The sequence below is a fragment of the Oncorhynchus mykiss genome, chromosome 7, assembly GCF_057628025.1.
Source record: "Oncorhynchus mykiss isolate SJ-2025 chromosome 7, ASM5762802v1, whole genome shotgun sequence".
NCBI lineage: Eukaryota > Metazoa > Chordata > Actinopteri > Salmoniformes > Salmonidae > Oncorhynchus > Oncorhynchus mykiss.
The window spans coordinates 27,529,808-27,673,986 of NC_143028.1; the positions used below are offsets into that span (position 1 = coordinate 27,529,808).

General features: G+C 41.7%; 3 protein-coding genes across 19 annotated transcripts in view; 1 reads left to right on the forward strand and 2 right to left on the reverse strand.

Annotated features, from left to right (window-relative positions):
- Window positions 1-11,545, reverse strand: part of psmf1 (proteasome inhibitor subunit 1) — a 17,077-nt gene extending 5,532 nt beyond the window's left edge. The window contains exons 1-4 of the mRNA XM_021609072.3: window positions 11,278-11,545; window positions 10,080-10,232; window positions 9,879-9,961; window positions 2,858-3,034 (exon numbers count right to left, since the gene is read on the reverse strand). Coding sequence (XP_021464747.2) covers window positions 2,858-3,034; window positions 9,879-9,961; window positions 10,080-10,232; window positions 11,278-11,406 — 542 coding nt within the window. The 5' untranslated portion in view covers window positions 11,407-11,545. The remainder of the gene's footprint in view (window positions 1-2,857; window positions 3,035-9,878; window positions 9,962-10,079; window positions 10,233-11,277) is intronic.
- A 21,669-nt stretch (window positions 11,546-33,214) lies between these two features.
- Window positions 33,215-91,698, forward strand: rbm39a (RNA binding motif protein 39a). Of its 17 annotated transcripts, none has more exons than XM_090240611.1 (17): window positions 33,215-33,829; window positions 34,302-34,364; window positions 34,547-34,610; window positions 36,132-36,181; window positions 36,315-36,488; window positions 54,002-54,067; window positions 54,178-54,235; window positions 56,232-56,345; window positions 56,688-56,846; window positions 69,144-69,281; window positions 70,923-70,988; window positions 72,925-73,129; window positions 88,736-88,822; window positions 89,135-89,243; window positions 89,422-89,527; window positions 89,613-89,691; window positions 89,811-91,698. In XM_090240611.1, the coding sequence occupies exons 3-17, from the start codon at window positions 34,578-34,580 to the stop codon at window positions 89,909-89,911; spliced, it is 1,545 nt and encodes a 514-aa protein (XP_090096737.1). In that variant the 5' UTR covers window positions 33,215-33,829; window positions 34,302-34,364; window positions 34,547-34,577; the 3' UTR covers window positions 89,912-91,698. The 17 variants fall into 17 exon arrangements, with proteins under 17 accessions (XP_090096737.1, XP_021464749.1, XP_021464748.1 ...); XM_021609075.3 differs by having other exon boundaries at window positions 33,334-33,829; window positions 54,178-54,273; window positions 56,228-56,345; XM_090240605.1 differs by having other exon boundaries at window positions 33,334-33,829; window positions 54,178-54,273; window positions 56,228-56,345; window positions 56,688-56,840.
- A 10,973-nt stretch (window positions 91,699-102,671) lies between these two features.
- On the reverse strand, window positions 102,672-107,113 carry si:ch211-15p9.2 (pyruvate dehydrogenase [acetyl-transferring]-phosphatase 1, mitochondrial). The gene is made up of 2 exons (XM_021609077.3): window positions 106,876-107,113; window positions 102,672-106,147 (listed from the first exon to the last, which is right to left on the reverse strand). The coding sequence occupies exon 2, from the start codon at window positions 106,116-106,118 to the stop codon at window positions 104,559-104,561; it is 1,560 nt and encodes a 519-aa protein (XP_021464752.1). The 5' UTR covers window positions 106,119-106,147; window positions 106,876-107,113; the 3' UTR covers window positions 102,672-104,558.
- Between the last annotated feature and the right edge of the window lie 37,066 nt (window positions 107,114-144,179).

Sequence of the window (144,179 nt, forward strand, 5' to 3'; positions counted from 1 at the left end):
CTGCAGAATTGAAGGTCCCCAAGACAGTGGCCTTCATCATTCTTAAAATGGAAGAAGTTTAGGAAGTGTCTTGATGGTTCCAGATTTGGCCGCCCGGCCAAACTGCGCAATCGCAAGAGAAGGGACTTGGTCAGGGAGGTGACCAAGAACCCAATAGTCACTCTGACAGAGTTCCTCCTTGGAGATGGGAGAACCTTCCAGAAGGACAACCATCTCTGCAGCACTCCACCAATCAGGCCTGTATGGAAGTAGCCAGGCAAAAGCCACTCCTCAGTAAAAAAAAAAGGCACAACAGCCCACTTGGAGTTTGCCAAAAGGCACCATGAGAAACAAGATACTCTGGTCTGATGAAACAATGGTTGAACTCTTTGGTCTTTATGCCACGCGTCATGTCTGGAGGAAACCTGGCACCATCCCTACGGTGAAGGATGGGTAGCAGCATCATGCTGTGGGGATGGTTTTCTAGCGGCAGCGAATGGGAGATTAGTGAAATAATTGTTGGGAAAATGTGTCACGCACAAAGTAGATATCCTAACCAACTTGCCAAAACTATAGTTTGTTAACAATAAATGTGTGGAGTGGTTGAAAAACAAGTTTCAATGACTCCAACCTAAGTGTGTGTAAACGTCAACTATACGTGTGAAATTTGTTTCGATTTAGAAAATACCATTATCATGCACCTATCTCAAAATGGGCAGCGGGGAAAAAAATAAATCTCAATCTATGCACTTAAAATAGCAAATGGAGGACAATTTTCCCATGGTTCATTTTCATGCCAGCCAAGTAGGCTATACTCCTGCTGTAAAGAGAAGCAATGTGCTTAATATTAGGAAAGTTGCATAGCCTATAGAAATGTTGCGCAACATGACCACTCATGAAGTTCGAGATTAGATTTGCATTAATGTCAGTGATTAGAGGGACAGAGTAACAGGCATTTATCAAATTTGGTAGACTAATGACCAGGTAATACGGTGACCGTAACAACCCTAGCCATACCTTACTTCATTGATAAATTACAGAAATAAGAGTCACCAGATCCAATCACCAGGTTGACTAACTCTGGAGATCCCTCCATCTCCACTGAGATAAACAGATTAACTTTTTTTTTTTTGCACCTTACTTGTGGACTGATCTCAGAACTCTGAAGTAGGATGTTCTGGTGCAGTTCAGACAGCTGTTTGATTACTTTTTTAAACTTAGGAATGCGTTTATTTTTCCATGATCGTGTTTTGTAAATAATAAAAAAATTCACATGTAAATGTTTATTACATTGGAATTGTAAATATGTATGATTGTGTGCAGGGCTCCCTTGTAAAATAGACCTTGGTCACAATGGGATTCCCTGTTTAAATAAACTGAGTATACCAAACATAAGAACACCTTGCTAACATTGAGTTGCAAAACATTTGGCCACCAGAACAGCCTCGATTCTTCAGAGCATGGATTGCTGGCCCATGTTGACTACAATGCTTCCCACAGTTTTGGCAAGTTGGCTGGATGTCCTTTAGGTGGTGGACCATTCTTGACCATACTGTTGAGTATGAAAAACACAGCAGTATCGCAGTTCTTGACACACAAACTGGTGAGCACGGCTACCATACCCGGTTCAAAGGCACTTAAATCTTGTCTTGCCGATTCACCCTGAATAGCGCACACATACACAATCCATGTCTCAAGGCTTAAAAATCTTTCTTGAACCTTCTCCTCCCCACTGATTGAAGTGGATTTAACACGTGAAATCAATAAGAGAACATAGGTGAAACCTAGTCAGTCTCATGGAAAAGGCAGGTGTTAATGTTAAGTATACTCAGTGTACATTCAAATTAAATTCTGTCCATAGTAAATGAAAACAGTTGACAGACTACTGTGTGAAGCTTTAACCTACCCTATCATGTGACAGAACGGCTCGAGTCGTCTTATGTAGCAAAATTTGAAATTGTTTACATTGGATAAAAGACTCAGAAATCAAAAATTGTATATCATACACTAGAGTTGAGAAACAATGGGACAGTAATTCTGCTCTGAAAGTTGATAAACCCCACTTATGAGAAAATGGCTCTTGAATGTTTTGGTACACCTACTGGAGAGCTCTGTCTACAACCATTCAGCATCGTTCACACGCTCTTAAGCTTTAGCCCCACCCATCTCTTTAAGGATTAAAATGAGGCCATGTGCTAAACAGAGTGAGTACAGTTGTCACAGTGACATCATTTTGTCTTCGACATCAAACTTGTCCTGGTGGTCCAAAATAGCATAATTGGTGTATTTTACCACCAATAAACCAATCATTTAAAAAAAATGTAGTATGTCAATATAGCAAACCAGGCAACTAAAAGAAACTTCTAAACAATGTTTTGGTTCATTTCTAGCTTGTTAGCTAGTTAGATAACGTTAAGTAAGCTGGCTAGCCAGTTCAAATAATGACCATATCAAATAGCTGACGTCTTCACTTAAGCTAATCTGTATTCATTATTACATGAAAATAAACGTAGTCATTATTTACAAGTTAATGGCAAGCCAATTACAGAAATTAGCTTACGGTTGGTTGCGAGTTAAGAAATAAAAGCAAGGCCTTCTACTGGAGAATTTTTGAAATTGGACACGAAGTGTTTACATTCAAATGCCACTCCTGTAAATTAGTGACGTGCATCACCTACTTTCCTGAAACGAGTAACATATACATAAATACCATTTTGTAATGTTACTAGGCTAAACAGTCAGTATAAATCAGTGACTACAGCTGATATAGTTAGTATATTAGGGGTATTCAAGTCATGTTCTTCTTTACTAAGGTGAACATCAACTGGCCCAACATTCACTAGTTGAAGAACCCTGTAGTAAGGTATGTTGTACAAACCAGTTAGGCTGCCTACTGGTCTGTGGATGCCTTGTGGGAATGCGGAGAGGGTCACTGTCCGGCTGGGAGTCATTGGATTTCTCTCTGCTACTCTTGTCTTCCTTTCTTGGCGCAGGCACTGAGGGAAGGAGCTGGCTCTTCACCTTCTGAGACAAATCTTCAGCATTCTTGAATACACTGACAGAGGGGAGGATCATGTCAATACCAACACATTTTAGATACTTATAGGAATAGTAAGGTTCATTCTGTACAAATCTGGAATACAAATTGTAATGCATGAAAATGTATTTTGTCGCAAAGAGCTTTGATTCATACTTGTCATTGGATCTACACTGAACAAAAATATAAAAACACAAGAGCAACAATAAAGGGTTTATTGAGTTCACAAAGATATCAGGCAATTGATTAGGTCCTAATCTATGGATTTCAAAGCGAATTTTATTGGTCACATACACAGTGTTAGCAGATGTTAATGCGAGTGCAGTGAAATGCTTCTGCTTCTAGTTCCGACCGTGCAGTAATGTAACAATTTCACCAAAGTGTAAAGGAATGAATAAGAATATGTACATATAAATATATGGATGAGCGATGGCCGTGCGGCATAGGTAAGATGCAGTAGATGGTATAGAGCACAGTATATACAGTGGGGAGAACAAGTATTTGATAACCTGCAAAATCGGCAGTGTTTCCTACTTACAAAGCATGTAGAGGTCTGTAATTTTTATCATAGGTACACTTCAACTGTGAGAGATGGAATCTAAAACAAAAATCCAGAAAATCACATTGTATGGTTTTCAAGTAATTAATTTGCATTTTATTGCATGACATAAGTATTTGACACATCGGAAAAGCAGAACTTAATATTTGGTACAGAAACCTTTGTTTGCAATTACAGAGATCACACGTTTCCTGTAGTTCTTCTTGCCCACTCCTCCATACAGACCTTCTTCAGGTTTCGGGGCTGTCACTGGGCAATACGGACTTTCAGCTCCCTCCAAAGATGTTCTATTGGGTTCAGGTCTGAAGACTGGCTAGGCCACACCAGGACCTTGAGATGCTTCTTACGGAGCCACTCCTTAGTTGCCCTGGCTGTGTGTTCCGGGTCGTTGTCATGATGGAAGACCCAGCCACGACCCATCTTCAATGCTCTTACTGAGGGAAGGAGGTTGTTGGCCAAGATCTCGCGATACATGGCCCCATCCATCCTCCCCTCAATACGGTGCAGTCGTCCTGTCCCCTTTGCAGAAAAGCATCCCAAAGAATGATGTTTCCACCTCCATGCTTCACAGTTGGGATGGTGTTCTTGGGGTTGTACTCATCCTTCTTCTTCCTCCAAACACAGCGAGTGGAGTTTAGACCAAAAAGCTCTATTTTTGTCTCATCAGACCACATGACCTTCTCCCATTCCTCTTCTGGATCGTCCAGATGGTCTTCGGCAAACTTCAGACGGGCCTGAACATGCGCTGGCTTGAGCAAGGGGACCTTGCGTGCACTGCAGGATTTTAATCCATGACGGTGTAGTGCGTTACGAATGGTTTTATTTGAGACTGTGGTCCCAGCTCTCTTCAGGTCATTGACCAGGTCCTGCCGTGTAGTTCTGGGCTGATCCCTCATGATCATTGATGATTGACCGTCATCTTGAACTTCTTCCATTTTCTAATAATTGCACCAACAGTTGTTGCCTTCTCACCAAGCTGCTTGCCTATTGTCCTGTAGCCCATCCCAGCCTTGTGCAGGTCTACAATTGTATCCCTGATGTCCTAACACAGCTCTCTGGTCTTGGCCATTGTGGAGAGGTTGGAGTCTGTTTGATTGAGTGTGTGGACAGGTGCAGTTAATACAGGTAATGAGTGGAGAACAGGAGGGCTTCTTAAAGAAAAACTAACAGGTCTGTGAGCCAGAATTCTTACTGGTTGGTAGGTGATCAAATACTTAATCTCATGCAATACAATGCAAATGAATTACTTAAAAATCATATGTGATTTGTGTTTTAGATTCCGTCTCTCACAGTTGAAGTGTACCTATGACAAAAATTAAGACCTTTGTAAGTAGGAAAAAATATAAATCAGCAGTGTATCAAATACTTCTTCTCCCCACTGTACATATGATATGAGTAATGTAGGGTAAGTGGCATTGGTGAAAGTGACTAGTGATACATTTATTATATCCCATTTTTTATTATTAAAGTGGCTAGAGATTTGAGTCAGTATGTTGGCAGCAGCCACTCAATGTTAGTGATAGCTGTTAAACAGTCTGATGGTCTTGAGATCGAGAGACTGAAAAACAGCTTCTGTCCCAGCTTTGATGCACCTGTACTGACCTCGCCTTCTGGATGATAGCGGGGTGAACAGGCAGTGGCTCGGGTGGTTGTTGTCCTTGATTATCTTTTTGGTCTTCCTGTGACATCGGGTGGTGTGGGTGTCCTGAAGGGAAGGTACCTTGCCCCCGGTGATGCGTTGTGCATACCGCACCACCCTCTGGAGAGCCTTACGGTTGTGGGCTGAGCGGTTGCCATACTAGGCGGTGATACAGCCTGACAGGATGCTCTCGATTGTGCATCTAAAAGTTTGAGTGTTTTTGGTGAAAAGCCCAATTTCTTCAGCCTCCTGAGGTTGAAGAGACACTGTTGCACCTTCACAACACTGTCTGTGTGGATGGACCATTTCAGTTTGTCCGAGATGTGTACGCCCAGGAACTTAAAACCTTCCACCTTCTCCACTACTGTCCCGTCAATGTGGATAGGGGGGGCTCCCTCTGCTGTTTCTTGAAGTCCACAACCATCTCCTGTGTTTTGTTGATGTTGAGTAAGAGGTTATTTTCCTGCCACCACACTCCGAGGACCCTCAATTCCTCCCTGTAGGCCGTCTCGTTGTTGGTAATCAAGCCTACCACTGTAGTGTCATCTGTAAACTTGATGATTTGAGTTGGAGGCGTACATGGCCACGCAGTCATGGGTGAACTGGGAGTACAGGAGAGGGCTGAGAATGCACCCTTGTGCAATAAATGCAGCCTCAGGATATGTTGTTTCCAGTTAACATCAAGTCCAATGAGGTTCTTTCAGGGCAGTTGAGGTGTCTGCTTGGTGGGGGGGTGGGATACACAGGGCTGTGATTATAATCGAAGAGAATTATCTTGGTAGATAAAGCGGTCAGCATTTGATTGTAAGGAACTCTAGGTTAGGTGAACAAAAGGACTTGAGTTCCTGTATGTTATTATAATCACACCATGACTCGTTAATCATAAGGCATACACTCCCGCACTTCTTACCAGAGATGTTGGTTTCGATGCGTTTAGAATCCAGGTGGCTGTACCGACTTTGATAACGTATCCCGAGTGAGCCATGTTTCCGTGAAACAGAGAATGTTAGTCTCTCTGGAAGGCCACCCTTGCTCGAATTTCGTCTACCTTGTTGTCAAGAGACTGGACACAGGCGAGTAGTATACTCGGGAGAAGTGATCCCGTCTAAGGAGCCTGGCCAGAAGGCCACCGTTTTGGGTCGCCTAATGGGCTCTGAGCCATTGTCCTGGGTGGTGGTCCAAACCGAGGATCCGCTTGGGAACGTCGTATTCCTGGTCGTAATGTTGGTAAGTTGACATTACTCTTACAGTGGGGCAAAAAAAGTATTTAGTCAGCCACCAATTGTGCAAGTTCTCCCAATTAAAAAGATGAGGCTTGTTATTTTCATCATAGTTACACTTCAACTATGACAGACAAAATGAGAAAAAAAATTCCAGAAAATCACATTGTAGGATTTTTAATGAATTTATTTGCAAATTATGGTGGAAAATAAGTATTTGGTCAATGACAAAAGTCTCTCAATACTTTGCTATATACCCTTTGTTGGCAATGACAGAGGTCAAACGTTTTCTGTAAGTCTTCACAAGGTTCTCACACTGTTGCTGGTATTTTGGCACATTGCTCCATGCAGATCTCCTCTAGAGCAGTGATGTTTTGGGGCTGTTGCTGGGCAACACGGACTTTCAACTCCCTCCAAAGATTTTCTATGGGTTTGAGATCTGGAGACTGGCTAGGCCGCTCCAGGACTTTCAAATGCTTCTTACGAAGCCACTCCTTCGTTTGGGATCATTGTCATACTAAAAGACCCAGCCACGTTTCATCTTCAATGCCCTTGCTGATGGAAGGAGGTTTTCACTCAAAATCTCACGATACATGGCCCCATTCATTCTTTCCTTTACACGGATCAGTCGTCCTGGTCCCTTTGCAGAAAAACAGCCCCAAAGCATGATGTTTCCACCCCCATGCTTCACAGTAGGTACGGTGTTCTTTGGATGTAACTCAGCATTCTTTGTCCTCCAAACATGACGAGTTGAGTTTTTACCAAAAAGTTATATTTTGGTTTCATCTGACATTCTCCCAATCTTCTTCTGGATCATCCAAATGCTCTCTAGCAAACTTCAGACGGGCCTGGACATGTACTGGCTTAAGGAGGGGGACACGTCTGGCACTGCAGGATTTGAGTCCCTGGCGGCGTAGTGTGTTACTGATGGTAGGCTTTGTTACTTTGGTCCCAGCTCTCTGCAGGTCATTCACTAGGTCCCCCCGTGTGGTTCTGGGATTTTTGCTCACCGTTCTTGTGATCATTTTGACCCCACGGGGTGAGATCTTGCGTGGAGCCCCAGATCGAGGGAGATTATCAGTGGTCTTGTATGTCTTCCATTTCCTAATAATTGCTCCCACAGTTGATTTCTTCAAACCAAGCTGCTTACCTATTGCAGATTCAGTCTTCCCAGCCTGGTGCAGGTCTACAATTTTGTTTCTGGTGTCCTTTGAAAGCTCTTTGGTCTTGGCCATAGTGGAGTTTGGAGTGTGACTGTTTGAGGTTGTGGACAGGTGTCTTTTACAACGATAACAAGTTCAAACAGGTGCCATTAATACAGGTAACGAGTGGAGGACAGAGGAGCCTCCTAAAGAAGAAGTTACAGGTCTGTGAGAGCCAGACATCTTGCTTGTTTGTAGGTGTCCAAATACTTATTTTCCACCATAATTTGCAAATAAATTCATTAAAAATCCTACAATGTGATTTTCTGGATTTTTTTTTCTCATTGTCTGTCATAGTTGAAGTGTACCTATGATGAAAATTACAGGCCTCTCTCATATTTTTAAGTGGGATAACTTGCACAATTGGTGGCTGACTAAACACTTTTTGTCCCACTGTATATCCAATAGTTCTTCCTGGCTGTATGTAACAAGACTTAAGATTTCTTGGGGTAATAATAATAATAATACTTAAAAAATAATAATACTGCATAGTTTCCTAAGAACCCGAAGCGACCATCTGTCAGCGCCAAATCACATGACTGAATAGAGATATGCGTCAGTTGGTCACAGATACCTTAAAAAGTAGGGGCATGGATTAGAAAAACAGTTAATATCTGGGGTGACCACCATTTGTCTCATGCAGCGTGACATCTCCTTCACATGGAGCTGATTAGGCACCAGTAGAATGTTGTGAGGAGTTTCTGGACATTGGTGGGTACTGGAACATGCTGTCGTAGACGTCAATCCACAGCATCTCAAACATGCTCAATGGGTGACATGTCTGGAGAGTATGCAGGCCATGGAAGAACTGGGACATTTTTGGCTCTCAGGAATTGTGTACAGATCCTTGAGACACGTGGTCATGCTGAAACAAGAGGTGATGTGGCAAATAACCAGCACAAAAATGGGCCTCGGGATCTCATCACGGCATCCCTGTGCATTCAAATCGCCATCGATAAAAAGCAAGCATGTTTGTTGTCCATAGCTTACGCATGCCCATACCAAAACCCCACCATGGGGCACTCAGTTCACAATGTTGACATCAGCAAACCTCTCACACGACACCATCTGCCCAGTACAGTTGAAACAGGGATTCATCCATGAAGAGCTCTCTTCTCTAGCATGTCAGTGGCCATCAAAGGCGAGCATTTGAAGTCAGTTATGACGCCAAACTGCAGTCAGGCCAAGACCCTGGTATGGACGACAAGCAAGCAGATGAGCTTACCGGAGACGGTTTCTGACAGTTTGTACAGAAATTCTTCAGTTGTGCAAACTCACTGTTTTATCAGCTTTGCAGGTGGCTGGTCTCAGACAATCAATGTCGGTAAAGAAGCAGGATGTGGAGGTCCTGGGCTGATGTGGTTACATGTGGTCTGCGGTTGTGGGGCCGGCTGGATGTACTGCCAAATTCTCTAGAATGACGTTGGAGGCAGCTTATGGTAGAGAAATTAACATTGCATTTTCTGGCAAGAGCTCTGGTGGACATTCCCAGTCAGCATAACTGCACATTTTAGAGTGGCCTTTTGTCCCCGCACAAGGTGCACCTGTGTAATGATCATACAGTTTAATCAGGGGCTGCAGGTAGCCTAGCTGTTACAGCATTGGACTGGTAACAGAAAGGTTGCAAGATTGAATCCCCGAACTGAGAAGGTACAAATCTGTCATTCTGCCCCTGAACAAGGCAGGTGACCCACTGTTCCTAGGCCGTCATTGAAAATAAGAATTTATTCTTAACCGACTTGCCTAGTTAAAATAAAAAAAAATACTCAATATGCCACCCCTGTCAGGTGGATGGATTATCTTGGCAAAGGAGAAATGCTCACTAAAAGGGATAAACACGAAATTAGAGATATGCTTTTTGTGCATATTGAACATTTCTGGGATCTTTTATTCTTCACATGTTGGGTTTCTATTTTTGTTCAGTGTAAAAGGATTGCTGAGAAATATTTACTTGAAGTTGCGATATTTGGACTTAGCCAGGCCTCATCGAAGACTCTAGGCAACAAAGCAAGAATTGGTGTAATATAAAGATTTACAGCATGGCCTATAATATGGAGTAGTATTTCGGTAAGTCACTATATTTTTTGTGTGTGGAAAAAAAATATTAAAAGAATGTGGTACAGTGGATTTCCCCTTAGCCAAATACTTATAAATCTGTTGTTCGTCACTTTTGCTCCATTAAGTACGGTTCAAATTGAGCAAGACTTCAATACATCCCCAAAAATATGACATACTGACCAACCTTTCAAATGTCTGCAAATGATCTGCATCCACATAATCACTGACATTCATTGTCAGGTCTGACACCTGTTCAGTGGCCGAGTCCTGACACAATAGAAAAGAGTCACACTTAGGCCTACTTACTGTGAATGTAGGCTAACTACATTTCTGAGAAATAACCACTTAAGATTTGAAATAACATTTTGAATAGCTGTATAGTTACCATTAAGTTGAAGATCAAGGTGGAATCCACAGTGATGGCTTTGACCAAGAAATTAGACTTGTCATCATTTGACTTGTACCGCAGGGTGTACAATTCCTTGCTGTCATTCCACCCTGTAGGAAGCAACTCCGACTTCTTGTCACCACTCCGAGGCTGAATTAAATGTAAATAACAGATTTATTCATTCATAATTACAGGTATGCATCGTCACGTGTCATGTTGCATAACGTCAGACCCTCTCAAGATAACTATTTAAGGCCACAATCATGAGTGTTTCAGCCCAATGTTAACCCCGCCACTTTTTAAAATGTAAACAAAGTATGAGGCTGAAAGAACGTTATCACACATATTCATAGATGGATCAGATACAAAGAATGACGGTTCTAGCTACAGATTTTAAGAGCAAATAACTTGATTTAACCAAACAGATGTGGTATCCATTGTAATTGGGGGTTACATGTTAGGTACGGTTAGGCGTAGTACAGCATTTCAACCAACTTTAACTAGGCGATAAATCTTCGTTCTCGTTTCGGTCAAACATGCATCTCCTAAAAAGTGTCCAGTTGCAGGTGGTTAATTTACGCAAAAAGGCCCGAAGAAGTGTGGTATATGGCAAACAACGCGGAGTGCCTGGATACAGCCCTTAGCCGTGGTATATTGCCATATACCACACACCCACGAGGTGCCTTATTGCAATTATAAACTGGTTACCAACGTAATTGGACCAGTAAATAGTATTATCGTTTGGTCATACCTATGGTATATTGTCTGATTAGCGTGTCACAAAATCTAACTAGAGACCTGATTGGCAAGCTAATTCACAAAACACATCCACATAAGCAAAATAATTAGTATTAGTTACATATTGCCATTCATACAAATTCAAGAAATTTATTGATTTGTCAACCCAGTTTGCTGACACCATCACAACTAGCTACCAGCGACAGATTAGCAGTCTGACATGCCTTGCTAACTAACTAGCTAGCTATTTTTAGCCAATTGACAACAGTACCAACTAATATATATAAATGCTTGTAAATTAACTAGCCAACTATAGTTGGTTAGCGAGGATACATGTCAGACGGCTAATCTGGCGTTGTTAACAAATTGGGACGTTGTCAGTAAACTCTAAAGCACTTAGCCATAAAACATGGAATTATAAATTAAATCATTTGTAGCCTGCAGGCATCACACTCACCTCATCTCCTAACCCAAGGCATTTGTACCCACTCTTTACAATTTCCCAGTGAACAAAACACACAACGACGTCTTGTGGACAGGTAATACTGCCTGCTACGCAGCTGTACAAAAGCTCTAAACCAGCCATCTTTCGGAAAGTTATGAATCGATAGCAATGTTTGACCGAAAACGAAAGACTTGCGAGAGGCACGGCTGTTTATGTTACTCATTGGGTCGATCTCAATGGCTGAACAACGCGATCTCTCCTTTCCCCTTGTCTCCTTCTCAAAACCCATTGGATGAGAAAACCAGAGGTACCGCCCCCTGACCTTCTCCTCCAATGTGTTGTGAGGAGACGAGGAGAAAAGACGCGAGGACGATACAATTGAGATATTCCCATTTTTAGAATGTGAAAGTGATCCCTGGGGGAAGTGAACTCATCTCAGATTTTCAGAAAATGATGCCTAAAAAACAGTGTCTCGTGAAATATATGCCACTCAGAAGAGGCTTTCCATAGCATTGTACAGTACATTGACTGCATACATTTATAATAGGGCTATGGGAACGTGATCCCTGCGAGAATTGAGGACCACAATACGAGTCATACCCATAAAGCCTAGCGGTGACACCCGGAAATGATTCCAATCGTTTTTCCACCATTAATTTTACCATAGAGGATTTTAGAACTGCTTCATATAAGGTCTGTGTAGGCTTATCCTGCAGTGACTTTTGATACTGAGCAAATCTTTCTCGGACCAGGTCACTTTTGTCAATATATTCACCTGTATACTATGTACCAGATTGTAACCACTACTCAGTGGTGGAAAAAGTACCCAATTGTCATACTTGAGTAAAAGTAAAGATACTTTCATAGAAAATGACTTGAGTAAAAGTCACCCAGTAAAATAATACTTGAGTGCAAATCAAAAACTATTTGGTTTTAAATATAGTTAAGTATTAAAAGTAAATGTACTTGCTGAAATATACTGAAGTATAAATGAGATCAAATTCCTTATACTAGGCAAACCAGATGGCACAATTATTAATATATATTTTTTTTACATATAGCCAGAAGCACTCTCCAAAACTCAGATATAATTTACAAACAAAGCATTCTTGTTTAGTGAGTTCGCCAGACCAGAGACAGTAGGGGTGACCAGGTGTAACGGATGTGAAACGGCTAGCTTAGTTAGCGTGGGCGCTAAATAGCGTTTCAATCAGTGACGTCACTTGCTCTGAGACCTTGAAGTAGTAGTTCCCCTTGCTCTGCAAGGGCCGCGGCTTTTGTGGAGCGATGGGTAACGATGCTTCGAGGGTGACTGTTGATGTGTGCAGAAGGTCCCTGGTTCGCGCCCGGGTATGGGCGAGGGGACGGTTTAAATTTGTACTGTTCCATTGATGCTGTTGACCCGGATTACTGGTTGCTGCGAAAAAAAAAAGGAGGAAGGTCAAAAGGGGGGTGAGTGTAACGGATGTGAAACGGCTAGCTTAGTTAGCGTGGGCGCTAAATAGCGTTTCAATCAGTGACGTCACTTGCTCTGAGACCTTGAAGTAGTAGTTCCCCTTGCTCTGCAAGGGCCGCGGCTTTTGTGGAGCGATGGGTAACGATGCTTCGAGGGTGACTGTTGATGTGTGCAGAAGGTCCCTAGTTCGCGCCCGGGTATGGGCGAGGGGACGGTCTAAATTTGTACTGTTACACAGGGATGTTCTCTTGATAAGCGTGTGAATTGGACCGTTTTCATGTCCTGCTAAGCATTCGAAATGTAGCAAGTACTTTTGGGTGTCAGGGAAAATGTATGGAATAAAAAGTACATTATTTTCTTTAGAACTGTAGTGAAATACATGTCAAAGTTGTCCAAAGTATAAATAGTACAGTAAAGTACAGATACAAAAAAAAAACGACTTAATTAAGTAAGAACTACAATAACTGACCGCTGAAGCGCCTAGGGGGCTGGGACCAGCTCGTGCACCTACAATCAACGATAGGCTAAGTGAGTTTAAACCACGCCCAGTCTCCACTCTGACAGGCCGGCTCGGAAGCAGGAACTACTTCTGTCAGAGTATATTATAATAACTGTGTCAGGAACAAGTCAGTTCTCTGTTCTACCCTGCGTGGTGTTACAGCGAACCCGTATATACGAAAATTGCATTTACCACTTATTGCTTAGCTAATAAAAAGTACATAGTATACAATATGGTGACTCAGTGTCATATTTATCCTGATACCAGATTCGATTGACGCAACCCTTAACACTACATTGGCTAAAGTTGCACCGTATCTCATCGTGGTGTAATCTGACTTTCCCAAGCGGTGACATGCTAGCGAATGTGCCTAATGTTAGCGATTAGCACTAACTAGCTATCGTTAAATATTCCTGCCCTGGTGGAATAGCTAACATGTGGGGTCTGGGGAAAAGTCTGACTACACTAACAATGAGCTAACGTAATTAGCTAGCTAAACATTAGCTAAATATCCCTGCCCTGGCATGTCACCACATGGAAAAGTGTGACTACACAAACGGTGAACTAACATTAACTAGCTCGCTCACAAAGTATTTGTGGGCTCAATGTTTCCACATACAAAACACAAACAGTTTTGTTCCACGATTGCATCTGTTGTTTCTGACTAATCAAATGACCTGGAATTCATTTATACATGTCAGCAGGGATGGAAATAATTTTCAGACTGGACTAGTAGACAATGTGCCAAACTAGCCTGACACAGCAGTAAAATGGTTAGTAGAAAATGTGCCAAACTAGCCTGACACAGCAGTAAAATGGTTAGTAGAAAATGTGCCAAACTAGCCTGACACAGCAGTGAAATTTTGCCTATACAAACATCGCATGCCACAGATTTAGGACCTGACTGTTATCTGGGCTAGTAGAAATCATGGTCTGCTGGCCAGTGCCCAAAATCGTTATGTTCCATCCTTGCATGTCAGTCCCTTTCAGACGATCCTTGTTTATCACTGTTGGTCCTCCTCGGTGACCTCACGGCTGAGGGTTTTAACTTTTCTCTTGAGAATTAGAATCAGAAGTACAGCGTACAGTTAATCGCAATATTTTACCTCTTCAGGCAAATAGTACCCTAGACTCAGTGACAACACACAGTTTCAGCAGCTGCCATTTTCCGGTGGGAAAGTGAAATGGCCCTGTATTTCCCAGAAAAGGTAGCTCATCCACTATGGCAGAAGAGGAAGATCCAGACTGTTGATTGGGGAAACAAGAACAAACAATGAGGCATGAGGATTGGGTGTTGAGGGATTACTTGTCGCCTTGTCAAATGTGGGTTTGTGTTATGATAAATAATGCGTTTTCGTTTCAGATAAAGATCAATCAATCATCAATGAAATGTATTTTAAAACCCCTTTTTACATCAACCAATGTCACAAAGTGCTATACAGAAACACAGCCTAAAACTCCAAACAGTAAACAATGCAGATGTAGAAGCACGGTGGCTAGGAAAAAAACACCTAGAAAGTCCAAAACCTAGGAAGAAACCTAGAGAGGAACCAGGCTCTGAGGGGTGGCCAATCCTCCTCTGGCTGTGCCGGGTGGAGATTATAACTGTACATAGTCAAGATATTCAAATGTTCATAGATGATCAGCAGGGTCAAATAAAAGTAATCACAGGGGTTGTAGAGGTGTAACAGGGTGCAACAGGTCAGCACCAGTAGTAAATGTTAGTTGGCTTTTCATAGCTGAGCATTCAGAGTTCGAAACAGCAGTTGTGGTAGAGAGAGAGAGAGAGTCGAAAACAGCAGGTCCGGGACAAGGTGGCACATCCGGTGAACAGGTCAGGGTTCCATAGCCAGAGGCAGAACAGTTGAAACTGGAGCAGCAGCATGATAAGCCTGACTGTGGACAGCAAGGAGTCATCGGGCCAGGTCATTCTGAGGCATGGTCCCCGGTCCCCCGGGAGGGAGAGAGAATTAGAGGGAGCATACTTAAACTCACACAGGACACCGGATAAGACAGGAGAACTACACCAGATATAACAGACTGACGCTAGCCCCCAGACACATAAACTATTGCAGCATAGATACTGGAGGCTGAGAAAGGAGGGGTCGGGAGACAATGTGGCCCCGTCCAACAATACTCCCGGACAGGGTCAACCAGGCAGGATATGACCCCACCCACTTTGCCAAAGCACAATCCCCACACCACTAGAGGGATATCTGCAAACCACCAACTTACTACCCTGAGACAAGACTGAGTATAGCCCACAAAGTTCTCCCACACGGCACAAACCTGAGGGGGCGCCAACCCGGACAGGAAGATCACGTCAGTGACTCAGCCCACTTAAGTGACGCACCCTTCCTAGGGACGGCATGGAAGAGCACTAGTAAGCCAGTGACTCAGCCCTCGTAATAAGGTCAGATGCAGAGATTCCCAGTGGAGAGAGGGGAACCTGCCAGGCAGAAACTGAAAGGGTGGTCCGTTGCTCCAGTGCCTTTCCGTTCACCTTCGCTGAAGAGATGAGTCTTTAATAAAGACTTAAAGATGATGATACAGCATTGAAAAAGACCTACCACTGTGCCAGTGTGATCTGAGCGCGAGGACTACAACACCTCGTGCCCGTGAAGACCGAGTAACTCATCAAATATGATACAATATTGTTTAAAACATTTAATATGTAGATGCTTTTACCCATGTTTTAGACATAAGGCTTGACATGTGGAACATCAGGCTCACCCCACTTTGAAACAGGGAAGGATCAACGCTAGAGGTCGACCGATTATGATTTTTCAACGCCGATACTGATTATTGGAGGACCAAAAAAAGCTGATACCGATTAATCGGACGATTTTTAAAATGTTAATTTGTAATAATGACAATTACAACAATACTGAATGAACACTTATTTTAACTTAATATAATACATCAATAATATCAATTTAGCCTCAAATAAATAATGAAACATGTTCAATTTGGTTTAAATAATGCAAAAACAAAGTGTTGGAGAAGAAAGTAAAAGTGCAATATGTGCCATGTAAGAAAGCTAACGTTTAAGTTCCTTGCTCAGAACATGAGAACATATGAAAGCTGGTGGTTCCTTTTAACATGCGTCTTCAATATTCCCAGGTAAGAAGTTTAAGGTTGTAGTTTGTATTTCATATACCTTTGACTATTGGATGTTCTTATAGGCACTTTAGTATTGCCAGTGTAACAGTATAGCTTCTGTCCCTGTCCTCGCCCCTACCTGGGCTCGAACCAGGAACACTTCAACAACAGCAACCCTCGAAGCAGCGTTAGGGGAATAACTACTCTAAGTCTCAGAGCGAGTGACGTTTGAAACGCTATTAGCGCACACCCCACTAACTAGCTAGCCATTTCACATCGGTTACACCAGCCTAATCTCGGAAGTTGATGGGCTTGAAGTCATAAACAGCGCAATGCTTGAAGCACAGCAAAGAGCTGCTGGCAAAACGCATGAAAGTGCTGTTTGAATGAATGCTTACGAGCCTGCCATCGCTCAGTCAGACTACTCTATCAAATCATAGACTTAATTATAACATAATAACACACAGAAATCCGAGCCTTTGGTCATTAATATGGTCGAATCCCTGAACTATCATCTCGAAAACAAGACGTTTATTCTTTCAGTGAATTATGGAACCGTTCCGTATTTTATCTAACGGGTGGCATCCATAAGTCTAAATATTCCTGTTACATTGCACAACCTTCAATGTTATGTCATAATTACGTAGAATTCTGGCAAATTAGGTGGCCCAAACTGTCGCATATACCCTGACTCTGCGTGCAATGAACGCAAGAAAAGTGACACAATTACACCTGGTTAATTGTGACTAGGGGGCAGTATTTTCATTTTTGGAAAAATAACGTTCCCATCGTAAACAGGATATTTTGTCAGAACAAGATGCTAGAATATGCATATAATTGACAGCTTAGGATAGAAAACAATCTAAAGTTTCCAAAACTGTAAAAATATTGTCTGTGAGTATAACATAACTGATGTTGCAGGCGAAAGCCTGAGAAAAATCCAATCCGGAAGTGCCTCATGTTTTGAAAGCGCTGCGTTCCAATGCTTCCCTATTGACCAGTGAATGTGCTATCAACCAGATTACTCTTTCTCCTTATTCCCGAAAGTGTCTACAGCATTGTGACTAGTTTTACGCATTTATGTTGAAGCATACCCGTAAGCGGCTACATTGCGCAAGTGGTCACTTGATGGCTCCCATAGTGACTCTCGCGTAAAATACAGGAGGTAGCCATTATTCCAATCGGTCCTACTGAAAAACTAATTGTCCGACGGATATATTATCGAATAGATATTTGACAAACACCTTGAGGATTGATTATAAACAACGTTTGCCATGTTTCTGTTTATTATGGAGCTAATTTGGAATATTTTTCGGGATTTTCGTGACTGCAATTTCTGGGCGATTTCTCAGCCAAACGTGAAGAACAAACGGAGCTATTTCACCTACAAAAATAATATTTTGGGAAAAAAGGAACATTTGCTATCTAACTGGGAGTCTCGTGAGTGAAAACATCCGACGCTCATCAAAGGTAAATAATTTAATTTGATTGCTTTTCTGATTTCCGTGACCAAGTTACCTGCTGCTAGCTGGACAAAATGCAATGCTAGGCTATCGATAAACTTACACAAATGCTTGTCTAGCTTTGGCTGTAAAGCATATTTAGAAAATCTGAGATGACAGGGTGATTAACAAAAGGCTAAAACTGTGTCTCAATATATTTTGTTTGTGATTTTCATGAATAGGAATATTTTCTAGGAATATTTATGTCCGTTGCGTTATGCTAATTAGTGTCAGGCGATGATTACGCTCCCGCATGCGGGATGGGTAGTCACAAGAGGTATTGCCTGCTAACCTGGATTTCTTTTAGCTAAATATGCAGGTTTAAAAATATATACTTCTGTGTATTGATTTTAAGAAAGGCATTGATGTTTATGGTTAGGTACACATTGGAGCAAGGACAGTTATTTTTCGCTAATACCTCATCGATTATATGCAACGCAGGACACTAGATAAACGAGTAATATTATCAACCATGTGTAGTTAACTAGTGATTATGATTGATTGGTTGTTTTTTATAAGATAAGTTTAATGCTAACTAGCAACTTACCTTGGCTTACTGCATTCGCGTAACAGGCAGGCTCCTCGTGTAGTGCAACGAGAGGCAGGTGGTTAGAGCGTTGGACTAGTTAACTGTAAGGTTACAAGATTGAATCCCCGAGCTGACAAGGTAAAAATCTGTCGTTCTGCCCCTGAACAAGGCAGGTAACCCACCGTTCCTAGGCCGTCATTGAAAATAAGAATGTGTTCTTAACTGACTTGCCTAGTTAAATAAAGATTAAATTTAAAAGACGACCAAAAATACAGATTTCCGATTGTTATGAAAACTTTGGCCATTCCGATTAATCGGTCGACCTCTAATCAATGCCACCCTCAGCAAGGAGATCTGCTGGAAGTGATGTACTCTCACGGTCTCTCACTCTGGGGGTAAGATACTATTTAAACATCAAGGATATACATTCCCACTGTGCCCATGATAAAATGCAATGTGATTTGTGTTGTACTACTGAATGAAACTGAGGAGATGCACTCAGACCAGACTTTGTGATTGGCTGCTTTGAACAAAACTTGAATTTAATATAGCCTACTCTAGGAGCCTATTGTTTGTGTATGATTCATTGTTCACTTGTTTTTCAACAATGTCAGGTACAGACAGGGATGACTGGGACCTACAGCAAGTAAGACAGGGGGTAAGAAATAATTTGAACATCACAGATATCAATTCCCTCTGTGCCCATTCCAAAGTTAACTAAATTACATTAGTTGCCTGCTTTGACCAAAACTTGTATGTAATATAACCTATTCTGGGAGCCTAGTGTGTGTGTATGAACTGGAATATTTTTAGACCTTAGGCTTCCCTGAAATCAGGTACTGACAGGAGGTCCACACAACGAAGAAGCAGGTGTCCCTTCCAGTGATGTGGAGCTAACCTTGGACCTAGTGCCAGTAAGGATGGTCTTGACAGAGGCGGTAAGACCCTCCTGCCTTGATATATAAATCCTTCAAATTCACTGCCTCGTCAATTTAATACTTTTTTTGTATTTTATTTAACTAGTCAGTTAAGAACAAATTCTTATTTACAATGACGGCCTACCAAAAGTCCTCCTGCAGGGACGGGGGCCTGGAATTAAATAAAATAAATACAATATAAATATAAATATAGGACAAAACACACATCACAACAAGAGACACAACACTACATGAAGAGAGACCTAAGACAACAACATAGCATCGCAGCAGCACATGACAATACAGCATGGTATCAACATAACAACAACAACATGTTAGCAACACAACATGGTAGCAATACAACATGGCAGCAGCACAAAACATGGTACAAACATTATCGGGCACAGTCAACAGCACAAAGGTCAAGAAGGTAGACACAACAATACATCACACAAACCAGCCACAACTGTCCATAAGAGTGTCCATGATTGAGTCGTTGAATGAAGAGATTGAGATAAAACTGTCCAGTTTGAGTGTTTGTTGCAGCTCGTTCCAGTCGCTAGCTGCAGCGAACTGAAAAGAGGAGAGACCCAGGGATGTGTGCGCTTTGGGGACCTTTAACAGAATGTGACTGGCAGAACGGGTGTTGTATGTGGAGGATGAGGGCTGCAGTAGATATCTCAGATAGAGGGGAGTGAGGCCTAAGAGGGTTTTATAAATAAGCAGCAACCAGTGGGTCTTGCAACAGGTATACAGAGATGACCAAAGAGGAGTATAGAGTGCAGTGCTAAAGGTCCCTTGCGTCAAAGGGACACTTGACCTCCACCACTGCTGTGCTGACCATCTGTGGTGGCACCCAGGATCCCAGATGCTGTGACCCAAAGCCCTGACTCCTGCACATCAATACCTGTAGCCATTTTGGATGCCTTGATGCTTTCCTCTTCGTTATCTGTGCCCCACTTTACAGACGACACCCTATCCAACAACTGTGATCTGAGGTCACCTATAGAGACCTACCAATCATATAGTAGGAAAGATCCTATAAATCAAGAATGTGAATGCATGTACCACCATGAATAAATAAATACTTTGAATATTTTTCTCTGGTACAGGCTGGATGTCTAACAAAGTTCATTCAGAATATTAATAGATTTTCTCATTAATGACAACATTCTAGAACTGAGTTATCACTCATCTAAGTCTAGAATTGTTTACTTGTAGAATGTTGACAGCTGTATAGAACACATTGTATTGCTAAGATGCTCAAACTTAACTTAATAGTTACACTCACCAACACAGGATAAACTTCCCTCAGGCTGGCCCTGACCAAACCAGTAAGTTGCATCTCACTATAGCTGCACCTCTACACATTGCCAGATTTACAGTACAGTGGTCTTCTCCCCTTTTAATGCTCTTATGCTCATCGTTGGAAAAATGCCATAAGGGCTGACATAGACAAAGTCAACATATTGTACAAACAATTATCTAGGTTAAGTAAAACAACATTTTTTTTATACAGTGGGGCAAAAAAGTATTTAGTCAGCCACCAATTGTGCAAGTTCTCCCACTTAAAAAGATGAGAGAGGTCTGTAATTTTCATCATAGATACACTTCAACTATGACAGACCAAATGAGAATGAAAAATATCCAGAAAATCAAATTGTAGGATTTTTAATTAATTTATTTGCAAATTATGGTGTAAAATAAGTATTTGGTCAATAACAAAAGTTTATCTCAATACTTTGTTATATACCCTTTGTTGGCAATGACAGAGGTCAAACGTTTTCTGTAAGTCTTTACAAGGTTCTCACACACTGTTGCTGGTATTTTGGCCCATTCCTCCATGCAGATCTCCTCTAGAGCAGTGATGTTTTGGCGCTGTTGCTGGGCAACACGGACTTTCAACTCCCTCCAAAGATTTTCTATGGGGTTGAGATCTGGAGACTGGCTAGGCCACTCCAGGACCTTGAAATGCTTCTTACGAAGCCACTCATTCGTTGCCCGGGCGGTGTGTTTGGGATCATTGTCATGCTGAAAGACCCAGCCACATTTCATCTTCAATGCCCTTGCTGATGGAAGGAGGTTTTCACTCAAAATCTCACGATACATGGCCCCATTCATTCTTTCCTTTACACGGATCAGTCGTCCTGGTCCCTTTGCAGAAAAACAGCCCCAAAGCATGATGTTTCCACCCCCATGCTTCACAGTAGGTATGGTGTTCTTTGGATGCAACTCGGCATTCTTTGTCCTCCAAACACGACGAGTTGAGTTTTTACCAAAAAGTTATATTTTGGTTTCATCTGACCATATCACATTCTCCCAATCTTCTTCTGGATCATCCAAATGCTCTCTAGCAAACTTCAGACGGGCCTGTCCACGTCTGGCACTGCAGGATTTGAGTCCCTGGCGGCGTAGTGTGTTTCTGATGATAGGCTTTGTTACTTTGGTCCCAGCTCTCTGCAGGTCATTCACTAGGTCCCCCCGTGTGGTTCTAGAATTTTTTGCCCACCGTTCTTGTGATAATTTTGACCCCACGGGGTGAGATTTGCGTGGAGCCCCAGATCGAGGGAGATTATCAGTGGTCTTGTATGTCTTCCATTTCTTCAAACCAAGCTGCTTACCTATTGCAGATTCAGTCTTCCCAGCCTGGTGCAGGTCTATAATTTTGTTTCTGGTGTCCTTTGACAGCTATTTGGTCTTGGCCATAGTGGAGTTTGTAGTGTGACTGTTTGAGGTTGTGGACAGGTGACTTTCATACTGATAACAAGTTCAAACAGGTGCCATTAATACAGGTAACGAGTGGAGGACAGAGGAGCCTCTTAAAGAAGAAGTTACAGGTCTGTGAGAGCCAGAAATCTTGCTTGTTTGTGGATGACCAAATACTTATTTTCCAACATAATTTGCAAATAAATTCATTAAAAATCCTACAATGTGACATTCTGGATTTTTTCTCATTTTGTCTGTCATATGTTGAAAATTACAGGCCTCTCTCATCTTTAAGTGGGAGAACTTGCACAATTAGTGGCTGACTAAATACTTTTTTGCCCCACTGTATACTGGTCTGCTAACTAGCTAGCTAAAGATTAGTCAGTGGCTAGCTAAGACAGAGAAAGAGGACTGAATAAATTCAACACTGTATTCAAATAATTTCGATACAGCACATGGATTCATCATGGATTGGGCACAGGTCTCTGATCGTGCTGGTGAACGGTTACTGACAGAGTCAGAGTTGATGTGCAGGAGCTTCCGGCAGGAATTTGTAGTTTTGCTGAAGTCTTCTCTGTTGCTAATTAGCGTTTCATTTTTTTGTTGTAAATTGAGACGTATATATTGATTAAACTCACCTTGTCCGAGAGAGAATTACAAGGCTATCAAAACGTGACTCCAAGGTTAACCTACACCAGACACATACTTTGTTTAAAAAAAATAAGAATTGTGAAAAAAAGATTGGAACCATTTCCGTGTTTGACCGCAAGGTGTTAAGGTTATTATGAAGCGTCCACTGTGTCGCACTATTGTCTATCACAGTATGAGTCATAAAAATCTAACCATAAATTGTTAACTTTTCCCATTTTCTACTTGACCTCTATAGATGCAGACCCGAAGACATTCAAGCAGCACTTTGAGAGCAAGCATCCCAAGTCTCCAATGGTCCCAGTACTGGTAGATGTACAGGCCTAAGTCAATCAAATCAAATGTATTTATAAAGCCCTTCTTACATCAGCTGATGTCACAAAGTGTTATACATAAACCCAGCCTAAAACCCCAAACAGCAAGTAATGCAGGTGTAGAAGCACGTGACCACACACATTCAAATGGACCTACAGCTGGGGTAAGATTCTTCCGTCATTTACACACAGTAGACACAATGTAAACCACCAAGTTGAGAACAAAATGCTGTCCTCAAGGCTTATGTTGTATTATGTCGTGACTTTACTTTCATTAATCTGATGATTTATTTATCGAAAAAATTAACTACGGTTAATTGTTACCAGATTTAAATGAATAATGTAACAATTAGCTCATTGGGAATTTGGCACAACAGGAGAGCGGTTGATTAAAGAGATACCATCTCCCAAATTAAACTCTGAAGGTCTTTACCTATCACATCCATAAAACAGTCAACGTATTAATCATAACCTCTTATCACATCATCATTCTGAACAGTCGTAACCTCCTTGCAACTGCAAAAACCCCAGCCTTACTTATGATTCAGCACTTCACAATTTGGTTGAATTATTTATTTACTAGCAAACTAAATGATAACACAGGATAAATATACACACTTAATACATTACAAAAAGGTCCCTAGCGGACTGACAACAAATGGCGACTTGTTACAAAGGAGATGGAGAGGGAGGGAGAGAGAAAGACACTTATCATTGAAACATTTTCCGAACTACCTCCACAGTAATCATATACTTTGCACACGAAACGCCGCCCGTTTGGAGTAAAAAATCATGAATGTATTTACATGTCAATGTCTTCGTTCACCGTGTGTCCTTTTCCACGGCACGCTTGTAATGCTCCGATTGTCCACGAACTGATTGTCCCCCCGTCTCTTCTACTGTTGTTCTCCTCTGCTGACGCCTGGCATCCGGGGACCCATCATGTAGTCCTGAACAGAACGACAGAGCTCAGTCTGCTTCCACTCACTCTGGAAGATGCTTATTTGAAGATAGGCTAGCCAGCCATGTAGACGGCTCTCAGTGGTGATGAGAGTAGTTAAATACGTTGGTTTGAAGAGTAGTAGAATGGTCCCAATTCGATTTTCTAGATACTTTCCAGAGGACAGTTAAGTAGCGGTGCCAGGGATTGTCCGGGAGGTGACATCATTGTCTCTACCTCGTGTTGACACTTCAGAGTTCGAACCACTTTGGACGTGAGCTGCAGCTGCATGCCTCTCTGGTCTAAATGTTCATTTCTTTGCCCATCCTTTTATACACTCGGGTCGAAAGGGGCGGTTCCATCAGGCTGACACACTCTCTGACCTCACTCGTGTGTGGCTACTCACTGTGCAAAGTTTATGGAAAACAAATAATCTCTGATGGCTCCTAAAATCACAGCCATATCTTAACAAAAATACATTCATCATATTTAATGCACAATATAAAGGATGGAGACTTCGTACATGTAGTGTATATACTTTAAGTTACAGTAGTTCCTCTACAACATTTTTAATGACATCACAAAATAATATAAAATGAGTTTTCTATAGCTTGCCTCTGACCATTCCCCACGTTCTATGTTAGAAATATTGTTAGAGTTTTGGCGGAACAACCCTCCTGAGACAAAGTACAATCCTTGGTGAATTTGGAGAGGGAGACCCTGGATCTCTCCTTTAACTTACAACAGGGCGTGAGGTATCACCCCCCCCCCCCCCCCCCCCGATTAGGATACATTCATGCCAATTGTCTATGGCTCAATTTGTGGAAATCACTCATCGCCTTTAATGTTGTGATTCATTGACACACGATGACCACGATTTGAATGCTGCAACTGAGACGGAACACACGCCGAGACCCCGAGTATGATTGGACTTGGGCCGGATATTTGTGACAACCACCTAAAAGGGGTGCAGAAGCACACCAGCTCCCCATTTTATGTTTATTCCATGGCCAACCATCTCTCTAGCTACTTCTTATTCCACACTATGCCTTTAATGTCTCATAGTCCCTCAACTTTGGAACTCTCCATCTTATCTCTATAAACCCACCCTACCTTAACCCATTTTCCCTATGCTGCTTCCTCCACTTGATCTTCTCCTGATTTTGATAACATTTACACTCAGTAACAAGTTTAAAAGTGTTGTAATGTTTTTGAAGAAAAAAAAACTGTGCAATGCTGTCCTCCTGGTAAATGTGCTGCTCACAATTGACAGCAGAAACATGGACCTGTTAAATTGAAAAGAAGGGTGTTGATATAGCTGCGTTTAGGCATAGCTTCCTTGTTCTGAGTCTGTTAAGCGTGTTTCTCATTGTGCTGGAGTTGAACTAGTATTTTATATAAAACCTACCGTACGCATCCAGTTTTTCCATTTTCCACCAAAATCACAATATGCGGTTTGCATTGTGTTATTTGTGCAGGTCTAATTCCTTAAAAGGAAAAGCAGAATCTCTCTTGGATAGTAATAATAGTTCATATGGTGCTCTTTGATGCCCCAGTTTTGGGGCATTTATGAATAACTGTTTACTTAAATTCAGATGTTTATATGTTATTGATTTCTTTACAACAATGTAATTGTTTGAGTTCAGGTGAAGGATGAGTGACTAGGTGCATTCTTGTCATATAAATATGCTTATTCATTCATGATGTTTGATACATTCTGCAATGAGTTAATCTGGCTTTGAATCTGCAACAGAACGTGTCAACAAGTTAGGTCTGAATTTATTTAATACAGCAGTGCATTCTGACACAATTAATTGAATCTTGTTCAAATAGTTGGCAGAAATGATAAGGTATTAAATACAGATCTCCACTGGCTGAAGGAGAAGAGGATCTGGTAAAACAAAATAAAAAAATGCATTTTTTCTAATGTTGCTAATGTCATTGTAGGTAGCTAGCTAGCTGTATTTGTATTTGTATTAATTATGGATCCCCATTAGCTGCTGCCAAAACAGCAACTACTCTTCCTGGGGTCCAGCAAAATTAAGACAGTTTATATAATTTTTAAAACAATACAATACATTCACAGATTTCACAACACACTGTGTGCCCTCAGGCACCACTACCACATATCTACAGTACCAAATCAATGGTGCATATATAGGTTCTTTGCTAAACCTATCCTAGTATTTGTGGAACATTATAAATATCTGACTGCTACTAGAATAGTATTTTGTACAAGACAAGACCAAATGCATAAATAAAACAACCAATATTAGTTGTTTTTTTTACCCCTTTTTTCTCCTCAATTTCATGGTATCCAATTGTTGTAGTAGCTACTATCTTGTCTCATCGCTACAACTCCCGTTGGGAGAGACGAAGGTTGAAAGTCATGCGTCCCCGATACACAACCCAACCAGCCGCACTGCTTCTTAACACAGCGCGCCTCCAACCCGGAAGCCAGCCGCACCAATGTGTCGGAGGCTACACCGTGCACCTGGCAACCTTGGTTAGCGCCCACTGCGCCCGGCCCGCCACAGGAGTCGCTGGTGCACGATGAGACAAGGACATCCCTACCGACGCTAGGCCAATTGTGCGTAGCCCCACGGACCTCCCGGTCGCGGCCGGTTACGACAGAGCCTGGGCGCAAACCCAGGGACTCTGATGGCACAGCTGGCGCTGCAGTACAGCGCCCTTAACCACTGCGCCACCCGGGAGGCTAACCAATATTAGTTAAATAAAATATGTAACAGTAAATTAAAATGTTCAATATATCTTTCGATTTGGATCAAGGTAGCTAATGACTAGCTAGCCGACAGCAAAGGTTTCAGTTAGAGATGACCTGCAGGAGCTTGCGGGGATTTGTCGTCTTGCATAATGTCTACTTTGATGCTAATTAACATTTATGAATCGATCAGTAAATCGAGCTGAATATTGATAAGTCACCTTTTTCCCGAGAGATTTGCAAGGTTATCAAAACGTCACGCAACAGCCAACAATAAAAACACAACCCATATTTGACATATTTTAAAAAATCCACAATGGATAAAACGAATGGTGGAAAAATAATTGGAACCATTTCCGTTTTGACCGCTAGGTTTTATGGGTATTATGACACGCCCACCGTGGGGCTCAATTCTAGGGGTGTGCCGATCTCGTCGTACTTGTATTCTTAATCATATTCGTTTTATAAAACTTGATAATCATAATTAGATTTACTCGTGATTGGAAAACCTGAAAGTGCGCTTTAAATGCCTGGTAAAGCCTATACTTTAAGTGTGCATTACTGCGCTATCACTCAGATTGTATCTTTATATTCCTTCACTCATTCACACACATTGTTCAAAGCTAAATGACCCTGACAGATGAAAATGCACATAAGGGCTATTTACTTATTCAGTCCTATTCAATTATCAACAAATTAGGCTAATAAATACCCTGATGAATGACTGGCTACTACTGCCTGTGTTTATTCCAGACTGATTTAGATTAAGGTAGGCTAATTTGTTTGCCCCATATATTGTTTCACTTTAGAGAGGATACATTTTTTTCTCTCTCGACACTTATGCCACAACATTTGTTAAATAAACATGCCTGGATGAGAATAAATAATAATAGCAAGAAGAATGGTCTTGGATCACGAAATATTTCTTTTTTCTTTTTTCACTGAGTTATATACATAAGTGGGCTCCAGCCGGTGACACCTCCACACACAATTTAAGAAAATCATCAAGGACAACACAAAGCTTAACAGCTTATTTCAATTATGGTCCTGTCAAATAGGGCAGGGGAAGTGTGAATGCAACAAGGTTAGTCAGCAATTGTAATGGCAACAGACAATGACAGACTAAATTGTTGTTTGTTTCATAACATGAGATACAGTGCCTTGCGAAAGTATTCGGCCCCCTTGAACTTTGCAACCTTTTTCCACATTTCAGGCTTCAGACATAAAGATATAAAACTGTATTTTTTTGTGAAGAATCAACAACAAGTGGGACACAATCATGAAGTGGAACGACATTTATTGGATATTTCAAACTTTTTTAACAAATCAAAAACTGAAAAATTGGGCGTGCAAAATTAAAGGACACCAGAAACAAAATTGTAGACTTGCACCAGGCTGGGAAGACTGAATCTGCAATAGGTAAGCAGCTTGGTTTGAAGAAATCAACTGTGGGAGCAATTATTAGGAAATGGAAGACATACAAGACCACTGATAATCTCCCTCGATCTGGGGCTCCACGCAAGATCTCACCCCGTGGGGTCAAAATGATCACAAGAACGGTGAGCAAAAATCCCAGAACCACACGGGAACCACACCTAGTGAATGACCTGCAGAGAGCTGGGACCAAAGTAACAAAGCCTATCATCAGTAACGCACTACGCCGCCAGGGACTCAAATCCTGCAGTGCCAGACGTGTCCCCCTCCTTAAGCCAGTACATGTCCAGGCCCGTCTGAAGTTTGCTAGAGAGCATTTGGATGATCCAGAAGAAGATTGGGAAAATGTCCTATGGTCAGATGAAACCAAAATAGATTTTTTTGGTAAAAACTCAACTCGTCGTGTTTGGAGGACAAAGAATGCTGAGTTGCACCCAAAGAACACCATACCTACTGTGAAACATGGGGGTAGAAACATCATGCTTTGGGGCTGTTTTTCTGCCAAGGGACCAGGACGACTGATCCGTGTAAAGGAAAGAATGAATGGGGCCATGTATCGTGAGATTTTGAGTGAAAACCTTCCATCAGCAAGGGATTTGAAGATGAAACGTGGCTGGGTCTTTCAGCATGACAATGATCCCAAACACAACGAAGGAGTGGCTTCGTAAGAAGCATTTCATGGTCCTGGAGTGGCCTAGCCAGTCTCCAGATCTCAACCCCATAGAAAATCTTTGGAGGGAGTTGAAAGTCCATGTTGCCCAGCAACAGCCCCAAAACAGCACTGCTCTAGAGGAGATCTGCATGGAGGAATGGGCCAACAGTGTGTGAAAACCTTGTGAAGACTTACAGAAAACTTTTGACCTCTGTTATATACCCTTTGTTGGCAATGACAAAGTATTGAGATTAACTTTTGTATTGACCAAATACTTATTTTCCACCATAATTTGCAAATAAATTCATTAAAAATCCTACAATGTGATTTTCTGGATTTTTTTAGTTGTAGTGTAGTTGAAAATAGTTGCAGTGTACCTATAATGAAAATTACAGGCCTCATCTTTTTAAGTGGGAGAACTTGCACAATTGGTGGCTGACTAAATACTTTTTTGCCCCACTGTATATAAAACAATCAATCCCTAATATATACAAGAAAAGCACAATACAATAAACAACAGGTAGCAAAAGGCAGACCATAAGCTATCCCGGGCATTTCCTTCTCAGCCACATACTATAATCTTATGACTCACTTTTGAGACATACTACTATTTAGCCATTTTTTTCAGTGAGAACTTGAAGCTACCTATGGAGGTTATAAGTTTCAAATTATTTTAGAAGACTATTGCAAAGAATGGCAGCGGAGTATGAAAAAGTTTATTTCCCCATACCGCTTTTAAATCTAAAAGGAACAACATCAGTTTCAGTCCTTCTCGTGGAATAGTTATGGTCATCCCTTAATAATTTAAAGACAAAGTAGACCTACAAAACAACAAAAAAGTAGGCCAAAACAACCATACTGTATGGCCTTTGCAAGGTCTACAAAAAATAACTAGATTGAACAACACATGACAAGCTATAGATTCTGATTCATACATGATGTTTGGAGAAGGGTGAGACTTGTGCCCAGAGACGAGTGACTGAGAGTGAGTGAGTGAAAAGGCAGCACGTGTCTGTCTGGGGAAATGAGAGCAGACGGAGGGTGGCTTGTTCTAATCCAATCATTGCAGCAGGTTCAACAGATTCAACCAGTTTCTTTTCAGACAGAAGAACTAGACAATAGTTGTTTGGAGCACACAGTGCTTCACACTGTTTGAGTGAACGAGAGATGCGTGCTGGCAGCTAAAAAATATATTTCTTCAGATTTGCGGATAATTACAAAAAATACTAATGTCATCATCTTATTTGGGAAATTCTCCATATCCGTTATGATACTTGTTTAATCTGAGTACTCTGCAAACCCCTACTTAATTCCCCCTAGTTACGCTCACTTTTTTGGCAGAAACTAGCTACCACTCATTTGTTGCAAAGTTGTTATACTACACTCAGTGCATATTATAAAAAATGTCAGGTTTGAAGATAATCACTATTTAGCTAAAGTTTGTGATGTGAAACTCAGGCTTTCTGAAGCTTTTGGGGCTTTCACCAAATTGTGCCGAAAAACAGTTAATTACTCAGAGCTTTTAATACCCATATTCACATTAGTGACACCTGCTGGTCAGCAATGAAAAGCAGTATATGATGTTTACATGCAAGTATAGAAAAGGCTTTAATATTTCCTCACACTTTTTAGTTAACTGTTCCTTTAATTGCACTTTTAGTTAACGGTCCCACCAAGACACTCTAGACCCAAACTGCTACAGACCTGTATCTATCCAACCCTGCCTTTCTAAGGTCTTCGAAAGCCAAGTCAACAAACAGATTACCGACCATTTCTAATCCCACCGTACCTTCTGCGCTATGCAATCGGTTTCAGAGCTGGTCATGGGTGCACCTCAGCCACGCTCAAGGTCCTAAATGATATCATAACCGCCATCGATAAAAGACAATACTGTGCAGCCGTATTCGTCTGTAGTCCGGACCTCTGGCAGTCTCTATGAGGGTGCCACAGGGTTCAATTCTTGGGCCGACTCTCTTCTCTGTATACACCAATGATGTCACTCTTGCTGCTGGTGATTCTCTGATCCACCTCTACGCAGACGACACCATTCTGTATACTTCTGGCCCTTCTTTGGACACTGTTTCAACTAACCTCCAGACGAGCTTCAATGCCATTACAACTCTCCTTCCGTGGCCTCCAACTGCTCTTAAATGCAAGTAAATTATTGCATTTAAAAATCTCCTTGCCAACAAAGCCAAAGCTTGGCTTCTCCTCTTGGCCTTTCGGCCCAAAACCGAATGAAGCCAACCCTCTCAGCACTCTTAGCACGGAGCGCCTTGACAAAATTGTCAAGAACTTTTGCACCTTTGACCCCATTCCAGGGAAGCCAAACAACACAGACATTCTTATCAGACATAAAATATGTCTTGGATGGCTACCCAAACACTACGGGTACTGAAAGGCTTTAACTGTTGAATCAAACATTGAATAGACACATGACAAGGTTCATCCGTCTACAACTATATTTTAACATTATAGATTTCAGTTACAGTTTTTTGGTTATCCCTTACATGTAAAACCTGTTTTCAAAATGCCACCAGCTGTCCATCACTACTGTAAATAAAAACACAGCATCTTGTTTACATTCTTTATTGTAACCACAATGTCACAAATCATTTGCATCTACCTTTCCAATTACTTTTAGAGTTTGGGATTTACAAATGTGTGCTTTTCATGTAATTTTTCGTTAATTCCAGTTAGGATTTAAGTATAACATTTGAGTGGTGGCTTTAGTGAGAGGTCTAATGCTTTAATATTCAATAATATCTGCCCTCCGAATTCATATCGAAGGATAATTTTTCACGCCCTTATTAGTTACATTGTTTAAGTTTGAACGTGCAGACCGGCCCTAAGAACAGCGGGAAAGTTTCCCTAGTCAACGCCATTATTAGCGCTATGCCCTTCCCCATGGGCTAGGTCCGTCTTCTGTGCGCGGCTCTGTCGCCCATCCCATGCCCCCTGCCTTGAACCTTGCGCGCCCACGGCTATTTCAGTGGATACAGCTGGAGAACTGCAAGGCAATCCCATTGTGCGCCACTCAGGAGCCATGACCTATATGACCAATAAATATTGTCCTGCTAATAACAGGGTTAATAATATATCTGTGAGAATATCCAAGGGGCTTTTATATAATTCTAAATTAATAATAATAATAATAATCGCTTTGTTTAAAAAATAACAATATTTTGGAGATGATTTTGTTTTCAAATAACGTAAAATGAGCGAGAAAAAGGTCATCCTTGAACATGGGGTGAAACATTGTTACTAATTTGTAATAAAATTATTGTTACTAATTTGTAATTAAAGCCAGTTTGTTATTTAGAATGATTTATTTTGGTTTTTAGAGGGAGAGAAACCAAAATCCTTCAGTCATTTTATGGATCTGACAGTCGAGGCCGGCATGTGTATTGAACCAGCATCTGTAGCAACACAGCTTGCACTGCGTTGCAGTGTCACCGCTGGCCACTAAGGTGCTGTACAATACAACCGGTCGAGAGTAGGCCACAGTACTACAGAGACACAGTAGCGCCGTGTGACCCAAAAGCATAATCAGTGCTCTAACTCCCCTTTGGGCTGGTCTGGAGCAATGAAGTAGTGACTCAGGGTACAGTACTAAACCACAAATTACCTCTAAATCCCAGAGAATAGTCACAAAACTTTTAGTGGAGCAACCACTGTACCAAGCAGTCAAACAGGGAAATGGCTTCAATTTTTCCACCATTCATTTTTCCCATAGGGAATTTTAGAAACACTTAAAATAAGGTCTGTGTTTTGTGTAGGTTTACCCTGGCTTGACGTTTTGACAACCATGTAAATCTCTCTCGGACAATATGACTTTTATTATTATATTCGGCTCGATTTACGTTCAGATTCGAAAATGCTAATTAGCATCAAAGTAGACATCATGCAAGACTACAAATCCCTGCAATCTCCAGCACATCTTCTCTAGCTGACACCTTTGCTAACAGATATTGTGTCAATTTAAAACTTGCACAAGACAGTTCAAATAATTGTCAATTTAATCCAATGAACCATTGCATTTCTGTTCAAAATCTTGTAACAAGACTGCCCAAATGTGCCTAATTGTTTGTTTAATAACTTTTCAAGTACACTCTCCTGAAACAATATCATGGTATTATTTCACTGTAATAGTTACTGTAAATTGGACAGTGCAGTTAGCTTAAATTCTATTCTTGTTAATCTTTCTGCCAATATCAGATATGTCTATGTCCTGGGAAATGTTCTTGTTTATCGCATTAGCCTACGTTAGCTCAACTGATCCTGAAGAAATTAAAGAAATGTAGCCAATTTCTTAATTACTACATTTAACTACCATTAAATAGTTAATCCAGAGATTCTTACCTTTGCCTCGATTTGGCAGTCTCATCCAGATCATCATGGCATTTGTAGCTCTTCATGATAGCTACATTAGCATCTAATTAGCGGTTAATTATTATTATTATTATTATTTTTTTTTTTTTTGGGGGGGGGGGGTAAATATAGGCGAATATATCGCGATTTTAGAGATATACACGGTTATCAAAACGTCTCGCCAGGGTAAGCATACCTACACGAAACACAGCCCTTATTTTAAGTGTTTAAATCCCCTATGGGAAAAATGAATGGTGGAAAAACGATTGGAACCACTTCCTTGTTTGACCTCTAGGTTTTATGGGTATTATGACTCATACTGTGGTACTCTATTGAGTCTTAACATAGCAATCAATGGTTCAGTACAGTGTATTGATACATACTGTACCATAGATCTGGCAGACGACTGCGATGAAATTTCTCTGGACCGCGACCACAGATTATTTATAGCATGCGTCATTAGATGAGCACGGGAAAAAAGAAGCAACAACAGTGTTTCGCACTCATACATATTTCTCAGCACATCAAGTTTTTTTTGTATATTATTGTCTGTTTACACGGTGTATACCGTTTGATTTGGGATTTAAAAAGGTACCTTTGCAGTTACATGTAGCCATTGTTAGTTTGTATTAGCAACGTGGAAGAAAATATATTCGTAGCTTCAAAACGAGAGGCCTGCTAGCTACTGTTTGCTTGTTGCAACAAGAACCAGCTACAAGAAACCCTCACGAGTTGGTCTTGTTTGAGCAGAAACGTTTTCCACAAATTTCAGGTACGTTAATGTTCGCTACTTGTATATCTGAACGTTGTCTTTCGTAACACGTTGTATAACTAGTTAATTAACTTGCATACAGTATCTTAGTACAGTAACGATCTACGTGTGTGGTCATAGATTGCTACGGTTGTTACCTCCCCTGTCCATCTGTGCTAGCTAGCTAACGTGGTCAAGTCAAATAGGGTCTTTGGTCAAATGAACAACCTTGGCTAACCAAGATCAGCCGGTGTGTCAAACACACAGGCCGGTCGGATTTAACTAACTAGTAATGTTATGTGGAGTAAACTGAAACGTAACTGTTCGCTAATTAACTAACTATGTTAGCAGCATGTGTTGGCTAGCTAATGTTAGCGTAGGCAGCAAGTTGTGGTACAATAAATGCAAACAAACTTGCATCAACGGGGTGTAAATCCAAGACTAACGCCGTTTATTATGACCGTGTTTAAATTATGTTTATCTTCCCCTCTAGTACTCAATCATCATGGCTGATGACTTTGACATAGAAGCAATGCTTGAGGCTCCATATCGAAAGGTGGGTTTTGGCCTAAGGTATTGTTTGTGATTGTAATGCACTTTATTGTAAATACTGTGGTGGTCTATGTCACTTCTTTGCCCCAGACCCAACATTTCTAGCCTATTCTATGTGTGTTTCTGATGTGATGCTGCAGTTCCTTTTCAGACTATGAATAAATGCCCATCTATCTCTTTTTGTAGACTTGCCTAACGATATCTCACCTCTACTTCCATGAATTCCAGTGTGATCTGTCAAAAAATGAAGGTAGTAATTGCCCAATGTATTGCTGTACTGTGGTCCCCTTGGTAACATAATTGTGGTCATTGAATGGCCAGTCTACAAGGCGAATGCAGTGGATGCACAATAACATTTAATTGAGGGACTGGGTTCTTGATCAGGCCTAGTTGGCATTCTCCTTTATCTCAACAACTGGGCTAATGTTTTGTGCATGGACTATGCCGAACCTGTCAACAAATGCCTAAACCATCTTCTGAGCATGTGGGTGTTAACCAAGAGTTTGACAGCTGTCAAACAATGTCTGTCACATATCTGAGAAGTTTGTCAAAAAGTAGAGAAGTGTTCAGAATAGATTCTGACTGTTTCACCTCACATACAGCCTTTCTGCTTTGTGATAAACTGCAGAACTTTAGCCAGCTCGATTAGAAAAACACAAATGCCCATCGGGCCTGGTCGAGAAGCCAGTTCCTTTAATTTAAAAGACATACCATGGAGACAGTATTCAAATATCTGTATGCATGGTGTGGTTGTTCCACATGATTGACTTTACCCTGCTATTGATTTAAGACCGATATAGTGAAATCGGCCTCTGTAATGATAAAGGTTTGGTAAGCTGACACATTATTGAAAACATGATTGCATGTCCTTTACTTTCAATACATGAGATGTGTATGGTTAAGTACAGGACGCAGGTATGTTAGTTCACAATGTTCACTCTCATTTCTCATTCTAGTGAGGAAGGAAGTGTGGGTTTTGTCGTTACACTGCATTCACCAACAAGTTATACATTTTACATAACCTGTATAACTGAAAATTGCTTTTTCTCCATGGTTGACCAGAATGTAATTTTTTTGCATGCTCATTCACGAGGAGTACATGTTTATTTATTCATATGTCCATTATATTTGCCACACTTTGATGTAAGGCCTATATTTAATAGAGTACAAACAGTAGGAAACATGGAACTCTTCTATGCTGCTGGCGACAGTACCAACTAGGGAGTTTCATATACCTCATCTTATATTTAATCATGACTTTCCTTGGTAGTTGATATTACTAAGCAGTGTGAATCCCTGTTTGCTTCAGGGCGAGATGTGTGACAGAGGTGGCATCGAGCTCTTACAGTCCACGAACGAAAATTGGTGAAGATCACTGGAATGGCATCCCCCCCCACTGGAAATCGATCCGTTTTGGGTTGCTAGCATGGCCACATTGGTCTTAGGCAAAGAATAGCCTTGGAACTGATCTGGATGGGGCTGCTTCAGAAAAATGCACCAGAGATATGACTTTAGATATGGATAATTACTCATAGAACTTGACTAGATGCTAAATGTCTCATCGACAGTATGATTGGAGAGAGAGAGAACAAGTGAATAGACACTATTTAAAAGCCCCTAACTGTAGATCTCAGTCCCCATGTAAACTTTAGCATGAATACTTTTTTTTAACAATTATTATATTTTCTCTTGTTCCCACCCCCCGTTTATCCCGACAACTTCAAATGTTGCCTCTTCGTCCTCATGCTGTTCTTCTATCGACCCTGCTTAGGATGAGATCAAGCACAGTAGTCCAAATGGGCACAAGGAACGCAGCAAGAAGTAAGTGAAACAGACATGGTGTAGTAACAAGCAACGCTCACCCAAATCTATTTATTATTTTGACAATTGTTCTAAAATGTTTATTGATCTTTACTTATTCACTGCCTCACATTGAGTCATTCTCTTTCCTCAGGAAAAAAAAGAGCAGGAGTCGAAGCAGAGACAGGAAGAGAAGCAAAAGCCGGGATCGCAAGAAGAGCCATGACCACAAGCGGAGCCGCAGCCACGAGCGAAAGCGGAGCCGCAGCAGGGAGAGGCGCCGGAGCAGAGAGCGCAGCGGCCGCTATAGGGACCACAAGACCACCTTGTATGTATGCATGCCTCATCTGGTGTCAGTATTTCCCTTCAGTCTGCATCACCCTAGTTTTAGAGGCTGCTGCCCTATGTACATAGTCATGGAACACTGGTCACTTTAATAATGTTTACATTCTGTTTTACCAACTTCATGTATATACTGTATTCAAATCAAATCAAATTTATTTATATAGCCCTTCGTACATCAGCTGATATCTCAAAGTGCTGTACAGAAACCCAGCCTAAAACCCCAAACAGCAAGCAATGCAGGTGTAGAAGCAAGTATTCTAGTCGAGGCCTCCTATTTAACTATTGCTGTACATATAATATTCTTCAGATACACTACATATTCTATCCATGTTGTCTTTATATATATACAGTGGGGCGAAAAATTATTTAGTCAGCCACCAATTGTGCAAGTTATCCCTCTTAAAAAGATGAGGCCTGTAATTTTCATCATAGGTACACTTCAACTATGACAGACAAAATTAGAAAAAAAAATACAGAAAATCACATTGTACGATTTTTAATGAATTTATTTGCAAATTATGGTGGAAAATAAGTATTTGGTCATCTACAAACAAGCAAGATTTCTGGCTCTCACAGGCCTGTAACTTCTTCTTTAAGAGGCTCCTCTGTCCTCCACTTGTTACCTGTATTAATGGCACCTGTTTGAATTTATCAGTATAAAAGACACCTGTCCACAACCTCAAACAGTCACACTCCAAACTCCACTATGGCCAAGACCAAAGAGCTGTCAAAGGACACCAGAAACAAAATTATAGACCTACACCAGGCTGGGAAGACTGAATCTGCAATAGGTGAGCAGCTTGGTTTGAAGAAATCAACTGTGGGAGCAATTATTAGGAAATGGAAGACATACAAGACCACTGATAATCTCCCTCGATCTGGGGCTCCACGCAAGATCTCACCCCGTGGGGTCAAAATGATCACAAGAACGGTGAGCAAAAATCCCAGAACCACACGGGGGGACCTAGTGAATGACCTGCAGAGAGCTGGGACCAAAGTAACAAAGCCTACCATCAGTAACACACTACGCGCCAGGGACTCAAATCCTGCAGTGCCAGACGTGTCCCCCTCCTTAAGCCAGTACATGTCCAGGCCCGTCTGAAGTTTGCTAGAGAGCATTTGGAAGATTGGGAGAATGTCATATGGTCAGATGAAACCAAAATATTTTTTTTTGGTAAAAACTCAACTCGTCGTGTTTGGAGGACAAAGAATGCTGAGTTGCATCCAAAGAACACCATACCTACTGTGAAGCATGGGGGTGGAAACATCATGCTTTGGGGCTGTTTTTCTGCAAAGGGACCAGAATGGGGCCATGGGGCCAAAGAATGAATGGGGCCATGTATCGTGAGATTTTGAGTGAAAACCTCCTTCCATCAGCAAGGGCATTGAAAATGAAACGTGGCTGGGTCTTTCAGCATGACAATGATCCCAAACACACCGCCCGGGCAACAAAGGAGTGGCTTCGTAAGAAGCATTTCAAGGTCCTAGAGTGGCCTAGCCAGTCTCCAGATCTCAACCCCGTAGAACATTTTTGGAGGGAGTTGAAAGTCCGTGTTACCCAGCAACAGCCCCAAAACATCACTGCTCTAAAGGAGATCTGCATGGAGGAATGTGCCAAAATACCAGCAACAGTGTGTGAAAACCTTGTGAAGACTTACAGAAAATGTTTGACCTCTGTCATTGCCAACAAAGGGTATATAACAATGTATTGAGATAAGTATTTGGTCAATAACAAAAGTTTATTTTCCACCATAATTTGCAAATAAATTAATAAAAAATCCTACAATGTGATTTTCTGGATTTTTTTTTTCTCATTTTGTCTGTCATAGTTGAAGTGTGCCTATGATGAAAATTACAGGCCTCATCTTTTTAAGTGGGATAACTTGCACAATTGGTGGCTGACTAAATACTTTTTTGCCCCACTTTACATACATACATACATTCATGCATACATGCATACATACATAGTTGAAGTCGGAAGTTTACATTCACTAAGTTGACTGTGCCTTTAAACAGATTGGAAAATTATGTTGTGGCTTTAGAAGCTTCTGATAGGCTAATTGACATAATTTGAGTCAATTGGAGGGGTACCTGTGGATGTATTTCAAGGCCAACCTTCAAACTCGGTGCCTCTTTGCTTGACATCATGGTAAAGTCAAAAGAAATCATCCAAGACCTCAGAAAAAAATTGTAGACCTCCACAAGTCTGGTTCATCTTTGGGAGCAATTTCCAAATGCCTGAAGGTACCATGTTAATCTGTACAAGCAATAGTACGCAAGTATAAACACCATGGGACCACGCAGCCGACATACCGCTCAGGAAGGAGTCGCGTTCTGTCTCCTAGAGATGAACGTGCTTTGGTGCGGAAAGTGCAGCTCTATCCCAGAACAACAGCAAAGGACCTTGTGAAGATGTTGGAGGAAACGGGTACAAAAGTATCTATATCCACAGTAAAACAAGTCCTATATTGACCTAACCTGAAAGACCCCTCAGCAAGGAAGAAGCCACAGCTCCAAAACCGCCATAAAAAAGCCAGACTACAGTTTGCAACTGCACATTGGGACAAAGATTGTACTTTTTGGAGAAATGTACTCTGGTCTGATGAAACAAAAATAAGATTGTTGGCCATAATGACCAATGTTATGTTTGGAGGAAGAAGGGGGAGGCTTGCAAGCCGAAGGACACCATCCTTTTGCTGCAGGGGGGACTGGTGCACTTCACAAAATAGATGGCATGATGAGGGAGGAAAAGTACGTGGATATATTGAAGCAACATCTCAAGACATCAGTCAGGAAGCTAAAGCTTGTTCACAAATGGGTCTTCCAAATGGACAATGACCCCAAGCATACTTCCAAAGTTGTGGCAAAATGGCTTAAGGACAACAAAGTCAAGATATTGGAGTGGCCATCACAAAGCCCTGACCTCAATCCCATAGAAACGTTTTTGGCCGAACTGAAAAAGCGTGTGTGAGCAAGGAGGCCTACAAACCTGATTCAGTTACACCAGCTCTGTCAGGAGGAATAGGCCAAAATTCACCCAACTTCTTGCGGGAAGCTTGTGGAAGGCTACCCAACACATTTGACCCAAGTTAAACAATGTATAGGCAATGCTACCAAATACTAATTGAGTGTATGTAAACTTCTGACCCACTGGGAATGTGATGAAAGAAATAAAAGCTGAAATAAGTCATTCTCTCTACTATTATCTTGACATTAAACGTTCTTTAAATAATGTGGTGATCCTAACTGACCTAGACAAGGGATTTTTACAAGTATTAAATATCAGGAATTGTGAATAACTGAGTTTAAATGTATTTGGTTAAGGTGTATGTAAACTTCAGACTTCAACACTAATGTGTGTGTTATATATATATATATATATATATATATATATATTTATATATATTTATTTGTACCAGTCAAAAGTTTTAGAACACCTACTCATTCAAGGGATGGATTTTCTCCATCTTTGTCTCAGCCATTGATGGAAAGCTATGCCTTTCTGGTCAATTTAAAATCAAGCTGAATGTGAATGAAACTCACTTTACCTTGTACAATTTTATTGCTCGCATAAACTTATTTGGCAGATGTTATTGCGGGTGTAGCAAAATGCTTGTGTTCCTAGCTTCAACAGTGCAGTAATATCTAACAATACACACATCTAAAAATGTTAAGCATGAAATAAAAAAAATATATAGGATGAGGAATGTCTGGAGTATGAATGTATGTCTCATTCAAGGGTTTTTCTTTATTTTTCATATTTTCTACATTGTAGAATAATAGTGAAGACATCAAACCTATGAAATAACACATATGGAATCATGTAGTAACCTAAAGTCTATTTATATTTGAGATAGTAGAAAGTAGCCACCCTTTGCCTTCACAGCTTTGCACACTCTTGGCATTCTCTCAACCAGCTTCACCTGGAATGCTTTTCCAAGTTCCCACATATGCTGAGCACTTGTTGGCTGCTTTTCCTTCACTCTGTAGTCCAAACTCATCCCAAACCATCTCAATTGGGTTGAGGTCAGGTAATTGTGGAGGTCAGGTCATCTGATGCAGCACTCCATTAAGCTCCTTCTTGGTCAAATAGCCCTCACACAGCCTGGAGGTGTGCTGGGTCATTGGCCTGTTGAAAAACTAATTATAATCCCAGTAAGCGCAAGCTAGATTTAGCGTATCGCTGCAGAATGCTGTGGTAGCCATGCTAGTTAAGTGTGCCTTGAATTCTAAATAAATCACAGACAGTATCACAAGCAAAGCACCATCACACATATCCTCTGCGGCAGAGGTAACTCTGGGACTTCCTTTCCTGTGGCGGTCCTCATGAGAGCCAGTTTCATCAGTGTGCCTTGAATTCTATCACAGACTGTGTCACCAGCAAAGCATCCCCACACCATCACTCCTCTTCCTCCATGCTTCACGGTGGGAACCACCTACTCTGCGTCTCACAAAGACACGGCGGTTGGAACCAAAAATCTCAAATTTGGACATATCAGACCAAAGGACAGATTTCCACCGGTCTAATGTCCATTGCTTGTGTTTCTTGGCCCAAGCAAGTATTTTCTTCTTCTCTTCTTATTGGTTTCCTTTAGTAGTGGTTTCTTTTCAGAAATTCGACCATGAACGCCTGATTCACACAGTCTCCTCTGAACAGTTGATGTTGAGATGTGTCTGTTACTTGAACTCTGAAGCGTTTATTTGGGCTGCAATTTCTGAGGCAGGTAACTGTAATGAACTTAACTTCTGCACCAGAGGTAACTCTGGGTCTTCCATTCCCGTGGTGCTCCTCATGAGAGCCAGTTTCATCATAGACCTTGATGGTTTTTGAGACTGCACTTGAAGAAACCTTAAGTTCTTGAAATTATCTGCATTGACTGACCTTCATGTCTTAAAGTAATGACGACTGTCATTTCTCTTTGCTTATTTGAGCTGTTCTTGTCATAATATGGACGTCGTCTTTTACCAAATAGTGCGATCTTCTGTATACAACCCCTACCTTGTCACAACACAATTGATTCAAATGCATTAAGAAGGAAAGAAATTCCACAGGCTAATAGGGATTAAAAAATAAAAAAAACTTACTCTCATCAGACTGAAACTTTACCAGTTAAAAGTATACATAAATACAAGATGTTATTGTACTATACGTTTTATTTATAAATGTATTTTAAATATGCAAATGAGGCAAACCCTCCTTAAATATGTGCTACTTTGCATATTATGAGAATCTGTTTCTCAACACATTGCTTCAAGGCAGAATGTTTCTTGTTTTTATTGTGATAAGACACTCAATGGTCAGACTTTTACAGATCAATTTATCAAAATATTGAAATTTAATGGAATTGTATGTATGACGGCTGCATATTTTGTATATACAGTGCCTTGCGAAAGTATTCGGCCCCTTTGAACTTTGCGACCTTTTGCCACATTTCAGGCTTCAAACATAAAGATATAAAACTGTATTTTTTTGTGAATAATCAACAACAAGTGGGACACAATCATGAAGTGGAACGACATTTATTGGATATTTCAAACTTTTTTAACAAATCAAAAACTGAAAAATTGGGCGTGCAAAATTATTCAGCCCCCTTAAGTTAATACTTTGTAGCGCCACCTTTTGCTGCGATTACAGCTGTAAGTCGCTTGGGGTATGTCTATCAGTTTTGCACATCGAGAGACTGACATTTTTTCCCATTCCTCCTTGCAAAACAGCTCGAGCTCAGTGAGGTTGGATGGAGAGCATTTGTGAACAGCAGTTTTCAGTTCTTTCCACAGATTCTCGATTGGATTCAGGTCTGGACTTTGACTTGGCCATTCTAACACCTGGATATGTTTATTTTTGAACCATTCCATTGTAGATTTTGCTTTATGTTTTGGGTCATTGTGTTGTTGGAAGACAAATCTCCGTCCCAGTCTCAGGTCTTTTGCAGACTCCATCAGGTTTTCTTCCAGAATGGTCCTGTATTTGGCTCCATCCATCTTCCCATCAATTTTAACCATCTCCCCTGTCCCTGCTGAAGAAAAGCAGGCCCAAACCATGATGCTGCCACCACCATGTTTGACAGTGGGGATGGTGTGTTCAGCTGTGTTGCTTTTACGCCAAACGTAACGTTTTGCATTGTTGCCAAAAAGTTACATTTTGGTTTCATCTGACCAGAGCACCTTCTTCCACATGTTTGGTGTGTCTCCCAGGTGGCTTGTGGCAAACTTTAAACAACACTTTTTATGGCTATCTTTAAGAAATGGCTTTCTTCTTGCCACTCTTCCATAAAGGCCAGATTTGTGCAATATACGACTGATTGTTGTCCTATGGACAGAGTCTCCCACCTCAGCTGTAGATCTCTGCAGTTCATCCAGAGTGATCATGGGCCTCTTGGCTGCATCTCTGATCAGTCTTCTCCTTGTATGAGCTGAAAGTTTAGAGGGACGGCCAGGTCTTGGTAGATTTGCAGTGGTCTGATACTCCTTCCATTTCAATATTATCGCTTGCACAGTGCTCCTTGGGATGTTTAAAGCTTGGGAAATCTTTTTGTATCCAAATCCGGCTTTAAACTTCTTCACAACAGTATCTCGGACCTGCCTGGTGTGTTCCTTGTTCTTCATGATGCTCTCTGCGCTTTTAACGGACCTCTGAGACTATCACAGTGCAGGTGCATTTATACGGAGACTTGATTACACACAGGTGGATTGTATTTATCATCATTAGTCATTTAGGTCAACATTGGATCATTCAGATATCCTCACTGAACTTCTGGAGAGAGTTTGCTGCACTGAAAGTAAAGGGGCTGAATCATTTTGCACGCCCAATTTTTCAGTTTTTGATTTGTTAAAAAAGTTTGAAATATCCAATAAATGTCGTTCCACTTCATGATTGTGTCCCACTTGTTGTTGATTCTTCACAAAAAAATACAGTTTTATGTCTATGTTTGAAGCCTGAAATGTGGCAAAAGGTCGCAAAGTTCAAGGGGGCCGAATACTTTTGCAAGGCACTGTATTTACACATAAAATGACAAAACGACAAGATATTTAAAAAAATTGCCTCTGTAAAAATCTGACTACAAGACCTAACAATCTGTGGAATAATGTGAATGTACGTCCATTGAAGACTGAGAAAAATAAATTGGCGCACGGAGAACATGTCATTTTGAGAAAATGGCCGATTAAAGATAGTTTTGCTGCTCTAGGGATGTAATTATTGTTTAGATAATCTTATTCACTATTATGTATTGATTTACTTATAATTTCATCACTCTTTATGTGATGTGCAATGCAGAGAACGCTGGAAGAATGATCATTTAATTACGATAGTGAGTTATTGTAATGTTTGTTTGTGTCAATTAATCCCATAAAGGATGGGTTGGCGATTTGACACAAATACAATTGCATTCATTCATTCGATAGGGTAATGCAATTAAAATGTACTTTCCATAAATATGACAATTTGTCACATTTAATTCAACTCTCATTTATATATCACTTCTAAACTGTTTCAAGCAATAGAGCATATGCTTTGAATACTGGTCTGTTGGGCAAGTATGCAGTTTTAGGACAATTCTCATATCACTTTGCTCAATTTATCACATACAATGACTTTGTATGGCTGTTGAAATGTGCAGAACATTAATCAGCAATGCCTGCCCCATATGTAAGGCCCTCTTTGAGTTGTTGCTGGTGCCCCTTTATTTTTCTTGACTGTGTCATGGGACCTGCGCCTACGCTTGGCACTCTCCATTGAAGCAGCATCAGCTCTCACAACTCCTCTCTGATTGCTTCCAGTGTCACCAAAGTGCTGTCAAGCCACAATTTGTTCATCACATTTGATATAGCAGTGGCTTCAACATTGAACGTGGCTACTGCCATACTGGTTGCTCCGTCAATGTGGCTTTTGCCCATGAAGACAGTTTTGGGGTATCGTGACCATATTACAGAGTTCAGACAGTCATTTGTATTCTGGGATTCTCCGTGCTACATTCTTTTGAGGTTATCATTTGACATTCTATGATAAACAGTTACCATTTTCTGTGCAACCTCTCACATTTTTTTAATTATGCTCTCCAAGGTTTTTGTGACAGGGTGGATCTTCATTTCTATGGCTCTCTGGTACCAGCACCAATGCTCACAACTGTCCTGTTGTTGGAAGTGAATCCTCTCTTGTGCCAAGTGCCATCAAAGGATACATGAATGTCTATGATGGCATCCTCATCTTCCTTCAGCAACTCTGCTATGTCTGGGTCTATATCTGCATATGCTCTTCTAATTATCTTTGCAGCACTCTCCATTGACTGTAGCCCTCTCTGAATATCTGCAACTAAAGTGGGGGGCAGGACTTATGTCTGTCAACATTAGTCATAACTGCAGGACTAAATATCAGCATGTTACCCATTGTAAATATTTGCATATCTGCATGTAGTTACTTTATTTAAAACTCATTTATCTCTAATCACATTAGGCTACAGCCCTATGACACTGTAGGCCTATTTGACAGTCTCATTGTATAGTTATGTTTTCCTATCACTCTGTTTTATTAACTTTGAATACATTTGGAAATATTATTTATACACAGCAAGTCACCTGACAATAATGGTCTACTCTCCCTTTTTATTTACCTGTCATTCTCCTGTCATGTCTCTATGAGCTGAGATGCAAGGAAGGAATCCCTAGGACTTATTTTCTTGAGCTGCATAACCAAGTCCAAGTTCGTGGGCTAGAAGAACCATCCTCACATTTCTATCAAATGCCACATCTCCCCTGGAGCACTCCTGCAGCCTGGAGGAAGTGGAAACACACCTCAAATTCATCACGATCACCTTCACAGTCTGCACATTCTATCACGACAGAATCCCTGGTTGGTGGGGTCTATGGTGATTTTTCAGTCCAGTGTTTAGACCCTTAGGGCAAATCAAATTGGTATATTTGTGACGTTTGTGACGCTGATTGCTGCTAGTTGTCATCTTCATCTCGACTAATTTGCTTCTCTAAGTACACACCCCTGAGGTGCCCCAGTGTTGAGGATAAGCGTGGCAGACGTGCTTTACCACCTTGGGGCGGCCCGTCAAGAAGTCCAGGATCCAGTTGCAGAGGGAGTGTTAAACGCTGAGCTGTAGTCATTAATTGTTTTTATTTAGCTAGGCAAGTCCGTTAAATTATTATTTACAATGACAGCCTACCGGGGAACAGTGGGTTATCTACCTTGTTCAGGGGCAAAACAACATATTTTTACCTTGTCAGCTTGGGGATTCGATCCAGCAACCTTTCAGTTACTGGCCCAACGCTCTAACCACCTAGGCTACCTTCCACCCCAAATTAACAGCATTCTCACATGGGTGTTCCTTTTGTCCAGGTGGGAAAGGGCAGTGTGATTGAGATTGTGTCATCTGTGGATCTTTTGGGGCAGTATGCCAATTGGAGTGGGTCTAGGGTATCCGGGAGGATGGTGTTGATGTGAGCCATTTTCAGCCTTTCAAAGCACTTCATGGCTACCAACGTGAGTGCTACGGGGCGGTAATCATTTAGGCAGGTTACCTTCGCTTCCATGGGCACAGGGACTATGGTGATCTGCTTGAAACATGTAGGTATTACAGACTCAGATAGGTTGTCAGTAAAGACACTTGCCAGTAGGTCCACTCATGCTTTGAGTACACATCCTGGTAATCCATCTGGCCCAGCGGCTTTGTGAATGTTGACCTGTTTAAAGGTCTTGCTCACATTGGCTACCGAGAGCGTTATCACGCGGTCATCCAGAGCAGCTGGTGCTCTCGTGCATGCTTCAGTGTTGCTAGCCCCAAAGCTAGCATAAAAGGCATTTACCTCATCTAGTAGGCTTGCGTCACTGGGCAGCTCGCATCTGGGTTTCCCTTTGTTGTCCGTAATAGTTTTCAAGCCCTGCCACATCCAACGAGCTTCGGAGCCGGTGTAGTAGGGTTCAATCTTAATCCTTCATTGACTCTTTGCTTGTTTGATGGTTCATCTGAGGGCATAGAGGGATTTCTTATAAGCGTCCAGATTAGTGTCTCGCTCCTTGAAAGCTGTGGATGTTGCCTGTAATCCATGGCTGCTGGTTGGGATATGTACGTATTGTATAAACTGCCTTAATTTTGCTGGACCCCAGGAAGAAAGCAGCAGCTAATGGGGATCCATAATAAATACAAATGCGTACGGTTTCTGTGGGGACGATGTTGTCGATGCACTGAGGTGGTATACTTCTCAATGCCATTGGATGAATCCCGGAACATATTCCAGTCTGTGCTAGCAAAACAGTCCTGTAGTGTAGCATCCATGTCATCTGACCACTTCCGCATTGAGCGACTCGTGTACTTCCTGCTTTAGTTTTGGCTTGTAAGCAGGAATCAGGAGGATAGAATTATGGTCAGATTTGCCAAATGGAGTGCAGGGGAGAGCTTTATATGCATCTCTGTGTGTGGAGTAAAAGTGGAATAGAGCTTTTATTTGATTTATTTTCCCCTCTGGTTGCACTGATTTAAGTTTGCCTGCATTAAAGTCCCTGGTCACTAGGAGTGCCGCTTCTGGATGAGCATTTTCTTCTTTGCTTATGGCCTTATAGAGTTGGTTGAGTGCGGTCTTCGTGCCAGCATCTGTCTGTGGTGGTAAATAGACAGCTACGAATAATATAGATGAGAGCTCTATTGGTAGATAGTGTGGTCTACAGCTTATCATAAGGTACTCTACCTCAGGCGAGCAATACCTCGAGACATCTTTAATATTAGACATCGCACACCAGCAGTTTTTGACAAAAAGACACACACCCCCACCTCTCGTCTTACCAGATGTACAGTTTAAGTCGGAGGTTTACATACACCTTAGCCAAATACATTTAAACTCAGTTTTTCACAATTCCTGACATTTAATCCAAGTAAAAAATCCCTGTCTTAGGTCAGTTAGGATCACCACTTTATTTTAAGAATATGAAATGTCAGAATAACAGTAGAGTGATTTATTTCAGCTTTTATTTCTTTCATCACATTCCCAGTGGGTCAGAAGTTTACATACACTCAATTAGTATTTGGTAGCATTGCCTTTAAATTGTTTAACTTGGGTCAAACGTTTTGGGTAGCTTTCCACAAGCTTCCCACAATAAGTTGGGTGAAATTTGGCCCATTCCTACTGACAGAGCTGGTGTAACTGAGTCAGGTTTGTAGGCCTCCTTGCCCGCACACGATTTTTCAGTTCTGCCCGCAAAATTTATACGGGATTGAGGTCAGGGCTTTGTGATGGCCACTCCAATACCTTGACTTTGTTGTCCTTAATCCATTTTGCCACAACTTTGGAAGTATGCTTGGGGTCATTGTCCATTTGGAAGACCCATTTGTGACCAATCTTTAACTTCCTGACTGATGTTGCTTCAATATACCACACCATGATGCTGCCACCCCCGTGCTTCACCTTTTCCACTGAAAACATAACGCTGGTCATTATGGCCAAACAGTTCTATTTTTGTTTCATCAGCTCCTTCCTGAGTGGTATGACAGCTGCGTGGTCCCATGGTGTTTATACTTGCGTACTATTGCTTGTACAGATGAACGTGGTACCTTCAGGCGTTTGTAAATTGCTCCCAAGGATGAACCAGACTTGTGGAGGTCTACAATTGTTTTTTCTGAGGTCTTGGCTGATTTCTTTTGATTTTCCCATGATGTAAAGCAAAGAGACACTGAGTTTGAAGGTAGGCCTTAAAATACATCCACAGCTCCAATTGACTTAAATGATGTCAATTAGCCTATCAGAAGCTTCTAAAGCCATGACATCATATTCTGGAATTTTCCAAGCTGTTTAAAGGCACAGTCAACTTAGTGTATGTAAGCTTCTGACCTACTGGAATTGTGATACAGTGAAATAATCTATATGTAAGCAATTGTTGGAAAAATTACTTGTGTCATGCACGAAGTAGATGTCCTAACCGACTTGCCAAAACTATAGTTTGTTAACAACAAATTTGTGGAGTGGTTGAAAAACGAGTTTTAATGACAACAACCTGAGTGTATGTAAACTTCAGACTTCAACTGTAGCTCCTCTGTTCTGCCGGTGCATGGAAAATCCCGCCAGTTCTATATGATCTGTGTTGTCGTTCAGCAACGTCTCGGTGAAACCTAAGATATTACAGTTCTTAATGTCCTGTTGGTAGGGTAATCGTAGGTCATCAATTTTATTTTCCAATGATTGCATGTTAGCAAGTAGGACGGATGGCAGTGGGAGTTTACTCGCTCGCGGCGGATTCTCAGAAGGCAGCCCAATCTGCGTCCTCTTTTCCTTCGTCTTTTCTTCACGCAAATGACAGAGATTTGGGCCTGTTCCCAGGAGAGCAGTATATCCTTGTCGGACTCGAAGGCACACCTGTTAATTAAAATGCATTCCTGGTGACTACCTCATGAAGCTGGTTGAGAGAATGTCAAAAGTGTGCAAAGCTGTCATCATGGCAAAGGGTGGCTACTTTGAAGAAACTCAAATATAAAATGTATTTTGATTTGTTTAACACTTTTTTTTGGTTACTACATGATTCCCAATGTGTTATTTCATAGTTTTGATGTCTTCATTATTATTCTACATCGTAGAAAATAGTAAAAATAAAGAAAAACCCTTGAATGAGTAGGTGTGACCAAACGTTTGACTGGTACTGTACTCTGGACTCGGACATTCCTCGTCCTCATATTTCTATTTTTTTTCTTCCATTCTTAACATTTTTTAGATGTGTGTGTATTGTTAGATATTACTGCACTTACTTCAAGGAACACAAGCATTTTGCAACACCCGCAATAACATCTGCCAAATAAGTGTATGCGAGCAATACAATTGAACAGGGAAATGGGAGTCTCATTCACATCCAGCTTGATTTTAAATTGACCAGAAAGGCATAGCTTTTCGTCACTGATTGAGACAAATATGGGGAAAATCCATTTATCCTTGCCGGGTAAAGCCGGGTGTACACTACATGACTTTCAAAATCCTAACATCTCGTCGCCTCTCACATTAAACTATCTTTCCTGTAGTTTTTTGTCTTGTCAACGTAGTGGTGCGCACACTAAACAATGTGGCACAGATCGGAGGAAGGGGGATGCCTAGTCAGTTGTAAAACTGAATGCATTCAACTCAAATGTGTCTTCCACATATAATCCAACCCCTCTGAATCAGAGAGGTGTTCGTTCGGGGCTGCCTTAATTGACATCCATGGCACTAAGGGGCAGAATCACAGATTTTTACCTTTTAGGCTCTGGGATTCTATCCATCAACCTTTTCGTTACTGGCACAACGCTCCTACCCACCAGGCTACCGGCCGCCCCACACCCTTGGCCATGAGGATTCTTGACACTGCGCTGTCTCGCGAAAACAAATATGTAATTGTAAACATATTCAGTCAGACATTTGCTCTTGTCATGTAGAGTTGAAGTATCTAGCCAATACCTTTTTAAAAAAAAATATTATTATTATTTATTTTTTGTGATATCCAATTGGTAGTTACAGTTTTGTCCCATCACTGCAACTCCCGTACGGGCTCGGTCGAGAGCAGTGCATCCTCCGAAGCACGACCCCGCCAAGACGCACTGCTTCTTAACAATGCTTGCTTAACTCAGATGGTTGCATAACCCTTTCTCTGGGAACTGAGAGGTAGTGTGAAAACTACTGTGTTCCCTGGCGCTCGCAGTGCAATCCTTTAGCAATGGACCCGGGTTGCCAAAGTCCCCCAGAACCGTAGGTAAACAAGCTCATAAGGGTATGAGGCTGAATTCTATGGTCCCCAAGCAACCAAGTACACCATTCATGGGGAGACTGCGCATGCGCGGCAAATCTTTCCCAGCTAGTGGGGTGTGTAGGTGCTGAGACTGTTGTATGCCTGAGGCAAGAATGCCTTCTACCAGTGCCGTCTGTCGGCTATACAGCAGACTAGTCATTTTTAGCCGGTTACTTTTTAGGCTTTTCAAATCGCTAGTCAGAAAATAGTCTGCAGAGCCCTATCCTGCTAGAATGAACAATATGCATCTTCTAGCGATCTATTGATGGGACAGTCGCCTGTCAGTCACAAAGTGTATTGCAGATAGCTGAGAATAATGCCAATGAAATGGAAGCTTGAAAAAAAGTGCAACTGCCAACCCTACCACTGTGTAGTGAGGTCAAAAACAAGAGCCGCTGTATAGTGGATAGGTATAACAAACGTAGAGCAATTCTTCCTTATCAACCCGTTCTACCTAGAGAGATGTCTATGCTGAACTGGAGAGAGGGTAGGGCAAAGAGCATGGAGTTCTTTGTGAACTGCCTCTTATAGGCTAGGGTGATACTCCTAGGCTTTCTAGTCCTCCAGCCTACCATGGGGCTTGAGAGGTCAGAATTTCACTGTGATAGCAGCAAAGGACTGTTTGTGTCTGTCTGCCCTGGTTCTGGGACTTCGCCTGGGTATTAAAAGTCGGCTTTTCCGTTCTCCGTCCCCCTTGGTCCGGCGGGACATTGGACCACTCTATGCCGAGTTTGGCCGCGGCTTGCTTGCAGATGTCGATGAGCGTGTAACCTGGGAGGGATTGGCAACCTTGTTACCGTCTGTGCCCTTGGCTAGGTGCCTCGGGACAGGTGCTGTGCTTGGGAGGGAGGTTGCGGGGGCTCCCCCTCACTTGCTCCATCCTCGGGCTCAAAGTTGGAGAAGCTGCTATTAGCTTGAGCCTCCTATCTCCCCTTCTCACAAGATTGTGTCATCGTTAAATGAGGGAAGAGAATTAAGGTTATCCATCTCCTCTGCCCAGCTTTGTACAGACAAGCGCTTGTCCCCTATCCTGGGGGGTGGCTCGGAGGCGGGGGTGCACAGAGCAGGAACAATCTTTTTGAGTCTCCTTCTCTTGCTAACCTTCGACAGTGTACTGCAGTGCAGACACGACTCTGGGTAGTCGACTGTTTCTTGAGTATGCTTGTGTCCTAAACAGGCAAAGCATAGAGATTGCTCTTTCTCTGAGATGCGAGAGCAACAGGGGGTAGAGCTGGGGCTCAGGTGCCTGTCTTGGGTCATCCTGGCAAGGGTAAGCGGTAGCAATGACTCTGTGGAGAGGTTAATGGCACCCAGTAAGCCGGGGAGCACCGCAAGGTGGAGTTGCTCTGTAGGCTAGCAGTGGTGTAAAGTGCTTAAGTTAAAATACTTTAAAATACTACGTATCAACTTCTTAGGGCTGAAATCCCATTAACGGGATCGATATGACAACAGCCAGTGGGCGCCAAATTCAAAACAACAGAAATCTCATAATTAAAATTCCTCAAACATACATGTATCTTATACCATTTTAAAGGTTATCTTGTTGTTAGTCCCACCACAGTGTCCGATTTCAATTAGGCTTTACAGCGAAAGCACCACAAACGATTATGTTAGGTCAGAGCCAAGTCACAAAAACACTCACAGCCATTTTTCCAGCCAAAGAGTGGAGTCACAAAAAGCAAAAATAGAGATATAATTAATCACTAACCTTTGATGATCTTCATCAGATGACACTCATAGGACTTCATGTTACACAATAAATGTATGTTTTGTTCGGTAAAGTTCATATTTATATAAAAAAAATCTCAGTATACATTGGGCGCGTTATGTTCAGTAATTCCAAAAACATCTGGTCAATTTGCAGAGAGCTACATCAATTTACAGAAATACTCATCATAAATGTTGATGAAAATAGTATTATTAAGTATTATACATGGAATTAAAGATATACTTCTCCGTAATGCAACCGCTGTGTCAGATTTTAAAAAAGCTAATCATGCTATAATCTGAGAATGGTGCTCAGAGAACAAATACATATACCTGCCATTTTGGAGTCAACAGAAGTCAGAAATAACATTATAGATATTCACTTACCTTTGATGATCTTCATCAGAATGCTCCCAGGAATCCCAGTTCCACACTAAATGTTTGATTTGTTCGATAATGTCCATTTACGTCCAAATAGCTACTTTTGTTAGTGCGTTTGGTAAACAAATCAAAACTCACAAAGCGCGTTCACTAGTTGCAGACGAAATGTCAAAAAGTTCCGTTACAGACCATAGAAACTTGTCAAACGATGTATGGAATCAATCTTTAGGATGTTTTTAACATAAATCTTCAATAATATTCCAATCTGAGAATTCCTTTGTCTTCAGAAAAGCAAAGGAACGGGAGATACCTCTCGTGAAATGCATGTGACCAGCGCGTGACTGCTGCCAGACCTCTGACTCATTCAGCTCTCATTCGGCCCCACTTCCCAGTAGAAGCATCAAACAAGTTTCTAAAGACGGTTGACATCTAGTAGAAGCATTAGGAAGTGCAAGATGACCAATATCCCACTGTATCTTCGATAGGGGCTGAGTTGAAAATCGAAGAACCTCAGATTTCCCACTTCCTGGTTGGATTACTTTTTAGGTTTTTGCCTGCTATATGAGTTCTGTTTTACTCACAGACATCATTCGAGTGTTTTCTAATCAAATATAATAATAATAATAATAATAATAATAATAATAATAATATGCATATATTAGCAACTGGGACTTAGGAGCAGGCAGTTTACTCTGGGCACCTTATTCATCCAAGCTACTCATTACTGCCCCCCAGCCATAAAAAGTTAAGTAGTTTTTTTTGGTATCTTTACTTTACCAATTATATTTTTGACAACGTACTTTTACTTCACTACATTCCTATCCTACGCTCTGCGGTGGAGTCCTTGAGGGTCCACCTGTGAACAGGTAAGTAGTAGAGCAGAGGTCCTAGTCAGTAGCTGAAGAGAATAGAGGCTCTTAATCATATACGTAAGGAAGCCAAAAAGAATGGAAGCTGGGAGCGGACTACGGCCCGTAATGTGAAGTGGAGTGGTCCACTATTGGCCGTTGCTCCTGTCTCTCTTCGAGAGATATTCATGGACTCCGATCCTAAAAGCGGACGCTACCCATAATTGAGAGACCTAACGAGTAATTGAAATAGAATTCATTCTAGGTAATGCAATACAACATCAACGTCCCACTGGCTTCTTATCTGGTGAGCTCTCATTGGCTATTGCTTACCACCGTTGTCAAAACTTGTCGTTGCACATCTCACTACAAGAGCATTGCATATTTTGTGCTGATAAAATAAAAAGTTGGAAAATATCTGGACGGTTCAAAGACTGGATCAGTGGCACTCAGATTGTGTCTCTGAGGGAGGAGAATTAACGCTTACATTAAACGAGTGTCAATGACGGCCGCGTGCCTCGAGTAGGCAATGACATGGGGATTTTGTCTTCAATCTCTAAAACTTGTCTGGCAAAAATTGTGTAGTGTACGTCTGGCTTAAGGGTTTTGTTCAAGAGAAGTGATACGGAATAAAGAGTTCCGACCCTTGACTAGGCCAAGATAGCAGTGTTTAGAAAGAACAGAGCCATCACATGTTCCCCAATACCCCCCACTCCCACCTACAGTGTAATGACTGGCATACTTTAAGGTCTGGAGTGCCTTTTCCCTCTTATGAGATCAGTAGTAGTGGACTGAGATTAACCTTGTTTTCAATCGCAGCTCTGGGCCGAAATTTAATGGTGGTTCCAGAGGGAAGATTGGCCCCCCACCTGTCATCAAGCTAAGGTTTCTATTTCACAATTTTTTTCTGTTGTTTGTGTAGGTAGTTTTGTGCTGTGTATGTGTGAATGTGATGAAGCAACTCAAATAGATGCTAATGGAACCCTTTCTTTCAGCCGAAGACGTTCCAGAAGCCGAAGCCCTTTCAAGAAAGAGAAGAGTCCTGTGAGGCAAGTGTTCCTTGGGGAGATGACGCAAAAGACCTCAATCAGGTTGACGTTCCACTTTTAAAGCTTGTGTACCCTTGTTCGACAAAGTAGGCTTACCATTTTGATAATACCTTGTTGACAGACATACAGTGGGGCAAAAATGTATTTAGTCAGCCAACAATTGTGCAAGTTCTCCCACTTAAAAGATGAGAGAGGCTTGTAATTTTCATCATATGTACACTTCAACTATGACAGACAAAATGAGACATTTTCTTTTCTCAGAAAATCACATTGTAGGATTTTTAATGAATTTATTTGCAAATTATGGTGGAAAATAAGTATTTGGTCATCTACAAACAAGCAAGATTTCTGGCTCTCACAGGCCTGTAACTTCTTCTTTAAGAGGCTCCTCTGTCCTCCACTCGTTACCTGTATTAACGGCACCTGTTTGAACTTGTTATCAGTATAAAAGACACCTGTCCACAACCTCAAATAGTCACACTCCAAACTCCACTATGGCCAAGACCAAAGAGTTGTCAAAGGACACCAGAAACAAAATTGTAGACCTGCACCAGGCTGGGAAGACTGAATCTGCAATAGGTAAGCAGCTTGGTTTGAAGAAATCAAATGTGGGAGCAATTATTAGGAAATGGAAGACATACAAGACCACTGATAATCTCCCTCGATCTGGGGCTCCACGCAAGATCTCACCCTGCGGGGTCAAAATGATCACAAGAACGGTGAGCAAAAATCCCAGAACCACACGGGGGGACCTAGTGAATGACCTGCAGAGAGCTGGGACCAAAGTAACAAAGCCTACCATCAGTAACACACTACGCCGCCAGGGACTCAATTCCTGCAGTGCCAGACATGTCCCCCTGCTTAAGCCAGTACATGTCCAGGCCCGTCTGAAGTTTGCTAGAGAGCATTTGGATGATCCAGAAGAAGATTGGGAGAATGTGATATGGTCAGATGAAACCAAAATATAACTTTTTGGTAAAAACTCAACTCGTCGTGTTTGGAAGACAAAGAATGCTGAGTTGCATCCAAAGAACACCATACCTACTGTGAAGCATGGGGGTGGAAACATCATGCTTTGGGGCTGTTTTTCTGCCAAGGGACCAGGACGACTGATCCGTGTAAAGGAAAGAATGAATGGGGCCATGTATCGTAAGATTTTGAGTGAAAATCTCCTTCCATCAGCAAGGGCATTGAAGATGAAACTTGGCTAGGTCTTTCAGCATGACAATGATCCCAAACACACCGCCCGGGCAACGAAGGAGTGGCTTCGTAAGAAGCATTTCAAGGTCCTGGAGTGGCCTAGCCAGTCTCCAGATCTCAACCCCATAGAAAATCTTTGGAGGGAGTTGAAAGTCCGTGTTGCCCAGCAACAGCCCCAAAACATCACTGCTCTAGAGGAGATCTGCATGGAGGAATGGGCCAAAATACCAGCAACAGTGTGTGAGAACCTTGTGAAGACTTACAGAAAATGTTTGACCTCTGTCATTGCCAACAAAGGGTATATAACAAAGTATTGAGATAAACGTTTATTATTGACCAAATACTTATTTTCCACCATAATTTGCAAATAAATTCATTAAAAATCCTACAATGTGATTTTCTGGATTTTTTCTCTAATTTTGTCTGTCATAGTTGAAGAGTACCTATGAGGAAAATTACAGGCCTCTCTCATCTTTTTAAGTGGGAGAACTTGCACAATTGGTGGCTGACTAAATACTTTTTTGCCCCACGATAGCATAAATGGTATCGTAACATACGTTACCATACTGGGATTTAAAACGTAGGCCCACAGTAAATTTGCCCGAAACTTGCAGACAGGAGCAGGCACAAGATTTTTGTTCTGGGTTATCCAGATTACCAATTTCCTGACAAAATATAGTAAAATAAATACACAAGTGCTTTTACAACTTTTACAGTGCTGATACAAGATTGGGGCCACTGGAAAACAAAAAATGGCTTTACCACATAAGAGTAATTCAATGCTTTGTTTCTACAGGCAGCCAATAGACAACCTGACTCCAGAGGAAAGGGACGCTCGCACAGTGTTCTGCATGCAGCTGGCAGCCAGAATCCGACCACGTGACCTGGAGGAGTTCTTCTCTGCAGTAGGAAAGGTGAGTGTCTTTACTTGTAATGTCATTGTCATTCTTGCCGAAAAAAAATGTGGCCACCGATTTGCTAAGCATTTGCACCAGGTGAGATGTTTGCTCCAGTTTTTTTCAGAAAGCTATTTAACACCAAAGTAAACATGAAACTTTGCAATTTACAATAGTTTTTTATTTATTTATTCTAACCTTTTAGTTCAAGCCTCAATGTTTTATTTAGAAAAGATGGGTGTTAAAAAAAGTAAATGTATTTAGGTGTTATTCACAGCCAACAAGAGCAATGGATTTAGCAATGTCTTCTCTTCTTATGCTCCATCCATTCTAAAACAGATTATTTTGTTAATTTTCAAGGTGAGAGATGTGCGCATGATCTCTGACAGAAATTCGAGGAGGTCGAAGGGGATTGCTTACATCGAGTTTGTGGAGGCCAACTCGGTGCCACTGGCTATAGGATTGTCTGGCCAGCGACTTCTGGGGGTGCCAATAATTGTTCAGGCCTCACAGGTAATGGTTAGTAATCATCTCACAGGGATTTTATTCTTTCTATTTATTTTAACTAGGGCTGTCAATGTTAACGCGTTAATTACTGTTACATTTTGAAATCTTCATGCCGCAATTAAAAAATAACACATTTAAAGAGCAACTGCCCCTAAAAAACAACTTCTCATTTAGAAAACAGCCTATGTGTCATCAATATGAGTCAGAAACATTTATTCTGTCAAAATTGACTACAAAGTGTAAATAGAATAATTATATTGAATTCAAAACCGCTACTTGTCTTGACTGCTTCACAACATAAATGAAGGTTGTAATACCTGATCGTAATACCTGTGGTAAATTTGAGTTGACTTTGGATATCCTTATTGGGCTAGTTGGGAACCATTGGCAAATTACACAATGTACATGGGACAATGTGTTAACTGTAAATTGTAGACATGCCTATACAAATATTAAAAGCATTTAATGAGAACTAAAAGGTGTGCAACATGAAAAGATTGTCTCATATACATTGTAATTTATTGACAGTCCCTAGCCCCGGAGATGATCTATCCAAAGTTAAATTAATTTTGCCACGGTCGCACACCAACCGGCTGAAGCTAATTGGCTAAATAATTTGGCTAACTTGTCCCACCTACGAACACACACATGAGTCACCCACATCAAACCACCCCCTGAATTTAGTAATGCCACTAACCAGCATTTCTTAATTAACCAAGCCTTAAACGAGGCCAAATCATGAAGTGCAGTCACCCTTTAATCGCATATAAAAAAAATTAGACCACAGTCTGTTTCCGCACACATTCCTTTGAGCTCACACACTCTTTGCTCTCGACAGCTAGCAACCTTTCTTGTGGTGGAGAGACCATCCACTATGCGTGCAGCTTTCAGCTACAAATGTTAAGGAAAACTTAAAGAAAGTTCAACCATAAACACTTTCTCAGGTATTTCTTTAAATCATAGCAAAAACATATTTGCACAGAAGTAGCTAGTCAGTTATGCTAACATTAGCTAGCTGGCTAACCAAACAAGAATATTTAGAATGCCATGGCTGATTGCCTCTAGATTCAACACTAATTTCCCACAATGATTTGAATTCAAACAGAACTTCAATTCCATTTAGCTATTGTTTTTGTTGTCTCATTTCTAGTACAGTAGCAGCTTGTGACTAGTTCATGTTGGGCATGGATAAGAAGTAGCCTAGGCAAGATCTAATAGCTGTATGATATTTTACATTTATATCACACCTGAGGCGAGTTCAACAAGGCTTCTGTTTGTGGTGAACATGTTGCCAGAGTAACAATTTCAGTTGAATGAACATTGCAAAATGTTATGGTGAAGCATCAAACATTTACTTTTTGTAAGGATTACTGTGACTTTTTAGCGACAATGTTCAAACTGAAAATGACTTCGCTATTCCTACTAAATATAGTGGAAAGTCTACATAGCCAATTAATATATTTTTTTGCGCCAGTTAAGACCTGAAACACACACTTATGTTCGCGGCACACTACCTTCTCAGACTGTTAGCTAATGTTACGAACGGTCGCTGCTAACACAAAACAAATGGATTATGTTAACTATTTCCCTTGTTGAATGCACCTTGGCTGAGATATTATTGTCTTAGAAAACAGTTTATTTTGAGGTTTCGGTGAGGTTCTGTTGACATGCATTGAAACGTGTGGCCTTTTCATGGATTTATTTTCCAAATTACTACCAATGAACATACAAATTTCCTACAACTTCCTAATACTAAACATAAAATACTTTAAATAAGGTGTGGGACATCATTGGTCTATTACATTTCAGCAAGTAGCAGGTCTATTACGCACCAGCAGCTAGAATTTGTCCATCCACAATTCAACTGTGGGAACATGGCAACTATCAACAGCAGACAACTGAAAGAGCTGGCCTGTACTATACGAGAGATTGTTTGTGAGGAGATTACCTCTGCCCTCGATTTACAATGAAAACCTGTAAATGAATCACTGGTAGTGCTCACTGCTAAATTGGATACCTGTTCAACCGAAGTGTAAAGTCTGGAGAAGACAGCCAATGCGACACAGGTGCGACTCCATGACCTGAAAACAGCGCAAGCTATGTTTGAAGGGATAATCAAACTCTTAAAAGAGTTAAGTCTCTGAAAGACTACAACTTGTGTTGGGTGGTACTTCCTGCTCTGGGCCACAGTCTCTTCCCCCAAGGTGGGCTTTTTTGAAAAGGAGGCAGACACTAACAACACAATCCTTTGTTTAGGGACAATGAGGGGACATTGGGAGCTGCTTTTAAGAGGAAAGCTCAGTCAACATAGTGAATGGGTTGGGGGCCTAAAGTTTTAGGAGGGCAGTTCTTACACAGTATAAAATCAGAGTGTCTTGTTTGTAAATAATGCATGGGACAGTATTGTAGGATTTGGCTATACCGACATCTATGGATAGCATAATTGTGTTTGTCAAACAGGTACAGTGCCTTGCGAAAGTATTCGGCCCCCTTGAACTTTGCGACCTTTTGCCACATTTCAGGCTTCAAACATAAAGATATAAAACTGTATTTTTTTGTGAAGAATCAACAACAAGTGGGACACAATCATGAAGTGGAACGACATTTATTGGATATTTCAAACTTTTTTAACAAATAAAAAACTGAGAAATTGGGCGTGCAAAATTATTCAGCCCCCTTACGTGAATACTTTGTAGCGCCACCTTTTGCTGCGATTACAGCTGTAAGTCGCTTGGGGTATGTCTCTATCAGTTTTTCACATCGAGAGACTGACATTTTTTCCCATTCCCCCTTGCAAAACAGCTCGAGCTCAGTGAGGTTGGATGGAGAGCATTTGTGATCAGCAGTTTTCAGTTCTTTCCACAGATTCTCGATTAGATTCAGGTCTGGAGTTTGACTTGGCCATTCTAACACCTGGATATGTTTATTTTTGAACCATTCCATTGTAGATTTTGCTTTATGTTTTGGATCATTGTCTTGTTGGAAGACAAATCTCCGTCCCAGTCTCAGGTCTTTTGCAGACTCCATCAGGTTTTCTTCCAGAATGGTCCTGTATTTGGCTCCATCCATCTTCCCATCAATTTTAACCATCTTCCCTGTCCCTGCTGAAGAAAAGCAGGCCCAAACCATGATGCTGCCACCACCATGTTTGACAGTGGGGATGGTGTGTTGCTTTTACGCAAACATAACGTTTTGCATTGTTGCCAAAAAGTTCAATTTTGGTTTCATCTGACCAGAGCACCTTCTTCCACATGTTTGGTGTGTCTCCCAGGTGGCTTGTGGCAAACTTTAACCGACACTTTTTATGGATATCTTTAAGAAATGGCTTTCTTCTTGCCACTCTTCCATAAAGGCCAGATTTGTGCAATATACGACTGATTGTTGTCCTATGGACAGAGTCTCCCACCTCAGCTGTAGATCTCTGCAGTTCATCCAGAGTGATCATGGGCCTCTTGGCTGCATCTCTGATCAGTCTTCTCCTTGTATGAGCTGAAAGTTTAGAGGGACGGCCAGGTCTTGGTAGATTTGCAGTGGTCTGATACTCCTTCCATTTCAATATTATCGCTTGCACAGTGCTCCTTGGGATGTTTAAAGCTTGGGAAATCTTTTTGTATCCAAATCCGGCTTTAAACTTCTTCACAACAGTATCTCGGACCTGCCTGGTGTGTTCCTTGTTCTTCATGATGATCTCTGTGCTTTTAACGGACCTCTGAGACTATCACAGTGCAGGTGCATTTATACGGAGACTTGATTACACACAGGTGGATTGTATTTATCATCATTAGTCATTTAGGTCAACATTGGATCATTCAGAGATCCTCACTGAACTTCTGGAGAGAGTTTGCTGCACTGAAAGTAAAGGGGCTGAATAATTTTGCACGCCCAATTTTTCAGTTTTTGATTTGTTAAAAAAGTTTGAAATATCCAATAAATGTTGTTCCACTTCATGATTTTGTCCCACTTGTTGTTGATTCTTCACAAAAAATACAGTTTTATGTCTTTATGTTTGAAGCCTGAAATGTGGCAAAAGGTCGCAAAGTTCAAGGGGGCCGAATACTTTCGCAAGGCACTGTAGGCCTACCACGTTTTTGAATAGGAAGAAATAGGCTCAAATTCTATATGTAAATCTATGATTAGGCCCATAAAAAAAATTGGTGCGCACGTGCACATATAGCGGGCATAAAGGAATTTTACTTTAACCCCTGTATCGGAAAGTTACAATGTTTCAATCACTGTGCAGCCAACTGCCTATAGTAGGTAACAGTTTATTTCTAATAAAGACACCTGTTATCACACATGGCACGACCCGACCATTGTTACAATTAGAATAAAAATAACATATTATCATTTAATAATCCTGTAGAACTGTAAAAAGAGTGAGATCATTTGAACTTTGGAAACAAGTGCTTTCATAAATGCATGGCGGGCCTCGTTTTGCTGGAGCAGTGTAAAATATTTTTTTTGTCAATGACCCAACCTTAACTAATTTTGTTTATTTACATATTGAATTGGATTGTCCAACATTAAATTTCACCATTTCTTCATTTTGTGGCCCACATAGTGGCCTCTTCCCTCTGCTGTTGTGCTGCATTGCAGTCAGCAATGTTTTCTCTTGGTAGCTTCTCCATGGTCCTTAAATCAAATCAAAGATACCCAGCATTTCCACATTCAGCCTGTCGGTGGTCCCATGTATGTTCTGGGTGACCATTACGTGTATCAGGGCTATGAGCCTCTGCAGCACCTGCTGCCAATGGAGAGTCTCTCCGTCAATAGCCCGTTGGGATTGGGCATTGATAGTTTGCTTGGACACCAGCCTGTTCTCCAGCTCCTTCCACCTCTAGAAACTATCTAGATGGTCATGCAGCTTCTCATGTGAGCTGAGGAGGTGGCACAGATTCTTCCAGTACCTGGTTTCATCCCTGACCAGCTCAGATTTGCCCTCATGTGAAAACATTTTGCAGCAAAAACAGAAGGCTGCATCATTTTGCTTGGAATAAATGAGCCATGGTCTCTCCACTCTCACCCTGTTTCCCATCCTCCTATTGTAGTGGGCCACCGAAAATATTTGTCTCATCTCTTGGGAAATTCCCCACCTTATTCTGATATTGCCCAGCATGCACTAAAATGTCCCGTAAAGATCCATTCATATCTTTTGGCCACTCCCTGGGATCGTTTATGTTTTTTGTCTGGGAGTTGGATTTAGCAATAGCAGCACCACTGTCATTGGGGACGTAGAAAGACAAATCTGAGTCCGTGTCCCAGATAGTAGGGTCTCCGCTGGCATTGTTTGGAGGTGTGGCTCAACTGGTGCACAACCTATTATTGTCCACCCAGAGAGCGGTCATCATAGGTGGAAATGGATGGCTCGGAATCCTCCGGTTCGCCCTCTTTGCTGCTAGAACTAGCGAACGGGGTCTCGTCTGTCTCTGTGAATTTATGTCCTTGGAGACTTGTTCTCGACAATGGCTTGATGGGCATTGCTGTACGCTGATACATTTCAGCAGCGAATCTCTTTGGCTTAGAGATTGTGCCTCTTCTCTCATTATTTCTACAATATTTTTTATATATATTCGCTTCCTGATATTTTTGGTCTCTTAGACATGGTAGGAAATTTGGTTGCAAATCTCTGAACTTCGGGAGAAGCGGGAATGGGGTGGGAATGGGAACTGCAGCAACAGCTATGAGCTGGTTGCTTGGGTACCGCCGGCGGTGTAGTAGCCGATCAGGGGTACCGGAGGGCAGCAGCCAATTTCCAAATTGCCGCCCCAAATTCAAGTGACCGCTTCAAATCAAATTGTATTTGTCACGTGCTGAAAACAACCTTACAGTGAAATGCTTACTTACAAGCCCTTAACCAACAATGCAGTTTTAAGAAAAATACTTAATAAAATAAGAAATAAAAGTAAAAAATAATTAAAGAGCACCAGTAAAATAACAATAGCGAGGCTATATACAAGGGGTACTGGTACAGAGTCAATGTGTGGGGGCACCGGTTAGTCGAGGTAATATGTACATGTAGGTAGAGTATTTAAAGTCACAATGCATAGATAATAAATAGAGAGTAGCAGCAGCGTAAAAGAGGGGGTGGCAATGCAAATATTCTGGGTAGCCATTTGGTTAGGTGTTCAGGAGTCTTGTGGCTTGGGGTTAGAAGCTGTTTAGAAGCCTCTTGAACCTAGACTTGACGTTCTGGTACCGCTTGCCATGCGGTAGCAGAGAGAACAGTCTATGTCTAGGGTGACTGGAGTCTTCAACAGTTTTTAGGGTCTTCCTCTGACACCGCCTAGTATAGAGGTCCTGGATGGCAGGAAGCTTGGCCCCAGTGACGTACTGGGCCATACGCACTACCCTCTGTAGTGTCTTGCTGTCGGATGATGATACAATCAGTCAGGATGCTCTCGATGGTGCAGCTGTAGAACCTTTTTAGGATCCATGCAAATCTTTTCAGTCTCCTTAGGGGGAATAGGTTTTGTCAAGCCCTTTTCATGACTGTCTTGGTGTGCTTGGACCATGTTAGTTTGTTGGTGATGTAGACACCAAGGAACTTGAAGCTCTTTACCTGCTCCACTACAGTCCCGTCAAGGAGAAATGGGGCGTGCTCAACCCTCCTTTTCCTGTAGTCCACAATCATTTATTTTGTCTTGATCACGTTGAGGGAGAGGTTGTTGTCCTGGCACCACAAAGCTAGGTCTCTGTCTCGTTGTTGTCAGTGATCAGCCTGTTGTGGCCAACTTACTTTTCTTTTTTTTTTTTTTTACCTTTATTTAACTAGGCAAGTCAGTTAAGAACAAATTCTTATTTATAATGACTGCCTAGGAACAGTGGGTTAACTGCCTTGTTCAGGGGCAGAATGACAGATTTTTACCTTGGCAGCTCGGGAATTCGATCTTGCAAAGTTACCGGCCCAACGCTCTAACCACTAGGCTACCTGCCGCCCTAACTTAATGATGGTGTTGGAGTCATGCCTGGCCGTGCAGTCATGAGTGAACAGGGAGTACTGGAGGGGACTGAGCACGCACCCCTGAGCAGCCCCATCAGCGTGGCGGATGTGTTGTTACCCTTACCACCTGGGGAGGGCCCGTCAGGAAGTCCAGGATCCAGTATCCAGTTGCAGAGGGAGGTGTTTAGTCCCTGGGTCCTTAGCTTAGTGATGATCTTTGAGGGCACTATGGTGTTGAACGCTGAGCCGTAGTCAATGAATAGCATTCTCACGTAAGTGTTCCTTTTGTCCAGGTGTGAAAGGGCATTACGGAGTGCAATAGAGATTGCATCACCTGTGGATCTGTTGGGGCGGTATGCAAATTGTAGTGGGTCTAGGGTTTCTGGCATAATGGTGTTGATGTGAGCTATGACCAGCCTTGCAAAGCACTTCATGGCTACAGATATAAGTGCTACGGGTCGGTAGTCATTTAGGCAGGCTACCTTAGTCCCTGTGCCCAATAACTTTATGGTGGCTGCTTGAAACATGTTGGTATTACAGACTCAGACATGGAGAGGTTTTAAATGTCAGTGAAGACACTTGCCAATTGGTCAGCGCATGCTTGGAGTACACGTCCCTGTAATCCATCTGGTCCTGCGGCCTTTTGAATGTTGACCTGTTTAATCAATAAAGTAAAAATTTGACGTACGTATCTGATCATCGTGCTTATTACTGGCAGATACAGATGTCAGAATCTCCTTTAAAGAGCCACAAGATGGCGCTTTAGTGGTTCCTTACTAGAAAATTAACCATTTTAAACTGAATGAAATGAATTAGTATTGATTAACAAAACATTTGTTGATGATCCTCGGATTCTATGGGGCGCATCAAAGGTTTTAATAAAAACAACGCAACTGCATTTGCATCTGGGCTGAATAAATCACAAATAAAGAAGATATCAGAATTGGAAAAGTTGTTAACAACGTTAGAGCGTTCTCAACAAACACTTTTTTTGGATTAGGTAGCTACTACTCTCTTCAAATTTGTGTCAGAACTAACTCTATTAATAAGACAGAGCGAAATTGCTATCCATCGAGTTGGACTCGCAATATCCGCTTACTGCAACTATTGAATCTGATTCGGGTGAATTTTCAACCACAAAGATTTTCCCGTTTCAATAAAGAATACACCTCTGATTGTAAATCCACACCAAGCCAGATATATCTTTTAAAAAATAACTAAGAACTCCTCTTCTCTCAACTGATGAAGCCGGTGTGCTAGGAGCCCAAATCTCTCTCTATGAACTCAAAAGGGCATTTGATAACATGAATAAAGGCAAATCACCTGGTTGTGACTGTATTCCTCTTGAGGTCGATTTAAAATGTTGGGTTCAATTAGGTCCACTGTTACCTGAAATGATGATGATTATTATTTAACCAGGCAAGTGAGTTAAGAACAAACTCTTATTTACAGTGATGGCCTACCCCGGGCAACACTGGGCCAATTGTGCGCCGTTCTATGGGACTCCCAGTCACGGCCAGATGTGATGTGGCCTGGAGTCGAACCAGGTACTGCAGTGACGCCTCTTGCACTGAGATGCAGTGTCTTAGACCACTGCGCCACTCGGGAGCCCATAACACCGCCGTTAACAGAGGTTCATTTAGAAGGGCTAAATACAGCACTAATTTTCTTTTATAAAAATTTTAAAAAGGCAAGGACGCTCGCTATCGCACTCTATCTTTGATGAACTTAAACTTTTATTTTTTATTCTGTTGTCTCGAAGCTTACTTACCCAAATTGATACATCTGGACCAAAGCAGTTTGTTTTAAAAATGTATCCTCAGATAACCTCCTTCTATTACGTATCTTACATGCTTCATCAGAAACCAAAGCTCCTTGCGCAGTTCTATCTCTCAACGCAGAAAAAGCTTTTGATAGACTAGATTGGTCGATTTTGGAAAGGTTTTATTGATATGATTAAAATACTGTATATTATGCCAATCCCACAGCCACAGTAATAACAGGCAATACCTGCTCTATTCATTTCAGAATAACTAGAGTAAGGTGATCCCATCTCACCACTGCTGTTTTTGTTGCCTATGAAGCCATCTCTACTAAACAGAATCCCAATCGGTTCCCATTTTAAATATTTGGGAATAGATATATTTCCTTCCTTAGATAACCATTGCCAAAAAGTTTAACAGCACGCTCAAATCAATTCAATCCGACCTCAGTAGATGGACTAATTTCCCAGTTCTTTTACCGGCAGAACATTGTCAAAATAAATTAATTGCCACGGCTGAATTTCTGTTGTCTCCCCCTTCCAGCTATTGGGGTAAAATTCATAGTGCGGTTTCAAAATATATATGGCACGGTAAGCAAGCCCTGATATAAAATTAACAAATTTGAAAAGAGGGAGATGTGTAAGAGGACTATCTGTACCAAACTTGAAATTGTATTTCCAGGCACTAGCATTTCGTCCCATCCCAAATTGGTTTACAAATTATAATTTCGCACCCTGGCTGAGTATAGAGAGAAATATGTCGTCTCCTATTGCCCTGCAAGAGGTGGTCTTCACTAATATATCCCAATGTAAACTACGCTTTGGTCCTATTATTGCTCACACAATGTAACTGGGAATCAAAATTGCATGCCCATTCACAATAATGCCTTGCGATCTGGAGGGCAGCCTTTTGCATCCCCCAAATCCCCCAAATGGTCCATATGTGGAATCCGTACCCATGCCATTATCATGGACAGTATTGGTTTGAGAACATTCCAAGATTTGAAAGACATATACACCATTTCGGACTACAACATTTTCAGATGGGATGGACTAAAAAAGGGGGGAGGGGGGATTATTTATGTAAAATCTTCTCTTATGGCATCATGCTCTCTCAGCATCTCTGTTCCCAAAATATGTGGCCATAAGCCCCCAAAAAACTATCAAACTCCTCATTGATTAACCTTTTCCTGACTAACCGTCGCCACTGCCCTATTGTTTGCATTTGAGATACCAATTTGAAAAACTCTGACCCTCAAATAATTGTGCAGAGAATTAAAAACAAAAAAATGTATTCACCGCTCCAGGCGTTCCTTAATTATCTGTATTATTCAGAGCTTTTTTCTACTAACTACACCCTGTTTTGGAACTTGAATTTTCCTCATCCATTTTTACCTCTGGCTGATAAACATGCCCTGTTTAAAAACCAAACTAACTCTTGGTACTCTCAGACCTCCTCTTGATAAGGAATCAAGCCTGGGCCAAGGCTCAACAAACTGGCTAGTTAGCTGATTTGCAGCTATTTAAGCTATTGAGAAATAGGAGCACTGTCTCGGTTAAACAGGCCAAATCATACAACTTCCTTAGCGCTATGACAGACTGTTAGTGATCCCTCTAAATTACATAAAGGGGTGCCCCAATGTTTGATACTCGGCCCACTACTGTTTACAATGTATATCATATACAGTGCCTTCGGAAAGTATTCAGACCCCTTGACTTTTTCCCCACATTTTGTTACGTTACAGCCTTATTATAAAATTCATTTTCATCAGCAATCGACACACAATACCCCATAATAGCAAAGAGAAAAGTTTTTTTTTTTTTTTTATGTTTGCAAATGTATTAAAAATCAAAAACAGAAATACTTATTTTATATAAGTTTTCAGACCCTTTGCTATGAGACTCAAAATTGATCTCAGGTGCCTCCTGTTTCCATTGATCATCCTCAAGATGTTTCTACAACTTGATTGGAGTCCCCTGTGGTAAATTCAATTGATTGGACATGATTTGGAAAGGCACACACTTGTCTATATAAGGTCCCACATTTGACAGTGCATGTCAGAGCAAAACCCAAGCCTTGAGGTCGAAGGAATTGTCCGTGGAGCACCAAGACAGGATTGTGTCATGGCACAGATCTGGGGAATGGTACCAAAACATTTCTGCAGCATTAAAGGTCCCCAAGAACACAGTGTCCTCCATCATTCGGATCCACCCCTTTTTTTCAATTTTCACCTAAAATTACATACTCAAATCTAACTGCCTGTAGCTCAGGACCTGAAGCAAGGATATGCATGTTCTTGATACCATTTGAAAGGAAGCATTTTGAAGTTTGTGGAAGTGTGAAATTAATGTAGGAGAATATAACACATTAGATCTGGTAAAAGATAATACAAAGAAAAACACATGCCTTCTTTGAAATGCAAGAGAAAGGCCACAATGAATTATTCTAGCCCAGACACAATTTAGACTTTGGCCACTAGTTGGCAGCAGTGTGTGTGCAACGTTTTAGACCGATCCAATGAACTATTGCATATCTATTCAAAATGTTGTATCAAGACTGCCCAATGTGCCTAATTGTGCCACCAAGACTCTTCCTCGAGCTGGATGCCCGACCAAACTGAGCAATCGGAGGAGAAGGGCCTTCGTCAGGGAGGTGACCAAGATCCCAATGGTCACTCTGGCAGAGCTCCAGAGTTTCTCTGTGGAGATGGGAGAACCTTCCAGAAGGACAACCAACTCTGCAGCACTCCATCAATCAGGCCTTTATGGTAGAGTGGCCAGACGGAAGCCACCCCTCAGTAAAGGGCACATGACAGCCCGCTTGGAATCTTCCAAAAGGCACCTAAAGACTCTCATACCATGAGAAACAAGATTCTCTGGTCTGATGAAACCAAGATTGAACTCTGGCCTGAATGCCAAGCGCCACATCCCTTGGAAACCTGGCACCATCCCTACGGATAAAGGGAAAGATGAACGGAGCAAAGTACAGATAGATCCTTGATGAAAACCTGCTCAGGACCTCAGACTGGGGCGAAGGTTCACCTTCCAACAGGACAATGACCTTAAGCACACAGCCAAGACAACGCAGGAGTGGCTTCGGGACAAGTCTCTGAATGTCCTTGAGTGGCCCAGCCAGAGACCGGACTTGAACCCGATCGAACATCTCTGGAGAGACCTGAAAAAAGCTGTGCAGCAATGCTCTCCATGCAACCTGACAGAGCTTGAGAGGATCTGCAGAGAAGAATAGGAGAAACTCCCCAAATACAGGTGTGCAAAGCTTGTAGCTTCATACCCAAGAAGACTCGAGGCTTTACTCGCTGCCAAAGGCGCTTCAACAATGGGTCTCAATACTTATGCAAATGTGAAAATTACAAAGCAAATAAAAATGTGTTTTCTTCCCCTATAATCAAAATATATTATACCTAAATAGCTTCAAATTTGAACTTGAATTTCTTACGTTTCTTATGATTAATTAATTAAGTTATGATTAATCTCTGCGGTTAACTCTGTTGTTCATTCTTTTAAATAATTTGACAGCCTTTTATTTAAACAGCCTGAGGCAATCTGCACCGTTTCCCTACGTTCACTTTGTGTGTGCTTTCTCTAGGCTGAGAAAAACAGGGCTGCTGCCATGGCCAACAACCTGCAGAAGGGCAACGCTGGCCCGATGAGACTCTACGTCGGATCCTTACACTTTAACATCACAGAGGAGATGCTACGAGGAATATTTGAGCCTTTTGGAAAGGTGAGAGGCGTTGTACAATGTACCATAGGCGTCGCATAAATGTCAACTTTGGGGAAGCTGTTTTTTCACACACACCACAAAAATCACCTTTCTAATAACGCATTGCATGCATCCATCACATTTGGAGACTAACATAAGGTAAAATGCCTAATGTGATGAGTAGATTTGTGAACCGTAGGCCAAGTCATTGTTATAAGTATATATAACTCAGTGAATGTTTGCAAAAAGTACTGTTCTGAACAGAATGCAGGTGAGCGATTGCAGGGGTTAAAATTCTCCGTCACTGCAATAACAATCTCTGGGGGGTGGTTTAGAGATGACATAACCTAATCCAGAAGCATGTCTGTTCTACGAAATATATTCCCAAATATTTATCTTCTCTGTTAAGCTGTGTGCACTGAACTGACATGCGTGACTGTTACTGACGAACAGCTCTTTGCGCAATACCAAGTGTCGGCTGGAGTGGTGTAAATCTCACCGCCTTTGGACTCTGGAGCAGTGGAAACGCTTTCACTGGATGGTGATGAATCACGCTTCACCATCTGGCAGTCCGACAGAATAATCTGGGTTTGGCGGATGCCAGGAGAACGCTACCTGCCCCAATGCATAGTGCCAACTGTAAAGTTTGGTGGAGGAGGAATAGTGTTTTGGGGCTGTTTTTCATGGTTCGGGCTAGGCCCCCAGTGAAGGGACATCTTTATGCAACAGCATACAATTAAATTCTAGACGATTCTGTGTTTCCAACTTTGTGGAAACAGTTTGGGGACGGTCCGTTCCTGTTTTAGCATGACAATGCCCCCTTGTTCAAAGTTAGGTCCATACAGAACTGGCCTGCACAGAGCCCTTACCTCAATCCCATCGTACACCTTTGGAATGAATTGGAATGCCAGCTGCGAGCCAGGCCTTACTGACACCACGATGTTCAGAAGAAGGGAATGAAATAGTCTATAATGTGGCGCTCAACCCAACTGTGTAGCCTACTGCAGCTGCTTGCAAAGCAATTCAAAGCCACTACTTTTAGCATTCAGGTAAGGATGTAACTTTCCAGTGCTACTATTTTTGCCATGTAATGCTGTTATTAAAACAAAATCAGACAACCCCATAGTAGAGTAGTTTACCTATTTACATAGTCGGCTTGTTGTGTGTTCTGTAAGATATATTCCTCTCGAGGCGCATTCAAGTTGCGATAGGGAGGCGAACCTGCATTCTGACAAGCAGTTAATGCACAACAATTCTTAATAAATTTACAAAATGATCCTCTTTCCCTAAAAGCATGATAGTCATCATCACTTTCTTACATGGAAGGGGAGGTTAACCCTGCTCCGTGTGTTGCATAGAGCAAACCTAGAGCTGAGCAGAAGCGTTTATTAGGATCTGCATGCAGGGCCTGGGAAAAATAAATATTTACCCATTTCATCCAATTCTATGTCATTTCACATGACTGGAGAAATTAGCATCTTTTTAATACCACAACATGACCGAAAAGACAGGCTACCCGACAAACTGAGATAAATAAAAACGACATTGTCTTGAATGCAACCAATTGCGTAGTCCTTCAAAAAGAAGGGGGAGACAGATTGTAGGTCTACAATATATCAGTGCTATGTAGACTTTAATCTGTAATCCATTTCCTTCCACCAGATTGAGAGTATTCAGCTCATGATGGATAGTGAGACGGGGAGATCCAAAGGATATGGCTTCATCACTGTAAGTAGCACATTCAATCCAGTCAATGGATGCACACAATACTACGATTATTGTGAATACTCAGAATAATGAAATTGTTCGATTAAAACGTTTACATGCTTTGCAAATAGAACAATTTCCCTTACAATCCGATTTCCATGGACATATATTATAATCTGATGGGAAATAAACGTTATATCACAACGACCATATTGTTATTCCCAGGGATCTCATTATACAATGTTATCATCACGATAATTAGGTGCGGATACGATATATATTGCGATTCTATATGCATTTCAATTCTATATGTAAACTATTTATACAAAAGTATGTGCACACCCCTTCAAATTAGTGTATTTGGCTATTTCAGCCGCACCCCTGGCTGACAGTTGCACACGTGCAATCTCCATAGACAAACATTGGCAGTAGAATGGCCTTACTGAAGAGTTCATTGACTTCGAATATGGCACCGTCATAGGATGCCACCTTTCCAACAAGTTAGTTCGTCAAATTTCTGCCCTGCTAGACCTTCCCCGGTCAACTGTAAGTGCTGTTATTCTGAAGTGGAAACCTCTAGGAGCAACAACAGCTCCGACCGCGAAGTGGGAGACCACACAAGCTCACAGAACGGGGGTGCTGAAGCGTGTAGCGCATAAAAATCGTATGACCTTAGTTGCAACACTCACTAACGAGTTCTCAGACTGCCTCTGGAAGCAATGTCAGCACAATTACTGTTCGTCAAGAGCTTAATGAAATGGGTTTCTATGGCCGAGCAGCCATACACAAGCCTAAGATCACCATGCGCAATGCCAAGTGTTGACTGGAGTGGAAACACGTTCTCTGGAGTGATGAATCACGCTTCACCATCTGGCAGTCCAACAGAAGAATCCGGGTTTGGCAGATGCCAGGAGAACGCTACATGCCCCAATGCATACTGTAAAGTTTGGTGGAGGAGGAATAATAGTCTGGAGGCTGTTCTTCATGGTTCGGGCTAGGCCGCCAGCGAAGGGAAATATTTTAGCTACAGAATACAACGACATTCTAGACTATTCTGTGCTTCCAACTTTGTGGCAACAGTTTGGGGAAGGCCCATTCCTGTTTAAGCATACCAATGCCCTGTGCACAAAGCAAGGTCCATACAGAACTGGCCTGCACAGAGCCCTGATCTCAACCCCATCAAAGACCTTTGGAATGCCGGATGCGAGCCAGGCCTAATCTCCCAACATCAGTGCCGACCTCACTAATGCTTTTGTGGCTGAATGGAAGCAAATCCCTGCAGAATTGTTCCAACATCTAGTGGAATGCCACCCCAGAAGAGTGGAGGCCATTATAGCAGCAAAGGGGGGACCAACTCCATATTAATGCCCATGATTTTGGAATGAGATGTTCGACAAGCAGGTGTCCACATACCTTCGTCATTGCAATTCAATACTGCAGTTTTATTGCGATTCAGTGTTCCGACCATATTGCTTGTGCTCATTGCGGTAAAACCATGTGCCAACATTATAAGCAAGAAAACATTGAATGTTGGGTTCAACTTGGCTTTCCTTGGAATGTGTTCTATTATAACATGATTAGCTACCACTACTTGGACAGTGTGTTTGTGTCAGGAGCACCTTCCAGTATAAAAAAAAAAAACGCCAATAATGCATGTAGTCCATTTTTAGAGCCCACATTATTCTGACATATTTTAGAATGTAGTAATAATGTGGTTGTCAATGCTTAATGCCATTGGGAAGACCATTTGTTATTGTTAATGCATACTTTTTTGCATGCATTTTTTGGGGGGAGTGCTTTTTCTATATTACTACAATTAAATATAAAATTGAGGTCCTTGAAAATGACAATTAAGTGCTTAAGAAACTCCTTGAATTTGACTCTTCAATGTCTTTATGAATCCTGATTGGTGTGCATGTAAACATAGTCAATTCATTGGCATGTGTTGTCTCTCCAGTTCTCAGACACAGAGTGTGCCAAGAAGGCTTTGGATCAGTTGAACGGCTTTGAGCTGGCTGGCCGGCCGATGAAGGTGGGCCATGTGACTGAGCGCACAGATGCCTCCAACGCCAGCTCCTTCCTGGACAACGACGAGCTGGAGAGGACAGGCATCGACCTGGGCACCACTGGGCGCCTGCAGCTCATGGCCAGACTGGCTGAAGGTAAAGCCAGAGAGAGCCCAGGGCCTGTATTCACAAAGAATTCTGAGGAATCATGTAAGGGATGGTTCACAATGTACAGAATGGGGATCTGCAAGGAAAGGGGGAGGGTCATGTCATTTGTAATTGATGAAAGCAATGTCAGCACAATACTAATTTCAACATTTCTCAGTGTTTTAGAATTAGTTGCTTATTAGGCCTGACGCTGCCCCTCATCTCTGATTCTGAGCTGGGCACGCAATAATATCAAGTGCGCCTTTAGGTATTTAGTGTGGTGTCAATCAAATGATCCATAGGCTGTACGAAGTGCATGCTCGGAGAAGCAAAGAGCAAAGTAATATTTTGATGAAAATGAACTTAATTGAGTCATTTGCACTGCTGGTATGGAGTAAATAAAACGAGGCTGCATTACACATTACAATGGATGAGCCCGGACAGCTTTTTTTTGTGTGCTGCCGAACCAGTGGCTGTGCATGTAGGCAGTTCAGGAGGAGAGACAAAGGCTTTTTCCCAAAATATATTTTTTTAAATAATTCTAAATGTAATATCGTGCGCGCGGACTAGCCTATATATTCTGTTCCGTTTGAGAAGGGGAGCGCTTTAGATGGTAAGTAGGACCGGAGGTAAACTTTGATAGCTTGCTACTACTATAATTGATATGATTAAAAACAAAGTTTTTTGCTCATGATGTATTTATCAGAGTTATTGACCTCACAACAAGCCAGATTCGAGTAACTAACATTGTGGTGCTGAAACTTGAAGTGGCAGCGTGGCGAAATCTAGCGGAAATCGACAGCTCATCAAATCAAATTTTATTGGGCACATACACATATTTAGCAGATGTTATTGCTGGTGTAGTGAAATGCTTGTGTTCTAGCTCCAAAGGTGCAGTAATGTCTAACAATTCACAACAATACACACATCTAAAAGAAGGGAATTAAGAAATATATAAATATTAGGAGGACGAGCAATTTCAGAGGGCATTGAGTAGAATACAGTATATACATATGAAATTAGTAAACATTATTAAAGTGATCAATGATAACATGTCCTATGTACATTGCATTTGGAAAGTATTCAGACCCCTTGACTTTTTCCAAATGTTGTTATGTTACAGCCTTATTATATGTTAGTGATCCCTCTAAATTACATAAAGGGGTGCCCCAATGTTTGATACTCGGCCCACTACTGTTTACAATGTATATCATATACAGTGCCTTCGGAAAGTATTCGGACCCCTTGACTTTTTCCACATTTTGTTATGTTACAGCCTTATTATAAAATTGATTAAACACCCCAACCCCAATAGCTATTTTCAGGTCTCTCCAGAAATGTTGGTTTGGGTTCAAGTCCGGGCTCTGGCTGGGCCACTCAAGGACATTCAGAGACTTGTCCCGAAGACACTCCTGCGTTGTCTTGGCTGTGTGCTTAGGGTCGTTGTACTATTGGAAGGTGAACCTTCGCCCCAGTCTGAGGTCCTGAGTGCTCTGTAGCAGGTTTTCATCAAGGATCTGTCTGTACTTTGCTCCATTCATCTTTCCCTTGATCCTGACTAGTCCCCCAGTCCCTGCTGCTGAAAAACGTCCCTACAGCATGATGCTGCCACCACCATACTTCACCGTAGGGATGGTGCCAGGTTTCCTCCAGACGTGACACTTGGCATTCAGGGAAAAGAGTTCAATATTATTTATCATGGTCTGAGAGTCTTTAGGTGCCTTTTGGCAAACTCCAGGAGGGTTTTTTACTGATGAGTGGCTTCCGTCTGGCCACTCTACCATAAATGCCTGATTGATAGAGTGCTGCAGAGATGGTTGTTCTTTTGGAATATTCTCCCATCTCCACAGAGGAAGTTTAGAGCGCTGCCAGAGTGACCGTCAGGTTCTTGGTCACGTACCTGACAAAGGCCCTTCTCCCCTGATTGCTCAGCTTTGCCGGGTGGCCAGCTCGAGGAAGAGTCTTGGTGGTGCTGTCTCTGAGCTCTATGGACAATTCCTTTGACCTCATCGTTTGGTTTTTGCTCTGACATTTACTGTCAGCTGTGGGACATTATATGTGACCAACTGGCTCAAATCGGTGTTATGTAGAGCTACAAAATGGAATATCATACACTGCATTTTTGAGGAACAATGGGAAAGTAATTCTGCTTTGAAAGATGATAAACTCGTATAATCACTTTTGAGAAAATGGCCTTTGAATGTTTTGGTACCTACTGGAGAGCTCTCCTTTGTCTACACCCATTCAGCATTGTTTACACCCTCTTAAGCCAGCCCCACCCATCTCTATAAGGATTCACATGTGAGCTCATGTGCTAAACAGTGAGTAGTATAGTAAAGATTAGGACTAAAAGTGGTAAAAGTAGTAGCCTACAATAAGGACAAATTCCAGGTAAACAAAGTGTCCAGATAAAAATATTTTATAGATATCAGATGATGCTTACCCAGACACACTTGTCTAAATTTGATGGGTCATGTGAAAGAAATGCTTTAACCTACAGCCACATTTTGCCAAGTGGATGGGTCTCTACATAAGGTGTAAACGGTACAGCCAAATGGGTACTTGCATAGTAGCAAAATCAGAAATAGATGGTGTCAATATAAAAATAATAATATACCATATGTACAAGAACAATATCAGTGATAGATGAGGTAGTTATATACTTACAATCAGGGGTAAAGTGGCTGAGCAGCAGGATAAAGAAAAAATAGTAGCAGCAACGTATGAAATCCAATATTATTGGTCATATGCACGTGTTTAGCAGATGTTATTGCGGGTGAAGCGAAATACTTGTGTTTCTAGCTCAGACAGTGCAGTAATATCTAACAATTTTATAACATATACCCAATAAACACAAATTGAAGTAAAGGAATGAAATTAAGAGTATATAAATATATGGATGAGCAATATCCGAGCGGCACAGACTAAGATGCAGTAGAATAGAATACAGTAGACATAAGAGATGAGTAAAGCAGTATGTAAACATTATTAAAGTGACTAGTGTTTCATTTATTAAAGTGGCCAGTGTATTCAAGTCTATAGGCAGCATATAGGCGGGAGACTAATGTGATAGTGATGGCAAATGTGCTAGTAATGGCCTAGTGGTGTGTGTGTTAGGAGAGAGTCATTTGAATAGAGGCACTGCAGATAGTGCTGATGACGGGTCCCTCCGAACCACACATGATCAAGGGAATCTATTTTTGGAGATCCTGTTTCTGTCCTGCCCATGACTTTGGTGCAGGGCATTTGATGTCCAGATCCTCTTCGTTGCAAAACTCCCTGATCTTCTCAAAAACATAACTATGTCTAGCTGTGTCCAGTCCAGGTGGTGCTTGTACAGGCAGATCATCTATGGAAGGATGATCTTGCGCAGCAGCTGAAACCTGGTCCGACTGAGTCGGAACACTCCTTGGTGACAAAAACACCAGGCTCCAGAGCATCGACGCTGTAAAACAGGAAATAACCAAAACATTTAAGACATTACATCCTTGCGTAACATCAATTCACCTCCTAAATTTAAATAACCTCATACAATGCAATGAAAATTATATTCAGCTGAAGTGCTGGTACTGCTTGAACTGTGGCAGCGGCCTGAAGTACGGAGTCAGGTGTTGTTGCCAGCAATCTCAGGCAGTGTTCACTGGTCTTTCTGAAGTGCTGCTTGATGAGCACCAGTCAGGGGGCAAACTTGATGTGACCTGTGATCAGGAAGTGATGGTCCAGACTGATGGAGCTTGTGTGTGGTCCGCCAGGCCCAATACCAGAGCACAAACCTGTTCTTGTTTTGGCTACTACAGTTGCGAGGAGTTAAAAAGTAGATGGGACCTAGCGGCAGAAGGATAGTGCACTTGCAAACAACAAAATTACATTAAGTTAATGAAAAGAAAATGTAATGTAAAACGTAATATTTTTTTATGCATCATTATCATGTTAGTTTCACAGACCAGCAGCACTGCATACAGAAACATCTTGTAAACTGGAAGTTAAAATGATAACACGCAGCCCGACTACACATACCTCTGGAAAATACAGAAATAATGTGAGATCAATAAAAGTAGTGCCAATCATGTTGGAGGTCAATTAAATAATCAAAATGTGTTGTTTATGCTTTACATACCAAGTGTTGTCATCGATTCCTTGTAGAGACGCCACACTGCTGCTTTTGTCACGTGGGATGGCAGCAGCTTTCCACCAAAGTGTTTGTGTCCTGGGAGGAGAGTCAGGCGTGTTCTACTAATGCTGAAAGATAAATTCCAGATACAAATATTTTGGCATTATTATACAATAGATAGCCGTAATCACCGTCAGACACACCTGGCTAACTTGGTGGGTCATCATCTGGCGAAGTGGAGTCTTTTGTTTAGACATGCTAGCTAAACAATGAACCATAATCCTAATCCATAGAGTACTAGCAAGACAAACCAATTGTCATAGCTAGCTAAAGTTAACCAAATTGGTTCAATTTTTTGGCGATGTTTACTGACACAGACCATATTCAAACGATGTTGAGCGTTCGTAAATTAAGCGGTTATTCTACGCTCAGGTACACAGACGAGAGTGCTCTAAATCAGTTGTTGCAGTGACTGTCTATTGAAATGCATACTTGCATACTGGAGTCTTTTGTTTGGCCCTAATGTGTCTGTTACATCTTCTTTTTACCATCACCCACTGTCCTGGCACTACGTCATGTCCCCCCTCGGGTGTTATTCCCCAAGCCTCTTTTACTTGTATGCAATAGTTAATAGTTAAGCATTGTGTCACTCATAAAGTGAACGTCTGCTTTTCTCAAATCTAACGTGCCTGGTAGTGACATGGGTCGACCTGTGACGACCCCAAACAGACTCAACCCTGTGGTTTTGTTATGTGTTGCCCGTATACTAAATAATACAATGCATCCGGCCATGCAATCCCTCCTTGATGCATCTTTGAAAGTCTCTCTTTCAAAACTTAATTTTTGCGTTCTACCTGCCCTCTCGATCGAGGATGGTACGGGCAGTGTAGTTGCCAGTCTATGTTCAGAAGACAAGCTACGTCCTGACACACTTTTCCTGTGAAATGAGTGCCTTGGTCAGAATCTAATAGTTCTGGAAATCCCCATCTGGGAATGATTTCTCAGTCAGAATTTTAGCTGTGTGTGCAGTTCCTTTTTTTGTAGTGTTGGCTTCAACCCATCATGAGAAACGATCAACAACAACCAGCACATCTTCATGTCCTTTACATTTGGGCAGTGTTATTTTGTTAAGCTGTAGATGTCTGAAAGGTCCTGGTGGGGCAGGCGCTCGTCGTGTCTGTACTTTCCCTCGGCCCTTGGTGTTGTTTTCCATACAAATGTTGCAATTCGCCACAACATCCTCAGCCTCTTTCAGCACACCAGGATTCCACCATTTGCCCACAAAACGGTGGACTATCTTGTCCACACCAATGTGTGCCAAAGAGTAGATCTGTGTCACCAAGTAGGGTAAGAGTGCATTTGGCGCTACACATCTCAGGTTGTATTTCCACACACCTTCTTGATTGAGTTTGCACCCTGCAGCCATCCATTCCCACACTTTATCATTTGGTGCACTGCTTTGGATGTTTCTAATGTGTTGCAATGTATCCAAGGTGTATTTCCTAATCAGGTTATGTGACAGCCAAATCATTACCTTTACTCTCGTCTGTAAATATTTTTCCATGTGCTTTCATTTTCAAAATTGCAACTTGTCCAGGTAACTGGAGAGCATTCAGTAGAGCCATCACCTCTGGTCCATTCTTCACAGGAACTCCCAGCGATGTCATGAATCCTCAGTTTTTCCATATTTTCCCTAAATCCTGGGTAACGCTCAAAGCATACCTTGAGTCTGTGTAGATATTAGCTGTTTTTCCTTCAGCCGGTTTGCATGCGTCTGTCAAAGCCACCAATTCTGCCACCTGTGTTGATGTTCCTGCAGGTAACGTGTCTGTCACTATCACATTGTTCACTGTAGTAACTGCCCAGCCTGCCTTCCTCACACCCCTCTACACAATGCTTGAACCATCTTTGTAGAACATAAACTCAGAGTTTTCCAACGGATGACTTTTAGTAAACACATCGGAAAGCTGTTTCATATGTCTTCCCCCCCACTCCTGTTGCTCTCATCTTCTTGCCCGTGTACTGAGGACATATATATTTTGCATAAGATATGGGCAATACAGTGACTTCAGTGCCCGTATCTACTAAACAATCTACTGCAAAGTTGTTAACCATCATGTTCACATATATTCCATCCGATTTCATATGTACACCAGCTGAGATGGGATGTAAGAGGGGGTGTGTTAGTTTACCTCCACGACATCCAGCAAACTCCCCTGCTGACTGCTAAGCCGGAGAGAGCTTCATAAATTTGCACATCAGCATTGTGTCGTTGGGGCTGTTGTCCTGTGTCCATTTTCCCTTAGACAGACCATGCTTCTCCTCGCCATTTCTCATAAATATTTTATTTTCCAACATTCTCGATGCCAGAAATCCAGCAATAATGACATACACCAGGTTTTTCTTCTGCTGAACGAATAATGTTGACCTGACATGATGACTCCTTGCTGTCCCCAGTCCACCTGACTGTGCTGCTGCTCCAGTTTCAACTATTCTGCCTTATTATTATTCGACCATGCTGGTCATTTATGAACATTTGAACATCTTGACCATGTTTTGTTATAATCTCCACCCGGCACAGCCAGAAGAGGACTGGCCACCCCACATAGCCTGGTTCCTCTCTAGGTTTCTTCCTAGGTTTTGGCCTTTCTAGGGAGTTTTTCCTAGCCACCGTGCTTCTTCACCTGCATTGCTTGCTGTTTGGGGTTTTAGGCTGGGTTTCTGTACAGCACTTTGAGATATCAGCTGATGTACGAAGGGCTATATAAAATAAATTTGATTGATTGATTGATTGAATGTTGTTGGTTTCACTTAGAACCTGCACAACTCTGATGACAGCAGGTTTATTGTGTTGATTGATGTCTCTGTCCAGTTGTGACAGCCTGTCGATGATGTTGGCGTAGTTTTGTTTCTCCCAATCAGTAGTTGTGGAAAAAAAAGTTTTTCGCAAATCATTGTGTATGGATTGCACCATCTGATGTGTGATTGCCCATTTTTGGAGGAATTGAGTGCATCTTCATCTTCCATGTCAGGTAACCCTCTGTGTCTAACCACCTTTGCTTTGAACCTTTCTTCAAATTCAGCAAATGGTTGTTTCAGTTTTTGGACACATCTCTCCCCAATTGGTGGTTGCATTGGTCAGACCCTTAACTTATTGGTGACGGGGCAGTATTTTCACGTCCGGATGAAATACACGCCGAAATTCAACTGCCTGCTACTCATCTCCAGAAGATAAGATATGTTAGTAGTATATTTGGATAGAAAACACTGAGTTTATATTGGGAATCCAGATTTCTAAGGGACCTTCTTGCAGTTCCTATTGCTTCCACTGGATGTCAACAGTTTTTAGAAATTGGTTGAGGTATTTCCTTTGTGTAATGAAGAAGTACGGCCATCTTGGACGAGGATAACTTGAAGTGTACTGAAAGCTAGCTACAGTTTGTTTTCCTCCTGTATTGAACACAGATCATCCCGTCTTCAATTCTATCAATTATTTACGTTAAAAAATAACAAAAGTTGTATTACAAAAGTAGTTTCAAATGTTTTGGCAAAGTTTACAGGTAACTTTTGAGATATTTTGTAGTCGACGGAATTAATCGAACAAAATGACCATTTGTGATGTTTATATTGGAGTGGCAACTAAAGAAGCTCATCAAAGGTAAGGTATGAATTATATTTTTATTTCTGCGCTTTGTGTCGCGCCTGCAGGGTTGAAATATGCTTCTCTCTCTTTGTTTACTATGGTGCTATCCTCAGATAATAGCATTGTTTGCTTTTGCCGAAAATACTTTTTGAAATCTGACATGTTGGCTGGATTCGCAACAAGTGTAGCTTGTGTCCCACATATCCCAGAGAGGTTAAGGAAATAATGTATGGCTCTCCATCCATCGGCCAGATCTTGCTTTCCACCACCCACAGCTCTATAAAACTTTACGCCATGTTCACGGTTGTTCAAAACAAAGGCTAATAACTGTAACCCATCATAAGGATGTAAATTGTAGAGTTTCTTATCACTTCAAATGGTCCCACGTCTTCATACCCACTTCTCGTGGATGCTTCAAAGTCTTTGACCATTCATCCAACTGTTTTGGAGATGCTGATTTATGTGTGATTACTGTCACTGGAGGTCTGTCTTCACTTCCTTTAACAGCCTGTGTTCTGGTTGGCCTAAGACATCGTTCCTCAACGCTGTCAGAATCTGTTGACTCAAAGCCAGGCAGTGCTGACCAGATGCCTGAAACCCGATCTGCCTTGCACAATTCAATGTGAGGGTAGATGGAGGGAACAGAGAACCCACAGGTTGGGGTCAAATCTAGCCTTCAATATCGCTTGTTTCATAGTCTGCTAATCATCATGATCTACTTTTACATAATGATGTTCAGTGGCAAAGGTAATAATGCTCTCAAGAGAGCGGCCTTATGTGAGCTTAGGGAAGAGATAGTTGCTTTTCTCTGCGATTGCCGCCACAAGAAAGCCAACACATACATAATCTAGCATCAGGAGGATTTCTAAGGGATGTGAAAGATTCAGCAGACTGCTGACATTACACTTCTGGCTAAAATATTACTGTAGCTCTGCTGGAGTCACTTTTATTAATATCTTTGATACCTTCTTGAAATAGAAGATCCTCTCAAGGAATGACGGAGTCCATCCAAATCATCTTGGCTCCTGGTCTCTGTCCACGCATTTCAAGGCTGTGTTGATACAATGACTGGTAAATGATCCAAGACCAACTCAGTTAATCCCTACCATTGTGACAATGAGTCGTCATAATGCTGCATCAAATGTACATGATCTTAGGGGCATTGGCAAACACAATGTAAGTCGTTTAATTTATGTACCCCTAATTGCACCTAATACATCTGTTTATCCTACAGCTATTGTAAGCAGTAATCATGAGCCTATAAACAGAGTTACATTGTTAGCACTGAGGCGGTGTGCAATAGTAAGAAGACCACTTAGTGCAGGGTGAGCTGCATAATCACTCCAATGTAAATAACATGAGTAAGTCTACCTCTGATAAGCTTCCCAGTAAAGCATTAAAAACAATCAAGCAACCCAGAAAAGTGCTAAAGTGCTAAGAAACAAGGTCCATGAAGTCAATAACTTGCTTGTAACAGGTGACATTCATATTCGGACTATCTCTTAAACTCACTTAGGTAATACATTTGATGATACAGTGGTAGCAATACATGGTTATAACATCTACCGAAAAGACAGTAATGCCGACGGAGGCGGTGTTGCGGTCTATATTCAGAACCACATTCCTGTAAAGCTTAGAGATTATCTAATGTTAAATACAGTTGAAGTAATATGGCTACAGGTTCATTTGCCTTACCTAAAGCCCATTCTGGTGGGAAGCTACTATAGACCACGAAGTGCTAACAGTCAGTATCTGGATAATGTGTGTGAAATGCTTGATAATGTATGTGATATCAACAGAAGTATATTTTCTGGATGATTTAAATATTGACTGGCTAACATCAAGCTGCCCACTCAGGAAAAAACTTCAAAGTGTAACCATTGCCTGCAACCTGGCAATGGAATCAGGTTGTCAATTCAACCTACCAGGGTAGTTACAAACAGCACAGGAATTCAATCATCAACTTATATTGATCACATTTTTACTAACGCTGCAGGTATTTGCTTTAAAGCAGTATCCAAATCCATAGGATGTAGTGATCACAATATAATAGCCATATCTAGGAAAACCAAAGTTCCATAGAGAATAAGAGGTCATACAAGAGGTTTTGTAGTGATTCATACACTGCTCAAAAAAATAAAGGGAACACTAAAATAACACATCCTAGATCTGAATGAATGAAATATTCTTATTAAATACTTTTTTCTTTACATAGTTGAATGTGCTGACAACAAAATCACACACAAATTATCAATGGAAATCAAATGTATCAACCCATGGAGGTCTGGATTTGGAGTCACACTCAAAATTAAAGTGGAAAACCACACTACAGGAACTGAGAAGTGGTCTGTGGTCACCACCTGCTGAACCACTCCTTTATTGGGGGTGTCTTGCTAATTGCCTATAATTTCAACCTGTTGTCTATTTGCACAACAGCATGTGAAATTTATTGTCAATCAGTGTTGCTTCCTAAGTGGACAGTTTGATTTCATAGAAGTGTGATTGACTTGGAGTTACATTGTGTTGTTTAAGTGTTCCCTTTATTTTTTTGAGCAGTGTATGTTGATGATGTAAAGAATATTTGCTGGTCTGTGGTGTGTAATGAAGAGCAACCAGACACTGCACTTGACACATTTATGAAACTACTTATTCCAGTTACTAATAAGCACCCACCCATTAAGAAAATTACTGTAAAAACTGTTAAATCCTCCTGGATTAATAAGGACTTGAAAAATGGTATGGTTGAGAGGGATGAGGCAAAATTTATGGCAATTAAGTTTGGCAGCCCAACTGATTGGAAAACATACTGCAAATTAAGAAATCATGTGACTAAACTAAAAAAAAGAAAGTACACTATGAAACAAAGATAAATTATATAAAGAATGATAGTAAAAGCTTTGGGGCATCTTGAATGAAATTTTGAGGGAAAAAGCCAACTCGGCTGCTTCATTCATTGAATCAGATGGCTCATTCATCACAAATCCCACTGATATTGCAAACTACTTGAATGACTTTTTCATTGGCAAGATAAGCAAACTTAGGGATGACATGCCAGCAACAAACGCTGACACTACACATCCAAGTATATCTGACCAAATTATGAAAGACATGAATTGTACTTTTGAATTCCGTAAAGTCAGTGTGGACGAGGTGAAAAAATTATTGTTGTCTATCAACAATGACAAGCCACCAGGGTCTGACAATCTGGATGGAAAATTACTGAGGATGCTGGTAGACGATTTTGCCACTCCTATTTGCCACATCTTCAATTAACCTGTAGTGACACCCCATCCCGTGAACGGGACCGTTGTCATCATCTGACACTAATTAGCATAACGCAACGGACGTAAATCTTCCTAGAAAATCTTCCTATTCATGAAAATCACAAGTGAAATATATTGGAACACAGCTTAGCCTTTTGTTAATCACCCTGCCATCTCAGATTTTTAAAATATGCTTTACAGCCAACGCTAGACAAGCATTTTTGTAAGTTTATCATAGCCTAGCATAGCATTATGCCTTGCTAGCAGCAGGCAACCTTGAAATCAGAAAAGCAATCGAATAAAATTGTTTACCTTTGATGAACTTCGGATGTTTTCACTCACGAGACTCCCAGGTAGACAGCCAAAGTTCATTTTTTCCCAAAATATTATTTTTGTAGGCGAAACAGCTCCGTTTGTTCTTCACGTTTGGCTGAGAAATCGCCCGGAAATTGCGGTCACCACAACGGCGAAAAATATTCCAAATTAACTCCATAATATCGACAGAAACATGGCAAACGTAGGTACATTCTTGGCCATCTGAAAATACAATGATGCTGTCTTTGCTAAAGTTTGTACTTGCCGAACTGACTCTGCTCAAATACTAGAGAATAGTGGGCCTGGAAACACACACGATTGGTAGGCATTGATGTCGATAGATCCCTTTCATTTCTGAAAAATAAGCAATATTTTAGTTCAAATGTATTTTCTTTTTAGAGCTTTGTCGTCAAATAATGATCATGGCTATTCCTAGCCTTTTTACTTTGGGAGACCTGTACACATTCAGCCCAATGTAGTGTGAAGTAGCTAGCTAGCTAATCAGATGCATCAGAAATGTAACAGAAGGTCAATGATACATATAGTTAGGGCTGTTACCATGACTGTATTACAGCCACACCAGCGGTCACGAGTCAAGACTGCAGTCAAATTCCACGTGACCGTTTGCTTCCTGCAACACTAACTCAAAAAAGTTCTGGGACACTGTAAAGTCCATGGAGAATAAGAACACCTCCTCCCAGCTGCCACTGCACTGAAGATAGGAAACACTGTCACCACTGATAAATCCACTATAATTGAGAATTGCAATAAGCATTTTTCTACGGCTGGCCATGCTTTCCACCTGGCTACCCCTACCCCGGTCAACAGCACTGCACCCCCCACAGCAACTCGCCCAAGCCTTCCCCATTTCTCCTTCTCCCAAATCCAGTCAGATGATGTTCTGAAAGAGCTGCAAAATCTGGACCCCTACAAATCAGCCGGGCTAGACAATCTGGACCCTTTCTTTCTAAAATGATCTGCCGAAATTGTTGCCACCCCTATTACTAGCCTGTTCAACCTCTCTTTCGTGTCATTCCCAGCATTTCCATAGCAATTGACATTTCACATGATCATGAAAGAGACCTTGCATTACTCTAGAGACGGCTTCACTACAGTGTCAAATCAAATTTACTTATAAAGCCCTTCTTACATCAGCTGATATCTCAAAGTGCTGTACAGAAACCCAGCCTAAAACCCCAAACAGCAAGCAATGCAGAGGTAGAAGCACAGTGGCTATGAAAACTCCCTGAAAGGCCAAAACCTAGGAAGATACCTAGAGAGGAACCAGGCTATGAAAGGTGGCCAGTCCTCTTCTGGCTGTGACGGGTGGAGTACAAATGTATTCCCTACAATATGTTATTATTCCCCAATGTCCCTATTCTGATATCTTCCCCTTGCTTGTTGTAAATATATATAAGCTTGTAGACAAATACATAAAAAAGATAGGCAAACAATAAACACATTCAATTATAAAACAGTTCTCGACAATAGAGAGAAGAGAAAAGAGAGAGTGAGAGAAGAGAGCGAGATCAGGTGTGTGTATGTATAAGTCTGTATGTGTAAGCAAGCATGTAACTGAGTATGTGTGTGTTCATATCCACTTAATAATGTTCCCATACTTTCTTTTTTTCGTAACCTGAAGTCCCTGTAGAATTTAGTACAGCCATGGTGTTATGGAGCTGTCTCGGAATAGCTGTCCATCTATAAAGAGTTTGTCCACAATGAGAAAGGCATGCTTAGCCTTCTCCCTTTGTTGCCTTTGTACCGGATACAGTCTCTCATGATGTTCGATTATCTCCCTTGGAAATTGGTCATTGAGACAAAAATTTGGTCCCTTTAAGCTGCCTTCCCCTGCTTTTGATCAGCTCCTTTTGTTGGTAGTGTTCAAATTTTGCGATGATCGGTCGTGGACCCTTGGTCTTGTTGCTCCGAGCTCCAAGTCTGTGTACTCGGTGGAAAGCCACCTTGTTTCAAGTCTCTATAGGAAGTTTCAAGGCGGATTGCATTAATTCTCTGATCCCGCCCCTCTGGATTATTGGATGCGTCCTCAGGAATTCCAGAAAAAAAAATATTTTCAAGCATGCTACGACTTTGTATGTCTAGCGACTCCTTCATTAACCCATTTTTCCTTGAGTAGACAATCCATGTTGGAATCGTGGATTTTTACCGTGGCTGTGAGTGCCTTGTTTTCTCCTTGGAGCGTGAGAATTTCACTCTGGCTGAACTCCAAACTCCCCCTCAGCCCTGCTACCTCCTCATACAACTTTTCCAGTGTTGCATGGATTCCAGCCAGAGCACTAGCCTCTACTTCAACGGGAAGTAAATCATCCTTGTCTGTAGATAAATCTGTTTTTCTTTTTTTTGCCGGGTTAAAGTTATTTTGTGAGGTAGTCGGATCTTTCCATGGTGAGAGTATGTTGTTCTTCCATAGCGTAAAGCTGTTGGTTCTCGTCGATTTTCCTCAGGATCTCCTTAGTATCCAGATTGGTTCTTTACTGCAACCAGTTGTTTTACGAAAGATAACAATGAGTCTTTCCCACGACGACAACAGGTGCCTGTAGTACAGCCAGCTATCACTTGCGGTATTCACGCAAAAAAATGGAACACAAACTTGCAGTCCCAGCCGTAAAGGCTAACCGCGTCGTGAAAACCTTAGCAACAAAATGTTATTTCTGATTAAAATCGATTTAATGAAACAATTTTAGTATAAACAACAAACCGAGTGTAGACAGTACAATGTTCTGTTGCGCACTCTGATGACATATCTGATGACGTATATCCGTCTCTCAAAATACCCAGATCATTTACAGGTGATGCTCAAAGACGATCTGGGCTTTATAATACTCTAATGTACTTGTCCTCTTGCTTAGTTGTGCACCGGGGCCTCCCACTCCTCTTTCTATTCTGGTTAGAGCCCGTTTGCGCTGTTCTGTGAAGGGAGTAGTACACAGCATTGTACGAGATCTTCAGTTTCTTGGCAGTTTCTCGCATGGAATAGACTTCCTTTCTCAGAACAAGAATAGATTGACGAGTTTCAGAAGAAAGTTATTTGTTTCTGGCCATTTTGAGCCTGTAATCGAACCAACAATTGCTGATGCTCCAGATACTCAACTAGTCTAAAGAAGGTCAGTTTTATTGCTTCTTTAATTAGCACAACAATTTTCAGCTGTGCTATCATAATTGCAAAAGGGTTTTCTAATGATCAATTAGCCTTTTATAATGATAAACGTGGATTAGCTAACACAACTTGCCATTGGAACACAGGAGTGATGGTTGCTGATAATGGGCCTCTACGCCTATGTAGATATTCAATACAAAAATCTGCAATTTCCAGCTACAATAGTTATTTACAACATTAACAAAGTCTACACTGTATTTCTGATCAATGTTATTTTAATGGGGAACAAATGTGCTTTTCTTTCAAAAACAAGGACATTTCTAAGTGACCCCAAACTTTTGAACAGTAGTGTATGTGGATACCAAAATATGTTTCAATTTCAATCGTTTTCTGGAAAAAATTGTGCATTATTTGAAAAAAGTGCAAGGGTGCCAATATCTTTTCAACAGAAAATAAATCTTGTCTTGGTCAGATTTGAGTTGAGCTAGCTAGCCCAGTTTGAATGCAAATCCGAGGTTCAGTAATTTTGGGCTGGTTTCTAAGGTTATTTTGGTGTGGCAGGTATCCTAGTGGTTAGAGCTTTGGGCCAGTAACCGTACGGTTGCTGGATCGAATCCCAGAGCTGACGAGGTAAAAATGTGTCATTCTGCAACTGAACAAGGCAGTTAACCCACTGTTACCCCAGTAGGCACTCATTGTAAATAATAATTTGTTCTTAACTGACTTGCCTAGTTCAATGAAGGTTAAAAAATATTAAATAATGTTTTCCGTTTTTGCCTGTTGGCTCTCCAAAGTTCCCAATTTCTTTGGGTTTGATTGCGCAGCTGCCATAACTGTAAGCTATACACTAGCGAAAGCGAAGACTCTTTGGCCCAATATATATTAAATTGTGTCAGCTGAGCTCATAGTGGAACTCATCATTCATTATGTTATTCAGTATGTGCAGCACTAAATCTGGTGGGAATACTGAACCGACAGGGAAAATGAATGGAGCGGTTTCCAGGCAGGCTGGTGGGGCAAAATTATCACAGATGAATCACATTCGTGACTTATTATAACTTTTGAGTATTAAAAAATACTAAAAGCTACATAATTCAGCTTTAAGAACCGTGTCATAAAGTGTGAACAAGGACGAATGTCAAGCCCAATGTCTTCTGTCTTTCAGGCACGGGACTGCAGATTCCCCCAGCAGCACAGCAAGCCCTGCAGATGGGTGGGGCCATTGCTATTGGTGCCATGGCCGCTGTATCAGGTAATAAAATGATGATTAATTGGACAAGCCTATCTGACTGCCATTATTGCTTTTCTCTGAGCTATTTGGAGAAGGCTAATATCATCCAGCATTGATCAAATCTGTTGGTTTGCAAGTAAGACACTGATTGGTTGATTTGGTGTGAGGAGCTGGTCTGTTGTGAGACTCGTGTCAGAATTAGGCTGAACTGAACATAAATAAATAATAAGGAACATTAATAAATGTAACATTTCTAGCACATAGTTTAGTTATTTTAATGTGATATGATGCATTTTTACAATTTAAATTTTATTTTTATTTTTTTACTTTTAGCTGCCATGAATCCTGCCATGAATATGAACATGAATACAGCTATGAACTTGCCCTCACAGCCACTTGCTACACACTGTTTCCAGCTGTCTAACATGTTCAACCCTCGGTCGTAAGTATTTAACATTTAATCAAGTTGTTCAATCTAGCATATTCGTATCCCAAGGAGGCCAGCTGATGAAAGTACACAAACTTAAGACTTCTTAGACCTTAAGATGTTATTTGTTCCCATAGACTGGTTCCCAATCACTAGTCCTTTGTGGGTGATAATTTCCCATCTGATTTTACAGTGAAGATAACCCAGGCTGGGATGTTGACATTCAGCATGATGTCATTGAGGAATGCAACAAACATGGAGGAGTTGTGCACATATACGTTGACAAGAATTCCACTGAAGTAAGACTTTTAAGTGTATTTGAATGGTTTTGAAATGGTTGCTGTCTTAAATAGCAACTCAATAAAGTTATTATAATTTTTTTAGGGCAACGTGTATGTGAAATGTCCATCCGTTCCTGCTGCCATGGCTGCAGTAAACGCATTACATGGTCGATATTTTGCAGGTAAGAGGGACTGACTAAAGAATGTGGTACTCAATTATGAATTGTCATTGACGCAGTCATTTAAAAATATATATGTTTTTTTCTAAACTGTCATAATATCCTTAACATTTTCTTCACAGGTAAAATGATCACAGCGGCATATGTCCCTCTCCCAACATATCACAACCTTTTCCCTGACTCTGTGAAGACTACCCAGCTCCTGATCCCTCTTGCTCACTGATGATCTCTCACAGCAAGACACGAAAAACCCAGATTGGTGGGACACTGTATAATAGATTTTTTTCCCCTTCAATCTTCTCTCTTTAAAAGTTTGACATTTTACAGTCTGTGGTCGTTTTTTCATTCCTGCAAGTTATGGCAGTATGTTTTTATTTTATGTTAGTAGATGAAGTAAAATCTTCTGTTTTTTGGCTTTCCATATGCAAAAAATAATCCAAGCTTTACTTGCATAGCCACGTTCAAACATTTGTTGGGCATTGAGGGTGGAGTTTCAGCCAGTCTGGTTAATCTGGACAATTTACCATTTTATATTTTGTGAAGCTTATTCTTGTTCATACATTCTTGTGCTTGAAAGCTTTGATGGGCATGTTGTCCCTGATGTAGTGTACAACTTACAGTTGAAATCGGAAGTTTACATACACTTAGATTGGAGTCATTAAAACTTGTTTTTCAACCACTCCACAAATTTCTTGTTAACAAATTCAAAATATTATAGACCTCCACAAGTCTGGTTTATATTTGGGAGCAATTTCCAAACGCCTGAAGGTACCATGTTAATCTGTACAAACAATAGTACGCAAGTATAAACACCATGGGACCACGTAGCCATCATACCGCTCAGGAAGGAGACGCGTTCTGTCTCCTAGAGATGAACGTACTTTGGTGCGAAAAGTGCAAATCAATCCCAGAACAACACCAAGGACCTTGTGAAGATGCTGGAGGAAACGGGTACAAAAATATTCACAGTAAAACGAGTCCTATATCGACATAACATGAAAGGCTGCTCAGCTAGGAAGAAGCCACTGCTCCAAAACCGCCATTGAAAAGCCAGACTACGGTTTGCAACTGCACATGGGGACAAAGATCATACATTTTGGAGAAATGTCCTCTGGTCTGATGAAGCAGAAATAGAACTGTTTGACCTTAACGAGTATCGTTAAGTTTGGAGGAAAAAGGGGGAGGCTTGCAAGCCGAAGAACACCATCCCAACTGTGAAGCACGGGGGTGGCAGCATCATGTTGTGGGGGTGCTTTGCTACAAGAGGGTCTTGTGCACTTCACAAAATAGATGGCACAATGAGGTAGGAAAAGTATGTGGATATATTGAAGCAACATCTCAAGACATCAGTCAGGAAGGTAATGATTGGATGCAAATGGGTCTTCCAAATGTACAATGATCCCAAGCATACTTCCAAAGTTGTGGGAAAATGGCTTAAGGACAACAAAGTCAAGGTACTGGAGTGGCAATCACAAAGCCCTGAAATCAACCCTATAGAAAATTTGTGGGCAGAACTGAAAAAGTGTGTGTGAGCAAGGAGAACGGCAAACCTGACTCCGTTACACCAGCTCTGTCAGGAGTAAAGCTGAAATAAATCATTCTCTCTACTATTATTCTGACATTTCACATTCTTAAAATAAAGTGGTGCTCATAACTGACCTAAAACAGGGAATTTTTACTAAGATTAAATGTCAGGAATTGTATAAACTGAGTTTAAATGTATTTGGCTAAGGTGTATGTAAACTTCCAACTTCAACTGTAGATACCCAGACATAAGAAAAGAGGATGTTGAATCTTTTTGGAAAGCAAAAATAAAATTCAAACATTGCAGTTTTGTTTATACATCAGAATATTTTTGGCCATTGTGGAGAGGTTGGAGTCTGTTTGATTGAGCTCGATGAGCTCTGGAAACGTAATGACTGACTTAGAGACCATTTGGTTTTTCAGTATATGTTTTCTAATCAAGATTAGATTTTATAAAGACCTTTATTAAAATGTATTTTAGTTACACTCAAGTAGTTTCTTTCCTTGCTCAATACTGTCTGTAGCACATCATTCTATGATCCTCCCATTTGGTATAAGCATACATAATATACCCACAAAATATATACACTTCTAAGAAAATCAAAAACTTAATTGGAAAAAATGTCAATGCTGATGAGACGAATCCCAAAACTCAGAGTTACGGATTTACTGGTCAGCCGAACAGGCAATATAGATATGCTATTAAAAATCTTCTGTAGGCAACAGACTAATGTAAAGGTTGCTTTAAAGGGGCAATCTGCGAATATAACTTAGCTTAGTTCAACTGTCATGCCCCATCCCTCATCTCTTTACCAAAACAGTGGTGGGGTGAAACATTTTGTGTGAGGAAAAAAAACTCGGCTAAACAGTTAAAACATGTTTAGACAATTTAAGATTTTCCCACAAAATGTACTCAGTTTATTTCAAAGTAACAAACATTTCAGTATTACGAACAATGTCCTTTACCAACTTATCTGAGATCCTACTGTAATTAAGCTTTGGTATGAATTTGGAGCAAAACTGGACTATGTAGGCCGTCATTGTAAATAAGAATTTGTTTTTAACTGAATTGCCTAGTTAAATAAATGTTCAATAAATAATAATAATAAAAATATATATATACAGTGGGGAGAACAAGTATTTGATACACTGCCGATTTTGCAGGTTTCTCTACTTACAAAGCACGTAGAGGTCTGTAATTTTTATCATAGGTGCACTTCAACTGTGAGAGACGGAATCTAAAACAAAAATCCAGAAATCAGATTGTATAGTTTAAGTAATAATTAGCATTTTATTGCATGACATAAGTATTTGATCACCTACCAACCAGTAAGAATTCCGGCTCTCACAGACCTGTTAGTTTTTCTTTAAGAAGCCCACCTGTTCTCCACTCATTACCTGTATTAACTGCACCTGTTTGAACTTGTTACCTGTATAAAAGACACCTGTCCACACACTCAATCAAACAGACTCCAACCTCTCCACAATGGCCAAGACCAGAGAGCTGTGTAAGGACATCAGGGCTAAAATTGTAGACCTGCACAAGGCTGGGATGGGCTACAGGACAATAGGCAAGCAGCTTGGTGAGAAGGCAACAACTGTTGGCGCAATTATTAGAAAATGGAAGAAGTTCAAGATGACGGTCAATCACCCTCGGTGTGGGGCTCCATGCAAGATCTCACCTCGTGGGGCATGAATGATCATGAGGAAGGTGAGGGATCAGCCCAGAACTACACGACAGGACCTGGTCAATGACCTGAAGAGAGCTGGGACCACAGTCTCAAAAAAAACATTAGTAACACACTTAAAATCCTGCAGCTCACGCAAGGTCCCCCTGCTCAAGCCAGCGCATGTCCAGGCCCGTCTGAAGTTTGCCAATGACCATCTGGATGATCCAGAGGAGAAATGGGAGAAGGTCATGTGGTCTGATGAGACAAAAAATAGAGCTTTTTGGTCTAAACTCCACTCGCTGTGTTTTGAGGAAGAAGAAGGATGAGTACAACCCCAAGAACACCATCCCAACCATGAAGCATGGAGGTGGAAACATCATTCTTTGGGGATGCTTTTCTGCAAAGGGGACAGGACGACTGCACCGTATTGAGGGGAGGATGGGGCCATGTATCGCGAGATCTTGGCCAACAACCTCCTTCCCTCAGTAAGAGCATTGAAGATGGGTCGTGGCTGGGTCTTCCAGCATGACAAATACCCGAAACACAGCCAGGGCAACTAAGGAGTGGCTCCGTAAGAAGCATCTCAAGGTCCTGGAGTGGCCTAGCCAGTCTCCAGACCTGAACCCAATAGAAAATCTTTGGGGGGAGCTGAAAGTCCATATTGCCCAGTGAAACCTGAATAATCTGGAGAAGGTCTGTATGGAGGAGTGGGCCAAAATCCCTGCTGCAGTGTGTGCAAACCTGGTCAAGAACTACACAAAACGTATGATCTCTGTAATTGCAAACAAAGGTTTCTGTACCAAATATTAAGTTCTGCTTTTCTGATGTATCAAATACTTATGTCATGCAATAAAATGCAAATTAATTACTTAAATCATACAATGTGATTTTCTGGATATTTGTTTTATATTCCGTCTCTCACAGTTGAAGTGTACCTATGATACAAATTAGAGACCTCTACGTGCTTTGTAAGTAGGAAAACCTGAAAAATCAGCAGTGTATCAAATACTTGTTCTCCCCAATGTATATATATTAACAAACCTAGCGCAATGGTCTATCTTACTGCAGCACTGTCGAGTTGTGGGTGTCAAATGTATTTGCTATTTTCAAAGCGGGTTAATAATGGGCGCAATAGTTAGTTTGATGATTGCTTGACCACTTCCAGGCCAATGAACCCTCTATGGCTTAGTTTTTTTTATCACTTTGGTGCAATTTTCACAACTCTTAACAAAAAACTCAAAACAGATTATCAAAAAGGCAGTTGCTTAAAACTCTAAGCACATTTTCAATTGACTAAGTACATCAAACCAAATCAGTCACTTTTTCACATCTTAATCAGTGTTTCATCTAGAAATACATGTTTCACATTGCAATACATGATCCTATAAAGTAATTGCCTCAAATGTACTACTATGATGATTTAACTTCACAGTAAATGTTTTTAAAAAATGTGATATTGAAAAGATTAGAGATGCACTGGATGTAACAAATTAAATCAAAGTTTATTGGTTACATACAGAGATTAGCTGATGTTACGAAATGCTTGTGTTTCTAGCTCATTCAGTGCAGTAACACAATATCAATACGCAAATAATCCAAAAATTCCACACTGCTTTCCTAAAATTGAATTGGCCAATACAGTACTGTAATATATGCAATTTACTTAGCAGACACATTTATCCAAGTGACAACAATCCACCATTGTGGTATGTGACCCCAGTTGGATTCAAACCCACAACTCTGGTGTTGCTCGTGCCATGCTCTTATCAAGTGAGTCAAAATCAGACCACAACAATACATGCAGTGTCTTCAGAAAGTATTCATACCCCTTGACTTATTCCACATTTTCTTGTGTTACAGCCTGAATTCAAAATGGATTAAATATATTTTCGTTTCTCCACCCATCTACACACTACCCCATAATGACAAAGTGAAAACATGTTTTTATAAATGTTAGCAAATTTATTGAGAATGAAATAGAGAAATATCGAATTTACATAGAGTCAAACAGTCAAACATTTTTCTTTATTTTTACTATTTTCTACATTGTAGAATAATAGTGAAGACATCCAAACTATGAAATAACACATATGGAATCATGTAGTAACCACAAAAGTGTTAAACAAATCAAAATATATTCAAAGTAGCCACCCTTTGCCTTGATGACAACTTTGTACACTCTTGGCATTCTCTCAACCAGCTTCAAGAGGAAGCTGGAATGCATTTTGATTAACAGTTGTGCCTTCTTAAAATTTAATTTGTAAAATGTATTTCGTTCTTAATATGTTTGAGCCATTCAGATCTGTTGTGACAAGGTAGGGGTGGTATACCGAAGATATCCCTATTTGGTAAAATACCAAGTCCATATTATAGCAAGAACAGCTCAAATAAGCAAAGAGAAATGACATTACTTTAAGACATGAAGGTTAGTCAATCTGGAAAATTTCAAGAACTGTAAAAGTGTATTCAAGTGCAGTCGCAAAAACCTTCAAGCACTATGATGAAACTGGCTCCAATGAGAACTGCCACAGGAAAGGAAGACACAGAGTTACCTCTGCTGCAGAGGATAAGTTCATTAGAGTTACCAGCCTCAGAAATTTCAGCCAAATAAATGCCTCACAGAGTTCAAATAACAGACACATCTCAACATCAACTGTTCCAAGGAGACTGCGTGAATCAGGCCTTCATGGTCGAATTGCTGCAAAGAAACCACTACTAAAGGACACCAATAAGAAGAGACTTGCTTGGTCCAAGAAACACGAGTAATGGACATTATTCCCAAGGCAATCTGTCCTTGGGTCTGGAGTCCAAATTTGAGATATTTGGTTCCAACCGCCTTGTCTTTGTGAGACGCAGAGTTGATGAATGGATGATCTCCACGTGTGGTTCCCATCGTGAAGCATGGTGTGATGGTGCTTTGCTGGTGACCCTGTCAGTGATTTTATTTAGAATTCAAGGCACACTTCACCAGCATGGCTACCACAGCATTCTGCAGTGATACACCAACCCATCTGGTTTGCGCTTAGTGGGACTATCATTTGTTTTTCAACAGGAAAAGAACCCAAAACACACCTCCAGGCTGTGTAAGGGCTATTTGACCAAGACGGAGAGTGATAGAGTGCTGCTTCCGATGACCTGGCCTCCACGATCACCTGACCTCAACCAAATTTAGATAGTTTGGGATGAGTTGGACTGCAGAGTGAAGGAAAAGCAGCCAACAACTGCTCGGCATATGTGGGAACTCCTTCAAGACTGTTGGAAAAGGATTCCAGGTGAATACCTCATGAAGCTATTTGAGAGAATGCAAAGCTGTCATCAAGGCAAAGGGTGGCCACTTTGAACAATCTAAAATACATTTTCATTTGTTTAACACTTTTTTACATGATACATGATAACATGTGTAATGTGATAGTTTTGATGTCTACTATTATCCAACAATCCCTTCAATGAGTAGTGGTATCAAAAATATTGACTAGTACTGTAAGTATTCACAACCCTAAGTCAATACTTTGTAGAACCATCTTTGGCAGCGATTACAGCTGCCAGTCTTTCTGCGTAAGTGTCTAAAAGCTTTCCAAACCTGGATTGTGCAAGATTTTCCCATTTATTATTTTCAAAATTCTTTCATAAGCTCTGTTAAATGTGTTGTTGATCATAGCTAGACAACCATTTTCAGGTCTTGCCTTAGATTTGTAGGTAGATTTAAGTCAAAACTGTAACTCGGCCACTCAGGTACATTCACTGTCTTCTTGGTAAGCAACTCCAGTGTAGATTTGGCCTTGTGTTTTAGGTTGTTGTCCTGCTGAAAGATGAATTCATCTCCCAGTGTCTGGCAGACTGAACCAGGTTTTCCTCTAGGATTTTGCATGTGCTTTGCTCCATTCTGTTTTGCTCCCCAGTCCTTAACGAATACAAGCATACCCATAACATGATGCAGCCCCCAACGGATGTGTTATGGCTTTACACCCCCTGCTATAATGTGGCTAAATAGTTACTTTTCTAACAGAACACAGAGGGTGTTCTTTAATGGAAGCCTCTCAAATATAATCCAGTTAGAATCAGGAATTCCCCAGGGTAGCTGTTTAGGCCCCTTGCTTTTTTCAATTTTTATTAATGACATGCCACTGACTTTGAGCAAAGTCAGAGTTTCTATGTATGCGGATGACTTAGCACTATATACGTCAGCTACTACAGCAACTGAAATGTCTGCAACACTCAACAAAGAGCTGCAGTTCGTTTCAGAGTGGGTGGCAAGGAATAAGTTAGCCCTAAATATTTCCAAAACTAAAAGCATTGTATTTGGAACAAAACACTCACTACACCCTAAACCTCAATAAGTCTTGTAATAAATAATGTGGAAATTGAGCAAGTTGAGATGACTAAACTGCTTGGAGTAACACCAGATTGTAAACTGTCATGGTCAAAAAATATTGATGCAGTAGTAGCTAAGATGGGAGAAGTCTGTCTATAATAAAGTGATGCTTTGCCTTCTTAACAACACTATCAACAAGGCAGGTCCTACAGACCCTAGTTTTGTCACACCTTGACTACTGTTCAGTCGTGTGGTCAGGTGCCACAAAAAAGGACGTAGGAAAATTGCAATTGGCTCAGAACAGGGCAGCACAGCAGGCCCTTGGGTGTACACAGAGAGCTAATATTAATCATATGCATGTCAATCTCTCCTGGCTGAAAGTGGAGGAGAGATAGACTTCATCACTACTTTTATTTATGAGAGGTATTGACATGTTGAGTGCACCGAGCTGTCTGTCTAGCACATAGCTCGGACACCCATGCATACCCCACAAGACATGCCACAAGAGGTCTCTTCACAGTCCCCAAGTCCAGAACAGACTATTGGAGGCACATAGTACTACATAGAGCCATGATTACATGGAACTCTATTCCACATCAAGTAACTGACACAAGCAGTAAAATTTGATTTAAAAAAACAGATTAAAAAACAGACACATGCATATATACACACACACACACACATAGTAACATATGCACTATACATACACATGGATTTAGTAATATAGATAGATATATGGTAGTGGTGGAGTAGGGGCCTGAGGGCACACAGTGTGTTGTGAAGTCTGTGAATGTATTGTAATGTTTTAAAATTGTATTAACTGCCTTAATTTTGCTGCACCCCAGGAAGAGTAGCTGCTGCTTTGGCAGCTAATGGGGATCCATAATAAATACAAATACAGATGAAGTAGTCATTCAAAAAGCATGTTTAACACTATTATTGCACACAGAGTGAGTCCATGGAATTAGTATGTGACTTGTTAAGCACATTTTTACTCCTGAACTTATGTAGGCTTGCCATAACAACTTACTTATTGACTCGGGACATTTCAGCTTTAAATTTTTATTAATTTGTAAAAAGGAAAAACATAATTCCACTTTGGCATTGTATGTAGGCCATTGACAAAAAATATCTCAATTTTATCCATTTTAAATTCAGGCTGTAACACAACAAATTGTGGAAAAAGTTTTAGGGGCTCCCGAGTGGCGCAGTGGTCTAAGGCACTGCATCTCAGTCCTAGAGGTGTCACTACAGACCCTGGTTTGATTCCAGGCTGTTTCACAACTGGCCGTGATTTGGAGTTCCATAGGACGGCGCACAATTGTCCCAGCATCATCCGGGTTACGGTTTGGCCGTGGCAGGGCGTCATTGTAAATAGGAATTTGTTCTTAACGTACTTGCCTAGTTAAAATAAAGGTTAAATAAACATTGTCTGAATACTTTCTGAAGGCACTGTAAGTACAATATTGTAAGATACAATACACGATTACAAGACGGAATGTATTCAGATCCCTTGACTTTCTCCACATTTTGTTACGTTACAGCCTTATTATAAAATTTATTAAATAAAAAAAAGCCTCGTCAATCTTCACACAATACCCCATAATGAAAAAGCAAAAACTGTTTTTTAGAAATATTTGCAAATGTTAGTTTTTTTAAACAGATACTTTATTTACATAAGTATTTAGATGCCAAATTGAGCTCAGGTGCATCCTGTTTCCATTGATCAGCTTTTTGATCAGCCTAGAAACATTCCATTGATGTTTCTAAAAAATGATTGGAGTCCACCTGTGATAAATTTTAATGGCACACACTGTCTAAAAAGTTTTACAGAGTTGACCGTGCATGTCAGAGCAAAAAACAAGCTATGAGGTAAAAGGAATTGTCCGTAGAGCTCAGAAACAGGATTGTATCGAGGCACAGATCTGGGGAAGGGTACCAGAAAATGTCTGCAGCATTGAAAGTCCCCCAAAACACAGTGTCCTCCATCATTCTTAAATGGAAGACGTTTGGAACCACTAAAAAATACTCTTCCCAGAGCCAAACTGAGCAATCGAGGGAGAAGCGCCAATAACCTGATGGTCACTCTGACAGAACTCCAGAGTTCCTCTGTGGAGATGGGAGAATCTTCCGGAAGGACAACCATCTCTGCAGGACTCCACCAATCAGGTCTTTATGGTAGTAGAGTGGCCAGACAGAAGCCGCTCCTCAGTAAAAGGCACATGACAGTCCACTTGGAGTTTGCCAAAAGGCACAAGATTCTCTGCTCTGATGAAACCAAGATTGAACTCTTTGGCCTGAATGCCAGGGACTGGGAGATTAGTCAGGAACAAGAGAAAGATGAACGGAGCAAAGTACAGAGAGATCCTTCATGAAAACCTGCTCCAGAGCGCTCAGGACTTCAGACTGGGGCGAAGTTTCACCTTCCAACAGGACAATGACCCAGGAGTGGCTTCAGGAAAAGTCTCAATGTCCTTGAGTGGCCCAACCAGAGCCCGGACTTGAACCCAATCTAACATCTCTGGAGAGACCTGAAAATAGCTGTGCAGCAATGCTCCCCATCCAACCTGACTGAGCTTGAGAGGATCTGCAGAGAAGAATGGGAGAAACTCCCCAAATACAGGTGTGCCATGGTGGTGGCGTCATACCCAAGAAGACTCAAGGCTGTAATCTCTTTCAAAAGTGTGTCAACAAAGTGCTGAGTAAAGGGTCTGAAAACATACGGAAATGTGATATTTGCATTTCTAAAAACCTGTTTTTTCTTTGTCATTATGGGGTATTGTGTGTAGATTGATGGGGGGGGCTGTTCAATCCATTTTATAATAAGGCTGTAACACAGCAGAATTTGGAAAAAGTCAAGAGGTCTGAATACTTTCTGAATGCACTGTATGATTGCCATCCCCATGAGTGTACCACCCTCCTTCAGGCCATGGATGAGGCATGCAATGACTTCAATCAAGATCTATCTCAGGCTTAGATTCACCAGGCCAAAATATTTTTTCCCAGGTGCATGAACAATGAGGATATTTACTGTGATTTCAATAAGAACCTATGGCCAAAGGCTCGAGACAGGCTTGATTCAAACTAGTGCCTGTTAAACATAGTTTAATTTATTTCATTTGATTACATCGTGAAAGATGTCTTCAATGATCATTATGGAAATGTGATGCTCAGTAAATTTGTATGGGTAGTTCGTGTATTGCCTAATTTGAAAATGGTGTAATGTACTGTAATTTACAGTGCTGTAGCATACTACTTTCAAAGGCCAATATAGATAATGTTTTGCTGTTGGATTTATTGTTTATTACAATAACTTAATTCAAAATATCTAATATGTATTATTATTTATTACAAATGCCAATGCAGCATCTATTTTTCCTGTGGTCCATCAAAATTAAGGCAGTTATATTCCATTTTAAAAACATTACGATACATTTCACAACAAATTTCACAACACATTAACTGTTTGCCCTCAGGCCACTACTCTGTCACATATTTGCAACACAGAATCCATGTCTACATGTGTGTATAGTGCGCATGTTGTCATATGCGTGTGTCTGTGACTGTGTGTCTCTTCATATTCCCTGTTGTTCCATGAGGTGTATTTTTATCTGTTTTTTTATCAAATTTTACTGCTTGCATGATTTACTTGTGGAATAGTGATGTGGAATAGATGTGATATGAGTAGAGTTCCATATACTGTGCACCTCCCATCGTCTGTTCTGGACGTGGGGACTGTGAAAAGACCTCTGATGGCATTATATTCTGTTTTGGTGAATAAACCAATGTACTCATTATATTTCACAGTAAAAATATGTTTTGGATCAATAGATGTGTGATGAAAGATGTCTACAAAGAAAATGAATGCACAATGAAAGGTTTTGAATGTAAGAGTGGCTAGTACAAGTGTTACCTGTTTGGAGTTTTGTACTAAGAGTTTTGAAAATTCACCATATACTTGAAAATAGTACCAAACGATAAAAAAAACTGTAATACTGATTCGCGGTTGTCTCAAGTTGTGTATGCTGTTGGCGGTTTGCGTTATCATCAACTCCAATTTGGCTTGAGGGCACGGAATATTCACATATTAGTGGATTGATGCCTTTATTAAATAGCATACAGTAACGAATAATAGCAACAGTAGAATTGCATCCAGTTTTGCTAAATATGTTTGGTGTTTGCAGTCCACACTGTTCTAGATGGCTTCATCATGTACTGTTGGTATTTTACACATTACATTCACGCATCTCCAAAAGTAAAAATATTATGCTTCTATAAATGGTATTGTATATGTGAGGTACATACTTAATAGGCAAGATATCTGCTGTTGATATGGTATTATAGGACTGAACAATGTAAATAAGTTGGATGAGCCCCAGCTATCAATGAGGAATCGGCCCAGAAGCCTCTTCCGGGGGGCTGAAACTGATTGAATCGGCCCGGAATCGGGTGTCGGACTCCGCCCGGAATCAAGATAAATGACTGCACAGAATCAGCTAAGTACGTTGGGCCGTTTCCGTCTATCGGAATTCAGCTGACTTTGCCGGCATTTTACCAGAATCCCCTAGAAGCAGCCCGATACAAATAAAAAAAATGTATACAAAAATTACCTGATTTTTGTCATTTTAAATATTACTATTATACCTTTTATACATATAAATTATACCCATCCACAAAAAAACATTTTGTCAGAGGAAACACCATACACCTGGTGACCATGTCAGTGTGCATGCGCCTGGCCCGCCACAGGAGTCACTACAATGCGATGGAACAAGGACATCACGGCCTGCCAAACCCTCCCCTAACTCAGACGACGCTGGGTTAATTGTCCGTAGCCTCATGGGTCTCCCGGTCAAGGCCAGCACGGGTCTTGAACCAGCATCTGTAGAAATGCAGTTTTCACTGCGATGCAGTGTCTTAGACCACTGCACCACTCGGGAGGCTCCATCCACGAAGTGTTTAATGCTTATCAATTGCCCTGCACAAAGTATCAAAATACTACACAGGACTCTAAAAGAATTTCATTTAAATGTTAAAGGTATTTTTTGATCACAAAAACTGAGGAAATATGGAAAAATAAATAATGAAATGTTAATTATATAAAGCAGCCCATGTAATTATCTGCCAGAGAGTAGCCCCAATCGCCCCGAGCCCCAAGTAATACATTTGGGACAGATAACTCTCACCGGAATCGGCCTGAGCTCAATCCCCACATCCTAGCCATAAGTAATACTGCCGAAGGCGGCCCAGACCCGGGCCACATGACGTCAGCCGAGACTGACTCTCAGCCGAGTGCCCCGACTCTCAGCCGGAATCGTCCCAGATCCACTGTGCTAGCTGGGGTGTATACAGTGCCTTGCGAAAGTATTCTGCCCCCTTGAACTTTGCGACCTTTTGCCACATTTCAGGCTTCAAACATAAAGATATAAAACTGTATATTTTTGTGAAGAATCAACAACAAGTGGGACACAATCATAAAGTGGAATGACATTTATTGGATATTTCAAACTTTTTTAACAAATCAAAAACTGAAAAATTGGGCGTGCAAAATTATTCAGCCCCTTTACTTTCAGTGCAGCAAACTCTCTCCAGAAGTTCAGTGAGGATCTCTGAATGATCCAATGTTGACCTAAATGACTAATGATGATAAATACAATCCACCTGTGTGTAATCAAGTCTCCGTATAACTGCACCTGCACTGTGATAGTCTCAGAGGTCCGTTAAAAGCGTCATGAGAGCATCATGAAGAACAAGGAACACACCAGGCAGGTCCGAGATACTGTTGTGAAGAAGTTTAAAGCCGGATCTGGATACAAAAAGATTTCCCAAGCTTTAAACATCCCAAGGAGCACTGTGCAAGCGATAATATTGAAATGGAAGGAGTATCAGACCACTGCAAATCTACCAAGACCTGGCCGTCCCTCTAAACTCTCAGCTCATACAAGGAGAAGACTGATCAGAGATGCAGCCAAGAGGCCCATGATCACTCTGGATGAACTGCAGAGATCTACAGCTGAGGTGGGAGACTCTGTCCATAGGACAACAATCAGTCGTATATTGCACAAATCTGGCCTTTATGGAAGAGTGGCAAGAAGAAAGCCATTTCTTAAAGATATCCATAAAAAGTGTCGTTTAAAGTTTGCCACAAGCCACCTGGGAGACACACCAAACATGTGGAAGAAGGTGCTCTGGTCAGATGAAACCAAAATTGAACTTTTTGGCAACAATGCAAAACATTATGTTTGGCTTAAAAGCAACACAGCTCATCACCCTGAACACACCATCCCCACTGTCAAACATGGTGGTGGCAGCATCATGGTTTGGGCCTGCTTTTCTTCAGCAGGGACAGGGGAGATGGTTAAAATTGATGGGAAGATGGATGGAGCCAAATACAGGACCATTCTGGAAGAAAACCTGATGGAGTCTGCAAAAGACCTGAGACTGGGACGGAGATTTGTCTTCCAACAAGACAATGATCCAAAACATAAAGCAAAATCTACAATGGAATGGTTCAAAAATAAACATATCCAGGTGTTAGAATGGCCAAGTCAAAGTCCAGACCTGAATCCAATCGAGAATCTGTGGAAAGAACTGAAAACTGCTGTTCACAAATGCTCTCCATCCAACCTCACTGAGCTCGAGCTGTTTTGCAAGGAGGAATGGGAAAAAATGTCAGTCTCTCGATGTGCAAAACTGATAGACATACCCCAAGCGACTTACAGCTGTAATCGCAGCAAAAGGTGGCGCTACAAAGTATTCACTTAAGGGGGCTGAATAATTTTGCACGCCCAATTTTTCAGTTTTTGATTTGTTAAAAAAGTTTGAAATATCCAATAAATGTCGTTCCACTTCATGATTGTGTCCCACTTGTTGTTGATTCTTCACAAAAAAATACAGTTTTATATCTTTATGTTTGAAGCCTGAAATGTGGCAAAAGGTCGCAAAGTTCAAGGGCGCCGAATACTTTCGCAAGGCACTGTATGTGAAAATGGGGATAGATACAGAAACACGCGAAATGAAGAAGGCTATGCAGGTGTGAAAATTGTCTAAACCTCCAAAACTGCACTCACGAGTAAAAAATAAAAAAATCTTGATAGGCTGCTTGGCATATGCATAGCCAGGATAAAAAAGACGCAATGAAGCCTTGCTGTTGAACTCGGCTTCGTTATAGTTGGTAAGCCTACAGAGGACTTTCTAATCAAATAGAACAGAAAACAACTGAAATATTTCAAAATATGAGGGTCACCGGCATCATAATATCTCTCTTGGAAAATGTCAGAGCCCCAGTTTGACAAGAGCGCCATTCTTAGCGCCAGCCAAAAATAGAGCCCCTTATCCCCCTTAATGTCTGATCTTTAATTGGCTTACATGTTGGCACTATTTAAATGGATTACAACAATTGTTATGTCATCCCTGTACATCCTTGCCAGGTCCTGAGGCAAGCTGAGCATTTTCGACAAGCGCCTTGGGTCCACAGTACCAAAGCCATCACTCCCTAAAGCATGTCGGATCAGATGTGTTGCAGAGTTCTCATCATCTAAAGCAAAAATGGCTCTGCTTTTCCTCTCCTGGAGCAACCTGTGCATCTGTCCCAGTGTGAAAGACAGCCCAGATACAGGTTTCTGCCAGTGTAGACCAGTCAGATGTTCTCCTATGACCTGCACCACAGTTTGCCTGTGCATCAGCTCCCATAGTCCATCAGTTGCCATGATCAGAAACTTGTCCTTTGGCCTCAGTGTGTGGATTGTCACCTCTGGCTCAGCAATGAGATATGGTGGGGTGTGGTAGTTAGGTGGGAGCATCTTAAACTCATTGGCCGACAAGATGTCTGATCTTGTTTCATACACCCGGTTCAACATTTCACCACTCCATTTAAACTTCATGTCTCCGAACCCTCTGAAGGGCATGAGAAGACCCAGTAGCCTGTCGTGTTTGACTACCGTCTTGTGTTCGAGCGCAGGGTGCTCCGATAGAACCCTCTGCAACTCGTCTGCGTTTTGGGCATTGTGGTCGTTACTGATGGTGTGTGCTGACCAGGTCCCGTTCTCCTCTTGGACTCCCAGCACGGCCCTGCTATCCCCCAGGTTGGCCACATGCAGGTCATCTCCATCCACATGGACGACACATGCTGTGCACCCTGACAGAGCCACCCGAAGAGGGGTGAAGTGGGAAAAGGGGTCCCCAAAGTCCACCTGGGCCTCAAGTGAAATGTCATTGTCCAACCTCTTGAATGCATTCATCAAAGCCGTTTGGACGTCCCTGTCCTCATCCTCCTCTAGATCGATCCTCTCTTGCCAGTACGTCCTCAGGCTGTTGAAGTAAAGCTTCCCAGAGTCTCTGCTGGTATGGTCATTTGGGTGCTTGTGCCACTGTAGCATGGGTAACACCGGCCTTTCATTCTCAACTGCATCCTCAATGTCCATTAAGGTCTTCACTGGGAGTAGAGCCACAGCAATGTAGTAGAAGAGCCTTTCACTGACTGCCTGGGCGCACGCATAACCTGCATGTCCATCGAAAACCCCCAAAAGCATTCCCTTACTCTGGAGACAAGTCGCTGCACTCCTGCGGTCCTCATTCAGAGCATTTGATGCCAAGATGTTACTATCTAACCCTAAAATTGAGTTAACAGAATTTCGTCCATCATATCCATTGACTTTATAACTGTACTCATTAGCTTTTAAGATGTGGTTTATTTTAGAAAGAGGCATCTGACTGGTCTGATGGTTGTCTCTGTATTTTCTCCCATTGATTGTTTCTGCTGGGTAGTTGATACCGATCAAATCTACTGGAGGTCTGGAAGAATGACACAGTCTAGTATCAAAGCCAAGTAATTTAATTTGGGTCAAGCAGCTTTTCCTTATCAGTCTTAACCTGTACATGGCCCAGTATTGTTTGAGGTGTTGAAAGCAAAGCGGAGGTACCATCTTTAGAACTTGGAGTTTTCAAACGCCACCTGTAAATAAAGCAAGCATGTCAATAGAATTGAATTGAATGTGATTTACAGTACTCTGAGGGTTCACCTAAATTGAAAAATGCCGTGGCAGTGCCATTGAGGCTACAACTCATTAGAATCCCGACCCAGTTGACTACTTTGTCTACTTTAAAATGCCTGAAGCATGGTGGACGCCCTCAATGACACTGCCCCTGCTAAAATGGCCACTCGAGCCCTCTCTCATTCTCTGTGGTTACAGTAGACAAAGAAGTTTGAACAACGTGCCTTTCACCGTAAAGTAGCACATGTGCAGAAGGTACAGTTGTTCAGCTATTGGGAAGAGGCTTCAACAAAATCAGGTCACACAGCCACTGCATTCATCTTTTAAGTACACTCTTTCCAAAAGTTGTTTTCTATCCAAACTATTTGTTCTCGATCTTATTTCATTGAAAGAATGTGTTAATTATTGATAATGACACTTGAGACATGATTAGACTATTACATACTAGACTACATGTAGACTGTAGTAGTAAACCGGTGCAACAGACAACAATTGACAGTTCTGTGTACCGTTACAGCACTTTATTTTACTGTTTGAAGTTGAAGTTCTGTACCCATCCTCTCCACATAATTTTCAATTGACCACAGAGCTTGAACTTTCAACTTTCATGTTTTAAATGTCCTTATACATTTATACAAGTATACACAAGAACACCTTTAGACATTTGGCTCATACTTTGTCACCTTACCTGCTGTAGCCGATGAGTTACTCTGAGCAGTTCTTGAGAACAGAACAGTTAGGTTATATTTTAACTTGGGTAGACTACTTTGTTCCCATGCTTAATATATTGTAGGATGAATCTGTTTTGGATGATTATAATGTGCTGTCAGAAGCTGATATTTCCTCCCCAAAATGTGACTATAGACAGGCTCTCAATTGTAAGAATCGGTTTGAGTATACAGAACATCACATGTGCAATAAAGTGTGACCTTTGAAATGAGCATATTCATATCTGGTCTACAAATAGGTAATCTATAAACCAATGGAAGCTTGAAAGACATGCATTGTAAATATTGCATAAAATCCATGGAACAATGGATGAATGGCAGGTAAGAGAATATCATAATGAATTTTAAAAGCCTCATATCATCCCAAAGTTCTGACATCTTTACTTCTCTTTTCTACTTCTGTACACATTTATTCCTTCACTCACACACACAAAATGATCAATTTGGCCAATATTTAAGGACGACCAAACAAACAAAGGGGTTTGCAAACTCTAGACGAATCCATATGACCTCTATTTCAATTGGTGGATATAATAAACTTCCGTTAAATGCCACGTCCGTAAATGTACAAACATTGAGAATGGACCAATTAAGTGTCTACATATAAGCAGTCAGAACACCCATGTCTTGTCCTTTCCGTCTTGTGTTGGGAGAGGCGATTCACCTTATTTAAGGACCCGGAAACAAAACTGTTATGTTTGTTCTTTATATAATGACAAACCGGGCGTAGGTTTAACTACTTTTAATGAACATATACTTCAGCTAGAAAACAACATTTTTAGCCATGCAAGGCATTCTTCAACCACCTGCCCCCCGCATAGCCTGCCGGGTAACGTAGTCTAAATGTTATTAACACATAACAACACATCTTCTTTCCTTTAAAAGAAAACTACTTTTCCATGTAACAACACGTCACATCACATTTGTTTAATCAACCTGCATAACATGCCATTTTCAATAACACACATTTCTTTCCCCCAATGTTTTTCTTCTTTTTTTTCTTTTTTTAATATATATTTTTTAACTAAATATAGTCTGTCCAACAATACTCTATTGTGGCTCTATTTCTTTTCACATAAACAAAACATTCAGTCCAGGTGCCCCTTTTTTGTCCTTTTTGGTCGTTCTGCTGAAATGCTTCCTGAAACAGTTGGACAGCGTTCATTGTCAGTGTTCTGACTGAATTGTCCATTGCTAAAGGCATTTGACGCTTCAGCAGTATCCCCCTGATGATCCTCAGTTCCTTGAGTGAATGGCTGAAGCCTTAGATCCACTCTGTTTCGTCTCAGTTGTGATCCATGCTCCGTTTGGGTCTCATAGGATTGCGGTGCAACTTCTTTCTGCACACACCCTTGCTGTATCCAGGTTCCTGTAGTGATGTCTCGGAGTCGTACATGATCTCCGGGTATCAGTTCAGGTAGGTGTCTTGCACTTTTGTCGTGTCGCTGTTTTTGTCTGTCTTTCTGTTTTTCCTTCGAGTTTGACTTTGTGAGTACCTCTGGGTGTTAGCAAGTCCTCATTGATGGGTAGGTTGGTTCTGATGCGACGTCCCATCAACATTTGTGCAGGTGAAAGTCCGTTCTGCAGCGGTGCGCTGCGGTAGATCATCATATTTTTTAGGAAATCCTCCTTTCCATCGTGTGCCTTTTTCATCAGACCTTTGACAATTTTGACTGAACTCTCTGCAAAGCCATTGGAACTTGGGTAGTTGGGCCTAGAGGTGTTGTGTCGGAATCCCAAGTCGTTAGCGAACGATCAAAAATTCTGAACTTGAGAACTGCGGGCCATTGTCCGAGTACAGTTCAGACGCAACCCCATGTCTTGCGAAGACTGATTTCAGGTAGGTGATTACAGCTCTGCGGGAAGTAGTTGGCAGTGTGGCTATTTCAGGGTAGTTTGAGTAGTAGTCGGTAACAACAGTGTGACTTTTGCCATTGCAGTCAAAAAAGTCAACTCCAACTTTGTAGTAGGGTCTGTTGGGTACTGGATGAGGCATTAGCGGCTCTGCTTGCTGCTTTGGCCTGTAAGTCAAACACATTTCACATGAAGCAGTGGTCTGGCTGATTTCCTGGTTCATTCTTGGCCAGCACATTACTTATCGTATTCGTCGTTTGCATTTTTCCTCACACAAGTGGCCCTTGTGTGTTTTCTGTAGCATTTCTTTGCGTAGTGTTATGAGAATGACAATCTTGTTGCCTTTCAACACTATGTAATCCACAACGGTGAGCTCTGCTCTGCACATCCAGTAATCCTGTATTCTCCTTGGACAGTTGTTTTTCTGTGCGGGCCATCCTATCAGTGTTGTGTCTCTCTTTTGATCTTCTCCATTCTCTCAGAAGACACCGTAAGTGATGATACGATCATGTCAACATAGGCCTGAACCTCAGTGTTTTTCTGTGTGTCGAGGCTCTCCTTCTTGTCGACTGCTCGAGAAAGAGTGTCGCCGGCGAACATAAACTTTCCCGGGGTCAAGATCATCTTCACATAATACTTTTGCTGTCTGATCAACATTCTCTGTATTCTCATTGGACAATCATTCAGTGGCTTAGACATGATTGACACCAATGGTTTGTGGTCGGTTTCTACTTCGAAGTCTCGTCCGTAGATGTATTGGTGAAACCTTTCGCAAGCGTATGTGCTTGCCAGTAGTTCTTTCTCTATTTGTGCATACCTTGTCTCTGCGCCTGTCAAGGCTCTGGACGCATAAGCGACGGGTTGCCATGTGTCGTCATGCAGTTGAGGAAGTACTGCTCCCAAGCCAAACTGACTCATCTGCAGAATTCCTTGTGCTTTTCTCTGGATCATAGAACATGAGCACTGGCTCTTCTGTGATTGTCTTCTATAGGTTTTTGAAGCAGTTTTCCTGTTCATGGGACCATTCCCATTTGTTTTTCTGTTCCAGAAGACATCTGAGTGGAGTGGTGTGATACTGTTGCGTCTAGGTGGTAGGTGTAGGAGTCAGGCGCAGGAGAGCAGGGATGTCTGAGAAGTGTGTTTTAATAGGAAAGTCCACCAACACAGGAATGGCACAATCGAAAAGGTACAACTCCCTCGACAACAGAGAACCCGTACAAACGCACGAAGGAACAAACAAAGTTCCGACAATCATACACTTAAGAATCTGTGAAAACAAATAACGGCATAACCTAACCGAGCACATCACAATGAAATACTAATCCCGCACAAACTTAGGCAGGCAACAGGGTACATAAATACACACAGAAATTAACGCAAATTAAACCAGGTGTAAAAAAGACCAAAGACAAAACAAACAGAAAAGGAAAAAGGGATCGGTGATGACCACCGAGCGCCGCCCGAACAGGGATAGGAGCTACCTTCGGTAGAAGTCGTGAAAAGCAGACTGTGCTGACAGTTGAGGTATGAACTTTACAAGGTAGGTGATCATGCCCATGAAGCGTCACACATCATGCTTGTTCTTCGGGCGCTCCATGTTGTTGATGGCTGATGTTTTCCTCAGGTCTGGTTTGACTCCGTCCTCTGAAAGTCCGTCTCCCACGAAGGTAAGTGTTTTCACACCAAACTCGCATTTGTCCTTGTTTGGTTTTAGGTTGACTTTCCGTGTCATCTCCAGCACGTCTCACTCTCGCATCGTGTTCTTCTTTTGTGGACCCCCAGACGATGATGTCATCTATCATAGTCTCCACTCCTCGAATGTGCTCGAAGATCATGTGGATTGTCTTGTGGTAGACCTCTGGCGCTGACAGAATCCCATATGGTAGACGAAGAAATCTGTACCTACCCTCAGGTGTGTTGAATGTGTATAGCCTTGAGCTTGCATCATCTAGCTTCATTTGCCAGAATCCTGATGAGGCATCAAGCTTACTGAACTACTTTGCTCCAGCAAACTGCGACATTATCTCTTCTCTGGTTAGCAATTTGAAATGCTTTTTCTTGATTGCTTTGTTGAGATCTCTCAGGTCTAGACATATCCTGAGATCGGCGTTCTTTTTCACCACAATAACCAGTGAGCTTACCCAGTCTGTAGGTTCATCCATTTTTGTGATGACGTCCATCTTTTCCATGCGTCCGAGTTCCTCTTTGAGCTTTTTCCTCAGTGCAAATGGAACTTTTCTGCATACAGGCACAACTGGAGTAATTTTGTCATCAGTACATATTTTGTGTTCTTCTGGTAAACGTGACATTCTGACTTGTTACAAGGTACTCCTCATATTTAGCCATTAGCACAGTCAATGTCAAGTTTGCCTCGTCTTGCTGAAAGCTATTGTAAATGTCCAATGCATCCTTTCCAATAACATTAAGAAAAATGGAAGCTTTCCATTTGTTATCATCCCCCCCTGCACCACTGGCTGCTAGATAGACATTGAGTCTAATTTAAATGTTTCCAATTGTCAGCTAGATTGCCTGCTAACTGCAAAGGAGTAGGAGGACTAAGCCTATCCATGAAGGAGAACAGGAACAGTGTCAATTTCTCTTACTTCAGTATGTTGCTCATCAACTTGCTCGTCAACAGATTCCAATGCAGCCTCGCTCTCACTGCTGTCACTCTCGCGGCTCGTTGCTCTCACTCTTGCAAGCTAGCATCTTCGACTACTCATGTCACTTGATTTGTGGTAGAATGTTCAATTTTCTTCTCTGAAATTTGCAGTTACTCCTTTCTTTTCTCCTTTCTTTTCTCTGTCTCGTCTTAGCTACTACCAATCTGACACCATGATATGTTTGTTCCTTGTATAATGACAAATGGGGCTTACGTTTAACTACTTTGAATGAACATATACTTCAGCTAGAAAACTCCATGTTTAGCCATGCAAGGCGTTCTTCAACCACCTGTCCCCCGCATAGCCTGCTGGTGTAACAGTATAGCTTCCGTCCCTCTCCTCGCCCCTACCTGGACTCGAACCAGAGACCCTCTGCACACATCAACAACAGCCACCCTCGAAGCATCGTTACTCATCGTGTCACAAAAGCCACAGCCCTTGCGTAGCAAGGGGAACAACTACTTCCCCTCATAGCCTGTTTCCTCTCTAGGTTTCTTCCTAGGTTTTTGCCTTTCTAGGGAGTTTTTCCTAGCCACCATGTTTCTACACCTGCATTGCTAGCTGTTTGGGGTTTTAGGCTGGGTTTCTGTACAGCACTTTGATATATCAGCTGATGTAAGAAGGGCTATATAAATACATTTGATTTGATTCAAGGTCTCAGAGCGAGTGATGTCACCGATTGAAATGCTATTAATGCGCACCCCGCTAACTAGCTAGCCATTTCACATCGGTTATACTGGGTAACGTAGTCTAAATGTTATTAACACATAACAACACAAAAACAATGTCCGAATGTTCTGTTTTGTGGAGGACTTCCGTTGTGGCATTCTTGTCTTTTTGCGAACGTTAGCTAGCTAGCTGCAATCTGCATATCCTGACAACTTTGTGCGGGAGCATCTCTTCCCAAGGTTCCATGGGAACTCAGCAACCACATATGGCAATGAGAACAAGCAGGTGGCCTACACATGGATAGAGAGCTGTGGGTTTAGTCTGGAGAGTAGAGGCATAGTAGTGAGTGTCAAGAGCCATGGCTTTCTGCAAGCCCCGATGGAGTGTTAAACTCTCAAGAACTTCTAGAAATCAAATGACCTGTTCTGAGTAAGAAGTGGGAGTCTGACTGAACTGTGTGAGCCTGGCTGAACTGATGATGTTATCCCTAAACTGAAGGCATTCTATTTCATAGATATGCTGCCAAGAATTGAATAGGAGTTCCAGTCAGGCAGACTAACTCTGTGCTTCAAACATGTTAATTTGTGGTATCTGGGCTTGGGTCATAATACTTTGTTTTTGAATAGTTCTTATTTTGTGCCTAGTAAAGCTCACTCTGTCAGCTCCACCTTATTATCGAAGCATAACTCTTGGTGTTTTTTTTGTCTTGCAAGTTCTCTTCATGTGCACATTTACCTGATAATATTAGCATAATTCTTCTTGTTTTTTTTGTCTTGCCTTGTACAGCTTGCTTCATACATGTTTATCTAATGCCTAAGGATAACTCCTTATGATTTATACATATATTTATTGTACCTTGTATAGCTCTTTCTTCTCATATGGCAGTCCATGAACTTACCTAAGCATACCGTAACTCATCTCCAAGAGTTTAAAATGTGTTTTCAGTTTGATTCTGGGTTTGGTTTTCAAGGTCACAAATGAACAAAACAGTGTGGCACTTGATAAACAGTTGTCTTCCTTCTTGGTCTGTTAGACATGTTGGTGTTGAAGAAAATGTATTTTAAATAGATTTTAGAAGGCATGATAGTGGCACCTAGTGGATAACTGTAATTATCAGGAACAGGCAAAGTTACAGTACATTTCAAATGTAGGACCATTAAAATGATTCAGATTAAACAGGAAATATAGTGGGGCAAAAACGTATTTAGTCAGCCACCAAATGTGCAAGTTCTCCCACTTAAAAAGATGAGAGAGGCCTGTAATTTTCATCATAGGTACACTTCAACTATGACAGACAAAATGAGGAAAACATTTCCAGAAAATCACATTGTAGGATTTTTTATGAATTTATTTGCAAATTATGGTGGAAAATAAGTATTTGGTCAATAACAAAAGTTTATCTCAATACTTTGTTATATACCCTTTGTTGGCAATGACAGAGGTCAAACGTTTTCTGTAAGTCTTCACAAGGTTTTCACACACTGTTGCTGGTATTTTGGCCCATTCCTCCATACAGATCTCCTCTAGAGCAGTGATGTTTTGGGGCTGTTGCTGGGCAACACGGACTTTCAACTCCCTCCAAAGATTTTCTATGGGGTTGAGATCTGGAGACTGGCTAGGCCACTCTAGGACCTTGAAATGCTTCTTACGAAGCCACTCCTTTGTTGCCCGGGCGGTGTGTTTGGGATCATTGTCATGCTGAAAGACCCAGCCACGTTTCATCTTCAATGCCCTTGCTGATGGAAGGAGTTTTTCCCTCAAAATCTCACGATACATGGCCCCATTCATTATTTCCTTTACACGGATCAGTAATCCTGGTCCCTTTGCAGAAAAACAGCCCCAAAGCATGATGTTTCCACCCCCATGCTTCACAGTAGGTATGGTGTTCTTTGGATGCAACTCAGCATTCTTTGTCCTCCAAACACCACGAGTTGAGTTTTTACCAAAAGTTATATTTTAGTTTCATCTGACCATATGACATTCTTCCAATCTTCTTCTGGATCATCCAAATGCTCTCTAGCAAATTTCAGACGGGCCTGGACATGTACTGGCTTAAGCAGGGGGATACGTCTGGCATTGCAGGATTTGAGTCCCTGGCGGCGTAGTGTGTTACAGATGGTAGGCTTTGTGACTTTGGTCCCAGCTCTCTGCAGGTCATTCACTAGGTCCCCCCGTGTGGTTCTGGGATTTTTGCTCACCGTTCTTGTGATCATTTTGACCCCACGGGGTGAGATCTTGCGTGGAGACCCAGATCGAGGGAGATTATCAGTGGTCTTGTATGTCTTCCATTTCCAAATAATTGCTCCCACAGTTGATTTCTTCAAACCAAGCTGCTTACCTATTGCAGATTTAGTCTTCCCAGCCTGGTGCATGTCTACAATTTTGTTTCTGGTGTCCTTTGACAGCTCTTTGGTCTTGGCCATAGTGGAGTTTGGAGTGTGACTGTTTGAGGTTGTGGACAGGTGTCTTTTATACTGATAACAAGTTCAAACAGGTGCCATTAATACAGGTAACGAGTGGAGGACAGAGGAGCCTCTTAAAGAAGAAGTTACAGGTCTGTGAGAGCCAGAAATCTTGCTTGTTTGTAGGTGACTAAATACTTATTTTCCACCATAATTTGCAAATAAATCCATTAAAAATCCTACACTGTGATTTTCTGGATCTTTTTTCTCATTTTGTCTGTCATAGTTGAAGTGTACATATGATGAAAATTACAAGCCTCTCATCTTTTTAAGTGGGAGAACTTGCACAATTGGTGGCTGACTAAATACTTTTTTGCCCCACTGTATATATACACACACACACACACAGTATCTTATGTGGATAAAATTATAGTGTATAAAGTTACATTTCAGTTCTATGAACAATCTCACTGTTCAGTCGGGATCCTCATGGATGATCTCACCCTGCATGTTAACAAATGCTGAACAGATTCTAATTAATTTGTAAATTTTGTGTGTCAGGTTGATGGGAACAGTCTGGGAGAGGATTTTGAACACTGATAACTCTCAACATGTGTACGCACATTAGCTATCCTTCTCGTGCTTGTGATATCCTCGTCAGACAGCTGGTCTGCATTGTGTTCTGGATTGTCTCCCTAGGAAGTCATGGAATGTAGATCCTCATGTGCTCCTCCACTTGTGTCAATCCAATAGGAAAGGATTCTGCTCACTACTCCCTGGGACACAGCAAAGTGTTCAGCAAAATCACCCTGGAGTAGATTCTGCTTCATCAAGGTTATCAGTATTTGATCAGTGATATGCATCTTGAAGTTAGCCGTTAAGGATTTTTGCAGAAATGCTACATGGTCAAAGAAAACACCAAGAGGAAGGCCAGTATACAACACTGAGCTAGTGTCATTCTTCAGGATGGTGTGGGTCAATGGCTCTGCACCACCACATTGGATTTGTTTGTGGCAGGTGGGCTTGTTGACTGGTTCTCTTGACACGTAACTGTGATCAGTCAGTGCTGGAACCTCCCATTAAGTATCAGCATCTTTATGCTGCTGTGGCATTGGTACACTCAGATCAGAATCTGCATCACCACAGTAGTCTTCATCTGTCAAACAAACATGAGAGAGACCACAAGTTTAACAAAATATAATACACAGACAGCCTACGGTTAGGTTATGGTTAGGTTAACCTTTCTGATCTCCCCATCCCGGATCCGGGATCGTGAATACAGACTCAAGCTCATTACCATAACGCAACGTTAACTATTCATGAAAATCGCAAATGAAATGAAATAAATATGCCATCGCTCAAGCTTAGCCTTTTGTAAACAACACTGTCATCTCAGATTTTCAAAATATGCTTCTCAACCATAGGAAAACAATCATTTGTGTAAAAGTAGCTAGCTAGCGTAGCATTTAGCGTTAGCATTAGCATTAGCATCCAGCACGCAACATTTCAACAAAAACATAAAAGCCTTCAAATAAAAGAATTTACCTTTGAAGAACTTCGGATGTTTTCAATGAGGAGACTCTCAGTTAGATAGCAAATGCTCAGTTTTTCCAAAAATATTATTTGTGTATTAGAAATAGCTCCGTTTTGTACATCACATTTGGCTACCAAAAAAACCCGAAAATTCAGTCCTCAAAACACGAACTTTTTTCCAAATTAACTCCATAATATCGACTGAAAACATGGCAAACGTTGTTTAGAATCAATCCTCAAGGTGTTTTTCACATATCTCTTCGATGATATATCGTTCGTGGAAGCATGGTTTCTCCTCTCAATCAAATGGAAAAATACTTGCACCTGGCTTTGCGCACCAGTTTCGACGCAGGACACCAGGCGGACACTTGGAAAATGTAGTCTCTTATGGTCAATCTTCCAATGATATGCCTACAAATACGTCACAATGCTGCCGACATCTTGGGGAAACGGCAGAAGGTCTAAGCTTATTCCTGTCGCATTCACAGCCATATAAGGAGACATTAGAAAACAGAGCTTCAGAAATTCTGCTCATTTCCTGTTTGACGTTTCATCTTGGTTTCGCCTGTAGAATGAGTTCTGGGGCACTTACAGACAAAATCTTTGCAGATTCTGAAACTTCAGAGTGTTTTCTTTCCAAAACTGTCAAGAATATGCATAGTCGAGCATCTTTTCGTGACAAAGTATCGCGCTTAAAACGGGAACGTTTTTTATCCAAAAATGAAATAGCGCCCCTAGAGATGCAACTGGTTAAAAAAAAAGAAAACACTTGAACTTAATAATTTAGATTCATGAGCATCCACAGTGGCGTGCCAGCAATGATGGAGATAATCATGGCATTGGGGAGACATTGTCAAACAGAAGTTGTTGGATAGCTAACACTGTGAGGACTAACTAGCTAGGCTAGTTAGCAAGCAACTCTGTATCAACTCTGTATAGCTAGCTATGTGAGTACGTTAGGCAACAGTTAGCTATTTACAGTATGTTAGGACTTACACCATGCCCAAAACAGATGTGCGTGTGCGCCATCATGCGCAAATTGATTTTGTCCCCCCACACCAAACACGATCACGACACGCAAGTTTAAATATCAAAACAAACTCTCAACCTAATATATTAATTTGGGGACAGGTCGAAAAGCATTAAACAATTATGGAAATTTAGATAGATAGCTTGCTGTTGCTAGCTAATTTGTCCTGTGATATAAACATTGAGTTGTTATTTTACCTGAAATGCACAAGGTCCTCTACTCCGAAAATGAATCCAGATAAAACGATCAACCGAATCGTTTCTAGTCATCTTTCCTCCTTCCAGGCTTCTTTTTCTTCTTTGGACTTCATATGGCGATTGGCAACTAATTTTCATAATAAGGTGCATTACCACAACCGACCTCAGTTCATCTTCCAATCACCCACATGGATATATGTTCCTAAAAACCAATGAGAAGATGGCATGTGGGTATATGCTTCTAAAAACCAATGAGGAGATGGGAGAGGCAGGACTTGCAGCGCGTTCTGCATCACAAATAGAACCAACTTCTATTTTAGAGCCTGGCAAATCAGACACTCGTTTGCACGTGCGAGCAGTGTGGGTGCAATGATTGAATAACATGTATGTGTAAATTTATTTTGCAGCGCTCGTGAAAGCGACCAGTGTGGTCAGCAAGTTTGGAGTGGCTACCTACTACTAACATAGTTAGCTAAGCTAGCTAACTTCTGCCTGATTCAGGACACCCCATCTGTGACGATAGCTTACGTGAGTAGCAGCTAGCTGACAGCTGTACAGTACCTGTGTTTGTTAATGTCCTGATGATATGTCGCCTTCTGGTCTGTACTGAAGCATCATACCCCAGCCACTTCTCAGGGAAAGGATAGAATGGACACATTACATTTTTAAAGCTTTAAAAAAATAAAAACTAGTTCATAGCATCCGCCGTGCAGCCCAGTTTCATAATATGACCATATTTCCCAGCTGCTTGTCATCTTTTTGAAGTAGTCACGAAACAGCAGGCCTTATTTTAGGACATTTTTCCCCCTGCCAGCTCCTATTATTTATATTGAGCACCTTGGCACCAACTCGCCTTTCGAACGCTCAATTCCCTGCTTATTGTTCTACGTCACAATGCCTGCTTCGTTATTGTTGGTAAGGAGACCTGCTCATGTTATTTATAGTTCAAATGTAAACAACAACAAAAAATACTAATGGAACTCTGAGGTCGTCCCATTGTTTCCTATAGGAGAAATATAGGCATGTCTGTCTATTTCGCTAAATATCTCGCAATGTGCATATTTGGATTTTTTCAAGTCGGACGACATTTTAGTCATGAGAATCTCCTCTTTCTAATTATGTAAGTCTGGGCAGCGAGCTCGGTTGTCATCAAATGCTAGCCCCAAAATACATTTAGCCCTTGGAACGCTGAGCTCCCCCCATTGTTTTCCTAGGTAGAGGCATGCCGGTCTATTTCTCAAATATCTCATGTGTATATTTTGATTTTTCAAGTTGAGCACCATTTTAATCAAGATAATCTCTTCTTTGTAATTATGTAAGTCTGGGCAGAGAGCTCGTTTGTTATCGATCACTAGACCAGAAATAGTCCGAAGTTTTCATTTTCCCCCTACTTTCTCATTACGCAAGCATAAGCACAGTTGACACCATCGAGGTGCGGATGTTACGAACAGATTGTTGTGGTAAAATAAAAAGTGATAATTTTTTTTTGTGCCATTTAGGCGAAATAGAATTCTAAGCATCACTCCAGTCAAAACAGGCTCTGCAAACATTTGATTCCATTCATTTTCTATGGGCTCGTGCTAGTGTTCCAGTTTAGCCAACGTTCTGAAGCCGTTTTTCAGCCTTGGGTGAATTTTGACTCGTTCTATTGTCCAGCCTAGAAAGGATGCTCTTCAGTTGGCCTCTTGTCCACGAAGTGATAGGAACAGATAGGGTCGGTTTGGTTGTTTCTTCAAGTTCAATGCTCAAAGCCAAGAGACTCCTCATCCTTAGGAGGTGGGTGCAAAACAAAAGGCGCTTCACAACTGCACTCCAATCTCAAAAAAGTTTGGTGGTCAAAACCCTCCTGCTCCATAAACAGCTTCCGTTTTTGCCAGTTATTGTGGCATCCCCTTACCGAACATAAAATGCCCATTTTTTGTGAATTCATGTTTGGGAAGTTGTGAGAAGTTATAGCGACCCTGCCCATATTTCCATCGAAATTTAGGTGAATACGGTCCACCCCAAACAATTGCAATCAGTTGGTCAGAAAGTTCAAATCAATGTTTCATATCGTGGTGTAGATGAACTGCATTGAAAATGACACAATAACGCAAGATCACATTTCCAGCACGGCCGAAAACCAGACCTCCCTTGCCCGCCATAGGAAGCATATGGTAATTAATAAAGAATAAGTGAGCATTGCATTTGCAGCTCCTTAATCTGAACGAGCTACTGCAACTCGTGGCTCAGCTGGCTACCTTGACTGACTAAGGCTAGCCTGTAATCGCGCTGCTAGCCCGCGAGCCCGTTCCAGGTGGACTTCATTGCTTCTTCATTTATGGGTGTATTACAATGGAGAGTTAACAGAACATATTCGCATAATTTGTTCAGATTATTTGATGATTTATTGGCCTCTACTCTTATTTATCAGTGTTACAGGGTTTACCAACTCTGTTCCTGGAGAGCTACCATCCTGTAGGTTTTCACACCAAACCCAATAGTAACTAACGTGATTCAGCTTATCAACCAGCTAGTTAGGTGCGCTAGATAAGGGTTTGAACAAACACTCCCATTCAAACCCAGAATCCTATACCCCAGCTAGCACAGTAGATCTGGGCTGATTCCAGCTGAGATTCGGGGCACTCGGCTGAGAGTCAGACTCAGCCGATGTCATGTGGCCCGAGTCTGGGCCTCCTTCGGCAGTATTAATTATGGCTAGGATGCGGGGATTGAGTTCGGGCCGATTCCGGTGTGAGTTATCTAGCCCCAATGTATTACTTGTGGCTCAGGCCGATTCCGGTGTGAGTTATCTGGCCCAAATGTGGCTACTCTCTGGTAGATGATTACACAGGCTTCTTTATACAATTAACATTTCATTATTTATGTATTTTTCCATATTTTCTCATTGTTTCTGTGATCAAAAAATAAAATTAACATAAAAATTATTATTTAAGGCCTCCCCTCCCGGGTGGCGCTGTGGTCTAAGGCACTGAGATTCTGGGTTCGAGCCCAGGCTCTGTCGCAGCCTGCTGCGACCGGGAGGCCCATGGTGCGGCGCACAATTGGCCCAGCGTCGTCCGGGTTAGGGAGGGTTTGGCCGGGCAGGGATATCCTTGTCTCATCACGTACTAGCGACTCCTGTGGCGGGCCGGACGCAGTGCACGCTGACCAGACCACCAGGTGTACAGTGTTGTCTCTGACACATTGGAGTGGCTGGCTTCCCGTTGGATGTGCATTGTGTCAAGAAGCAGTGCGGCTTGGCGGGGACGCATGGCTCTCGACCTTCGCCTCTCCCTAGTCCTACAGCGATGGGACGAGACAATTGGATATGGCGAAAAGGGGGTAAAAAAAAAAAAAAAAAAAAAAAAAAAAAAAATTATATGATTCTGAGCAGTCGTTCATTCGATTCCGGGCCGAGTCCGACACCCCGTTTCCGGGCCGATTCAATCAGTTCCAGCCCACAGGAAGAGGGACTTTTCTGGGCCAATTCCTCATCGCTAGCTGGGACTGGATTTCTCCAGACCTCCAACACGATTCAACGAGACAAGATTTGGAAGGATGGCCACGCGAGGCTAGTGTTGAACATAGCAGCTAACCACATACAGGTGGTGTCCTGCCTGATTACGTTGAAGACATGGCACAACCAATGGTTGTGAGCCAAGTCATCGACTGTCGGGGATTACATTGCTATATCATATGATGTGGTTAGCTGATAGGTTAAACACCTGTCCAAGCTTTGCAAGATCTGGCAGGCGTCTGCAATGTAGTCAGGCAGGAGTGCCACCCATGTGATATAGCGGTATAGCAATCTAATGCCCGACTGCGCAGTCGATGACATGGCATGCAAATTACGTGCTATGCAACTATTGGTTAATGCAATGCATTATCTGCAATTTGGTCAGGGCCTGGAACATGACCCTCAACTAGCTGAATCAGATATGTTAGGTTAGGGTTGGACTGAATACCCACAGGATGGTAGATCTCCAGGAAGAGGGTTAGGTAGCTCTGTTGTAACCTATGTAAGTATTAAGTTGTATTTATTGGTGCGGACCTTAACAAAATGTCCTTTTGCAATGGAAAACTAAAAACAAGCGTTTCTTTTAGGACAAGTTCAGGTAGTGCCTTGCCATTTCAGTCCGCTTTCATTCTGTTTGGTGCCTTGTGAATACGAACTACCCTGTACTGCCTCCAACCAAGTCCCAGGCTTTTGTGGACACTGCCCCACAACAGCTCATTTGCACTTCTATAGTTTCTGTTTTGTTTTTGTGTAGAGAGCATGTCTGACCCAGATTCTACACTATGAATTCAGAAAGACTGCTCACAGGAAAGATCAAAAGGAATAATGTGACGGAATGGTGTGGCCTCCCATCTCGTCTGTGTGTAGTGTCTTTAGATTGGTCTGTTACACTGGTCACAGCAAGACTCTTTATTGCCACACAATTAGAATTGATGGTAATTGATTTTGGTACAGCATGATTTTAAGGCACAGTGTGAATTGCATTGACTCTTGAATTGCAATTAACAAAATATTATAGAACAGCAAAGATACGTGAAAAAACAGACATTATACAGCTTTGCCAGGAAAATAACCTCAACGTCAACAAAACAAAAGAGCTGATTGTGGACTTCAGGAGACAGCAGATGGAGCACGCCCCCATCCACATCAACGGGACAGCAGTGGAGAAGGTGAAAAGCTTCAAGCTCCTCGGCGGACACATCACTGACAATCTGAAATGGTCCACCCACACAGGCAATGGGGTGAAGAAGGTACAAACAGCGCCTCTTCAATCTCTGGAGGCTGAAGAAATTTGGCGTGGCCCCTAGACCCTCACAAACTTGGAGGGTCAAACGCATCACCAGGGGCACACTGCCTGCCCTCCAGGACACAAATGTCACAGGAAGGCCAAAAAGATCAACAAGGACATAAACCACCTGAGTCACGGCCTGTTCACCTCGCTATCATCCAGAAGGCGATGTCAGTACAAGTGCATCAAAGCATGGACCGAGAGACTGAAAAACAGCTTCTATGTCAAGGCCATCAGACTGTTACATAGCCATCACTAGCCGGCCTCCAAAAGTACCCTTCCCTGAACTTTCACTAGCAGGTTACCACCCGGTTACTCAACCCTGCACCATAGAGGCTGCTGCTACATCAACATGGATTCACTGATCACTTTAATAATGGAACACTGGTCACTTTAATAATGTTTACATACTGTTTTACTCATTTCATATGTATATACTGTACTCTACTGTATTCTAGTCAATGCCACTCCGACATTGCTCATCCTAATATATATTTTATAATTTAGTTATTTTACTTTTAGATTTGGGTGTATTGTTGAATTGTTAGGTACTACTGCACTGTTGGAGCTAGAAACAAGCATTTCGCTACACTCGCAATGACATCTGCTAAAAATGTGAATGCAACCAATAAAATTTGATTTGAATTTACCATAGAATAATGTAAATGGTAAATTCAGATCAAATCTAATGTATCTACCAGTATAGAGTCTGATAGCAGAATGTAGGAAATAGTTGGAATGGCTTTGTCCTAGCAGGTGGAACTGAGAAGCTGTGAACTGTCAGTGATCTCTAAGTGGAGGGAGGTCGTGAAGATGGTGCGATTGTCTTTGAGGTGTTCCGTTAAAGTCACCATTCATGGCCAAAAACTTGAGGGTAGAGCTGGGGAGCAGGGTGGCAACATATCGCCATCTGCATCGTACTTGCTCAAGCTCCTTCTCCAAGTCTTTGGTGCAGCTGACAAGCTGAACATCACCATACTCCAGCACAGCATACTAGAATACATGAACACTTGTAATATTCTTATAATATTCTTAAAATCCATATACTGTATATCAGCACCATGTCACCAGGTCAAATTCCTGGTACATGTAAATGTTATCGGTGAAGTTTGTTCTGATTTTACAGCCCATTGTTACAAAGTTATTTACAAACAGAAGTAAAATCACCATGTCAATAGCAACACAACACATAACAATAGTGTACTGCATCAGCCAACATATCATGGAAACAACCTCACTAGTAAGTCCTAGCAATAATTAGTGGAGTAGGTTTTTAGTGTGTTAATGTCTAAGGGCACAGAGTTTATACTGAAACATGCCTTATTGCATCATACGGTCAATATCATCTGCCATTGGACTTGTGTAATCTTGTATTATGCCTTAGGGATATCTTTGCTGATTATGGCCCACTTCTCTCATATGAAGTCTGTGATATGTATACTGATCTATATATAACACTGAATTAGGATATATCTTAATTAACAAGTGTCATTCTATTCTTAGGACAAAGAAGATCGTACATTTTTCATGATGAAAGAGAGGTCTTGAAAGCCTTATTTGACCAGGGAATGACAAAGAGAGTGTGGTGGAGGTGGGGGTCAATAATATTCTGTTTTGTATTCTGTGAAAATAAGTGTAGTAACCTGGTATATTTATGTTTACCAGTAGATGGCAGTATTGACTCAAGACAAGGGTTTGCTTTCCGTTATCCGTAGCCATTTCCTATGTCTGCCTATATAACCGTGATTAAGAAAGCTTCAGGTAGTTTAAGCCAGGTGCATTAGAGAATGTTATTCTAAATTACAATTAAATACTAACCGTACTTACGTGTCATGAGTCATCAACCTAAGAAGCCTTTAAGGATAACACATATTTGGCGACGAGGGTAACTATGGAATCTGGTAGACGGGTAGGACAAATTATTGACTGTGTGAGGGGAGAGAGAATTGGAACAGATGTTTTTGGCAACAATAGGCCCATCATTTGATCCTAAAAATCAGGAATGGGAGGACTATGGTGAAATAATGGAACATTGATTTGCTGTTCATTAAATAACTGATGCCGCTATACAGAATGCAGCTTAATGAGAAACCTGTTGAGCCCAGATAAACCAGGAGAAAAGTCATTCACAGATTTAGTCAAGTTATTCAAAAATCTCTTAAACCCCAAACCCAGTGAGATAGTACAAAGATTCAAGTTCGATTCACACATGAGAAAACCTACCGAATCAGTGGGGGAATATGTGGCTGAGTTGAGAAAACTAGCATTGGACTGTAACTGTGGGATTACATTATCGCAAATGCTACGCGATCGGCTGGTGTGTGGGATTAATGATGACAGGATACAAATACGCTTGTTAACAGAGCCTAATCTCACGTTTGAGAATGCACTCAAACTGGCCCAGGCCATGGAGTCCACGAATAGAAATGCACTGGATTTGCAGGCAAGGGGCGCAACTGCGTGCCATACAGTAAACGAGAGCAGCTCTGAGCGTGCTGTACTTCAAAGAACGGAAAGCCGGGGGGGCAGCAATTGCAAATACAAACACGCAGCGTTTGACTGTAAATTCAAACATGAAAAGTGTTATGCATGTGGGATAATAGGCCACATGGCGAGGGCGTGCCGCAATAAAAAAAAAAGCCACGGGCTACAGAAAAGAGAACAGAGAACGGACAGAAAACGGAATACCTCCGCTCTAGCTACCTCTAATGAAGTCATAGAAAGGGAAAAATGCGTGGACACAGAGCAAGCATTCTCAATGTGCAGTGTACAGGAGGCAAATATGAAAAAGGTGAAGCCTTTCATTGTGGAAATGGGAATAAATGGATTTAAGGTACCGTTTGAAATAGACACAGGATGTAGTGTCACACTGATGAACAGGTCCCAATTCTATAGGAAGTGGAAAACCGTACCTAAACTGAGAGACACCCCCATTAAACTCAAAACGTACACAGGGGCGATTGGAGTTGCTGATGTTCAAGTGGAATATCAAGGACAAAAGAAAAGTCTGCCTCTCTTAGTAGTGGAAGGTACTGGTCCCAGCTTACTAGGGAGAGGGTGGTTGGAGGAAATAAAATTGAACTGGGATGAAATCAAACATGTCACCACAGAGACATTGACACTACAGCAGGTGCTTTCAAAGCATGAGTGTATTTTCAAAGAAGAGCTAGGGACATTAAAAGGGGTCCAAGCTACCATTCATGTTACTGCCGATGCTACTCCAAGATTCTATAGGCCAAGATCAGTTCCATATGCCATGAAGCCTAACGTGGATGTGGAAATTGACATCCTCAGCCTTTGCCACCCTCTATAGGAATTTAACGACTGCATAGGGCTATGTTTTGGATGACTGGCTGCGAATGTTTATTGAATTGTTTTATTTCTGCCTTTTCTATTCCAGACATTCTGAAATTCACTAAAGCATCCCATGTATGTAACTTTAGTCTTTCACTTTTCAATTAGAGATGTCTCTGATGGAAAGAAGGATATCATGTTGTGGCCTTTAAAGAGTTTTAAAGGGGAAAGGGCTACTGTTATTGACAGATATGAACGTTCACCATTGAGCCATTGATCCTTTTACAAACTGGAATTTGCTCTTTCTGTTCTTATCTTGGTTTTTATATGTATAGCGATATAAATATGTATGTGTTCCACAGAGTTTGGACCAGGTAGATAATTGAAGAAATTGGGATATTAGTGCAGTTATAAGAGGTTACCAAGAGTGTGTGTGTGGTCTGAAGAACAATGTTTTTGTGTCTAGACACATATGGGACACAATTTGAGGGATTTTAAATGATATTATTAGTAACCAATCAGATCAGTAACCAATCAGATCAATAGGACTGTAGATGTTTTCAAAGTGAGGAGAAAAAGACAGGAAATGTTGATATTTTGAGAGGAAACAAAACAAACCTTTAGTAGCAAGACTGTACTCCATACACAAAGTGGAGGATTTGCTTTCAACGTTAACCGGGGGGCAACAGTTCACAAAACTGGATATGAGTCATGCATATCAGCAAGTGCTAATGGATAAAGCTTCACATAAGTACTTGACCATAAACACCCACAGAGAGGGATGTTTACCTATAAACGCTTACCTTTCGGGGTGTCTTCTGCACCAGCTACCTTCCAAAGAACCATGAAGGGAGTTCTGCAGGGGATACCCAAGGTAGCGGTTTACCTCGACGACATTCTTGTCACGGGAGTCCCGAATGAGGAACATTTCAGAAACTTGGGTGAAGTTTTGAGGAGGATGGAGGACGCCGGTCTCCGGCTGAAGAGGAGCAAGTGTACACTGTTAGCTGATGAAGTACAGTAACTGGGTCACAAGGTGGATGCCAAGGGGTTACACACTGTCAAAGCTAAAGTGAGGGCTGTTGTGGAATCTCTAGCTCTGACAAACGTTACAGAGCTGAAAGCCTATCTAGGCTTACTGAATTATTATAATTGCTTCCTCCTGAACCTCTCTACCCTCTTAGCTCCTCTACATCAACTGTTAAGGAAGGATGTGGCCTGGAAATGGTCAGAAAGACAGGAAGAAGCATTTACAAAGTCAAATGTGTTACTGCAATCAGCTGAAGTGCTAGTGCACTACTCAGCAGACAGAGATCTCATCTTATCGTGTGATGCCTCATCGTATGGTGTGGGGGCGGTGCTATCCCACCGGATGGAGAATGGTGCAGAGAAACCTATTGGGTTCATGTCAAGAACGTTGACGCCAGCGGAGAAAAAGTACTCTCAGCTGGACAAGGAAGGACTGGCTGTCATATTCGGAAAACAGAGATTCCGCAAGTACTTATACGGGAGAACATTCACTATTGTGACCGACCATAAGCCTCTGATCTCTCTGTTCCATGAATAAAAGCCAGTACCACAAATGGTCTCTCCAAGAGTTCAACGATGGGCTGTGTGGCTCAGGGCCTACGAGTACAGAATAATTTACAAACCAGGTAGATACCATGGGAATGCTGATGCTCTGAGTAGGCTGCACGTTCCATAAATCATCATTCAGGAAAAAGAAAATGACCAGGTTTTGATGATCGATGTGTTGTATGATGCACCGGTGAACACAGCACAAATCAGGCAATGGACTTCAAAGGATGTGACGCTATCACAAGTGCATGACTTTATCCTGAGAGGATGGCCTACAGTGACAGAGCCTCAGATCATGCCTTACTACGTTCGTCGCTTGGCCTTGAGTGTTCAAGATGGATGTGTTCTGTGGGGTTCAAGAGTAGTCATCCCACCACAAAGGCAACTACTGCAGTTGTCGCATCCAGGTATGTCGAGAATGAAAGGCCTAGCGAGGTCATAAGTCTGGTGGCCAAAGATGGACCACGATGTGGAAAATAAGGTCAGCCGTTGTGCAGATTGTCAGAGTAACAGGAAGTCACCCCCCACCACCCCGCCATTACATCCATGGGAATGGCTGGAAAAAACATGGACATGACTACATGTGGACTACGCTGGACCCTCATTCTAAATGGATGGATGTTTACCCCATGAACACGTCCACATCATACACTACGATTGAGAAGTTGAGACAAAGCTTCAGTGTTATGCTTACCCGCTTTCATCATCATGACATTATCATGACATTATTATCACAACACAGCACCTACAGTATACCTCTATCTATTTGTCTGTCTGACCTTGTCTTGTGAAGTATGTCCTGTTATATTTATGTTGTATTTAAGTGAAGTGTTGAATGTCCTGTGATGTGTTATATGTGTGCCATTTATTCCCAAACAAATTCCTCTATGGAACAGTTAAGTATCTATTCATCCATTGTTGTCGGGCTGTTGGATTCCCTTACCTGGTCCCAATGCACTCCCTACCCTTTCCCTTGACTAACTATCAAATCCTGGATCCTATTCTCTGCTGTTGTGATAATAATGTTGATTCTTATATTATTTGATATTTTCCAGTAGCTATGTGTTTTGCCTCTAGTTTCATATTGCCTGGTTAAATCCAGATTCAAACTACCCTTCACTGCCCCTCTGTGACACAATAAAGATAATTCATAGTATATATGGGCTCCCTTTTCAATCAAATGCTTGATAAAAAGCTGAGTTGGTGCAATTACTCTGATTCTTTACTATTGTGTTGTTTTCCTATTGTTTCCTCTAGAATTGTAAACTAAGCTCTACAAATGCTATGTCAGCTTACAACCTGTTTATGAGGGACCACCTTAAAGCTAAAGGTTTGGGCAGGTTTGGCCACAAAAGCCTATTACAGTGAGGTGGCAGACAAGCTACCTACAGGAGGTCAGGAGTTGAAGGGGAACCTGAAGCCATTAAAAGTCAAAGATTATTTAAGACAGTTGGGGCCTCCAGAGTGGTGCAGTGGTCTAAGGCACTGCATTACAGTGCTAGCTGTGCCACTAGAGATCCTGGTTTGAGTCCAGGCTATGTTGCAGCCGGACGCGACCGGGAGACCCATGGGGCGGCGCACAATTGGCCCAGCGTCGTCTGGGTTAGGGGAGGGTTTGGCCGGCAGGGAGGTTCTCGTCCCATCACGCACCAGTGACTCCTGTTGCGGGTCGGGTGCAGTGCACGCTGACATGGTTGCCAAGTTTATGGTGTTTCTTCCGACATATTGGTGCGGCTGGCTTCCGGGTTAAGCGGGCATTGTATCAAGAAGCAGTGCGGCTTGGCTGGGTTGTGTTTCGGAGAACACACGACTTTCGACCTTCGCCTCTCCTGAGTCCTTACGGGAGTTGCAGCGATGGGACAAGACTGTAAACTACCAATTGGATACCACGAAAAAGGGCTAAAGAAAAAATCAAACAAATTAAAAAGGACAGTTAAAATCAATGTTGGCAATATATAGGGTCACAGTAGTAAGTCATGATATTTTGAAACTTTTACTTTAAAAAAGTAATGTATTTGATAGTTGGAGATAGATTTGAGATACAGATTTAAGATACAGAGAACAGGCATTTTTCTTGTTGAAGGATTTCAGTCTTTTCGACCTATAAGCATTTTTAGGTGTAGAAGCCCGACGAACCGGCAAAGGCGTGGAAGCCTGGCCAGCCAGCTGAGGCGTGGGAGCCTGATGATCCCGCTGAGGCGTGGGAGCCTGATGATCCCGCTGAGGCGTGGGAGCCCAACAAACTGTTTTGAGGTGTGGGAGCCTGATGGGCTGGCTGAAGCATGACGTGGAGTGGGCGCCTGCCAAGCCCACCGAGGAAAGACGACCTCTTGAGCCAGCTAAGGAGCTAGCTGAGGCACCCCCGTTCCCTCTGCGATGGCACCCGGACCCGACGTCACCAATCAAAACTCCCTGATGCTTCTTTTAGTGGTAACTGCATTCTGTGAGGACAGACGCTGGGAGACGAGAAGCAAGTACAGGGAGTGAACATTTAATTATCAACAGACATGGAACAGGACATAGGACAGGACAGCGTCTGGACATGAACACATAACGACATTAATGCTGACACAGGGAACAAGCGGGTAAGCAGACAGTTAGAGACGGGGCAATCAACAAAGGAAGGGAGTCCAGGTGAGTCCAATGAACGCAGCTGCGCGTAATGATGGTGACAGGTGTGCGTAATGAAGGGCAGCCTGGCGCCCTTGAGCACCAGAGAGGATGAGCGGGAGCCACGGCCTGCCTCCAAAATGGTAGATATGTCACATATCTACCATTTTGGAGGCAGGCCGTGGCATCAAGTTCAGAATAAGTAAGATGCAATGCTCTCTACAATGTTTCAATTCGTTTATTTAAGTTTCAGGAAATAGTGCCAATGGAACAAGACCCTGGGCTATGAGTCCAGGCCCAGATCAACACTGCATCTATGTGGTCTAATGGCCAACATCACAATAACGAGACAATATGTGCTATTAAGTATAGTAGGCCTGCCTATACTAGGGTTAGTAGGGATCAGGCTTTTCTGACCTGTCATGGTATGTAGGACATTGGTCACCAACCCTGATCCTGGAGAGCCATGGGGTGTGAAGTCTTCTGTCCCAGCTAACACTAGGAGGACTAATACACTGGAGGGTTTGTAAGTGTTGGACTTGGTTGAACATGGTTGAATAGTGTCTACTGTCCTGTTGCAGGTAGGCTAGCTATATAATTACTCTACAACATAGCTACAGGTTTAGGAGCAGGTATGGTAAGTAGACTAGGTCTACTTATTATAGGCAGGATTGGATGATGACCACTTAGTACCCACAGGGCGGATCATAAGTTACCTTGGCTTTAAGGGGAAGGCCATATCTGCACTGCAACATTATTGTAAGTTAAGACTGACTCCTCAGTCTGTTTTAGCATTAATAACTGCATCAAAACCAGAAATGTTCATTTGTAAATATGTTACATTATGTATCTTATTAATTACGTATGTACAGTTCATTCGGTAAGTATTTAGACCCCTTGACTTTTCCCACATTTTGTTAAGGTACAGCCTTATTCTAAAATGGATGAAATCTATACTATTTTCCTCTACAATCTACACACAATACACCATAATGACAACGCGAAAACAGTTTTTTAGTAGTTTTTGCAAATATATTAAAAATAAAAAACAGAAATACCTTATTTACATAAGTATTCAGACCCTTTGATATGAGACTAGAAATTGAGCTCAGGTGCATCCTGTTTCCATTGATCGTCCTTGAGATGTTTCTACAACTTGATTGGAGTCCACCTGTAGTAAATTCAATTGATTGGACATGATTGGGAAAGGCACACACCTGTCTATATAAGGTCCCACAGTTAACAGCGCATGTCAGAGCAAAAACCAAGCCATGAGGTCAAAGGAATTGTCCCTAGAGCGCAGAGAAAGGATTGTGTCGAGGCACAGATCTGGGGAAAAGTACCAAAACAATTCTGCCCCATTGAAAGTCCCCAAGAACACATCATTCTTACATGGAATTAGTCTTCCTAGAGCTGGCTGCCCGGCCAAACTGAGCAATCGGGGGAGAAGGGCCTTGCTCAGTGTCATGTAGAGTAGGCCAGAAGGCTAAACTGAAAAACCTAATCTCTATCAAATAAAAATATGTCGGAGCCGCAAAAGTACTTCTGTGCGAGGGTGTTTATTTACATAGTGAATCAGGAAGAATAACAACGGTACTGCAATCCGAAGTATACATTATGGGGACAGCTTAAAAACAATACTGCCCCTTGAACTGAAAGAGAGGCTCCTTTTGTAGGGGAAGCTCCTCCCATCAGAGCATACCAAGCACTAATTAATTAAGCAATTACCATCAAAGCCTACATTTTCCACTCAGCTAAACATATTGAATTATATACATTGCAACACATTTCTCATGATACAATAAACCAATATAACACATTTACACAATCTCATCCCTACTGACTTGGAGTCTTCCAATATGCCCATTCACATGAACGAGCCATTCGGGACAGGCACTATGGTCGTGGCCAAAGGTTTTGAGAATGACACAAATATTAATTTCCACAAAGTTTGCTGCTTCAGTGTCTTTAGATATTTTTGTCAGATGTTACTATGGAATACTGAAGTATAATTACAAGCATTTAATGAGTGTTCATTACATGAAGTTGATGCAGAGTCAAAATTTGCAGTGTTGACCCTTCTTTTTCATGACCTCTGCAATCTGCCCTGGCATGCTGTCAATTAACTTTTGGGCCCCATCCTGACTGATGGCAGCCCATTCTTGCATAATCAATGCTTGGAGTTTGTCAGAATTTGTTTATTTTTGTTTGTCCACCCGTTTCTTGAGGATTGGTCTGGGGAGTTTCCTGGCCATGGACCCAAAATATCAATGTTTTGTTCCCCGAGCCACTCAGTTATCACTTTTGCCTTGTGGCAAAGGTGCTCCATCATGCTGGAAAAGGGGCATTGTTCGTCACCAAACTGTTCCTGGATGGTTGGGAGAAGTTGCTCTCGGAGGATGTTGTGAGTGAGCCCACTGGCAAAATTGTGAGTGAGCCCACTCCCTTGGCTGAGAAGCAACCCCACACATGAATGGTCTCAGGATGCTTTACTGTTGGGATGACACAGGACTGATGGTAGGTAGCACTCACCTTGTCTTCTCTGGACAAGCTTTTTTCCCGGATGCCCCAACGTACGTACTGGTGATGCTCCGATCCCGCAGCTGAATCAACTTTAGGAGATGGTCCTGGCACTTGCTGGAATTTGTTTTTAACTGACTTGCCTAGTTAAATAAAGGTAAAATAAAAATAAACTGGCAGCAATATCCTTGCCTGTGAAGCACTTTTTGTGCAAAGCAATGATGACGGCACGTGTTTCCTTGCAGGTAACCATGATTGACAGAGGAAGAACAATGATTCCAAGCACCACCCTCCTTTTGAAGCGTCCAGTCTGTTATTCGAACTCAGTCAGCATGACAGAGTGATCTTCAGCCTTGTCCTCGTCAACACTCACACCGGTGTTAACAAGAGAATCACTGACATGATGTCAGCTGGTCCTTTTGTGGCAGGGCTGAATTGCAGTGGAAATGTTTTTTTGGGATTCAGTTTATTTGCATGGCAAAGAGAGACTTTGCAATGAATTGCAATTCATCTCACTCTTCATAACATTCTGGATTATACCGTATGTAAATTGTCATCATACAACCTGAGGCAGCAGACTTTGTGAAAATTAATATTTGTGTCATTCTCAAAACTTTTGGCCACAACTGTACAAAGCCAGCCCAATTACCCTAGCTCTGGTCCTTATCCCAGCATACCCGGAAGCTACAGAGATGGAGAGAGAGAAACAGAACCAAACAAACAACGTGCTCATCCATAACATTGATAAGTACAATAAACGTTGCTTAAATTAAACACGAATGCTTGTCTGTATATTCTTTATACCATAAACTGTTACTGACGGGAGGTAAGAATAAAGTGTGAAATGTATGTACTGAGATAGAGAAGTTAACATGTGTGTCGACCCACATTGTTAACGTAGCTGATAATGGAGCAGGGAGGCGCAATGAATGTGTGTGTGTTAGTGTACCAAACGCTGCCCACGGCCAGTGACGGACTTCTCCGTCACACTCAGGGAGGTGACCAAGACCCCGATGGTCCCTCTGACAGAGCTCCAGAGTTCCTCTGTGGAGATGGGAGAAACTTCCAGAAGGACAACCATCTCTGCAGCACTCCACCATTCAGGCCTTTATGGTAGTGTGGTCAGACGGAAACCACTCCTCAGTAAAAGGCACATGATAGCCCGATTGGAGCTGCCAAAAGGTACCTAAAGGACTCTGACCATGAGAAACAAGATTCTCTGGTCTGATGAAACCAAGATTGAACTATTTGGCCTGAAAGCCAAGTGTTACGTCTGGAGGAAACCTGGAACCATCCTACGGTGAAGCATGGTGGTGGCAGCATCATTTTGTGGGGATGTTTTTCAGTGGCAGGGACTGGGAGACTAGTCAGGATCGAGGGAAAGATGAATGGAGCAAGTACAGAGAGATCCTTGATGAAAACCTGCTAGAGAGCTCACGACCTCAGACTGGGATGAAGGTTCACCTTCAAACAGGATAACAACCCTAAGCACACAGCCAAGACAACGCAGGAGTGGATTCAGGACAAGTCTCTGAATGTACTTGAATGACCCAGCCAGAGCCCATACTTTAACTCAATCTAACATATCTGGAGAGATCTGAAAATTGTTGTGCAGCGACGCTCCCCATCCAACCTGACAGCTTGAGAGGGTCTGCAGAGAAGAACGGTAGAAACTCCTCAAATACAGGTGTACCAAGCTTGTAGCGTCATTCTCAAGAGGGCGGCAAGGGCAGTTTTGCTGAGCGTGTTGTGTCACACGTTGTTTCAAGTTTTTATTTAATGACAAGGCTGCGGGAGTTGTCATTAAAAAACAGGTAAAATCTAAAATCCTACAGGATCAAAGCAATCAAAGCGTTACATTGACATCTGCTGGTTTCTGCATGAGGAGATAAAGCTGTTGTGGTGCCCTCCCTGAAAGCTGAGAGAGGATACATCTGTGCTGTGACTGACGTCTAGACACGTTTGCACGGTCAGGTTTTTTATCTGTGTTTCGCCATTCTACTGGAGTCTTCTGACTCCTCTCCTGCCTTGCTGTGCGGTGGAAGACGGAGGTCGGTATCTGCGCTGTGACATATCATCTAGATGAGCTGGCCTTCCTAGCCCAGGATGCCCCTGCTGAGTGGACTAGCCACCGGTGATTAGACGGTCTACTGGGCCCGCTCTTCCTCACTGTGCTGGGCCGCTCTGCCTCACTGTGCGGTAGCCTACTGCAAGGCGACTGGGAGCATCGACCAGATCCACACACTGGGCGAAATCCCTGTCTGTACATTCCTGCAGCGGCTGTTGAATGCGCTGATTGTTCTAAGGCAACAACGCTCTGGCACACACTTGCTTTCTAACTCTACTAGACCTGTAGGCTAAAGCTGAACATTTTTAGGGAATATAAGGTTTCAAAAGATTGACATGTGGACACATTGTACATGTTTACATTTGTTATCTTTTTGTTTTGGTGAATTGTTGGATTCAGTGGTAAAAATGTGTATTTTTGTACAAATGGTTTTAATTGCTGCCTACATGGGGTATGGCTCATTGCATAGTCTAAATTATTAAAATAAATCTAATCTCCCTAACCCTGAGATACCGCTAAACCCTACTTTGACTGATGGTATAGCAATTTTCATCTTTCAGAGGGATCCGATTGTGTTACCATTTGACTCCTAGTGTGACATGCTCATAAAAAATTCTCATCTACAGGGTTTGGTCTGGCTAGAAACAAATCAAGGTGTTTTATTATTCTTCTGCTTTTGGTGTCTGGACACATTCACCCAAACCCAGGCCCATTGGCTATGGATGAACTTCCCACTTCAAATGATTTTAAAACTAAATCAGGGTTGGCACTGATGCATATTAATGTGAGGAGTTTGATGTCAAAATTGGACATGATAAAAGTCTGGGTCCTCACTGCTGACCCAGATGTCTTAGTACTGTCCGAGACCTGGCTTTAAGAAATCTGTTCTAAATCAGTTTATAGGCTTGGATGGTTATAATGTTTATCGATGTGACCGACAAAGTAAGGGTGGAAGTATAGCCATGCATATTAAAGACATATATGTGGTTACTGAACTAAGGTCTTTATCTAAACCATTTTAGCATTTTAACTGCAGTTATCGAAAGCTGTGAACTTAGATTTGATAGGATGTTATAGACCTCCATCTGCAAAAGTAGAATCCCTGGATTCTCTGGTTGAACTGATGCGTGGTTGGAGGAAAAATGAAATGTCCTTATGGGCGATTTAAACTGGAATTGGTAATCTTCAAACTCCGAGGCCATAAGAGAACTGTGCAATACATTACATTTTACTCAAATTATACATTGTCACAAGACTCAATCGCAAAGACATCTCTAAGTCAACACTTATTGATGTTATTCTAACAAGCAATCCGCATAAATACTCGGCTGTTGGTATTTTTGCTAATGATCAAAGTGATTTACATAAAGATGGAGATCCGACCCAGTTGGAAAACTATCGTCCCATATAAACTGTCTGCATTGGTAAAAGTTTTGGAAAACCTAGTGAACTCACAGTTGAATGACTTTCTTCATATTAACTCAGTTTTATCTCAATTCCAGTCTTGTTTTAGAGCCAAGCATAGTACAATTACTGCCATAGTAAGGTTGTAGGTGATATTCTAGATGTTCAGGACAATAAAAATCGACGTGTTTCACTTTTTATTGACTTTTTGAAGGCCTTCAACACTGTTGACCATGCCTTGCTGTTGTATAGACTAAAAAAGGTTGGTTTAAGTGTTGATGCATTGGATTGGTTCCAAAACTACCTTCTGACAGAACACAGTGTGTAGCTCAGGAGGGTATGACATCTGAATTATACAGTAGCTAGAAAAATTATGTGAACCCTTTTTAATTACCTGGATTTTTGCATAAATTGGTCATCAAATTTGATCATCATAAGTCACAGCAATAGACAAACACAGTGTGCTTAAACTAAAAACACACAAACAATTAGACGTTTTCATGTCTTTATTGAACACACCGTGTCAACATATGTGAACCCTTGGATTTTCTAGCTGAATTATATGTTCATTCAAAGTAGTTAAACAAAAGCCCTGTTTGCCATTATACAAGGAACAAACATAGCATGGTGTCAGATTGGTAGTAGCTAAGACGAGACAGAGAAAAGAAAGGAGAAGGCAACGAGCCGCAGCAGCGAGAGTGACAGCAGCGAGAGCGAGGCTGCATTGGAATCGGTTGACGAGCAAGTTGATGAGCAACATACTGAAGTAAGAGAAATTGACACTGTTCCTGTTCCCCGTCATTGATAGGCTTAGTCCTCCTACTCCTATGCAGTTAACAGGCAATCTAGCTGACAATTGGAAATGTTTAACCTGTTTTGGAGACTGGTTTTTGTTCAGAATTTCGGATGACTGACGTGCCCAAAGTAAACTGCCTGTTACTCAGGCCCAGAAGCTAGGATATGCATATACCTGGTAGCATTGGATAGAAGTTTCTAAAACTGTTCAAATAATGTCTGTAAGTATAACAGAACTGATATGGCAGGCTAAAACACGAGGAAAATACAACCCATAATTGTTTTTGAGGTCACAGGCCATTTCAATGCTAGCCTATGGTAAATACAAATAGATAGGACCCAGATTGCAGTTCCTATGGCTTCCACTAGATGTCAACAGTCTTTAGAAAGGGTTGCGGGCTTGATTTTTGAAAAAATTAGCAAGTAGTTGGAAAAACTACAAGGTGTCTCTCATTAGAAAAGTAGTCTTGTTGGCGTGTGAATGAGGTGCGCAATCTTCGTTATTTAACTTCCCTATTGAACATACTATTCTCCGTCTTAAATGTTATTGTTTATTTAGATATTAGAGTACCTGACGATTAATTCGAAACATCGTTTGACTTGTTTGGACAAACTTTACCGGTTACTTTTTGGATTCGTTTGGATGCATGTTGAACGAGTGGATTACTGAGATCATTGGCGCCAACTAAACAGACTTTTTTGGATATAAAGATGGACTTTATCAAACAAAACAACCATTCATTGTGTAGCTGGGACCCTTGGGATTGCAAACAGAGGAAGATCATCAAAGGTAAGTTATTTATTTAATCACTATTTGTGATATTGTAACGCCTGTGCTGGTTGAAAAAGTATTTTGATGTGGGGCGCTGTCCTCAGATAATCGCATGGTATGCTTTCGCCGTAAAGCCTTTTTGAAATCTGACAACGCGGTTGGATTAACAAGAAGTTAAGCGTTTAAATGATGTATGACACTTGTATTTTCATGAATGTATAATATTACGCGCTCTGCAATTTCCCCGGATGTTGTCGTAGGTGTCCCACTAGCGGTTCATGCACCCAAACAGGTTTTAAGGCAGAGATGAGATGATGACAAATTGAAAGCTTCCATTTATCTGCATGTTATTGGAGTGGATGCATTGAACATTAACAATAGCTTTCTGCAAAATGAGGCAAACTTGACATTGACTGTACTAATGGCTAAATTTGAGGAATACTTTTTACCAAGCCAGAACGTCACGTTTGAGAGATACAAGTTTTTCTCTCATGATCAGAAACTGGGAGTCAATTTTGACCAGAATTTGGCTGAGCTGAACACACTGAGCAAAACGTCTGAATTTGCAAATATGAAAGACTCACTAGTGGAAGACAGGATAGTCTGTGGCACTCTTGATAATGGACTCAAGGAGAGATTGCTGCGTGAGCAAGATTTTACTTTGGATAAAGCAGTGAACGTGTTGAGAAGCTGAAACCATCAGAGCACAAGCTAAAGAGCAGGGATGAGATGTCAGTGCATGCAATAAAAAGAGCCTTAAAAAACAAAAACAATAAAGAGAGAAATCAAAGCACCACATGCCAAAAAATTGCCCTGCATATGGCAAATCATGTAACAACCGTGGGAAAAATAATAATTTCTCAAAATTTTATTTATTTTGCTAGGCAAGTCAGTTAAGAACAAATTCTTATTTTCAATGACAGCCTAGGAACAGTGGGTTAACTGCCTGTTCAGGGGTAGAACGACAGATGTTGTCAGCCCGGGGATTTGAACTTGCAACCTTCCGGTTACTAGGCCAACACTCTAACCACTAGGCTACCCTGCCGCCCCACTCTAACCACTAGGCTACCCTGCCGCCCCTCAGCTGCAAAGCTGAGGCTACAAAGAAAAAGGTTCACACAGTCAAGGAGGAGATTGAAGAATTCTTTGATGATTCTGTGGAAATATGCAATGCAGTAAAAGCTGAATGGATTGTGTCATTGACTGTGAATTAAACTATAATACGATTCAAGCTTGATACTGGAGCACAGGTAAACCTATTGTCTCTGGACCACTACAAAACACTGAAAGTGAAGAGCAAAATACACCAGGTGAAAATTAAGGTTACTGGTTATACTGGGGAGAACGTACCAGCCAAAAGAAGCTGCATAGTAACTTTACAGCACAAAGGAAAACAGTTCAAAGCACAGCTGCTGATCGTGGAAAAGAGTGTACAGCCTATTCTTTGGAATCAATGCATGTGAAAAGCTCAATTTGTTGAAAAGAGTATGTAGTGACATCACAGACTGAACTGACCAAGAATCACTACTGGCTGAGTATGAGGACATGTTTGAGGGTATTTGATGTTTACCAGGAGAACACAATATGTACTGATGACAAAATTACTCCAGTTGTGCATGCATGCAGAAAAGTTCCATTTGCACTGAGGAAAAAGCTCAAAGAGGAACTCGGATGCATGGAAAAGATGGATGTCATCACAAAAATGGATGAACCTACAGACTGGGTAAGCTCACTGGTTATTGTGGGGGAAAAGAACGCCGATCTCAGGATATGTCTAGACCCGAGAGATCTCAACAAAGCAATCAAGAGCAGTATTTCAAGTAGCCAACCAGAGAAGAGATAATGTCGCAGTTTGCTGGAGCAAAGTGGTTCAGTAAGCTTGATGCCTCATCAGGATTCTGGCAAATAAAGCTAGACGATGCAAGCTCAAGGCTATACACATTCAACACACCTGAGGGTAGGTACAGATTTCTTCGTCTACCATATGGGATTCTCTCAGCGCCAGAGGTCTACCACATGACAATCCACATGATCTTTGAGCACATTCCAGGAGTGGAGACCATGATGGATGACATCATCGTCTGGGGGTCCACAAAAGAAGAACACGATGTGAGAGTGAGACAAGTGCTGGACCTGACACGGAAAGTCAACCTAAAACTAAACAAGGACAAATGTGAGTTTGGTGTGAAAACACTTACCTTTGTGGGAGACGTACTTTCAGAGGATGGAGTCAAACCAGACCCGAGGAAAACATCAGCCATCAACAACATGGAGCCCCCGAAGAACAAGGACGACGTGAGACGCTTCATGGGCATGATCACCTACCTTGCAAAGTTCATACCTCAACTGTCTTCTGGAATAGAAAATGAATGGTAATGGTCCCATGAACAGGAAAACTGCTTCAAAAATCTAAATAAGACAATCACAGAAGAGCCAGTGCTCAGGTTCTATGATCCAGAGAAAAGCACAAGGTATTCTGCAGATGCGTCAGTTTGGCCTGGGAGCAGTTCTTCTGCAAAAGCATGACGACACATGGCAACCCGTCGCTTATGCGTCCAGAGCCTTGACAGGCACAGAGACAAGGTATGCACAAATAGAGAAAGAACTACTGGCGAGCACATACGCTTGCGAAAGGTTTCACCAATACATCTACGGACGAGACTTTGAAGTAGAAATCAACCACAAACCATTGGTGTCAATCATGTCTAAGCCACTGAATGATTGTCCAATGAGAATTCAGAGAATGTTGATCAGACTGCAAAAGTATAATGTGAAGATAAGCTATACCCCGGGAAAGATCATGTACGACTCCGAGACATCACTACAGGAACCTGGATGCAGCAAGGGTGTGTGCAGAAAGAAGTAGCACCGCAATCCAATGAGATCCAAATGGAGCATGGATCACAACTGAGACGAAACAGAGTGGATTTAAGGCTTCAGCCATTCACTCAGGGGACTGAGGATCATCAGGGGGATACTGCTGAAGCGTCAAATGCCTTTAGCAATGGACAATTCAGTCAGAACACCCTGACTGACAATGAACGCTGTCCAACTGTTTCAGGAAGCACTTCAGCAGAACGACCAAAAAGGACAAAAAAGGGGCACCTGGACTGAATGTTTTGTTTATGTGAAAATAAATAGAGCCACAATCGAGTATTGTTGGACAGACTATATTTAGTTGAACAAATACTAATAATAATAATACCTCAGGGGGGCAGGGCAGGTGCTTGAAGAATGCCTTGCATGGCTAAACAATGAGTTTTCTATCTGAAGTATATGTTAAAAGTAGTTCAACCTACGCCCCGGTTTGCCATTGTACAAGTGTACAACACTTGTCAAAGCAACATTGATGGTTAGTTAGGTGGTTAACAGTCTAATATTGGCTATCAATGTTGAAAGAAACTAACTATAACTTGTTTTAGCGAGCAACATAAGACAAATTTAGAGTTTGTTTTTGTCAAGTTGAATGGGAAGAACAAGACAGAAAGACAACAGTAGACGGAATATCCAAGCCTCACAGAAGACGGCAGGCATGCTAGCTAGCTACGACGAGAGCCAGAACAGCATGGATACACAAGATGTTGCGAGCTCAAGCAAGAGAAAGAACAAAACTGACCAGGATGAAATCCTTGCAACCTCTTTACCTCAGACCCCATTTCAAAATGAAAAAAAGTGAAAAAGGACATCTATGTCTGAACTTTTCTCTGCAATCCAGTCCCGGTCCACTAAACAAAACGCCACGTTCTCCAAAGTGTCCATCATAGAGCGGGCTACCGAAGAAACATCAAAGAAGGTCGATAATGTAATGATCGTTGTAGGTGGAAGAAGGAGGGGACCAAGGTGCAACGTGTTCATGATCTTTTAATTACCCTGAACACTATAACATTTTTTTTTTAAACGGAACAAACTAAACAGTCATGTCTGGTACAGAGACAGAAAACAACTACCCACAACTCAAGTGCGAAAACAGGCTGCCTAAGTATGGTTCTCAATCAGAGACAACGATTGACAGCTGCCTCTGATTGGGAAACATACCAGGCCAAACATATAGAATGCCCACCCCAACTCACGCCCTGACCAACCTAAAATAGAGACATAAAAACGGAACTGAGGTCAGGACGTGACAGTACCCCCCCTCCTCAAAGGTGCGGACTCCGGCCGCAAAACCTAAACCCATAGGGGAGGGTCTGTGTGGGCATCTGTCCGCGGTGGCGGCTCTGGCGCAGGACGTGGACCCCACTCCACCTTAGTCTGGGCCCACTTAGGTGGCGCCTTTGGAGCGGCGACTCTCGCCGCCGACCCCGGACTGGGGACCCTTTCAGCGAGCGCCGGAGTGACGGGCGGCTCTGTCGGTGCCGGAGTGACGGGCGACTCTGGCAGCGCCGGAGTGACGGGCGACTCTGGCGGCACCGGAGTGACGGGCTGCTCTGGCGGCTCCTGACTGACGGGGGCTCTGGCGGCACCGGACAGGAGGGAGGCTCTGGAGGCACTGGACAAGAGGGAGACTCTGGAAGTGCTGGACAGGCGGGAGCACCAGGAAGGAGGATACGGAGAGACAGCCTGGTGCGTGGGGCTGCCACAGGAGGCACCGGATGGACCGGACCGTGGAGGCGCACTGGAGGTCTCGAGCACCGAGCCTGCACAACCTGTCCTGGCTGGATACCCCCTGTAGCCCGGCAAGTGCAGCGGGGTGGAACAGACCGCACTGGGCTGTGCTGGCGAACCGGGAACACCATGCGTAGGGATGGTGCCATATAACCCGGGCCGAGGAGATACACTGGAGACCAGATGCGCTGAGCCGGCTTCATTCCTCCTGGCTCGATGCCCACTCTAGCACGGCCGATACGAGGAGCTGCGATGTAGCACACCGGGCTATGCGTGCGCACTGGGGACACTGTGCGCCTCACCGCATAACACGGTGCCTGCCCTGTCAACCTCTTTCCACGGTAAGCATGGGGAGTTGGCTCAGGTCTCCTACCTGACTTAGCCACACCCCCCGTGAGGTCCCCCCTCCCAATACATTTTTGGGGCTGCTTCTCGTGCCTGTTGCGCTGCCGGGCTAACTCCTCATATCGCCGCCGCTCGGCTTTAGCTGCCTCCAGCTCTTCCCTGGGGCGGTGATATTCCCCAGCCTGTGCCCAGGGTCCCTTACCGTCCAAAATCTCCTCCCATGTCCATTCCTCCAGATAGCTCCTCTCCTCCTTCTCACGCTGCTTGGTCCTCTTTTGGTGGGTAGTTCTGTAATGATTGTCGTAGGTGGAAGAAGGAGAGGACCAAGGTGCAGCGTGGTACGTGTTCATGATCTTTTAATTACCCTGAACACTAGAACAAAAATAACAATAATCAGCTGCCTCTGATTGGGAACCATACCAGGCCAAAAACATAGAAATAGAAAAATAGAACAAAACATAAATGCCCACCCCAACTCACGCCCTGACCAACCTAAAATAGAGACATAAAAAAAGGAACTTAAGGTCAGGACGTGACAGATAATTTGTCAGAAACTGTCAATCAGCTTCACAAAATTATGAGCGAGAACAAGGAAAAGATAACGTTCCTAGAGAATGAGCGTAAGTAACTGCAATCACAAAATAATGAGCTGTGTGAGAATGTAGCTGAACTTCAAAGGTACTCTCGCAGGCAATCTGAAAATCCAATGTGTAAAAGAGGTAGAGGGAGAGGATATTAGGGAAGCACTCATTAATATCCCAGGAAAGATGGCTCTGCGCATCAAAGACAGGCTAAGAGACGTGATTGATGTGGTACATCGACTTGGGAAACGAGGGAAACGAAAGATCTGATGGACCCCTTCGCAATGTCATCTTGCGCTTAACTATGCACCATTTAGGGACATCATCTGGAAAATGGCCAAGGGGAATACGTTTCTGGACGAGAAGAAGCTCCGCATCAAAGAGGCTCTGATACCGCAGGATCAGACTGCCAGGGAGACACCGTGGCCGCTTATACAGAAGGCACGACAAGAGGGAAAGAAGGCTGGGTTCAAGGGCCCGCATACATTTATCGAAGGAAGATTGATTACTGGGTAACTCTGTTGACATGAACCATACTGGAACTGTGAGTACTGCCAAGAGTACATTTAATGTACTGCCACGGGGTAATGTACCGTGCGAACTTCAATTTATGAACACTGCCAACAAAAAAAAAAGGAAGTAAATAGATGTGTTATTCTGTTATTCTACCTATCCTCTGGTTCACTGTTTGTTTTATTGTTCACGTTACTACTTCTGTTACTGTATCTATTTTTTGTTCTTTCTTTTTTTTATGCAGGAGTTCGTTTTCAACTCACTCAGTATCGTTAGTCTGAATGCTTGGGGTTTGAGAGATCTTACAAATTGTAAACGCAGTAATGCAGATTTTGTCCTTCAGGAAACTCATTCGTGTGAAAGTGGTGACATTTTTGGGAAATCACAATGGGGAGACATGGCCTATTTCAATCATTAATCAAACCATTCTGGTGGAGTTTTGACACTTATTGACAAGTTTAAAGGTAACATTCTAGAATCAACATCTTCACAGGATGGGAGATGGGTCATAGTAACGGTTAAACTTGACAATGCTATTTTCATCATTTGTAATGTATATGGACATGCTCCAAATAAGACCCCTTTTACCCAATTTACCAGAAAATTACAGGATTTAAGCAACAAATACTCAGAGACTTTTCTAATAACGCCTGGCGTTATTTCAATCCAGATACAAAGGGTTTTACCTGGACCAACAAAACTATGTCACGTAAATATAGAATACATTTATTCCTAATTTCCCCCGTTTTGTTACAATTTGTTATAGATGTAGGTCGGTTGGCTCTCTTTTCTGATCATCACTTGATTTCCCTGAATTTACAAGCTACTATAAGCTATTAAACAACACACTTCTTAAAGATACTACTCTCATTGAAAACATCAAAGATATTTTTGCAAGAAAAGACTGGAAGTAGATGGGAATTTTTCAAATATAAACTCAGAGATGTAGCCATTAAACGTGCCAAAGAGCTGATGCACTTAAAGAACTTTAGAGAAAAAGAGTTGATGAGCAAGCTTGACAGTGTTCTAAAGAAAGATAATCTA

What these genes read in the sequence shown, in the direction of transcription:
- rbm39a (XM_021609073.3), top strand. Translation starts at nt 34,314, where the DNA reads ATGGCTGATGACTTTGACATAGAAGCAATGCTTGAGGCTCCATATCGA. An exon ending in AAGGATATGGCTTCATCACT is followed by an intron (nt 70,989 to 72,924) that starts GTAAGTAGCACA and finishes TTGTCTCTCCAG; the next exon opens with TTCTCAGACACAGAGTGTGC. An exon ending in CATGGCCAGACTGGCTGAAG is followed by an intron (nt 73,130 to 88,735) that starts GTAAAGCCAGAG and finishes TCTGTCTTTCAG; the next exon opens with GCACGGGACTGCAGATTCCC.
- si:ch211-15p9.2 (XM_021609077.3), bottom strand. Translation starts at nt 106,118, where the DNA reads ATGGTACCTCCGCTTTGCTTTCAACACCTCAAACAATACTGGGCCATG.